Source organism: Mastigoproctus giganteus, chromosome 12 (genome assembly GCF_048544385.1).
Source record: "Mastigoproctus giganteus isolate SK-2022 chromosome 12, ASM4854438v1, whole genome shotgun sequence".
NCBI lineage: Eukaryota > Metazoa > Arthropoda > Arachnida > Uropygi > Thelyphonidae > Mastigoproctus > Mastigoproctus giganteus.
The window spans coordinates 38,696,508-38,840,686 of record NC_143586.1 but is presented as its reverse complement, the minus strand read 5'-3'; the positions used below and the strand labels follow the sequence as shown (position 1 = coordinate 38,840,686).

At 37.1% G+C, this 144,179-nt stretch overlaps 1 protein-coding gene across 3 annotated transcripts; it reads right to left on the bottom strand.

Moving 5' to 3' along the window:
* Positions 1-45,355: 45,355 nt before the first annotated feature.
* On the bottom strand, positions 45,356-110,683 carry LOC150076911 (isoaspartyl peptidase/L-asparaginase). 3 transcript variants are annotated; one of them, XM_090386949.1, is made up of 7 exons: positions 110,645-110,683; positions 84,354-84,439; positions 80,728-81,030; positions 70,623-70,765; positions 63,568-63,725; positions 57,033-57,262; positions 45,356-45,724 (listed from the first exon to the last, which is right to left on the bottom strand). In XM_090386949.1, the coding sequence occupies exons 3-7, from the start codon at positions 80,912-80,914 to the stop codon at positions 45,501-45,503; spliced, it is 942 nt and encodes a 313-aa protein (XP_090243075.1). In that variant the 5' UTR covers positions 80,915-81,030; positions 84,354-84,439; positions 110,645-110,683; the 3' UTR covers positions 45,356-45,500. The 3 variants fall into 3 exon arrangements, with proteins under 3 accessions (XP_090243075.1, XP_090243076.1, XP_090243074.1); XM_090386950.1 differs by having other exon boundaries at positions 80,728-80,928; positions 110,645-110,666; XM_090386948.1 differs by lacking the exon at positions 110,645-110,683 and having other exon boundaries at positions 80,728-81,248.
* Positions 110,684-144,179: the final 33,496 nt, after the last annotated feature.

Genomic DNA, 144,179 nt, shown 5'->3' with positions numbered 1-144,179 from the left:
ATTATAGCTGAGTAAAGAGCAGTTTTATTATGTGACTGTTAGATATTCATATACATACACATCTGTGTGTGTATTTGTATGTATGTGCAAAGCAGGCTGCAAAGAAAAGTTTTTGGAATAAATATTTTTAAAATAGGGTGATTGATACTAGATGCTGCATGATTATAAATGATCATATTCCCAAAACTATAAAATATTTCTCAGAAATCACATAGCATCCTGTGTACTCATATTAATAGTTTTAAGAAAAGTTTTTAAACTTAGTTAAGTTGAGCTGCATGCACTATATACAAATACACAGCATTAAAGCTAATGCACAAAAATAGGTAATCCCTACAAAATTAGAAATTTCAATAAAAACAGTTTGAAAATACCAAAATCATAGGAATAGGTGGCAATACATAAGACAATGAAATAAATTATACCAACTATATAATTTCTCTTTATGCTGTACAGTCATCCAGAATAGTTTATATTACCGTTGTACCTGTTTATAAGGCAACTGATATTTCAGAGCCATAGTTAATTTGCCTGTGAAATTTGTGATGGTATATGGATTCAGTCTATCACAGTTATACAAATCACATATGCTGCCCTAGGACTACAGACAGCCTTCTGAAAATAATACAAAATTAGCACATTTTCACATGGGACATGATAGCACAGAGGGATTCATATCTGCATCTCATCTTTTGGACCAAGGTTCTGTTCTCGTGTTTATTTCACCATTTGATTGAAAATGTTACATTAATTTAATTGAAAAGATTATATTCAATTTGAAAGTTTTGCTCCTCAGAAGTTTAATTAAAAAAAAGAATATCCTTAAGACGTTTCGCTGTATATGAAGTGAAGTATTTACTATCATTCTGTACATCTGTTATAATTATGCCATTTTCAGATTAAATTGGAAGTTATTATTACTAACAGATATACAGTTAGGAAATTTTTTAATCCTCTTACGGTATTTTTAGAAACTGTGTGTGTGTGTGTGTGTGTGTGTGTGTGTGTGTGTGTGTGTGTGTGTGTGTGTGTGTGTGTGTGTGTGTGTGTGTGTGTGTGATGTATATTTGAGATTCTGAAGTGTGTGAGGGATATTGGACTCATGCATACATAGAATATGTTGATGAAATGTATCTTGTCTTGTACATGCATTATGCAGTTTTTGGCACATATGCTAATAGCATAAATGCTCTTATGTGTAGTTTTACCCTCTTCAGTTACATTTAAATTCCTTTACCATTTTAGTAACTTTTTGGAGTTTGCTTGATACATTTACAGTAAATATGACAGCTACTTATGAATATATACAATTATTATGTATATTACATCTGTATATGTATACCATGAAATATAAAACATTTACTTAAAAACCACACAGATGCAGGTATCCCCTCAAGCGTTTTATCCCCTAAATTAATTTTCCCATATAAAATAATGTAATGAGAATGGATTATGATCTGTATCAGACTGATTATTGATTTATTTTACAGATATACTTCATCTTATTAATATTTATGGGAATTTATAATCAAAAGACTTATGTATAATTTTGTCAGCAAATGTCTCAGCTGACAAAATTATAGCTTCAGATATTACCACTGTTATGCTTGGCCAGGACATAGATCTGCTTATACCCTGAGTCTGTTCCACAGTTCTCTTTTAAATAATTTGGCTGTGTAGTTTTTGTTATGTGATTTCTTATTTTTATTTTATTTCAAATGATTACCTCAAAGTTTTAATCAAAGCAAAACATACAACACAGGATTCAGCAGGCAGAATTTTTTTTTTATTATTTATCAGAAAATGGGTTACAGCACAAATTTATTCATAAAAAGAATTTCAAAGTGAATATGTTAATATTTCTTCTGTAAGCCCCTCCTTGCCTGTATGAAGACTTGCGAAGCCACCAGCATGCAGTACTTCTTGCATGCTGGTGGCTTCACTTAGACCAAGGTACACTCTTAACTATCCTTGAAACTTTGTATACATGAAATGGTATATGCAGAGAATAATGATTGGATTCTAAGCTTTCCCTGTGCAAAAATAAGCTAGGTAAGAACTGTACATTTATTCAAAATACCTCCTCAGCAAATGCACTTGTTATATCTTTCCTCTAGCCTTTTAGAGGATAAAAAATTTCTAAAAAAAATTAAAAAATCTGAAACTTCTGCAATTTATCTCTCTATTACAGTAGTGACATCTTTATCATATTGAAATTTGGTACCTTTCATGAACAACATGCTAATTTCATGCATTGCATTGAAGAATTATTGCACTTTGAAAAACCATGGGAATGCCTCTCCACATAGTGGTAAAACATTTAATGGAAACACATTTTCACTGTACACCCTACACTGAAAAATATTAAGTAAGCTGCATGTAACTACCCCTATCTTGAGGACTTCATCAGTGAATGTGAAAATTAAACTATTTGCAGTTTACATCTTAATGTTACGTTATATAATATCAATTAAAATATAACATATATGTTGTTTTGTTAATATTTTTCAGTTTAAGAGTGTACAAAGAAGTCATTAAGCATTTTACTACTATGTAATGAAATGTTTTATTCTCACAGTTGTCTACCTACATATAACCGTACTCCTTGCTGACTGCATTATAAGTATCAGCAATTAAATGAAAGTAAATGATATTCTAAAAATACGTAACCGTCATATATTAAAATCAGTATAAAACTGTGAAAACTTTAGATAATGCATAGTTGGTGTGAAAAGTAGTGAATATCTAGTGGAATAATATATATAAAAATATATTATTCTACTCGTATCCAGTTTAATAGAATTTTGTAATTTAATCAGTGTTTCCTATCATTAAATGGTAGTTTATTTCTGGTTATAGTCTAATTAATATTGATATCTGATAACCAACAGATAACTGTGATTATCTGTTTATCCAGTTGAGTTTGATGCACATTGTAGACAATTTCTACCACCTATTGAAGTTTATGAAGATTTCTAATTGCCCTTCTGTTTGTTGGTTTATTACAAGAAAACAAAAGCACAGATTATACACTTTCTGCCTATTAAAGCCTCTAATACACCATAGTGATATTACACTATATTAAAATGAGAAAGAGAGATTCACAGTACAATTCATTTTGATATGCTAAGGAATCATTATTCAAATGGAAAAAAAAAAAAAAAAAGAAGGAAACTATATTTTCCCCCATAGAGAAAATATAGTTTCCCTTTTTCTTTTATCCTATTAATAAACATTGTTCACCAACTAAATTCATTTATTTCTGGCTATAGCTTTAAAGTACTAGTTTTAAAACTATTTAAGGCCTTCAGAATCCCATTATTTTCCTCTCAGTCCTTGTTTTAGATTATCTCTCTCTCTCTCTCTCTGTAAAGAAGTGTTTTATAAAAATTTTGTAAAAGAAGAGTGGAGTGAATGAGAGAGAGAGAGAGAGAGAGAAAGAATTGGGAATTATTTTGTAAAACTATCAGCTGCATTATATAATAGCTTTGCTGTTGATGGTCAGCTCACATGTATACCGGATAAACATTACAGCAGTATGAGTTAATCTCTTAAATATTTATTTAAGTTTATTTTCTTGTAAGAAAATGTTTTAAAACATTTTACATATTTTAAAAAATTCTTTCAGACATTGTGTATTGTCTCCAAAAAAATATATTAATGTAAATATTTGGCTCATAATATAAATAAATATATACATTACTTGTTAAAAACATAATTTACATCAATTAAAAAATTATATTCAGTTACTATTATAATTACAAATAATATGCAATTATTATTAAAAAAAATTTAAGCGCAATGAAAAAGGTACGTTTCCACATAACTCGGAGAAAGTAGCGCATGACTGCAAGAATTATAAACTTACATTTAACGTTGAGATGAATATGCAAGTTATATTGTGTATAAATTAATATTTATCCTACTGTTCTAAAGGTTTTATTATTGGAAACATAGGAGGAAAAAACATATATGAACTTCAGAAACAGACATTATTTGGATTTTAATGTCTGTTTGTCAGCTTCATTAGTGTGGTACAGTTAAACCTCCCATATCTGGCAGTCCATTATCTTGAAAATCAGCAAGCTTAGTTATTCATCCAGACCGGGCTAGCCGGGTGGGTAAAGTGCTTGCCTGGCAACCCAAAGGTCGCGGGTTCGATTCCCGCCTCGGGCTTGGATCAAAGTACTGCAAAAACCTTGGGAGGTGCATTATGGCCACAGAAACCTATGCGCCAACAACTACAAAAAAAAAAAAAAAAAAAAAATTCATCCAGAATGTAGATTTTTTTCTTTCTGTAAAGAAGATCTGAAGTCATTAGACCACATTTTATTAAAGGAGATTTTACCTCAGTGCCATAACTGTTTTTACTATGCCCCAGAATTAGCAATGGATTACTCAGAGCATCTCTTAGTCTTGTGATTCATATACAAAGCATTAGATTGATGTAGCTCATTCTGTGAATAATAAACAACATTGAAATAGTGGCTTTCATCCGTATATAAATTAAAGAGTGGAGTTTAAATTTATTTCATCCATTTGTATTTGTATTTACTTACAATATTATTGACACCAACATTAAAATAGTGAAATAAAGTCCACTTATATGGAAAGAATGATTGTGGGGAAAAAAAAAGGAAACTCCAAAAAAGCCAACAAGTCAATGTCTCTTTGCAGGTTTAAGATTCACAAATGAAGAAAATAGAATGATTGAAAGAAAAATTTTCAGAGGTGAACACTCCAGAATACCAGTGAGTTGATAAGTCTCCTTAACTGGTTAAAGTTGTCACAAAAACAAAAGAAAATTTAGAGAGGATAAAATTAAGGTCACCAATGAAGAATAAATGGAAATACAGTGTATGGGCCAAAAGTTTCCAGGCTGGGACAATTAACGTCAGCATGTAAATAACTTACCTTATTTACATGTTGACATTGTCCCCTTCAAAGTAGTCCTCACCCGAGAAGACTCTAGAAGGGACTACATTGAATTACTATTCTAGTGTTGGAACAAAACTCATGGTGTTTCATTCCAAGACTTCCTCCAATTCAGCTTGAATCTCTGCAGTGTCTTCGAATCTTTGTCCTTTCAATTGGATTTTCATTTTGGATAACAAGAAGAATTCACATGGAGCCAGGTCAGGAAAATGGAGAAGGTGTGAGACCGCCACCATTTTTGTTCTTGGCTAAAATTGCTGAACTAACTGGTCCATCGTTGCGATATAGATGCCAATCCTGAATGCCCCACTTGTCTGGATACTTTCTCCGGAAATCTTCCCCCAAAACACCTTAGGACCCCAATATAGTGCCGGTAATTTACAGCTTGGTCTGGCAGACAGAACTTCTGATGTGCAATTCCTTCATTGTCGAAAAAAACAACCAGCATGCTCTTGACATTTGATCTGACCTGCCTTGCCTATTTTTGATCTGGAGATGATGGAATTTTCCACTATTAACAAACCCAGCTTTTTCTCCTGCTATAATCTTGAAAAGGAAATTTCTGTCCTTTTCAGCTTGCATTTGCAGACCCCTGCACACAAAGCCAGTTCTGTGTCTGTTTGTCAGTCAGCAAACAGTGCACAAATTTGTAGCAATCCATCTCATATTTAAATTTTCAGTTAAAATGCATTGGCATGCACTGTGTGGTAGGCCTAGAATGTCACAAATATCATTAATCTTACACCATCTGTCCTCATGGATAACTTGATGCACTTTTTCATCAGTCTGACCGGAGAGTTCGAAATCCTCAACCGAAATTTGGCCACTTTGGCAAGGTGAATACCATTTAAAAGTTTGTGTTCTACGCATAGTATCATTGCCTAATGCTTGTTTAAGCATTACTTAAGTCTCCGCAGCTGCTTTCCCAAGTTTATGACAAAATGTTTTGCAAATTTTCTGCCATCTTATTGTCCATTATCTTACTCGGCTACAAAATCACAAGACACACTAAACAGAAGCACACGCACACTTAAACACCAGTTGCACAAAAGTACAGTGTCCTATTGACACAAAACTTCCCACACTAACTAGCATTCTAAAGTGAATTAATTCAGTAGTATCTAACAGTGCACTGCTATACTACATGTGATTAGTGCTCCGTGCAGCCAGTCTGGAAAATTTTGGCTGCCAATGTCCCAACTTTTCATGAGTAAAGCTGCAAAGCATTCCAGTAGGCAAAGGAAGAATGTAGTGTTTTGATAATTGCCAACCCAGCAAAGTCCAAGTTGGGTGGCTGTATTCCTAACAATATAACCAGTAAGCAAACAGTTCGCTTCTGAAAATTTTCTTTCATCCATTCTATTTTATTCATTTGTGAAAACCTGCAGAGACATATTCATCCCTGGCTTTTTGGAATTTTCCTTCTTTTCCAATCATTCTTTCTATATAGGTGGAATGTATTCTACTATTCAAAATAAAAAATTTTCAACCTACATTTCCTGTGTGGTCAGCTTTGACAAGGGGCTATTACAGTATGTCTTTAATTAAAAATCCCATCTAAAAAAAAGTAGGTAATGCAGAAGCCTGCAGTGGTTAAAATGTACATACAGATCATTATTTACTGTTTAAAAAAATTTGCTTTGTTAAAGAAACACACACACACACATATTGCTTACCAAAGCCCAAGGATGAATCAGTTGAAATCAGTTACGTGGCACTTTGGCAGTTAATATTAATAGCCATTATAGGAAGATGGTCAGTTAAAAATGGACTTAAATGGTAGAGTGAGATAATTTTTAACTTAACATCATGCCTTCCTTTCTGAAGTGATTACAACTTTGTTATAACCATTTTTCCTCTCAACAGGTGCCTTTATCATCAGTAGCTAAAATGGAGCCGTGGAATTAATTTTTAAATTCTAGATAGGCAATGCTAAAATCGCATTCATCGGTGAACAAAAGTTACTTGCCCATGCTTTGCAGAATTCATGAATCCCATGTGCACATACACATGCGCACATGTTTAAAAAAATTAATTACAAATTCGACACTTCAGTTGTGCATGCAGTGGGAAATTTATTTTATTTTATGCATTGAGGTGATATTGGAATTTTATACAGCCTGCAATGCTATAGGAAGTTTGACTTTCTTCAGCATTTCTTTTTTATTTATTTTTATTTTTTTTTCCTTTATTGGTTTGTGTTATAACAATAAAGTGGAAAAAAGATTTTAAAATAAGTTGATGCATTTTTATGAATTTTAACTGCATTCAGGATATTTGCTATTTGGCAAAGAGAAATACTATGTAAAATGTGTAATAAAAACTAATTTGTGAATTAGAAGTTATATCTAATGAAGTTTTACATTTTTTGTAATATATTTTAAAAGCAATATTTGTAACCATGAAATTAGTTATACAGTATCAGTGATTTAAAAAGTCACAGTATCGACATATTTCGTTACATGTATATATGTTTGTGTCAGGTCAAGCTTGTTAGGTGGATGATCACTACTGCTAGAGCTAAATTTGCTTAGCCTTCAATTGAAAGTCAGTAATTGTTTCACAAAAGCTTAAAAAAAGAAATTTTGGAGCTTGTGAACTTTACACTGTTCATAACTTTATACTAAATAAATTCCTTCAAATTTTGATGATATGTTTTATATATGAACCAGAATTTGTAATAGAGGTCTAATCTGTGAACAGTCTTAATGAGTGTTTTATTTGCATTCAGTTATGCATGTATCAAACAGAATCTAGTAATTATTCAGAATACTAGAGAACTGAAGAAAGATTAATCTTATAAAAATCAAGTACCACAGGTCCACTACTCTAGAATGTTCTTGTTATTGTACAGGTCTTGGTACTCTGTAATTTTAAATATGTTAAAAAATATTGTTTAACTTAGTTAAATTAACATAATGTAATGTTAAACATGTTGTATGTAATAAGCACATATTTTTAAAGAGAGGTATGAAAAATGTTATTGTAATATGATTTCAATTAAATATATTTTATGATCAAAATGCTTTTTAACTTGGCAGACGTTTTGATACAATTATGTGATACAACATAATAAAACATTCATCATTTAGTTTGTAAGATTTTGCTTTGTTATTTCAGAACATCATCCTAATCCATCAGTTTCAAAACTTTTATTTCCATGAGTAATGTTTTACAACCCACTAATACAGTTAAAAGAGGAATTGAGAGAATTTTAGGTGTGAAAGGAATATAAATGATTGCACAAGTCAATGTATTGAATTTAAAAATGTATTTTCTTGCATTGCATTTGCATCAGCAAAAAACTTCCTAAAAATTAAAACACTTGATATGTAAATAAAGAAAAAAGGCAAGTACTTAGAATGTAATATTAAAAAAAAAAAAAATGTAGAAAATTAAAAAAAGGGTTCCTATAAAGATTGAACTGTTTTTGCTTTAATCTTTATTGAAGCAAAAAGCAGGCACATTGGCCTATAGTGGCAAACTCTCAATTATTACGAAGTGGCTATAAATAGTAACAAAAACATGTCATTTGCAGATGAATAAATTTTAAAAATTTTCTTTATAGCTAGAAAACTACTGTAGATAGTATAGAGTTTTTTCATTGTCTAATTATTTTGTAAGTAAGTTATTACAAAAGTTGTTTTCAGTAAGCTATTCTTTGCCACTGAGCAGTAATTTAAAGATTTAATCCACACCAGTTATTGTTATAGCAAAGAAAATATACTGGATATTTAATCCAGGACATCTCCACCAACTTCTCTCCTGGGAAATAACTTTTAAAATTTAACTTGGGATTATGAACCTTAATCAGGCTCTAATTGAGCCTTAAGGCTCTGAGAGGGGATAGTAAAATTAGTGAAATTTTCACAGTATTAACTGATGTTGAAACAAGGGACATAAATTCAAACTAAGGTAAAGGGGGCTGGAATGTAAGAAGTTTCTTATTAATCAGTGAGTTGTTAATCATCACATAAATTGCCTTCGTGGATAGTTGAGTCTGAAAGCTTGAAAAAATTCATTTTCAGATGTTTATAGGTGATGCTAAAAAAAAAAGCTGGCTTCCTTGTAATACATCTTCACTGCATGAATCCTTTTATTTTAAACAAGAAAATATACCATAAATGACTGACAAGTTTGAGCCAAACTATGATGAAATCAAGTACGAAAGTTCTGTGCAGTTTACAGCAAAAGTTTCAAGCTATGAAAATTACAGAATTGACATATTATTAGTGCTATCTGACATGATGCTTAATAACACCAAGAGTACATTAGTCAAGCAGGAAAGATAAATACTTATTTTTGAACCTAACTGTGATAAACTTGATAAATTTCTGCCACCATTAATTCCATCCTCAAAGAAGTCATTTGCTGCAATCATCAGGTAAATAAGGTAAAACCCAATCATCAACTTTTTCATTGAAACCACTTATAAGTATACCAGCACATTGTCCTGATGAAAGACAACTTTTGTGATCTTTCCATGCCACTTAGCTTTTATAATGTTTGTTGTTACAAACTTCTATAAAAGTGAAGAATATAATATTCCCCTATGATGTTCTGACCCTTTCTTCTCTCCTGGGATTCTGAAGAATCCCAGGAGAGAAGAAAGGGTCAAAGGGTCTCGGCGCCTCCGTAGCCAGGAGCAGCAGTGTGTAGTACATGTTTCTTGATTAGACTGGGGTTCCAGCCCATGAACCACCAAATACGGAGGATGCGGAAAGGTCAGGGAATGACCACCGCATATCCCTCGGAGCAATATGGGCTTAGTTGCTAATGCTCCTAAAAACCAAATAACAACAACAAAGGGTTTCTCTTTGAAGAACTTTGGAGTATATCTCTCTCTCTCTCTCCCCCCTAAAGGTCATGACACACAATGATCCAAATCTGAATTTGCTTGTCATTTAGCAGATGAGGCATGAATTTGGAAGCAGTCTGTCTCATGTTGAAATTCTTGTGTAAAAATGCTTTGGTGTGATCCAAATGAGATTCTGCCTCATTAGTCATATCAAATTCTATTTTTCTTGAAGACATACATATGCTGAATGTTAAGCATCATCAACAGAAGTCATTCCCCTTTTGAACTTTGAAAGTTGCTGAAATATTTTAGTTATCATTGCCTTCTCTCCAAAAGCAAGTTTTAATATGTCAGGTTTCTTTAGCAGTTTTGCCTAATTTGATTTTAAACAGAATGTAGTGTGTGTGTGATGTTCTTTAACTGTCAGCCAACCAGGCTAAAACACATAACACAAGTATGTAGCTGCATTAGAGTACAAGTTTCCATACATTACATTTTTTTGTAAAAATGCAATGCCATATATTTTAACTCTGTGAACTCTTAGACCTTCATTTTAATTAAGACCATGTCCAATTGTTGAACATTGGACATGGTCCTTAATCATTGGTCATTATTTTTCAGGGTGATTGTTTAGCTTTGAGTTTTGACTAAAGCTAGACAGTCACCCTGAAAACTGTTTCTACAATTGAACAGAATCCTTAATTTTGAATTAAAATGCACATCCAATCTAAGCAATAATTAAATACAAGTTATAAGAGGTTTAAGAAAACAAAATGAAATTGTATTACAAAAATTAATAAAGGAAATAAAATAACTATTAGACAAGAAATAATATTAGTAAATTAATAAGAGGAGTTTACCTCAATGTAGTACGTACATATTGAGTATTACAGCTCTGATTCATACTATCTAACAAGAAATAATATATGCTAATAAACTAGATCAAGTAATACAGGATACAGAAAAAATAAAATAGATGATTTTTAAGAGAATGAAGAAAGCAAGAAAAAATTGCCCATAATCTCTTCTGAATTGGTTTATTATTTATCGTGAATATACATAAATATAATTACCCCTTATGTCCCATAGTTTCTTATTGTTCATATGCATTCTCAGCATATGAGCACACCAAACTTTCCACATCCATACCACATTAATACATACAGAAGAAATGGTTAAGAAAGTGCGTGTCAAACTTCTGTTGACATATTAGTCTCTTTTGATGAGATGAATTCACCCTAAAAAAATTGTCAGTATTACTGAACTTAAACCACCCTAAAATAGTGTACAAAACACACACACCAGATGATATTACTAAACTGACTTTGTTTTACTGTTAGCAAACACTTTAAAAGTAATTCCAAAACATATATACAAATATTTGAGCTTACAATGGGCTTAAGTTTGCCATCTTCATTGTCAAATATTTATTTTACAGCAAATGAAAATAGTATATTAACCCCAAGTAACCTCTTATAGGTTAAAATGTTTATTTTGCAGATTTTATCCTCATAATCAGTAAACAAAAATGTAGCAGAAAGGTATATGCAATTGAAATAGAAGAAAATAATAGTCTAAATTTTTTAAACCTAATTATTAAAAGACAAGACACAACTGTAACTACTTGTATTTATTGAAAACCTACTCATTCAGAGAAGCCATCTTGTGGCTAGTGATTTTGCTATTGCTTTGTTTCAAGGATGGACAATATTTCACTGTACATCTGAATATGTATACATGTATATAGGAATTTTGCTAGCAGGGAAAAGGAGGTGATTATCCCTCTGTATAAGGCAATGGTCAGGCCACCCCTTGAGTACTGTGTACAGGTCTGGAGGCCTCATTTTAGGAAGGATGTAGATTTACTTGAGCGTGTACAGAGAAGGGCAACAGGATTGGTGAGGGGAATGAAGGGATCCTCTTACCAAGAGAGGCTTAAGTTCTGCAAATTGCAGTGACTGGAGACTAGGCACCTGCGCGGTGATCTGATTGAGGTATATAAGACCTTGAATGGGTTGAGCATGCTTGAATTGCTGCTGAATTCTGATGGGATCCTTCCACTTGTTCAGATTACAAACCTAAGGGGGCATAAATTCAAATTAAGAAAAGACAGATGTAGAATAGATGTGCAGAAATTTATCTTTAGCCAGCAGGTGGTTAATTGCTGGAACAAACTTCCATCTGTCGTTATGGAAGTTGATAGGTTGAATAAATTTAAGGAGGAACTGGACAGGCATTTGGAGGGAATGGTGTGATTTTTTTTTTTTTTTTTTTTGACTGATGCTGCATAAGCTCATACATTTGCTTTCTTGCATCACATGCCACTACTACTACTACTACTACTACAAGATGATTTAGAATGCAAATTACAATACATTATTACAGCATTCCATATCTTATGTCTTCCCCCACAATAAAATAAAGTTATAAACCGCTAAAAAATCTGATTCTAGTATCCAAAAAAAAAATAAATAAAAGCCACTGCAGCCTTATAACAAGTTAGCAAACAAAATTAACGAAATTTTCAGTAATACAGATATAAAATATCCTAGTAAAAGTAATTTAACAAGGTGACACATTTGGCTTGTGTTCCACATGTAGATGTGACTATTTGAAGCAGCAATAAACCCAATGTAATCAAACAAATGCAGGATCATCTAGACAAGGCTACAATTATACTTCAAACATCATGGGTTTGTTTAAGGGAAATCTTGGACCAATTTGATTGAATACTATGATGTGGTCACAAAGGAACTGGATGCAAAAAATAATTTTAATATCATATACTTGGATTTCAGGAAAGCTTTTGATACTGTTGCACATGAAAGACTACTGTACAAATTGAAGCAGTGTGGCATTAAGCAAGCTGCTGCTGTGGATAAAGGGATGGTTGGGTAGGAGACGACAGAATGGTAATCAATGGCCAGTGCTCTTCATGGAGTAATATTATTAGTGGAGCCTCCCCCCCTAGGATTCAGTGTTGGGCTCGTTGTTTTCTATGTTTATTAATGAAAGAATATCAGACTTAATGTCCAAGTTTACAGATGATACAAAGGTTGGCAAGGTGGTTAATGACAGTATGCTACTGCAACAGGGTCTAGAAAAATTAAGCAGACAGGCTTGAAATTGCAATTGAAGTTTAACATTGATAAATACAAAGTACTGCATATGGATAGCAGTAGCAGTAACATACCAACTGCATGGAATCAGATTTTTGGCAGTTTATATCATCAGTGGAAAATAAGAGACCTGAGGGTAATTTTGGAGTCTGATATGAAGTTCTCTGAGCAGGGCTACTCATGGGGTATTGTCAATGATATACAGGAGTTTTGCTAGCAGGGATAGGAGGTGGTTATCCCATTGTATAAGGCAGAGGTTCTCAAACTTTCTCAGTTCACGGTACCCCTGGGCCAAATACCTAACACACTGGTTTTTGACGTTTTAATAATCCGATTCTGTGTGTGTGTGTGTGTGTGTGTGTGTGTGTGTGTCTTTCTATACATTAAAATAATTTTCCTCCTAATATTTATTCAGCCAATGGGAGAAGAGAGATATGGGTTACGTGGTAATGGCCTCCGTAGCCGAGTGGGCAGGAGCGGGAGTGCAGTAGCACACGCTCTTTGAGTAGACCGGGGTTCAAGCCCCTGACTGCTGAATACGGTTGATCTGCCAACCCGCACTGGACCAGCGTGGCAGATTATGGTCCATTTCCCTCAGCATGAATTGTTGAGGAGGCTTCCACCCTGCAGTGGGTTGATAATGGCTGCACTTTACTTTTTTTTTTTTTTTACGTAACTTTGATCATATGAACCAGAGCTATAATGCTCAATACGTTCTACATTGATATATCAATATTTGTAAAAGAATAAGAGAAGTTTACCTCAATATGATATGTAGAACACTTCTGTATGATACTCTCCAGAAATTAAAACGAAAACAATTAAAAAATTGAAAATTTTACATTACAGTAATAAATTAACAATAATTAAAAATTAAATGAACACAAAAATCAATTTAATGCAATTAAAAATTAATTTAATGAAAAAAATTGCAAAACTATTTTCCTTCCTGAAGCTGACAATGCTTTTTGAATATGTCATGATCACAGGAATGAAATTACCGAATAGGGGTGAGCATGGAACTTAAATAGGGATTATTTGTCTTTGCAAATGTGTGTAAAGGACCACAAGTTGGAGATTAGATATGGCCGGCGAACATTAACAGAATTCTCATGTAATTTAATTTCGCCGGTTTCTTCAATTAACAGTCTTGTATAATTACCCATGTTTAGTCTCTAGAGCAAAGTTTCCGGCATCCCCCTCTCCCCATACTTCTCCTTCAACCCATGCACAGTACTAAGTACTATAGGTTTTGATACTTTTCGTGTTTGGGGTTCTCATAAAAAAAAAACGTTGGGCATAAGTATTTTGGTCTCATTAAATAAAAAAGTATGTTTTTCATTAACAGCATGAAAGGCTAATTCTGATGAACAAACTGAGGCCGCATGTTGATTAACACAAAAATTCAGAGGAAACTGTGTGGAACCCTGATAAGACGAGTCACAATCATCACAAGAAATGTATACTAGGCATTTATTTGTGTTGCAAACAAGGAAAGGACTGAGCGATTGTTCAGTATAGTGTAATTTCCGTATTGGCCTGGCTATAATTTTAAATTCGGTATTTTTAAAGAATCTGTTGTTAATACCTCCCATAGTATGTGATACGGGGTAGAAATGGCGTCAAATGTATACGTTCAATCGTTGAGAGATAGATCTCCGATATTAGGCCGCTCAGGCTTAATCCCATTGGCAAACAAAAAATTTGTTTGTATACTTTGTCTCGAAAGGTGATATATGATTGGCTTCAACTAAGAGTTTAAGTGAAAAATTTCCTTAATAGGAGCCTTCGTATAATTAATCAGTATCGAGTTATTATTTAACATATCCCAAAGAATATCTAATGTGTATTCAACATTTACATTCGTATAAAAAAAGAGGTAACATCTAGTGAGAATAAATTATCGTTACCGCCAAGTTTAAGGTTATTAAATGGTGTATCATTCTTTCCTTAAGGTTATTAAATAGTGTATCGCCTGTCTAAAGGGTTTTATAATGCTGTATACATGTGTAAATTGTGGCCAAGGATGAAAATGCCAAGTTTCTGTAGGAAACAATAGGCCGAATAGGAAATCTGATCTTATGTAATTTTACCCAACTGAATGCAGGAATATTGTATGTTCTGACCTTCAATTCCTTTAACTGGGCCTTAGTAATGTAGTCATTTTTTTTCAATATGTGGTTAACATTTTATTGTATTGACTGACCAAATTGGTAAATTGTGCTGGGTCTACTTCTGATATGAATTTAATCAGGTTTATTGAGTATTACCATTGCATCTCCTTTATCAGCTCTCTGAGTAATGTCTTTATTTTCCTGAAGTTCACATAAAGCTGAACTGTCATTCAATTTAGGCAGTCACGTTTCTTTTATGTTATTCACCACCTGGTTAACTTGTTGAATAAATAAATGTTTTTGTGGAACATTACGAAGTCCAAATTCAATATCAATTACACACTGTTTTTGAGGTGGTAAATTGTAATTTAATCCTTTGGATAAAATTGAAATCTGGTTCTGAGATAGCATATAGGAGATTTTTGTAACCTGTTGATATGTCAGTTTGTTGAATGTTGGGCGAGGGGGTGTTCATGAACTAGCTGAAGTATTCTGCGGTAGACCGTTGTGCGTGTGGGTTGTCACACAACTCGTATGCATTTGGTTGCAAGCTTGTGAGAATGTCTTGACCCTCCTGATAATGTATTCAATTTGTTAACGTGTCTGTTTTTTATTTCTGAGGCCTGTGCTTCACATCGCAAATCTGTGGAGGTCTTCAATACAGACCAATCGTTAGGATGCAGATAATTTTTTAATTTGTCGCAGTTTTCTAACTTGGGAAAGGTATTTTTGTTTATTAGAATACCAAGATCTTAACTATATTACGCGATGTGGTAAGTGCTAGTTACTTAATGCCCGAAATTTTATGATTTAAATTGACCCTGGCGAACTTCGGAATGATGTTGTTTTGAAGGGAATACTTTAGAAAAGAAATATGGTAACTTTGGGTCGAGTATCTTAGTGTTAATATAATGTAATTTTGTACCAAGGTATTCAAAAAATCCCCCATAATTGTGTGCATCGATAGGTTATACCTTGAGCAATTTTTTAATTGTTTTCGTTTTAATTTCTGGAGAGTATCATACGGTTCTACATATCATTGAGGTAAACTTCTCTTATTCTTTTACAAATATTGATATCAACATAGAACATATTGAGCATAGCTGTGGTTCATACTAAATTTTTAATCTCTTATTGACTGTTTCATTCACTTCCTTTCTCTCCAGATATAACCTATCAATACACACAATTATGGGGGATTTTTTGGGACTATTAAGGAAATTTTTCACTTAATTAAACTCTTAGTTGAAGCCAACTATATCACCTTTCAAGACAAAGTATACAAACAAATTTTTGTTTTGCCAATGGTATTAAGCCTGAGCGGCCTAATAGTGGAGATGGTCTTGGAACGAATTACCAAAAAATAATGTGTTATTGGGTTCACATTACAATATTTTCACGATATGATGTTGTCTCTGAAACGGATTAATATCGTAAAGTGGGGGTCCACTGTATGTTGAAATTTTTTATATTTGAAAAACATTGTAGTAAAATTAAACTTATAATAGTAGTGTTAAATGATACAAGAAAGCAAGCTTATATAGCACAGCAAAAAAAAAAAAAAAAAAAAACTGCAGATCTAATGTCTATTCTCCTTAAATTTACCGACTTTCCACAACACCAGATAAAAATAAAAAAAAAACTGCAGATCTAATGTCTATTCTCCTTAAATTTACCGACTTTCCACAACACCAGATTAAAGTTTCTTCCAACAGTCAATTACTCTATGGCTGAAAGCAAATTTGTGCATGTCCATCATTTTTAAATTTATGCCTCCTTATGTATAGTAGTACTGGTAATGATGCAAGGAAAAGAGCTTATACAGCATCAGCCAAAAAAAAACAAGACGAGCACTTCCCACATCACCTTTCAATTCCCTCTGATAATTTGTCTAATTCTTCCATAAATTTATTCAACTACCATCTGGCTGAAGGCAAATTTCCACAAATCGATCCTGCAATAGTCTTTCATCTACTTAAATTTATGCTGCCTTGTATGTGCTATCTGCACATGAGTAAGGCTGCCATCAGTATTTCACTTAATTAATCTATTTAGCATTAGCATTAGTAGAGGCATATGATGCAAGAAAGCAAGCTTATTCAGCATCAGCCAAAAAAAAAAAAAAAACACACTACTCCCATTTCACCCCTCCGTTCGCTCGAAATACCTGTCCAGTTGAACCTTAAATTTGTTTAGGCTATCAACTTCAACAACAAGTGATGGAAGTCGGTTCCACCAACCAACCACCCGCTGGCCAAAGGCAAATTTCCGCACATCTATCCGACATCCGTCCTTCCTCAATTTGAATTTATGCCCTCTGAGCTGATTATTCTGAGCAAGATGAAGAATCCCATCAGCATTGAGCATGCTCAAACCATTCAAGGCTTTATACACCTCTATCAGATCACCTCGCTGGTGCCTAGTTTCCAGACACTGTAATTTGCAAAACTTAAGCCTTTCTTCGTAAGAGCAACCCTTTGTTCCATTCACTAATCTTGTTGCCCTTCTCTGTACCCGTTCCAGAAGCTCTACATCCTTGAAATGAGGCCTCCAGACCTGTATACAGTACTCAAGATGTGGCCTAACCATTGCCTTATACAAGGGAATAATCACCTCCTTATCCCTGCTAGAAAAATTCCTGTATATCATTGACAAGACACCATGAGCTACTCTTGCAGCTCGTCTGCACTGCTCAGAGAACTTCATATCTGCCTGCACAATTACCCCCAGGTCCTTTTCATTCTCCACCACTGTCAGTGTAGTACCGCAGAGTTGATATGTTGCTCTGGGGTTACTGTTTCCCATATGTAGTACTTTACATTTGTCAATGTTAAACTTCATTTGCCACCTCTCAGCCCATCTGTTCAACCTTTCCAGATCCTGTTGCAGCAGCATAGCGTCAGTGGTGTCCTTAACAACCCTGCCAACCTTTGTATCATCTGCAAACTTGGACATTATGCAAACTTGATATCCCATCATCAATATCATTCATAAACACCGAAAACAACAACGGACCCAACACTGAACCCTGAGGAACTCCACTAATAACATTAGTCCACGTTGAGCAGTGTCCATTGATTACCACTCTCTGTCTTCTGCCACTCAACCATCCCCTTATCCATAGCAGCAATTTGCCTCCAATGCCACACTGCTCCAATTTGTGCAGCAGTCTTCCATGTGCAACAGTATCGAAAGCCTTTCTAAGATCCAAATATATAATATCAAAGTTATTCCCTGCATCCAATTCTTTTGTGACTACATCATAGTATCCAATCAAATCGGTCAGGCAAGACCTGCCCTTAACAAAACCATGCTGCGTCTGAGCTATAACTGAATTCTTGTCTAGATGATCCTGCAGTGCTTCTTTAACCAGTGCCTCCATTAATTTACCTGGAACAGAAGTTAAACTAACAGGTCTATAATTACTTGTGTCAGCCTTTGAGCCTCCTTTGTGAATTGGGGTTACATTTGCACATCTCCAGTCTATGGGTACCTCCCCTGAGTCCAAAGAAGCTCTCATAATTATGGCTAGGGGTTTGCTTACTTCCTTTGCTGCCTCCTTTAATATAACTGGATAGATCCCATCCACCCCAGGTGCCTTTCTTGCATTTATCTTCAACAATTTCTCCTCCACTTTCCTCTCAGTTATTACAAAATCATCCAGCTCACTGCCAATGTTTACTTTACCTACATCATTCTCCTTCCTGAATAACTCCTCATGCGTGAATGTAGATGCAAAATACTCGTTTAGATTGTTAGCCACCTGAGCAGGATCCTCAACTGTTGAACCATCAATATCCAGTGGACCAATCTGATTCATCCCTTTCCTTCTTGAGTTTAAATAGGTAAAGAACTCTTTTCTGTTTTTCTTTGCATCCTTTGCCAAGGATTTTTCGTAGTCTGCCTTTGCCTGCCTAATCTCCTTTGTGACTTGGTTACAGACCAACTTATGTCTATCATAGGCTTCCATGTCACCCATTAATTTGTATGTATCCCATGCATTTTTCTTCTCTGCCACATGTCTCATTAGTTGATCTGACAACCATTTAGGCCTAAACCTTGAACAATATTTCTTAGTTGGTATGTAAAGCCTGGTAGCCTCCAAGATTAGTTCCTTGAATGCTTCCCATTTTGAGTTTGCTGTTGGTAACATCATCAGTTGGTCCCACTGTATAGAATTTAAATACTGTCTCAGACCATCATAGTCGCCTTTACGAAAACAAAAACCCTTCCCTTTACCTCTGATGGTAGTTACCTCCTTGAGTAAATCCCACTTCAACACACTGTGATCACTGCCACCTAGTGGTTCATTTATCTGCAGATTCTTAATGCATGAAGAACCACTACTGATAATCAGATCAAGAGTATTTCAAAGCCTTAAACACTTCAATCAGATCTCCTCACAGGAGCCTAGTTTCCAGACACTCCAATTTACAGAACTGAAGTATTTTCAGGTAAGAGTGCCCTTTTGTTCCCCCTCACAAACCTCATTGCTTTACTCCACAACCATTCTAACAGATACACATCCTCCCTAAAATGAGGCTTCCAGATTTGTATGCAGTACTCAAGATATGACCTAACCATTACCTTTTACAGTGGAACAATTACCTCCTTATCCTTGCTGGCAAAGCTCCTGTACATTGACAAAACCCCATAAGCTACCCTAGCAGTGCATCTGCACTGCTCAGAGAACTTCATGTCTGACTGTACAACCAGCCCGGGTATTTTTAATTTTACACTATCTTGAGTGTGGTACTACACAGTATATTATTCTGGGATTACTACTACCGATATGCAGTATAACTTGCATTTGTCAATATTAAAATTCAACTGCCACTTCTCAGCCCACCTGCCTAATTGGTCCAGATCTTTATGCAGTAGCATACCCTAATTACTGTAACTGTTCGGCCAAAACTTTGTATCATCTGCAAACTTATACTATTAAGCCTAAAATGTCTTCAATATCAAATACTGAAAAACATAATGGGTGTCGCAGTGAACCCTTGGGGACCACACTAATAACATTAGTCCAAGATGAGCTGTGTACATTGATAACCACAGTCTGTCTTCTCCCACTCAACCATCCCTTTATCCATAATGGTAACTTGCCCCTAATGACACACTGCTGCAATTTGTACAGCAGTCTTTCACATGGAACAGTATCAAATGCTTTTCTACATGTACGATGCCAAACTTAATTTTTGCATCTAGTTCCTTTGTTTACTGCATCACAGGATCCAATCAGATTGGTCAGACAAGATCAACCTTTAGCAAAATCATGCTGTGATTACTGTATAACTACATTCCAATCTAAATAGTCCTGAATTACTTTATTCACCGACACCATTATTTTACCTGGAACAACTGAAGGGTGTTCCAGGTAAAATAATGATCCCCTTTGTAAATTGGGAAACCCCCCCTTTGATTCAACCCTTTAAATTGGGGAAACATTCTCACATCTCTAATCCACAGAGACCTCCCCAGAATCCAGAGATGTTCTCATTAGCATTAGTTGACACATATGATGCAAGAAAGCAAGCTTATATAGCATCAGCCAAAAAAAAAATAAATAAAACCCTTCCCATTTCACCCATCCGGTCACTCCAGATGTTTGTCTAGTTCAGCCTTAAATTTATTTAAGCTATCAACTTCCACAACAACAGGTGGAAGTCTGTTCCAGCAATCAACTACCCACTGGCTAAAGGCAAACTTCCACACATCTATTCTACAACTGTCTTTCCTCAATTTGAATCTATGCCCCCTCAGATTCTTAATCTGAGCAAGCAGACATATCCTGTCAGCATTGAGCCTGCTCAAACCATTCAAGGCCTTATACACCTTGATCAGATCACTTCACAAGTGCCTAATCTCTAGATGCTGCAACTTGCAGAACTTAAGCCTTTCTTCGTAAGTGCACCCCTTTGTTTCTCTCACCAAACTTGTTAACGTTCTCTGTACTCGTTCTAGCAACTCAACATCCATCCTACAATGAGGCCTCCAGACCTGGCCTGATCATTGCCGTATACAAAGCGATAATCACCTCCTTGTCTCTGTTAGCAAAATTCCTATATATCATTGACAAAACTCCATGACCTGCTCTGGCAGCCTGTGTGAACTGCTCAGAGAACTTCATATCTGACTGCCCAATTACCCCCAGGTCTTTTTCATTCTCCACCTCCCTGAGTGTAGTACCACACAGTTGGTACATTTCTCTTGGGTTACTGCTGCCCATATGGAGTACTTTGCATTTGTCAATGTTACACTTCAGTTGCCACTTCTCAGCCCATCTGCTTAACTTTTCTAGATCCTGCTGCAGTAGCACACTGTCATTAATAACCCTGCCAACCTTTGTATCATCTGCAAACTTGGACATTAAGCCAGATATACCTTCAATGATATCATTGACAAATACACAAAACAACAATGGGCCCAGCACCAAACGCTGGGTGACTCCACTGATAACATTAGTCCATGTAGAGCAGTGTCCATTTATTACCACTCTCTGCCGTCTCCCACTCAACCATCCCTTTATCCAGTGTTTCTCAACCTGTGTGCCGCAAGTATATTTCAAGTGTGCCGCAGAAAATGCAAAAAAAAAAAAAAAAATTTTTAATAAATCCAAGTTTTATAATAAAAATTAATTAAAATTTAAAAAATCGTTTATTTACGCTGTACCATTGTGGTCAATGTAATGTCACGTTTTGATTCCTAGTACTAGATCTGTTCACCTTTAATCCTTTATTCATCTTTTGATTCCTAGTAGTAGGTCTGTTCACCTTTATTCAGCCATCCTTATCATTTGAGAAACTCTCCTGGGCACCTTGTAGTTGTATAAGTACAACTTGTAAGCAGCATAGTAAGAAAATTCCTTTGTGTTTTAAAAATACTTTTTTTGTTTTTATATCTCTAAAATGTCATATTCAGTTAATTCGTATGGAACAGGTATTTTCAATTAACTGTATTAGTATATTCAGCATATTCTAGAAGTAACTTTTAATTTTTTTAAAAATTATTAGCAATGGGTAAATTTTTAGTGAAAGAAAATCAGAAGAGGCAAATTGATAACGAGCTTGGAGAAAATGACTAAAACAAAAACGAACAACCATCAACATCAAAAAATAAGAAAATATGTCGTAAATATGCTGATGTTTATTTGGCGATAGGATTTTCGTATACTGGTACCCAAGATTGTCTTTTACCTTTATGTGTGGTATGTGGTTTAAAATTGTCGAATGAATCAATGGTGCCAAGTAAATTGTAGCATCATTTTTCTACAAAACACGAGAATTTATCGTCCAAAATTATGGAATATTTTAAAAGACTGCTGGCCTCCACTAGAAAACAAGTTACAGAATTTTATAGGATGTCTAAAATATCTGATAAAGCTCAAGAAGCCAGCTATTTAGTGGCCAAACTGGTGGCAAGAAAAAAGAAATCTCACCTGATTGCAGTAAGTCTGGTTTTACCAGCATGTCGGGTAATCGTGAAAAGTATTTTGGGAGAGGAAGCTGGAAAAAAAATGGCAGTACCACTTTCGAACAGCACAATTAGCACGCGTATTTAAAAAAAAAAATGTCCGATGATATTGAAGGACAATTTGTTCAAAATATTAATAATTTTGGGCAACTGTTTGCACTGCAAGTAGATAATTCCACGTAGCAGGAAAGCCCAATTAATAGCATTTTTCAGGTTTATTGAAAATGACACAATTATTAATTTTTATTTTTTTTTTGTTGTAAAGAACCAAAAGAACAACCAACCAAGATATTTTTAAAGTACTGTAATGAATAATTATTTGCAAAAGTGTGATATATTATGGAAGTCGTGTGTCGGCATTTGTACCGACAAATGATTTAAAACTTGTACTTGATCAAGTGGTTAAAACGGTCAATTATATCAAAACAAGACCACAAAAAATACATATTTTCGGAAAATTATGCGAGGAACTGGACTCTAATCATTTCTCTTTAATCATGCATACTGAGGTTCGATGGCTACCGAAAGGAAATGTACTTATGTGATTATTATTATTAGCTATATGGTGCATGGAAGCCTGAGGCTTATGCTGCACCAGCCAAAAAAAAAAAAAAAAAATTCCCGAGTTACCCTGAGAGAGAGAGAGAGAGAAGTAGAAGGGAATCACCAAGAAAGAGAATAATGATGATATCCAGCTCAGGACCCTGGGTGTACCAAGCTCATACTCACCAGATGTGAGTCCCTGGGGTATGGACAAGTTGCGTGAGGAAATACCCTTTTTTTTTTCATTGGAGCAATCAGAATTTTGTGATTATTTAAGTGATGAAATTTTGTGCTGTAAATTAGCTTTTCTAGCAGATTTATTCATGCAGCTTAATAAATTAAATATTTCTTTTTTAAAGAAAAGTTGAATATATGGAAAAAATATGTAAATGAAAAAAAATTTAGAAATGTTTTCCTTGACTACCAAAACAAATTATACTAAAATAATTAATGTAATAAGCAAAATATTAGAGCTGTTAAAGACAAACATTGAGCATTACTTTCCACCCCTTGATACCAAAATATATTTGTGGGTAAGAGATCCATTTGCATCAAGAAACCTTCCAACATTAGAACTTCGGAATGTTCAAGAGGTAGAATTGGCTGAGATCCATAGTGATCAGTCGATGGAAATTCACTTTAATAACGCTAATATTAGCAAATTTAGAATCAAAATTCAAAATAAATATCCACAAATTAATTAAAATAAATATCCAAAAAGGCTATTAGAATTTTATTGCCATTTTCCACTTCCTACTTGTGCAAAACAGGGTTTTTTAAATGATTTAAAAAAAAAAAAAAAAAGAAAGAGAGAGAGAAGTCAGCAGAAGAGTAGCTGAGAGCAAGCCTATTCACAATAAATCCTCGTATTAAAAAACTGTGCTTCCCACCATCAAACCCAACCGTCTCACTGATTAAAACGTTATAATTGTATATTTGTTTGCGTTTATATAATTTTACATATTTTCTTTTAAATTTCATGCAATTCATGTATTTAAAACAAATAATAAATGTATTATTAAATATATCCAACAGAAATAACTTCCAGTTTGAATATATATACACTGGTGTTCAAAGAAAGTGCATCACCCCTTAAAATTGTAATTGTTTTCCGAATAACGTAAGTTATTATATGGCAATATAATAACTTACGTTATATGGCAATATTTCTTACAGATTGCATCAGATAAGATTGACACACATAGATGATGATGTAATATTGCATCAGCTGTTACTTTCAGCTATAAAAGCACTCACTTGCTTGTGTCAGGATGGCAAGTTACGTGCAGTTGATGCCACAAAGAAAGAGTGCTATTGTTGCTATACGTGAGAAAGGATGTTCTTCCTGTCATATTGCTTATAGAGTGTCTTGTAATCAGTCAACAGTGAGTAGATTTCTTTCCAAACCCAAGAATACTGGTTCTGCTGATAGGAAAAAAGGAACCAGATGCAAATGAGTCTCTATGCCAATACAGGACTACATTTTGAAGCAATTATGCCTTAAAAACCATAAAGCTTCTTCGTCTGAGTTGAAAAGAGAATGGGAACATACAGGAGTGGTAGCAAGTGCAGTAACAGTCAGAAGACGCCTCTTCAAAAATGGAGCCCGTCTTCCTAAGAAGATCCTCTTTACACAAAAAAGGAAAAGGGCCAAATTAATTTGGTGTAAGGAGTATGTCAAATGGACCCCCGAGCAGTGCAGTGCAAGTCAGTAATTTTCTCGGATGAGAAGAAATTCAACCTGCATGGCTCTGATGGGAGACATGTGATTAGCCCTTGACATGGTGAACAATACCATCCAGACTGAATGGTGTCTACAGTGAAATTCCCTACCAGCCAAATGATATGGGGGGGGGGTGCATTTCGTATCATGGAGTAGGTCACCTGCAGTTTATAAAAAGTTCCGTAAATGGCAATGGATACCTGGCTATATTGGAAGACAAATTGCTGCCAACCGTTAGAAATCATTTCAACCTGCCAAGTAACTATCTTTCAGGACGACTCTGCCCCTTGTCATCGGGCGAAAAGTGTAAGTAGACACTTCTGTAGTTACTTTAGCTTCATTTCTGCATTAGAGGTTCGACAATAATGTGCTTACATTACTTACAGGTGAAAAAATGGTTGGAAGAATGGTCCATTACAACTCTTAGCTGGCCAGTAACACCCCGGACTTGAATCCTGTAGAGAACTGTTGGCATCGTGTGGAATCTGCAGTTGCCAGAAAGAAACCAAAGATAATTTGTGTTTGGAACCGCAAACTATCAGTTGATTATCTCCAGAAAGTTATCTTGTCAATGCCTCGACAGTGTGCTGCTGTCATCAGGGCCAGAGGTGGTTAAACTAAATATTAGTTTGCATCTGGTTAACTTTTCATTTTGTTTTCCATTTAAAACGAAAAACTAAAACAAATTGTGGGCTTCTGATAACATTTCAGCCATAATTGTGATGTTTACCAAAACTATTGTATGAAGGTTGCAAATGCTCATTTTGGAATATTTTGAGAGCACCTCTCAAATATTACTTAGCTTTGCCTTAACTATTAATAAATACATTTTGTTTATATTTCTATTTGTGATGCTAGTCATAAATGTAACATACCATCACGAAAAAGGGTTAGAAATGTGAAATTCGTAGGTGATGCACTTTCTTTGAACACTGTATTATATATATAATTTTTGTTTCTTTTTATTTATAATATTTATAGATAGTTATAATATATATTTTACACAAATATATATTATATATGAGTATAATGGTGACTAGTGTGCCGCAATAACGAAAAGGTTGAGAAACACATTAATGCCAGATCTTGCACTTGGACATCACGCAACACAGCGGCATCTCCCAAGGCAGAATGCGCTGTTCCCAAAGGAAGTAGGTGACTCTGTTGTCAGGGAAATGGGGAACATTGTACAAAAAGGATAGATGGAACAGGACCAGGGTGTGTCTGCCAGGGGCAAAGGTTCATGACGTTGTAGAGCAGATATCATCTTTTAAGGGCACAAAGGGTGATATTGTTGTACATCTTGGCACTAATGATATTAAGAGTGGGAGACCAGTGGAATTACTTAACAAGTACAAGTCAATGCTGAAAAAAAAAAGCCGTAGGAGGGAGTATATGATGAGAGCCTTGTCGATCAATTCAGCCCTGGAGAGATTGTGCAAGTCCAAAGGGGTAGAATTTTTTTCAGCCTGGTCTGTGCTTGTTAACAGAAGAGACTGCTTCTACAGGGATGAAATACACTTAAATAGAAAGGATGCAAGAATATTTGCTAATGCTATCGAGGCAGAGTTAGGTGGGGCGGAAAACTGCTAGCTTGGGGGATACATGGACTAACAGATTAACAGTAGCTGCTGGCAGAGGTGTGATTCTTGCACTGCTTCTATTGAAATGCAATTGAGCAGCAGCCTGGAAAGCAAGGCAATGGAGATTTCCAGGACTGCTGGGAGTCATAGTGGAACAAGTAAATACATGGGCTGTGTTAGGGTAACTAAGAGTAGAAACAGGTGCATGTATACTTGCATGTACACCAATGCTAGGAGTATAGTCAATAAATTCGATGAGCTTGAAGTGCTAGTCAAGACATCAAAGGCAGATACTGTTGAGATATCAGAGACGTGGTGTCACACAGACATAAGCAGTGCAAAATTGGAATCAACATTAGTAGAGGCATATGATGCAAGAAAGCAAGCTTATACAGCATCAGCCAAAAAAAAAAAAAAACCCCACTTCCACTTCACCCTTCCGTTCGTGAGCCTTAAATTTATTTAGGCTATCAACTTCCACAAAAAGGGATGGAAGTCTGTTCCACCAACCAACTACCTGCTGGCTAAAGGCAAATTTCCACACATCTTTCCTTAATTTGAATTTATGCCTTCTCAGGTGATTATTCTGAGCCAGAGGAAGAATCCCATCAGCATTGAGTATGCTCAAACCATTCAAGGCTTTGAATGGTTTGAATTTGGGGAGTACAGTGTGTACAGAAAGGATAGACAGGATAGAAAGGGAGGAGGTGTTATGCTGTTAATTAAGAAAAACATAAAATCAAAAGAAGTGCACCCAGTTGATATAGATGAACAGTGCACTGTTGAGTCAGTTTGGTGTGACATAAGCACTGCGAAAGCAAAAATAAGAGTAGGAGTGTGCTATAGGCCTAATGACTCTGATGAGTATAATAAGAAACTGTACAGGGAAATAGAGTGGGTCAGTAAATCAGAGAGTTATAATGGGAGATTTTAATTTCCCAGATATTGACTGGAATTTGGGGGCTGGTCACTCACACACTAGCAGGGCTTTTGTGGATTTATTGGATGATTGTTTTCTACATCAGCATGTTCGGGAGGCAACTAGAGGGAGTAATACTCTTGATCTGATTATCAGTAGTGATTCTTCATGCATTAAGAATCTGCAGATAAAGGAACCACTAGGTGGCAGTGATCACAGTGTGCTGAAGTGGGATTTACTCAAAGAGGTAACTACCATCAAGGATAACAGGAAGGGTTTCTGCTTTCATAAAGGTGACTACGGTGGTCTGAGAGAGTATTTAAATTCTATACGGTTGGACCAACTGATGTTACCAACAGCAAATTCAAAATGGGAAGCATTCAAAGAATTAATCTTGGAAGCTACTAGGCTTTTCATACCAACTAAGAAATATTGTTCAAGATTTTGGCCTAAATGGATGTCAGATGAATTAATTAGACATGTGACAGAGAATAAAAATGCATGGGATACATATAAAATAACAGGTGACACAGAAGCCTATGATAGATATAAGCTGGTCTGTAAGCAAGTCACAAAGGAGGTTAGGCAGGTGAAGGCAGATTATGAGAAATCTTTGGCAAAGGATGCAAAGAAAAACAGCAGAGTTCTTTACTTATGTAAACTCTAGAAGGAAGTGGATGAATCAGATAGGTCCACTTGATATCGATGATTCAATTGGTGATCCTGTTCAGGTAGCTTTGCATCTACATTCACACGCGGAGTTATTCAGGGAGGGGATTTGCCAGAGGTGTATTAAACTCTGGAATAAGCTACATAATCTTCTAGTAACTGAGAGTAAAGTGGAGACTATTGTTACTTATTCTCAGTGGGCACCACCACCTTCTAGGCTAGTTGGCCTCTCATGAGAGGCCAACTCTTTTCTTTGGGTGTGGCCTACATATCTATTCACAATACTCCAAGTGCAGTCTCACAATTGCACATACACAGCAGGCTAGTTGGCCTCTCATGAGAGGCCAACTAGCCTTGAAACAGTGCTGTCTGAGTGGTGGTGCCCACTGAGAATAAGTAACAATAGTCTTCTCTTTTAGTGAAGCATTACTTATTCGAGATAGTGCAATACATGGCAACTCGTTATGAAGGAGGTGCACAATATGAGATACAGATAAAATGATGCCCTTTTTACACTACTATCATAGTTTTTTCATTTAAGAAATATCTATGGTGTATTTACACCGATATTATATAGATAATTCATACTCTTAAACATATGCCTCGCTGCATTTAGTTTGACTTAAGTGATATCAGTATAAGGCAATATAAGCTCAGAGCTGTCTTCGCTTGGCATTTCCATTTCTGACTTAATGTAAGAATATACATAGCTATATCTGTTAAGTAACCTGTCTTAAAATTCTCTCATGGGTATCATTTTAAACTTATTTGTACTGTGCTTAAGAGCAAGTTCAAATGTAATCTAAAAATGATGCTATATGGTGATTATCAATAGATTAATTTTTGAAGTGAACTACTCTTTTACTAAATGGATAATAAATACTCTATTGTCAGGGAAACGGGGAACATGCTTTGTAAAAAGGATAGGTGGAATAGGACCAGGGTATGTCTGCCAGGAACAAAGGTTGATGACGTTGTAGAGTGGATATCATCTTTTAAGGGCACAAAAGGTGATATAGTTGTACACGTTGGCACTAATGATATTAAGAGTAGGAGACCGGCGGAATTAATTAGCAAGTACAGGTCACTGTTCAAAAAAAGCCGTGAATTAGGGTTGAATTTGAAAGTGTCTGCAATTCTGCCCAGACACGATAGGAGGGAGTATATGATGAGAGCTTTGTCAATCAATTCGGCCCTGGAGGGATTGTGCAAGGCTCAAGGGGTAGACTTTTTTTCAGCCTGGACTGTACTTGTTAACAGGAGAGATTGCTTCTACAGGGATGGGATACACTTAAATAGAAAGGGTGCAAGAATTTTTGCTGATGCTGTCGAGGCAGTGTTAGGTGGGTCGGAAAACTGCTAGTTGGGGGGGATACAAGGACTAATAGATTAACAGTAGCCACTGGCAGAGGTGGAAGTGATTCTTGCACTGCTTCTATTCAAATCAGCAGAAGCCTGAAAAACAAGATGCAGGATATTTCAGAGACTGCTGGGAGTCATTGCGGTACAAGTAAACACAAGGGTTGTGTTAGGGTAGCTAAGAATAGAAACAGGTGCATGTATACCTGCGTATATACCAATGCTACGAGTTTGGTAAATAAATTTGATGAATTTGAGGTATTGCTCAAAACATCAAAGGCAGATATTGTTGGGATATCAGAGACGTGGTGTCACACAGATATAAGTAATGCGGAACTGGAATTTGGGGAATACAATGTGTATAGAAAGGATAGACAGGACAGGAGGGGAGGAGGGGTTATGCTATTAATTAGGAAACACAAAGTCCAAGGAAGTGAAGCCAGTCGACATTGATGGACAGGGCAGTGTCGAGTCAGTTTGGTGTGACATAAGCATAGGGAAATCAAAATTGAGCGTAGGAGTGTGCTATAGGCCTAATGACTCTGATGAGTATAATAAGATATTGTACAGGGAAATAGAGTGGGCCAGTAAATCAGAGAGTCTTATAATGGGGGATTTTAATTTCCCAGATATTGACTGGAATTTGTGGGTTGGTCACTCGCACACTAGCAAGGCTTTTGTGGATTTATTGGATGATTGTTTTCTACATCAGCATGTTCGTGAGGCAACAAGAGGGAGCAATACTCTTGATCTGATTATCAGTAGTGATTCTTCATGCATTAAGAACCTGCAGATAAATGAACCACTAGGTGGCAGTGATCACAGTGTGTTGAAGTGGGATTTACTCAAGGAGGTAACTACCATCAGAGGTAAAGGGAAGGGTTTTTGTTTTCGTAAAGGCGACTATGATGGTCTGAGACAGTATTTAAATTCTATACAGTGGGACCAACTGATGATGTTACCAACAGCGAACTCAAAATGGGAAGCATTCATGGAACTAATCTTGGAGGCTACCAGGCTTTACATACCAACTAAGAAATATTGTTCAAGGTTTAGGCCTAAATGGTTGTCAGATGAACTAATGAGACATGTGGCAGAGAAGAAAAATGCATGGGATACATACAAATTAATAGGTGACATGGAAGCCTATGATAGATATAAGTTGGTCTGTAACCAAGTCACAAAGGAGATTAGGCAGGCAAAGGCAGACTACGAAAAATCCTTGCCAAAGGATGCAAAGAAAAACAGAAAGGAGTTCTTTACATATTTAAACTCGAGAAGGAAAGGGATGAATCAGATTGGTCCACTGGATATTGATGGTTCAACAGTTGAGGATCCTGCTCAGGTGGCTAACAATCTAAACGAGTATTTTGCATCTACATTCACGCATGAGGAGTTATTCTGGAAGGAGAATGATGTAGGTAAAGTAAACATTGGCAGTGAGCTGGATGATTTTGTAATAACTGAGAGGAAAGTGGAGGAGAGATTGTTGAGGATAAACATAAAAAAGACACCTGGGGTGGATGGGATCTATCCAGTTATATTAAAGGAGGCAGCAAAGGAAGTAAGCAAACCCCTAGCCATAATTATGAGAGCTTCTTTGGACTCAGGGGAGGTACCCATAGACTGGAGATGTGCAAATGTAACCCCAATTCACAAAGGAGGATCAAAGGCTGACACAAGTAATTATAGACCTGTTAGTTTAACTTCTGTTCCAGGTAAGTTAATGGAGGCACTGGTTAAAGAAGCATTGCAGGATCATCTAGACAAGAATTCAGTTATAGCTCAGACGCAGCATGGTTTTGTTAAGGGCAGGTCTTGCCTGACCAATTTGATTGGATACTATGATGTAGTCACAAAAGAACTGGATGCAGGGAATAACTTTGATATTATATATTTGGATCTTAGAAAGGCTTTTGATACTGTTGCACATGGAAGACTGCTGCACAAATTGGAGCAGTGTGACATTGGAGGCAAATTGCTGCTGTGGATAAAGGGGTGGCTGAGAGGGAGAAGACAGAGAGTGGTAATCAATGGACACTGCTCAACGTGGACTAATGTTATTAGTGGAGTTCCTCAGGGCTCAGCGTTGGGTCCATTATTGTTTTCTGTATTCATAAATGATATTGATGATGGGATATCAAGTTTAATGTCCAAGTTTGCAGATGATACAAAGGTTGGCAGGGTTGTTAAGGACACTACTGACGCTATGCTGCTGCAACAGGATCTGGAAAGGTTGAACAGATGGGCTGAGAGGTGGCAAATGAAGTTTAACATTGACAAATGTAAAGTACTACACATGGGAAACAGTAACCCCAGAGCAACGTATCAACTCTGCGGTACTACACTGACATAGGTGGAGAATGAAAAGGACCTGGGGGTAATTGTGCAGGCAGATATGAAGTTCTCTGAGCAGTGCAGACGAGCTGCAAGAGTAGCTCATGGTGTCTTGTCAATGATATACAGGAATTTTTCTAGCAGGGATAAGGAGGTGATTATTCCCTTGTATAAGGCAATGGTTAGGCCACATCTTGAGTACTGTATACAGGTCTGGAGCCCTCATTTCAAGAAGGATGTAGAGCTTCTGGAACGGGTACAGAGAAGGGCAACAAGATTAGTGAATGGAACGAAGGGTTGCTCTTACGAAGAAAGGCTTAAGTTTTGCAAATTACAGAGTCTGGAGACTAGGCACCGGCGAGGTGATCTGATAGAGGTGTATAAGGCTTTGAATGGTTTGAGCATGCTCAATGCCAATGGGATTCTTCATCTTGCTCAGAATAATCACCTCAGAGGGCATAAATTCAAATTGAGGAAGGACGGATGTCGGATAGATGTGCGGAAATTTGCCTTTGGCCAGCGGGTGGTTGGTTGGTGGAACCGACTTCCATCACTTGTTGTTGAAGTTGATAGCCTAAACAAATTTAAAGCTCAACTGGACAGGTATTTCGAACGAACGGAGGAGTGAAATGGGAGTGGGGTTTTTTTTTTTTTTTTTGGCTGATGCTGAATAAGCTTGCTTTCTTGCATCATATGCCTCTACTAATGCTAACGCTAATGCTAAACATACTGATCCCTGAAATGCCACCTTTGTGATGTTTCAAGATTCCTGCTAGATTCAATCATCACCTTTGTTATAAATTTAGTGTAATTAGGTCAAAAGCACTTAATACACTAGCTATGATGTATTAATATAAGCCATATAGTGCAAGGAAGCGTCAGGTTTCTGCTGCACCAGCCAAAAAATAATAATAATTACTACTACTTTTTTTTGTTGTTGTTGTTGTTAACGCATCAATCAGCTTCTGTGGCCATAATGCACCTCCCAAGGTTTTTGCATTTTACTGTGATCCAAGCCCGAGGCGAGATTCGAACCCACGACTTTTGGGTTGCCAGGCAAGCACTTTACCCACCTGGCTAGCCCGCTCCGTGAATTACTACCTAAATTCAGATGTACCAGGTTTCGATTAAACGTATAATTTTCTTCTTAGTGTAATTCATATAATTTTAATTTTCTGGATCATCTGATCCAGAAATAAAGACTAACAATCTTCAGTTATTGTAGCAGATGTGGAATACTGAATAATTGTGCAAAAATAACCTTTTCATATGAAAAAAGTGTTCTCCCTTCATTTTTATATTTAAAGTTATATATACCACATGTCCTTTACTTAATATTTTAGGCTATTGGTTGTTTTCCTCCTCCCATAGGTATCAATAAAGCTGGCCTTTGAATTTCCCCAAATCGGGGAGGGAACTTATCCAATGGTTAACGACCCCTTATGTACAGGAAAGGCCTCCGTAGCCGAGTGGTCATGAGCAGGAGTGCAGCGGCACACGCTCTTTGAACAGACCGGGGTTCAAGCCCCTGATTGCTAAATACGGTCGATCTGCCAACCTGCACTGGACCAGCGTGGCAAATTATGGTCTATTTCCCTCAGCATGAATTGTTGAGGAGGCTTCCATCCTGCAGTGGGTTAATAATGGCTGCAATTTACTTTTTTTTTTCTTTTTTTTTACATACAGGAAAACTTCCTATAATTCAGTCTATCTCTGCAAGTTTGAATTTATGTCAGCTGGTTCTGGCAATCTTTAATTTCATGGAAAATTCACCATCATTCACTTTACTATCTCCACCCAGCTTTATATTTCCTCATAAGTATGTTATATCTCCTCATAAGTACCTAGTTACCAAGCTCTAAATATTCTTATTTGAAGTCCCCCCCCCCTTATATGGGCATCCTTTTGCCAATATCACTAAGTATACTGCCAATCTTTGAACTTTTTTAAGAAGCTTGACTCTTTTCTTTGGGTGTGGCTTACATATCTATTCACAATACTCCAAGTGCAGTCTCACAATTGCACATACACAGCAGAATTATAATCTCTCTCTCTGCAAGCAATTGTTCTTTAAATTGACAGATTGCAATGGAAGCTTCTCTTGCCATCCGTCTGCAAGTGTAAAGTGAGTTAGTTGTCTGACCCTATCTCCGTGTTGTATTCTTTGTACATGTGACACAGAATTCTGTGGACGCCAGAGATTTAAAAAGTGTGGGGAATGGTTTGTTGTTTAGTGTTATGTTCTGTTGCTACTCTGACCATTTAGCCATTAGGTCCCTATTGGGACCCACCGTTACCCACGAGAAGGCAAGTCAGGCACCCTGTAGATTATTCAAGTACTCTGGCAGGTTCTGCCACCTAACTCCCGAGGATTTCAGTGGCAAGGAATATATATAAAAAGGGTGAACACTAGAATTTCGAAAGGCCGAAAGAGATTTATGAGAAAGCAGTAGAATTTAGATGTTGATTAGAATTTGGCAGCACTGTTAGAGGTGTACTCTGTCAGTTTAGTTAGCGTGGGGGGGGAGAGACTCAAGACTGGGAGGGAACAGGTAGAAGGATGGGGACGATAGAGTAGGCATCCCCAAAGAGGTCGGTGGGGATGAGCCCCACCAGGCGAAGTATGGGGGAAGCAGGGAGGGAGGAGACAGAGACCTGTCTCCTCCCCTCCCTACCTCCTGAACTGGGTACTCCAACCAGGTTTCAGTACCCAGTTCAGATTGCCAAATGGAGTGTTGGCAGTGGAGCAACAGTATGTCTCTGTCGGTGATCACTGTCAGGTGCATGTAAGTGTTGAATCCGGTAGGATGGTCAAACTGCCCGTTCTGCTCTGGGGGTAGTTTATGTTAGCTGGCAGTAGGGGGTGGGAGAGACACATTTACATCATTCATAATCTGCATTCTCACTCTACTTGTATTCTATTTTTATACTTTTTTCTTACATTTTATATATTTTTTTTTTCTGTTAGATTATATGTATGTATATATATATATATTTTTTTTTTCACTCATCTTTTTCTCACACACCAGGGGAGGGATGCAATGGTGTGTAATGTAAATACTAATGTATAATAGTTTTTAAATTCTTGCTAAATAAGAAAGAATTATTGTTAGGATATAGGAGACAGTGTCACAGATATAAGCAGTGCAGAATTGGAATTTGGGGAGTACAATATGTACAGAAAGGATAGCCAGTGTAGGAAGAGAGGAGGGGGTTATGCTGTTAGTCAAGAAACACACAAAACCTAAGGAAGTGCATCCAGTTGACATGGGTGGACAGTGCAATGTTGAGTCAGTTGGTGTTACATGAACACACTGGAAAAAGGAAAAGTGATAGTAGGAGTGTATTACAGGCTTAATGACTGATGAGTACAACAAACAATTGTGCAGAGAAATAGAGTGGACCAGTAAATCAGAATATCTTGTAATGGGGGATTTTAACTTTCCACATACTGACTGGAACTTTTAGGTTGGTTAATTGCACACTAGCAAGACTTTTATGGGTTTTTTTTATTATTATTATTAGCCATATGGTGCACAGCCAAAAAAATTCCCAAGTTACCCTGTGAGAGAGAGAGAAGTAGAAAAGAATCACCAAGAAAGAGAAGAATGATGATATCCAGCTGAGGACCCTGGGTGTGCCAAGCCCATACTCACCAGATGTGAGCCCCTGGGTATTTATTGGATGATTGTTTTCTACAGCAACCTGTTTGATGGCTAACCAGGAGTAATACACTCTTGATCTGATTATCAACAGTGATTATTCGTGCATTAAGAATTTGCAGATAAAGGACTGTAGGTGATAGTGATCACAGTGTACTGATGTGGGATTTACTTAAAGATGTAACTACCATCAAGGGTAAAGGGAAGGGTTTTTGTTTTCGTAAAAGTGACTATAGTGGTCTCAGACAGTTTTTAAATTCTATACAGTGCGATCAACTGTTGATGTTAAAAACCACGAATTCTAAATGGGAAGCCTTCAAGGAATTAATCTTGGAAACTACTAGGCTTTTCATACCAACTAAGAAATACTTTTCAAGATTTAGACCTAAATGGATGTCAGATGAGCTAATAAGGCTCATGGCAGAGAAGGAAAATGTGTGGGATGCATATAAATTATCAGGTGACACAAGCCTATGAAGATATAGGCTAGTCTGTAATCAAATCACAAAGGAGGTTAAGTAAGCAAAGGCTGATTACGAGAAATCCTTGGTAAAGGACGCAAAGAAAAACAACAAATTTCTTTAGAATTTCTTTACTTATGTAAACTCTAGAAGGAAGGGGATGAATCAGATTGGTACACTTGATGTTGGTGGTTCGACTGTTGATCTTGCTAAGATAGCTGGCAAACTGAATGAGTATTTTGCATCTACATTCACACATGTGGAATTCTTTAAGGAAGGGGAGGACAGACGTATACTAAACTCTTAACAGGGAGCTAAATGATTTTGTAATACAGTAATGGAGAAGAGGAGAAAATTGTAAACATAAAAAAGCACCTAGGTTGGATGGAATCTATCCAGTTATATTGAAGGAGGTAGTGAAGGAAGTAAGCAAACCCTTAGCCATAATTATGAGAGCATCCTTAGATTCAGGGTAGGTCACCATGGACTGGAAATGTGTAAATGTATTACCAATTCACAAAGGGGGTTCAAAGGGTGACACAAATAATTATAGACCTGTTAGTTTAACTTCTGTTCCAGAGAAAATAATGGAGTCAATGGATAAAGTGATGCAGGATCATCTAGACAAAACTGCAGTAATAGTTCAGACATAGCATATGTTTATTAAGGGGAAGTCTTGTCTGACCAATTGGATTGGATACTACAATGTGGTCACAAAGGAACGATGCAAAAATAATTTTGATATCATATACAATACTTGGATTTCCGGACAGCTTTTGATACTGTTGCACATGGAAGACTGCTGTACAAATTGGAGCAGTATTGCATTAAGGGTAAGTTGCTGCAATGGATAAAGGGATGGTTGAGTGTGAGACGGCAGAGTGGTAACAAATGAACACTGCTCTATGTGGACTAATGTTATTAGTGGAGTCCCCCAGGGTTCAGTGTTGGGCCCATTGTTGTTTTGTGGTTTAACAATGATATTGATGAAGGTATATCAGGCTTAATGTCCAAGTTTGCAGATGATACAAAGGTTAGAAGGGTTTTTAATGACAGTAAAAACAGTGTGCTACTGCAACAAGATCTAGAAAAGTTAGGCAGATGGGCTGAGAAGTGGCAACTGAAGTTTAACATTAGTAAATGCAAAGTACTGCACAGTAACCCAAGAGAAACATACCAACTGTGTGGTACTACACTTGGGGAGGTGGAGAATGGAAAAGCCTGGGGATAATTGTGCAGTCAGATATGCAGTTTTCTGAGCAGTGCAGACAGGCTGCCAGAGGGTCAGGGTGTTTCAAAAGTGATGGTCAATAATTTAAAGGCGAACTGAATAGACTACAATACGCAAAAAGAGACTAGTAAACATCGGTCCTTAAGTGAATCGTTTTCAAGATATTGCACATTTCTAGTTGGGATCCACCACTGACAAGGTGAACTGTACAGAGTTGGGATCCATCACTGACTTGTTTAGGTTAGATTATGCTCATCCTCTCCCCTCTTCTCAATGCTCTGAGACGTAGCAGGCATACTAGTACTTGTCAAAGGATAGTCATCGTGGAAAGAGGTTAAAGCAACGAAAATTATGCGGACATGCACTTCATGTATCGTAAAGCTAACAGCAGTGCACTCGAAGCTGCATGTTTGTACCGAGAAGCATTTCCCTGCCGAAGGCAGCCCAACAAGTGCACATTCATCAGGGTTCATCAACACCTTAGAGAACATGGGCATTTTGCACATGGAGTACGAGCTAGTAGGCCCAGAAACATAAAAACCTGATATTGAGGAAAGGGTGTTAGAAAGAATAGAACAATATCCAGGAATTTTTGACAAGGAGGGTTGCTCTGCAAGAGTGTGTACTGAGTCATAGCAGTGGGTGGCAAATTTTACATTGCCAATTACTGTACCCCTACCATATCCAGCATGTATAAGGTCTCAGCAATACAGACTACCCTCCCAGAGTGAACTTCTGCCAGTGGATGCAACAACAGATATGTTGTTGCATCCACAGATATGTTGTTGCAACAGATATCAGGGTATGTCTGCCAGGGGCAAAGGTTGATGACGTTGCAGAGCAGATATCATCTTTTAAGGGCACAAAAGGTGATATAGTTGTACACGTTGGCACTAACGATATCAAGAGTAGGAGACCGGCAGAATTGCTTAACAAGTACAGGTCACTGTTGAAAAAAAGCCGAGAAATAGGGTTGAATTTGAAAGTGTCTGCAATTCTGCCCAGACACGATAGGAGGGAGTATAGGATGAGAGCCTTGTCGATCAATTCGGCCTTGGAAAGATTGTGCAAGGCTCAAGGGGTAGAATTTTTTTCAGCCTGGACTGTACTTGTTAACAGGAGAGATTGCTTCTACAGGGATGGGATACACTTAAATAGAAAGGGTGCAAGAATATTTGCTGATGCTATCGAGGCAGTGTTAGGTGGGTCGGAAAACTGCTAGCTTGGGGGGATACAAGGACTAATAGATTAACACTGGCAGAGGTGAAAGTGATTCTTGCACTGCTTCTATTGGAATGAGCAGCAGCCTGGAAAACAAGATGCAGGGTATTTCAGACACGCTGGGAGTCATTGCGGTACAAGTAAACACATGGGTTGTGTTAGGGTAGCTAAGAATAGGAACAGGTGCATGTACACCAATGCTAGGAGTTTGGTAAATAAATTTGATGAATTTGAGCTATTGCTCAAAACATCAAAGGCAGATATAGTTGGGATATCAGAGATATGGTGTCAGACAGATATAAGGAATGCAGAACTGGAATTTGGGGGGTACAATGTGTACAGAAAGGATAGACAGGATAGGAAGAGAGGAGGGGTTATGCTATTAGTTAAGAAACACAAAATCCAAGGAAATGAAACCAGTTGACATCGCTGGACAGTGCTGTGTCGAGTCAGTTTGGTGTGATATAAGCACTGGGAGATCAAAATTGAGAGTAGGAATGTGTTATAGGCTTAATGACTCTGATGAGTATAATAAGAAACTGTACAGGGAAATAGAGTGGTCTTATAATGGGGGATTTTAATTTCCCAGATATTGACTGGAATTTGTGGGTTGGTCACACACTAGCAAGGCTTTTGTGGATTTATTGGATGATTGTTTTCTACATCAGCATGTTTGGGAGGCAACTAGAGGGAGTAATACTCTTGATTTGATTATCAGTAGTGATTTTTCATGCATTAAGAATCTGCAGATAAAGGAACCACTAGGTGGCAGTAAATTAAGGGAAGGGTTTTTGTTTTCGTAAAGGCGACTACGATAGACTGAGACAGTATTTAAATTCTATACAGTGGGACCAACTGATGTTACCAACAGAAAATTCAAAATGGGAAGCATTCAAAGAACTTATCTTGGAAGCTACTAGGCTTTACATACCAACTAAGAAATATTGTTCATGGTTTATGCCTAAATGGATGTCAGATGAACTAATGAGACACATGGCAGAGAAGAAAAATGCATGGGATACATATAAATTAATGGGTGACATGGAAGCCTATGATAGATATAAGCTGGTCCTTTGTAACCAAGTCACAAAGGATATTAGGCCGGCAAAGGCAGATTATGAGAAATCCTTGGCAAAGGATGCAAAGAAAAACAAAAGAGTTCTTTACCTATGTAAACTCTAGAAGGAAAGGGATGAATCAGATTGGTCAGATGGCAGTGAGCTAGATGATTTTGTAATAACTGACAGTGACCAACTCTGGCAGTGAGCTAGATGATTTTGTAATAACTGAGAGGAAAGTGGAGGAGAAATTGTTGAAGATAAATGCAAGAAAGGAACCTGGGGTGGATGCGATCTATCCAGTTATATTAAAGGAGGCAGCAAAGGAAGCAAGCAAACCCTTAGCCATGATTATGAGAGCTTTCTTGGACTCAGGGGAGGTACCCATAGACTGGAGATGTGCATATGTGACCCCAATTCACAAAGGAGGATCAAAGGCTGACACAAGTAATTATAGACCTGTGAGTTTAACTTCTGTTCCAGGAAAATTAATGGAAGCACTGGTTATAGAATCACTGTAGATCATCTAGACAAGACTTCGGTTATAGCTCGGACACAGCATGGTTTTGTTAAGGGAAAGACTTGCCTGACCAATTTGATTGGATACTATGATGCAGTCACAAAAGAACTGGATGCAGGGAATAACTTTGATATTATATATTTGGATTTTAGAAAGGTTTTTGATACTGTTGCACATGGAAGACTGCTGCACAAATTGGAGCAGTGTGGCATTGGAGGCAAATTGCTGCTATGGATAAAGGGATGGTTGAGGGGGAAAAGACAGAGAGTGGTAATCAATGGACACTGCTCATCGTGGACTAATGTTATTAGTGGAGTCCCTCAGGGTTCAGTGTTGGGTCCATTGTTGTTTTCTGTATTTATAAATGATACCAATCATGGTACATCAAGCTTAATGTCCAAGTTTGCAGACGACACAAAGGTTGGCAGGGTTGTTAAGGACACTACTGATGCTATGCTGCTGCAACAGGATCTGGAAAGGTTGAGCAGATGGGCTGAGAGGTGGCAAATGAAGTTTAACATTGACAAATGTAAAGTACTACATATGGGGAAACAGTAACCCCAGAGCAACATATCAACTCTGTGGTTCTACACTGACAGTGGTAGAGAATGAAAAGGACCTGGGGGTAATTGTGCAGGCAGATATGAAGTTTTCTGAGCAGTACAGACGGGCTGCAAGAGTAGCTCATGGTGTCTTGTCAATGATATACGAGTTTTTCTAGCAGGGATAAGGAGGTGATTATTCCCTTGTATAAGGCAATGGTCAGGCCACACCTTGAGTACTGTATACCAGTCTGGAAGCCTCATTTCAAGAAGGATGTAAAGCTGCTGGAACAAGTACAGAGAAGGGCAACAAGATTGGTGAATGGAACAAAGGGTTACTCTTATGAAGAAAGGCTTAAATTTTGCAAATTACAGTGTCTAGAGACTAGGCACCGGTGAGGTGATCTGATAGAGGTTCTTGAGAGGGCATAAATTCAAATTGAGGAAGGATAGATGTAGGATAGATGTGCGGAAATTTGCCTTTAGCCAGCGGGTAGTTGGTTGGTGGAACAGACTTCCATCCCTTGTTGTGGAAGTTGATAGCCTAAATAAATTTAAGGCTCAGCTGGACAGGTATTTCGAATGACTGGAGGGGTGAAATGCGAGTGTTTTTTTTTTTTTGGCTGATGCTGCATAAGCTTGCTTTCTTGCATCATATGTCTCTACTAATGCTAATTCTAAGTGGTGGTATTGCACCAGTTGATGAGTCATCTACTAGGGACGTTCAATAAGTTATCTACCTAAGGTACTTCCCATAGTTATATTTCAATAATTCCTGATTTATCATATCTCAACTTGAATCGTACTAATTTTAATCCCACTATGTTTTTAAGTTTTGCTGCTGTAACAGAAAGAAGGAAGATACCTGTATAAAATTATGCATTTGCTGAAATTGGGGCATCATTCAGTCATCAAGTTTCTCACCAAAGAAGGAAATGGGCCAAAGGCCATTCATGAAAGGATGTTGGCTGTGTATGGCAACAGTGCACCTTCAGAGTACCAGGTAAAATTCTGGTCAAAACAATTCAAGTGAGGTAAAGAATCCATTGAAGATAAATCACATCCAGGAAGGCCCGTGACAGTGACCACTTCAGAAATGTGCAAAGCCGTGGAAACCCTTGTGCTGAATGACAGACATTTAAAGCCATCCCAAATCTCTAGAGAATGTAACATATCTGAGGGTACAATTATAATCATGCTCCATGAACATTTAGGGATGACTAAGGTCAGCGCAAGGTGGGTACCCAGATTTCTGCCCCTGTACAGAAGCAATTCAGAATGCAGTGTTGAGGAGAATTTAGAGCTTTATGGAAGGTATCCTGAAACTTTCACCTCCAGAATTGTTACGAGTAATGAAACACAGGTTCATCACTGGGATCCTGAGACCAACAAAGAATCACTGGAATGGAAGCATAAGGGTTCTCTCCCCACCCAAAAAATTTTGTACACAACCTTCAGCTAGCAAGATTATAAGGCACCATTTTTTGGGATACTGAGGAAATTTTGTACATTCATTACTTGGAACACAAGCAGACAGTCACTCAAGAATCATATGTATCCCTACCGTACAACCCGAGGGTAGTCACAAAGGAAAAATGCAGTGGAAAAGTTTCCAGAGATGTGCTGCTTATTCACAATGCACCAGTCACATGCTGCTTTGAGAGACTGACTTTACAGAACTTACCCATCCACTTTACAGTCCAGATCTGGCCCCAGTGACTATTTACTGTTTCGACACCTCAAGAAAAACTTGCTTGGACATTGCTTTGCTGGTGATAATGAACTGAAGTCTGCTATTTCAGTGTTCTTTGATGGGCAGACAAAGAATTTTATGACAACAAAATGGAATCAAGTGTATTGAAGTTCAGGGAAGTTACATTGAAAAATAAAAACAGATGATTTTTGCCTCTATCTCATTTCCTTCATAGGTAGATAATTTTATTGAATGCTGCTTGTACCACCTAGTGAAGTACTAGTAGATTAAAACTAAATACTCTTACCTCCTCTGCATATGAAGCCAGGCTTAATGAAACAGTTCATCCAAATCCTGAATAAAGAAGGAAACTGTAATAATAAACACCGAGATTATGAGATAATGAGACACCGAGATTATGAGATAATGCCAGAGATGTTCAGAAAACTAGGCTGCAATATGAGTGTTAAGTTACACTTCTAGCACTCTGATCTCAACTATTTCCCAGACAATTAGGAAGTGAAAAGCAAGGGTAAAGATTCCAGGATATAAAAGAAATAGAAAAAAGGTACCAAGGGGTGAAATGTCAGTATAATGGCCAACTATTGCTGAATGCCAAAAAGAGGAACAGCCACCAAAACTAGCTGCCTGAGAAAGTTAAAAAGGCACAAGTTTAACCCAGTCTAGTGTATAAGAAATCCAGTTTGCAGCCATCTATACTTGACAGGAGGATGCAGCCTCTGATATTTCTGTTTTTACATATTTTTATATAAAAAATAACCTATTTTTAAAATCTGTAAAAATACAAAATAAATCAGAAGCACCACCAATATTTTCCTTTTGTTTATTATTTGAAAAAAAAATTGATATGGTATTTCAAGTAATGTTCAAAATATCCTTTAAAAGTGTAGTTAAAGCTCCTTATTAGCAGTAAAACATCAGAGAAGTTTTCTTGAAATAAAGACCAGTGTTCTTTGAAATGACCTTGAAAAGAACACACACACACACACACACACACACACACACACACACACACACACACACACACACACACACACACACACACACACACACACAATTTGTTTTGTCAAGATATATGATGTAGTACTGGCTTTTCACTATGCTTTTTCAATTGCACATTTTTTCACTTTTCTTCTACCAATTATTTTAACACTCTGAGCTATTAGGATCACAAGGAACATTGAGACAAAACAAATAAATTAAAGTGAATATCTATTACTCAAAGTTCTTTGTATGTGGTATAGTGCAAGACTGGCTTGGTAGTCTTACTCTGTAACTGAATAACAGAATATATGAAAATGCTAATATACTTCAGTTAAAAGATAAAGATATCTGTGTGTGTATGCACTCCAGAAAAACCTTAACCTTAATGGTTTAATGCATTGCCTTGCCACCTTCTTTAAAATAACTGAATGTATGCAATCTAACTTTTGCTTTCCCTTCAGGTTCAAAGTTTTTCTAATAAAAAATCCTATAATTTCCTTATTGCCGATTTCTGTGTTCAGGTTCTAATTTCTCTTAGCCGAGAAGAAACCTGTAAAGACTGATATGAGGTATCCTTTCAATTCATTTGAAAGGATACCTCATATCAGTCTACAGGTTATCACTGACTATTCAGATACTACATGCCTTGAATTCATTTTCATGGAAGATAATGATTTTCCATATAGGTCAACTGGTCAATGAATTACTTCAGTGCAAGTCTTGGAGAGTAACATCAATAAAACAGTCCTGTTTTGTCAACATAATAAATTCTTGATAAACTGTAACCACTTATGTGATTACTGAGATCACAGCTGATCTCAGCATCAGCTCCACTTGATTCACCAGTTTTATAGTGTGTTGATCTTTGAGTTGACTACCCAGTTCCTAGTTAAAAGGTTTTCATATCAAAAGGCTAACCCAAGGTTATGAGTTTTTTGCTTGTAGAATATGTTTTGACACTGAGCTGTCAAGAACCACTGAGTCTCTTCAAAATCAGGATACGAGAGATATTTTCTCTTTGTAGTGTCTTTAGATTTGGCTAGTTTAAGGAAAGTCAAGCTCTAATTTTAATTAATGTTGATAAACTAGCTATCAAGAACCACTGCAAAGAGTATCTTCAAAATCAGGATATAAGAGATTAGAGTAGTGATATCTTCAGTCAGATGAGATATCTCCTTGTAGTGTCTTTAGTTTTGGCTTTTAAGGAAAAGGCCAGCTTGGTTTTCATTTTTTAAATAGCTAGATGGAATTTCATAATTTTTTTGTTTTTGTTACATCAGCTTTTTTCTGGTCTGTATCATCACATTTCACAATTATTTCTGCCAAACTTAAAAATTTACATTTTTGAGACATGTTCAAAACATTTGCAAGAACTGCACTGCACAAAAGATGCTGCATAACTATGCAGCATTCATTCTGACGAAATTTATATCCTGACACCTGACAATTCATTATCAGGTGCCTGCCTATTCCAATCCATTTTTTGATTTGGTGAAAGCAGGTAGTAAAGAGCACACTATATGAACAAAATTCCAGTGCCAGTCATAAATGGAATGTACAATAGGGGGCTGTTTTTCCATACAGTGTAAAAAAAGTCTTTGATTATTCAAAGAGATACATTGTGTTTGTTCTACTCCACTAAAAATGATTGTTGCAAGTTACAAAAACTTAGTTGTCAAGATGCATTCAAAATCCCCATATTATTAACAGGAAATAAGACTCAAAGAAAGTGATAAACCTGATTTTTGAATGGTATTTGAGCCATACATACCACAAATCATATGAGCATTACTACAAATTTTGTTAACAGTGATATAGCTGTTAACTATGAGGAAAACAAAAAAAAAAAGTGGTCTTTTCTGAGAAGTTCACAGTATCAGATAGTGTTGTGTGATTCTCTCTACAGAGTATGGTGATGGCATTCCAAATTAATCACTTCATTTATCTCACATTTAATGCATAAGAAATATGAAGGACCTTTTGAACATTATGAAAAATTAAGATGGTCAGATGGAAATGCTTTGACTTTGTATAAAACTTTAAAAGAATTTCAAAAAAAATTTTGTTTAAAATGGTGAAAAATAATGGTAACAATAACCAACAAAATCACACGAAACATTTAAATGTACAATTTTTTCTGCTAAATAAGTATATATATATTTTTTTTTAAAATGATTTCTATCAAACCATCTTCTCCCTACTAGTTTATTCTTAAAGACTAATAAACAGACAAGCTCAAAGTTAATTCTTGTAACTAAGAAATTTGTACTGAACCCAACTTACACTGAAGTGATGGCATATTAAAGCAAATATAACCAAATCTGTTGAATTTTATTAAGTTAAAATGTGAAAAATCTTATAAAAGAACTATTTCTTCAAAAGTGTCGACTCTGAAGCAGACTGAATTCAAAACTGTTGCTACATCACAGATTCTCAAGTACCATTTATGGAACAGAAGTCATGTTAGGAAAATCTAACAGCAAAGCAGCTCATATTGTCACATTCAGCATCATAACTATAATACCACCATCATTAAGGGGAGTCATCAATCTGTAATACATCTTCTGTTAAGTCTTCATGTGGCCGCAAACCAAAGTGAAGAAAGCTACCTTTTCTGTATGCCCAAGCCATCTGTTCTGTTGTAAAATGGATTCCAATATCACCCCCTGCTGATACAGCTATTGCTCCTCCATGGCCTTGAACCCTGTTTTTCATATATTCTAGTCCGCCCACAACTGCATCCTGAGTAGTCATACCTATTAAAACATAAATTATGTATCTCAAAGCTCTAAACCATGTTTACCTTCAAATAAAATATAAAAAACTGTGATATACACACATACAGTGGCAGACAAAAAAACTGCATCACCTTAAAAAAAGTAACATTTGTAGTGAAACATATAAGATATTGTTTGATTACAGTCATTTTGTTTTTTGCAAAGCAAAGTATTCCATCAGATAGTAATTGCAAGGTATTGCATCAGCCATTTCTACAAATACGACATTGGAAGGGTATACACGCTTATTAGCATCCTGTTTTACGGAGGTGTAAGCATGGCACCATAAGTTCAGTTGACACCAAGAAAAAAAGTGTAGCTGTTGCTCTGTCCCAGGAAGGGCTTTCTACGTGTGCTGATAAAATAGGCTGCCAGCAGTCAACAGTATCTCAGGTGTTGAAATTAAAGTGCAAAACTGGTGATGTGAAGAGACTTGGATTAGGCCATAAGAGAGTGACTACGCCTCCCAAGATCGATATTTGAAATGGCTATGCCTTTGTAATTGCCATGCTAGTGCTCCTGATCTAAAACTGGACTTTGAGATGGCCTCTGGTATGGAAACAAGTGCACAAACTATCCAAAGATGGTTTTCAGAATGTGGTCTGCATACCTATTGGCCCAAGAAGAAGCCTTTGTTGACCCAACAATGAGGAAGAAGCAACTTGCTTGGGCTAAAATGCATGTTTCATGGACAAAAGAGCAATGGGATGCTGTCATCTTTTGAATCAAAATTCAACCTGGATGGGAAGTGATATGTGAGAAGACGAAAATCAGAGGCATTCATCCTGACTGCATAACACTAGCTGTAAAGTTCCCTGCTGGTCAGATGGTCTGGGGATGCATAACAAGCAAAAGGGGTTGGGCGAATTAAGTTTATTAATGGAATGGTGAATGTAGAAACCTACATGCTATCTTGGAGGAGTGCCTGAAACCCATTATTAGGGATCACCACACAGACGTCCAAAACTGCATTTTTTAACAGGACTCAGTGCCTTGCAACACAACAAAATTGGTAAGTTTTATGCTATTTAGATTTAATGATGAGTTTGTCTTGTCTCACAAGGCTTAAAACATACTTACACCAATGTTTTCCCTCATTTTTCTCCTTTAAGGTGCAATCGTACCTCAGAAATGTTGGCATTACAGCATTGGACAGGCCCGACAACAGTCAGGATTTGAACCCTATTGAAAATTGCTAGTACATAATGTTGTCTAAAATTGCTCAGAAGAAGCCAACAAGTAAGATTCAGCTGCAGGAGAATATTGTAAGGGTGTGGTACAACAAAATTGGGCAACCATATATCCAGAAGTTGATTAACTCTATGCCAGATCGTTGCAAGGCTGTAACTGCAGCTCGAGGAGGAACAACAAAATATTGAGGACTTAATTTGCTGATTTACAGTACATAATGCACTTCACTCAACTTCCTTCTTGTAAAAACCATCACTCATAAAACCACTCTTTCATTCATAAAATCTATCATTCATAAAACCAAGATATATTCTAATCACCCAGTGAGTATAAGGTATGTTCGTGTCAGACGGCACCTGGGATTTCTCCCATCTCCGCTGTATCGAGGACAGTACGCTGTCAAGCCAGAGACTTGAAAGTGTGTGGGCTGTGTCTGTGCAGTGTGATATGTTGTGCCCATTGTTTGTCCGGCTTACTGGCCGCCAGGCCCCTAGTGGGGCCCAACGTTGCCCATACCTTGCCACGTGGAGGCTAGTCGGGTGTATCCAGTATCACAACAAATTGCTCTGGCAGGTCCTGCCACCTAGTTTCCTGGGATTTCAGCTTACTAAGTACGATGTCTCAAGCGCTTTTTCACTGTCTTGATTTCCAAGTGATATATGTGAATCAATATTGGATGTTTTGATTTCTTGCAATTTCCACTTAAAAAAAAAATCAACTGGCTTTTCCGTATAATTTTTGTGTTTTGTTTATAAATGACGAGACGAGAGGAAAGATTTCAAACTATTGGCAAGAACTTCTCCACAAATAAGACATTGCCGGCGTGGATAGTCCTCCAAGAAATGAAAACCAAATTTAATATAATCTTCACTATATTTCCTCTTTACTATTCCTTTTCATACTGGTTTTTCGGAGGTCATCTTGGAACAAATTTGAGGGATGATTTTGATTTTCATGCTTTTCATTAATTTGTTTTTCATCATTGTTCTTCATGATTCCAGTCTTCAACCAATGTATGGCTGAATACATTATCTCATGCCATAAAGACAGTTGTTCTTTTAGGAAAAAACTGATATATTATTGTCATTATGACTAGAAATGGTGGCCAAGTTGTATCATGTGAAAAGATGAACTTGTAGCAACCACAACTAGTAGTTATTTATTTTTTTTTTTTTTATAAAAACATGGTCAATTCTCACATTTGCATATTTTAAGTCATATTTGCCTAACCTTTTAACCAAAAAAGAAGTGTACCATGTACCTCAGAAAGAAGTACCATGTACCACAAACAGAAACTGATCCAACATGTACACTATTAAAAGAGAAGTGCTAAATGCTTCAATAGAGCAACAGCTTTGAAAGCAATGTTTTTTAAATTATTGTATATAAATTAGGCCACATTAAATTTTAATGTGGAGAAACTGTGCCAAGTGATTTGTGATATGCTTACAAAATTTCTATATAAAATTTAACTTTAATAAATTATATAACCTGGGAAAACCTATTTCACAGGCATATTTTACAGTGTTATTCATCATCTGATCAAAAGTCAATAAGTCACCAAGTTAAACAAAGAAGCAAGGAGGAAACTTGTGGAATAGAACCAGGACAGGTGGAATAGAACCAGGGTATGCCTGCCAGAGGCAAATGTTAAGTGCATCATAGAATAATTACCTTTTATGGGTAAAAAGTGATATTTTCATATATACTGGTATTAACGATATTAAATACAGGCAATTTCAGGCTTCACTTAATAGATATGGGATGATGCTCAGAAAAAGCCACAAGTTAAGGACTGACTTTTAAAGTGCCTGGAATTTTGTCAAGGCATGACAAGAGTGAGTTCATGGCAATAGCTTTATAAGTCATTTCAACCCTGGAGAGACTGCACACAGTTTGTGTGCATAGAATTTTTCTCAGTATCATCTCTCCTGTTAACAGAAGGAACTATTTTTATAGAGAAGGAACATACTTATATGAAAAGTGTGCTGATGCAATTGAGGGAATGTTAGCTGGTTAGGAAAACTCTAGTTTGAAGTGGGAAGGAGACAGGTTAAAACTTTAATGACAGTCAAGCAGAGGTGGAACTGATTCTTGAATTATTCTATTGGGGCATGCAATAGCCTGGAAAGCAGAGGAGGGTATTACAGGGGCTTCTGCAGAATCCACATTGGACTATAAACTATATCTGCTGTAATAGAGTTACTAAGAGTATAAACAGGTGCACATCTTTGTGCTTATACAACAATGCTAGGAGCACAGTAAATAAATTTGATGAATGCTGGCATTATAGGAATAACAGAAACATGACAAACTCAGTCAGCTAAATAGAATATTAAACTGATGTCCCAAATTGCTGCTCCATGGAGCAGCAAAATATCACATGGAGTCAACAATAGGGTTACCATCTTCTGCACTCATAAAAAGAGGATATTTACATGTTTTGGAGTGAATAAAAGAGGACAAAAAGTTCATCTTGGATTAAAAAAGAGGGCAGAAAAGAGGAAAAATATATTATGCAAATAATAAAATAAAGACAATGTAAACCACATTTACTGATATTTAGGATTAGTACATTCATATTTGTCTTGAGAAATTATTTCTTTCAATAGCTCTGGATTGCCTCTCAAATACGTGTAAAAATCAACGCATGACATATGTTTGAAATTGAACTGCAAAAACAAAATACCTTTTACAGAATTGACATTTAACCTATTCCTTTCTTTCGTCCACTGACTTCGCATTAGAGAGAATACTCTCTCTCTCTACATTTGCATTGTGAGGAGGAATTGCAAAGAAAAACTGGGCAATTTTCAACAATTCTGAATGGAATTCAATATTTTTTGAATTACTAAAATATTTGGCTTACTTTTCATGTATAAGCATGTTTTTAAAGTCTTTATTATTCATTTGACCCTCAAAAAATTTCTTCAAATTGTTAAATTGGTCAAAACACTTAACATCATCAATTGTTACCCCTTTGTCAATCAAGCAGGAAATAGAACATTCTATATTGTTACAGCTTGCATCCATTTCCATCCACATAAAACAGAAATGGATTCCATACGGTGAAGCCACTTATCTAAATATTCCATGCAATTTCTATACAGATTTTTTTGTATCACTAGAAAATTTTTCACATTCAAGTAAAAGTCCTTCATCATGTTTTTTGTATAGCATTTCCTTTACTCTTAATGGCATGAAGTTGGGATCCATCTGTTTCGAGATAATTTCTTTCACTGAGACTAAGACATCTAGCACTTCTGCAGCTGAGTTACTTTCCCTTTCAATTCGTTGTATGTGTGTATGGAATACACTCATAAGTGATTGCATGAACCAAAGATGAATCTCACTAAATCCATTTTCAAAGAACCTTTTAATCACAATGGGGGGTTTTTCTTGGGACAGAAAATAAGCCTGTAAAGCTGGAAACATATCTATGGGCCTTGTGATGCTTGGAAATTATGAAAGCCATCTCATCTTGCTGTGAGAAAGGAGCTGTCTATATTCAATCTCAACAAGCTCACAGTATTCCTTAAGCTCTTCAGTCCGGACTGTATAATTATGAAAATACTGGTAAATTTTAAAAACAATGTTCTCTACATCAACTTCCCAAAGTTCTGCGGCATTCTGAAGACAATTGTTCAAAATATGTGCAGGGCAGCCCACTCCAATCAAAGTCTTGTTATGCAACAATTTCTTTAATTTTACAAAGACATTATTCCCTTCTTCATTTCATCTCAGTCCTCCAAACATTGTATTGCAATTGTCCCCAGTGAATGCAATACATTTTTCACACAAACCATTTTTTTTTTCAAGAGTTTCTTTAACATACGTAGAAATGGTATCTGCAGTCTCGTTAGGCATCTTCTGTAATTCAATGAATTTTGTTTGTAGCCCTCCATTTACGTCAAACTACTGAATAATTAATGGGAAGATTTTTTCAGAACCATGATTACTTCCATCAGTTGAGACCCCACAGTATGCAATTTTATTTTCTTTTAAAGTTTTTACAGTAACATTAAGAGAATGATTTGCAAGTAGAAAGTTTACAATGGCTTCTGTCTTGTTTCTAGAGCAGGAAAATCTTTTTGCTATCTCAGAATCAAAAAATATATTTTTTAACATGACAGTTGTGCAATCCATTGATTTGTAACTACTATGATGTTTAACAGTGTGAAAAGCAAAAGGTACCCTCTGCAGCAGCTAGATCATATTCTATTTTACCAACAGCTTTGACAAAAAAAAATCTGTAACCTTTCCCGAAGAGGCCTCACCTTGAACTGCTTTCTTATGCTTCTCAGTTTCAATGTGATGCTTCAAATCACCAACTCCTTTATTGGCTACTGAAACATATGTCCCCATTCTACAAACTTTACATTCAGCTTCCCATTCCTCTCGGCCAGATACAAAACATGGAAATTTGTTTTTCATCTCTTCTGTAAACATGCACTTCCTTTTAGGCATTTTAGGGGAAGTATGGTCTTTATAATATTAATTTTTATAATTGAAATAATAATAAATATTTTTTATTGTAAGTAGTGAAGCATAAATTTTATTAAGATTAAGTTATGTTTTACATTCACAACTAAACTAACCTAATTTCAGAAAAGTAACTACAGATATAAAGATGGATAATAAATATTTTTGTAATTAAAGTAAAAAACAGTATTTTAAAAAAAGGTAAACTTTGGTATTAAATAAACTAGTGTCTGCCTCTTGATTGGATCATTGATAAGTATACCAAATTTAGTGGACAGCAAGCAATTTTCAATCAATTTGGTGTGCACACAGCGCAAATCCACATTTTCATATGCTGCAATCAATTTCTAGAGAAAACAGTCCCTCTAACTGTCAATATTTATTTGACATGCTGGAATTCCTGTAATTTATATATCTTTTTCTAGCACACCATCTGATCTTCACACGTTATCTACTCTCTAAACCAAAATATTGTATTGCTAGACTATATAAAATTTATATGTTCGTAAATTCTGAAGCAGGCGTGGGTTGGTAACAATCTCAATGCACTAAACTGAGCATCATCGGGGTCTTCCGCCTTAATTGTCAACATGGTAATTTGAATTGAAGAATCGTCTCCTATTCCGAAAAAGATTCTGTATAACGTAACTCTGTAGTTTTCGTTGAGCTTGCATAAAAAAAAAAAAAAAAAAAAGCGTATAATATAAAAATTCGGACATTTAGACAAATTTATAAAAATCCACCCGGACAAAAATTTTAGACAAAAAATCCGGACAAATCCGTAACCCTGGTCAACAAGGTGTCAAAGTGATACAGTGAACATTGGACTATTCATAAACAAACTGTCCTCAATTTCTGGAGTGACATGGGTTGTCACCAGGCTGATGAATATGCCTTTGCAATTCATTCCACATGCCCAACAGGATTGAGATTTGAGAATTGGGCTAGCCAAGGCAGATACTTGAAATCCTCCCATCATTCATAAAACCATCCTTTCACGCATTTAGTGTGCAATGAATGGATGCACTATCATACTGAAAGTATCACTTTCCACAGAGGCAACATAGCCAGGTGTATCTGACCCACAATGATGGTATGTTCTGGCATTCAAAGTGTACTCCAGTGAGATCAGGGGGACTAAGAATATGACACAAAAACATGCCTAATATCTTTGTATCCCCCCCCCCTGTAACTTATACTATTGGTATGTAATAGACTGGTTCCAGTGCTTCACATGGATTTCTCCATATGTGCACTCTTCAAATGAGACCAAAAAGTCCAAGTCAAGACTCACTGGACCACATGATTTGTCTTCAGTCCTCCCGCATCCATCTTTTGCATTTCTTGGTGCCCAAGTTGAGTTATTTTCATGTAGGTCTACTACTCCCATGGTGCTTCCTTTGGAGACTTTCACAAGGTGTGCTGATGCCCTGTGATGGTCTGGCATTAAATGAAGAGGTTAATTGTTCAGTCCTTTGGCAACAATTACATTTGATAACCCACTCCAGATCAAGTGACTTGCTTCATTACCTTACTTTATTTCATGAGATTCTATTCACTGCCAGTGAACTGAGTTAAGCACTAGATGAGTAACACAGTTATTATAGTGCTTTCTGTGCACACACCATGTGGCATCTTCAATGTATATATTTTTTCAGAGCTTGTTGCATATATTCCAAACCTCAATGGTCCTAATAAAGTGGGCAATGTATATCAACATGTTAGAGAGGTAACAAGAGAATGTAATATTTTAAATCCAGTTATCAGCAGTGATTCACCATTTAAGAATTTAAGTAAAAGAACCATCAGGAAGCAGTAAAAGAAGGGACTTGCTTTTGTAGAAATCTGATTACAATGAGCTTAGACATTTTTTAAATTCTTTGCAGTGGAATCAACTGATTCTGTTTTGATTATATTAACAAATGCAAATACCAAATGGAAAGGCATCACAGAAGAAATCACATAACCTACTATTCAAGGTACAGATCAAAATGGATGTTAGATGAACTGAGTTTGATATAAAGAAAAAAATATATATGCATAGGATAAATAAAAATTGTTAGGTGGACAAAGAATCCTACAACAACTATATATTAGTCTGTAATAAAGTTAATGAGGAGATTAAATATGCTATGAAAGATTATGAGAAGTGTTTGGCTATGAATTCAAAGAAAAGCAGCAAAGAGTTCTTTATTTATGTTAGCACTAAAAGGAAAAGGATGACAATGAAGCATTTAAGGCTTTAAAAGAATTAAGTAAACTAAATGCCATGACTCTTTATCAGGTAACACATATAGCAACACAAATTAAACTTAAAAAAGAATAGATGAAGAATAGACATATGGAAATTTTCCTTCATCCAGAACATTGATCATTGGAATAAATTTCTACCTGTGTAAGTGGGTAGTTTGAATAAATTTATATATGGATTGGATAAATTATTAGCAAATGGAATTTTTTTTTTTTTTTGGTTGATGCTATATAAGCTTGCTTCCTTGGAAATAATAATTTTGACAGTACTAAACTGAGTTGAACATAACATTTATTTTAAAACAATTTCCAAATCCATTTATACAATTGTTGTATTGCTTTATTAAGGCTGTGATATCAATAGGGAAAGTAATAGTGACCGTTTACTGGGACTGTCATGGCATTCTGAAGCCGAAGACCATGCTCAAAGTAGAAATCATTGATTTGGAGACTCCAGCACACTTCTGATTCTAAATTCTGAGGGCTACAGTTTTGAAGAATTTGAAACAGGAACTATGCTACACAAATTATAAGTGCCCTTTGAGGTTGGGAGTAAACTACATATAAAAATTCTTGCCAATGCTGGCCAACAAAGGGAAATGAAACTTGAAAAAAACCAACCGAAACATATGTCTCTGTGTCCACTTAAAATTTGACAACAATAATGTTAATTCTAAAGTAATAAAATAAAGTGTGCCTATATATAAAGAATAGGGAATGACTGGAAGAAATTTGAGAAGTGAAAAACTCCAAAATGCCCATGAGATGGTATATGGTTCCTTGAATTAGTAAATTTAGAAAAAGGACAAAATAAAAGTCCACTAATTATATGATTATGGTGCATATATAAATAAATAAATGGAAATACCTAGCGAGGAGAAGGTAGAATGAGAAATTCAGCTGCCAATGTCCCATTGTGCTTGGCCAGTGTTTACAAGAATTTTATATATACTATGCTAGTAGAATTTAAAACCTTTTGTTTTATGATGGTCTAGCAGTGAGATCAATTAGACTGAAATGTAGTCCTTGAGTACTGTAGGGTGGCCTCTATTTGTCTTGATCCATTTGCTTACTCTAGCATTGACATCTATGGGCCAGGGAGGTTGTTAATGAAAATAGTCTGTTTAAATTCACTAATATGTCCCCTTAATGTAAGAAAAGGGCTGTGTAATTGCTAAGCAGGTCTTTGTACTGTCTGAGAGAGTATTTGGAAGAAATGATTTCCTCCCTCCTGGTGAAGGCTCTTATGACCAATCCTCAGTGAAAGATGCTAGACATGCATTAAAATATGCCAAAGTTGTGAGCCAGGTTCATAGATGGTACTCAGAATTAGAATTCATAAAATTATGCAAAAAAGCAAGTTTCCATAGCATCAACTGGAAAAAAAAAAAAAGAGAGAGAGAGAGAGTGTGTAGGAGGGAGTTTATTTTAGTGGTCAATCACTCAACCAAATGGAAAATTTTCAGACATCTATTCTGTAATTATTCCTTCTCAATTTAAATTAATGTCCCTTTGTGTATGTCACATGACCAAGTGTAGCAATGCACTCAGAATTTAGTTAACTCAGCCCTTTTATTCCTTAAACACTTTGGATCAGGTCACACCACAAAATCACTGGCTTCCAAAATAAGTTTCTATTGATAAGAATACTTATTTCTGCCTTTAACTTGTTACTCTGCTCCATATTTTTTCCAACAAGTCCACATGTTTCCTAAAATGGGGTTTCCAAATCTGCATGCTAAATTCAAGATGGCACTTAACCACTGCTTTATATAATGAATTAATCACTTCTTTGCTGCTATAGGCAAAATTTTTATATAACATTGTCAGATCCCCACGAGTTGTCCTTGCAATCTGTATAGGCTGTCAGAGTACTTGATATAAGATTGTATAGCTATTTCCAAGTCCTTTTGATTATCAACTACCTTAAGTCTGGTGCTACGCAAATGATATGTTACTCTAGGATTACTACTAACTAGGTGAAAGACCTTGCATTTTCCAGCGCTTTACCTCACCTGTTATTTCTTAGCTCATCCAAATAATTTATCTGGACCTTTGTTGAAGTAACATACCCTGAATACTGTCTAACTGTCTGCCCATCTTTGTATCATTGGCAAACTTAAGACATTAAACCTGAAATATCTCCATCAATATCATTTAGAAATATTAGAAGTGAACTGAATGAGTGATGCATGGTCAGCTCATCTTCTTAAAACTACTCCTATTTGCTTAATAAAATGATATGCATATATATATACATATATATATATATATATATATATATATGCATTTTTTTTTTTAATGAAAATCCCAAACACAAGAGGTATTAGAACCTATAGTACTTAGTACCATGCTTGGGTTGGAGGTTGAGAGGATGAAAGAAGATATTTGTTGACATTAGATGAACTTCTGTACTCTGTAATTTTCAGGAAATACATATGAAAGAAGGTTGTTCCAGAAAACAGCAGTTGAACGAATAAATGAGGAAGATGGAAAGTTGGTTCTGCAAGTTTGAAGTTGGACAGTAAATGGATGTTGGCTGGTGGCGGCATGTGTTCGGCCTGTTTTGAAAGAGAGAGTGGAAATTATAGAAGCCAATTCAGAAGAACAGTGCCCATGGAAGTATCTGTAGAAAAGGCATGCAGCAGAAACAGTACATCAATGAGACAGCGAGTGGAGAGGCTCTGTTAGAGAGGAGTCATTAATTAACCTAACTGCCCTCTTCTGAATAGAATCTAGAAGCCTGAGAGAGGTTTTGGGGGCACTGCCCCAGACTGTGGGAACAATATTCCATGGTAGGACAGATTTGCGATTTTTACAGAGTGAACAGCTGTTTGGAAGAAAAGTAACACCGAGAGCGAAAGAGAAAACTAAGTTTTTTAGATGCAGAGGAAGCAATATTCGTAATGTGCTTGTGCCAAGAGAGATTAGAAGTCAGGGTAATCCCCAAAAGAGATATATTATTTTGCCCAGAAATCGGAGATAAGACAAGACTGAGTTTTAGAAGTATCGAAATTAACTAAGTTGTCTTTGCCCCACTGGAGAATTACCTGGAAGTTGGCATTTAAAGAATTGGTAGTGGATATTCGAGAAGTTGAAGCTAATGAAGAGAAGAGAAGTTAATGTCTAAAGTGTCTAATGCTAAACCAACCCTTACAAACAAAGGATAGGATAGAACTGGAGAGAAATGCAGCAATAATCCTAAAAGATATCTTACTACTCATGTGTATCACACAATGATCAAAATAAATTCACATAAGTCCGCTATATTCGCAATACAAGTACATTACATAAAATTCATTTTAAAAATATGACCTCTGTAGACTCTGTAATGGGGGGGGGGGGAGAAGTTACTTTCACTTACCCTGTTGCATGAGTCCTGTAATATGCCGCGATAAGCAAACCCTCATGATTGTTTCTCCATGACCTGTTGTTGAAACAGCTCCAACAAAATCATCAGCATAACCACCAGCTCCAACAACAGGGCTATCACCAACTCTTCCTACACGCTTTGCTGTTATGCCACCTGTAGAAGTGGCACAAGCAACATGACCCAATGAATCAACTGCTACTGCTCCAACAGTATCATGATCACTAAAAAAAGGTAAATTAATAAATAATATCAATAATAGCAACAGGTGAGACATTTCTTGAAAAACAAAAGCAGTATTCTCAAGAATGAATGGTAACGGATTCATAATACTTATGGTTAGATATGACAGAACCATACTAGGTAGTCAGACTATAGTACCCCTGTTACTGACCGAAAATAGTGAATTAAATTTTAGGCAAATTTATTTAAAAAAAAAAAAAAAAAAAAGCAGATGGTGCAAAGTTCTGGCTTCACTCCTCCTTTCCCATCTTCTGCTATATAATACAGATATGAGATTTGAGGATGAACAGATAACGTAGCAAAAATCAACATCTCTTCATTTTGAAGTATATAACTAAAATAGATTAATGATGTTGTGGATTATAACTGCCTGTCACAAAAAAACTGCCCTGCCAGCTTGTTTGTGATTGGCAGTTATAATACTGATAAACGAAAGAATACTTTTTTTTGTTTATCAGTATTATAAACTGATAAATGATTATTTCCTGTTGTATTTTGTCTATGGAACATCCCTCCTCAGCATCCAACAGTAATCAGTCAGTATGCTTGAGCTCCACTTGCTCTGGTACCTCTTTTCCATTGTTGAAATAGTTTGCTGGAAGTGTTCCCCATTCTCATCACTGACAGCTCCTAGGTTTTCTGAGAAGTCCAAATGTGAATCTGAGAAAAGGATCTTTAGGGACATATTACATCCCATAACTTCATAGGCCTTGAGAAGCTCATTGACTATTTCTTGGTAATTTTCAGCTTTGAAATTTCCCTCAAAAAAAAAAAAAAAAAAAAAAAAAAAAAAATCAGTAATCCGAGTTCCATGCAGTTTGTTCAACTTCATTTAATTTTTCTTCAAAATATTCATCTTTCATCAATTTTCCAATTTGAGATCCCACAAACACATTCTCTTTGATTTTGTTTTCACTTAATCATTTTTTTCATTTTTTTTTTTAATCTCTACTGTCTTATTCACAAATAAAGCAGCAATATTATAGCCAAGTTGTAAACCTAGAAAGAGCAGTCACTTTAAGGTCACTACAAATATGCCAAAAAAACTGCTCACACTTAACTTGTCAAGAGAAGTTTCATGTTATCATAAGTTTCTTTCATTTGTGCAGCATATGCTAAAGGTACTGATGGTAATGTATTTCCATAACATTTATTGAAAAAATAAATGTTTACTGATGTTTACAAAAATATATTTTGATATCCTTTTGCAGGAAATTCCATCCTTTCAGCCTAGAAGCCAAATGTTCAGCTTGATTTTTAGATAAGTTCAGATCACAAACAAAATCATTTTTAGTTCCTCTTGAGATATTAAATTAAGTTATGAGGATGAACATGTCACTTCATATGTGCGGTCACTAAACTTCCTAGTCTTCTCCATAGTCATTCTGAATCTCACCATCAAACTCAAAATCACCTGGTTCATTTTCATCCAAATTGCAAGTTTCCAATGGTTTTGTTATAGGCAGTTCTTCAGTGTGTAAAACAGGTCTTAGAGCTGATGGTATATCTGGATATTTTACAGATTTAGAGGTAATCCCTGAAATATTCTTAAACAAAAATAATCTGCAGGATGGTCTTTTGGTTCCCTCCAAATCATAGGGACTCCAAACAGCACACAACAGTGAGACCCATTTAACCAGGCAGTAAGTAATTTAACACAACTACACAGCAGTAATGAGAGACCTAAGACATCTTGATCACTCACTTTATATGAAATAAAGTTCGTAAGCTTTAACTAGAGAAGTGAAATTTCTTCTCTGTGATTTAAAAGCTAGCTCACCACAGAACAAAAACTATTAGGATGATTGATATATTTATGAAGTATCTTAGGTTGTAAATGCACAGAAACATTTACATTTACACAGAAGTATACTCAACACTTAAAGAAAAGGATCACAAAAACAATAATGACCTAAACCAAGTGACATCCAACACAACTGAGAGAATAGTTTACTCTGCAGAAGTTGGCAATATTACATCGGGTCTGAACTTGCTTGAGTAGCTGTCTGCTACAAGTAGAGTTTCAAAGAAGATTTGAATGTTCCTCAGCATGTCAGACCATGGAGCATACAGAACAACCCTTTCCATACATTCATTCATTAAATAGTAATTTGCTATTACTATTTCATTACTGTATTATTTATATAAAAATTTGTGTCACTTAAATTATGCATGATAGAGAAATTCTGTTTTGTGTTTTTGAATTCAGCAACAAAAAATACATAAGGATTAGCAAGAAATATTCACATTGCCATACATATGGAAAAAATGTGCAATGAATTTGCACATTCTTTCCATATGTATGGCACGTATTTGGTATGTTAAAAATGACAGTTGCTCCCTGTTTTAGATGTAGTAGCAAACCAAAATCAATGCAGTTTCTGGAAGCTGAAACCTTTCAAAATAGTACTAGTATCAGTAAATGACAATTTATTGGAGGATATTCTGTAAATTAGATCAAAATATGGTTGCTTACAGCAATAGTTTAATAAATAAATTTTCTGTTTATATTCCAGGATGGTCATCCTCAATATACTGCACCTCTTTTACCATGGTATGATCACTTCTCGCAAAATGAATTTAAAAGAAAGTGTTCAAAGAACCATCAATTTCACACTGAAATTGATGGTTCTTTGAACCACATACTACTTCCAAAGAGAAAGAGCGAGAAATCAGCTATATATTTCCTTCAATATATCCAGTATTTGGTAGCAGTTTTTTGAAACAACTGGACTTGTTTGAGAATAATTACTATATTTTCCAGTTGTCCCTCAACCAGAGATGCAACAAAAAATAATGTGCCTCTTCATACCGTGGTTTTGGATAAAACATGGGTATGATCGTGTCCATCAAAATGAATTACGAAAAAAGCAGTGTGTTCAAAGAAGTAGCAATTTCATACTGGAAAAGGCAAATACTGTATATACTGTACATCCTACTACCATATTTCCAAGAGGGGAAATTAGCTAAATATTGGCTGTATATTCAGTATTCAGAGTAATTTTTGTAAACAACAGGACTCATCAGAGACTAATTACCGTCTCTGAGTTTCCTGCCCTCAGCTAGAGATGCAATAAAAGAGCATATTAGTGGAATGCTATTTACAAACAGCTATCTCTTCTGGGGAATACTGCTACTGTTCATTGAGTGTGTTACATTAGTTAAAAAGTAAATTTTTATAAACAGTCCATGACATCCTTTCTTCGCCTAGATGTTACACTTAGGATAGCAAAACTGCTAAAGGCTAAACTAGACAAAAATATACATGAACTGACAAGTGATTTATAGAGAATCAGGTGACTTCACTTTGGCACTATGATAGCCCAGACAGTTCAGTTTTGATTTAGCTTTCTAAAAATACAGTAAATTCTAGGGCATCAGAAATAAATGCACAGCAAAATCAGTAGGGCTCAAGTAATGGCCACCAAAATAAAAAAAAAAATTATACAGCTGAAGAAAAGTTAAAGCTTATCAAAAGAGTTAAGAGTGGTGAAACAAAATGCAGTATATTTTGTGAGTGTGGAATTGCAGAAGGAACAATCCATGGTTGGATGAAAGAGGAAGAAAAATTGCATTCATTCTTAGACTTCACAGAAGATGTAGGCCTCCAAAGAAAGAAAACTAAATTTTGTGAAAACAGTGATGTGGACCAATGCTTATACATGGTTCTACAGAAGTGTAGTGAGGAAGTACTGATAAATGGGGTAATTTTGAAAGCACAGACATTTAAATTTCATAAGCTACTTGGTGGAGATGACAAATTTAAAGCTTCTGAATTCACAAATGAACAGTTGTACAACTGTGATGAAACAGCACTGTTTCAAAAAGGCACTCATCAAACACAGGTATGAAATATCCAGTGACTTCTCCCCAAGAAGCCACTGGATATTTCATGCCTGCTTTGTTGGGTGCCTTTTTAGGCACCAAAAAAAGCAGGCATGTAAACTAACAAAGAGAGAATTACTGCATTAATGTATGCAAACAAGACTGAAAATCACAAGCTAAAGCCATTGGCAATCGGTAAAAGTCAGTCTCCAGTGTTTTAAACATGTCAGCAAGCTTAAACCACTGGAATCTCTACCTGTGATTTATAAAAATAGCTCCATCGCTTGAATGACAAGTGATATTTTTGCTTCATGGTTTGAAAGTGAGATGCCACTTGCTTCCAAAAAACTTGAAGAAAAGGCTCTGTTACTGTTGGATCACTGCCCAGCTCATCCTTCAGCTGATGTCCTGAAATTGAAAGATGGCAAGATCAGAGTAGGAATGCAACTGCAATAATTCAGCCCATAGATCAGAGCATTATCTGAGCCTTCAAAGCCTACTATTGTGGTGAGCTACTTGCTGGTGTTGTGAACTCAGAAATTCAAGTTCTAGAATTTCTGAAAACATTAACACTGTAAGATGTTGTATACAATATTGGATTAGTGTAGGAGAAAGCAAACTCAACAGAAACTGAAAACTGTTAGAAAAAATGTAATGGAAAAGATGAGATCACTAATAATAACCTTGAATTAGCAACATTTTCAGAACAAGATGCAAATCTGCTTGTGATGTACTTGGTGGCAGCCTTGGAGCAAATGACCTCACTTCTTGGATTGAGGTGGATGCAGAAGCTCCACATGCACATTACCTGAGCAAGGAAGAAATTGCAGCCTCTGTGAACCATAGGAAGACAATTAACAAACAGCAGGCCAGTGACATAAGGATGACTGAGAAGATAATGTGGATGACTCGTGTAAACAAAAAGCACCAGAAATTAACAAATTTCTTGAAAACATTAATTAGGTGATGGCATGGTTTGAATATCAGAGTGATAGTAAACATCGTAATTTTTTGCATCTGACCACTATTAAGACTTATATACTTAAAAAAACAGTCATAGGTTATAGCAAGCAAAGTCACATGACTATTTCAGAAAGGATGCATAAAATATAAGTCCCTAACTGCATTGCGTATTAATAGAATGTAAGGAAAATTATATACAGTACACTCATAGTAAATAAAGTATTTATTTACTATGCGTGTACTTTTTACTTAGTAAATAAAGTATTTATTTACTATGCGTGTACTTTTTACTTAGTAAATAAAGTATTTATTTACTAAGTAAAAAAGTGTAAATATGTTAAAAAACTTGGGGGGGGAGAAGGTAATTTTTTCAGGCTGTAACATGGGTATTAAAGTTATCACCTGACGCCCACTTTATACTGAGGTTGCAACTGTATATCAATGAAACACTAATGCAACCTTATTCCCCTCCCAGAGATACATGTTTGTACCTCTGGGAGGGAAAAAGTTACTGTCTACCAAGTAGTAGATAATATAATTCATAAGATATAATTCAGTTAAGGATTAAATTTTTGTAAAATACAGTACACAATATCCTTTCCTTGACTGGGAAATTACATTTAGGATAGCAAAAACTGCTAAAAGCTCAACATAGACAAAACTGTACAACTGATAAACTATTTTTTTGCTATTTATTACTGGATGCAATTGTGTTCTCCTCACAGTGAAGTTTTCTTGGGCCATTCATAACTCAAAGTACACCAGTCTCATTTTCTATTGAAAAGTGGTTTCCAAGATATGGATGCTCACCTTCAATAAATACAGCACTGTACTGTAATTATAATTCATTATAATCATAATTATAATTCATATATCCATTTATAATCTGTGCTGACAATCACAGCCAGGATTTACAATTTATAGTAGCTGTTATAAAAGTATGCTATGTAATTTTTGTAACAGCATATCAGCTCAATTTCAGGACACCTATCAGGAAAATACCAAAAGTTTTTTTTTTTTTTTGTGTTTGTAATGGCATACAAATAAGACAACTCTCTCTAGCCTACAAATAAGATAACTCTCTAGGGCCAGCAATTTGGAACATCCAACCCAGGTTTTTTTGTCTTAATTAGATTATTATAAAAAATAAATAAATGTCCATTTATACTTTGGATGGCTGAAGCTAGAAGAGTTCACAGCTTCATTGTAATTGCTTTTGTAACAGCACAGCACTAAACAATGGGCTGTGCACTTTTTTTTTTGAGTAGGGCTCGATCTTGCATCATGCGAATTTGCATCCACGCATGTTACCCCAGGACGACCACAGCCAGTAAAACTATACTACAATTATTTGTTCTTCAGCATGAAGAATGAATAATAATTGTAGTATAGTCCTTCAGCATGAAGCCTGTTACTGAATACAACATGTTAAGCATATTAACTTATCTCATGAAGAGTTTAATATTATCTAATATTAGTCTGAATAGTTAAGCCTTACCTGGATATCGCAAGATGTACAGCATTCACAAAGGTCTGATATTCCTCCAATCTCTCCTGAGCCCACTTTGTGACTAACTTTTCCTGTGGAACAAGTGGAATTCCAACTGACTGGGCAAACTGGTGAGCCCCATTACCAATTAATAATACATGATCAGTCTGAAAAAAATTGGTACTACTTAGTGCCATAAAGAATTCAACGGTGATGTCACTATGATACTGGTTCTCAATCTTTTGCCAAGTTTTAAATGGCAATTTTACAGCTTATAATATACAACAGAGCAATTTACAGCTTATAATGTATAACATAACAATGACATACTAAGATGGTGGCTACTTTATCTTTCATAAATGCAGTAAGTTAAAACTTTCTAAACTCAGAAACATTTACACAGCAATACAGTGCAGGTATAACTAAATTACATCACATTAGAGTTCTGTAAAGCAGTGAATTGCCCAAAGCTGAAATTTTTAATGCATAATGAACAAGAAAAAAAAAAAAAAAGTTCAAAAATTGACATTTTTCAACAATTTTTTTGTTCACAAAATGTCAATTTTTCAAAACAGCATGTCAATTACTGTCTATACACAGCAAGTACTAATACATATAAAATACAGATAATTTATTCATGTCAAAAAGGTAAGTGATCACAGAGCAGGCATAAAAAGTCAACATAGTACTTGGAACAAGGAATTATTTGTTGATAAATATTATCAAGAAATCAGCAATTCCACGACTGTGCAGCAGAAATATTGCAGGCTAAAATGAAAATATTTGAGATGAAAATGTGTTTTGAGTGTAGTTTAGAGGACACCGATGACCTCAAGAGAAATGTTATTCATGAAATCAATTTTAGTATTAATATTGGAGAATTCCTCTTTGAATCTACATAAGCTCTCTGCTTTTTTTTTTTTTTTTATGAAAACCCCAAACACGAAAGGTATCAAAACCTATAGTACTTAGTACCGTGCATGGGTTGAAGGAGAAGTATGGGGGGGAGGGGGATGCCGGAAACTTTGCTTTACAAGGCTAGGTGGGAACTTGTTCCAATAGTTTATTACTCTCTGAATAAAGGTGGATTTTCTTACATCCAGTCTACAATTATTTTTCCTTAATATTAAAATATATGTCCCTTTGTCTGTTTCACCTTAGAAAGAAAATAGGCCCTGTCATTAAGTTTGCTCAATCCTTTTCAGGTAATGAACTCAGTGAGGTCCACTCATGAAGTTACCTAGTTTCCAACTTTCCTATGAGATTACTTAGGAAATTTTGTTTAAAAGGAAAATAAGTTTTAAAGGCAAAGATCATATTTTTTTGAAGCACAACAATGCACTTGTATGTCATTCTATACCATTACTTGATAACATGATGGTATAGTTTTAACTGATGAAATTTATGTGCACGTGTACCTGTTTGGCTATATTTATATGCTGCTTCTCTTTTTATCAGTAAGTAGACAGTAAAATAGTGCCCCCTTATTTTTTTTAAGGAGCTGTGCTGAGGCTGTAACTCATCAGTATAATGCAACCATAAATTACTTGTATGCTATGGTATTTACCTGTGCTATGAGATGAAAATTGAGAGTAAAAGAAAACCATGCAACTTTCGAAATTGACTAACTTGGCTACTGCATTAAAAAAAAAAAAAAAAAACACCCATAAAGGTTCCTTATTTGCAAATGGAATCCAAACTTTTCCACATAATGGAAAAAAAACCTAGGTTTTTATAATTGCAGTACAGTGCTGTATTTATTGAGGGTGAACATCCATATCTTTGAAACCATTTTTCCATAGAAAAGGCAGAGATTGTAGAAATCTGAACAAGTAAATAAATATCTGGTTATTAATTCTCACTAATAAGTAGGTAATTAATAAGTAGTAATAAGAAGGTTACTCAGTGGGTAAGCCCCACTGAGGCTAGTGGGGCTTACACTACTTTAATAAACAGTGTTATAATTTTGTAAGTAAACATCAAACAATTTAATTTTTAATTTTATTAAATTTCTAATAAAAATATTGCAAGACAAAAATTAACAAAAATTATAATAAAAGCTGGCTACATTTTAAATGCAAAATTAATGATAAAGATCAACAATTGGTAAAATTTATAGGAAATGCAAAAGACCTATTAGTTTACATCAACATCTGGAGAGTGTACATGACTTGAGGAAAAATCCAAAACTTCTCAAATGGGATGATTTTAACAGTTTTGAGCCTAGCTGTGACAAAGGGGAATGAGTAAGAGGATGTCATCAAGTAGTGGGAGAGAAAGGGTTAATTCAGCAGAGATGTTTGTTTTAGAGTAGGTATGGAAGTTTGCAGTTCAGATGTTTTCAGGTAGAGGGCACTGCAGTTGGCTCTAAGGTAATATAAAACAAGTTTAGTTTTTCTCCAGTAGATGGTACGGCAAATTTTCCAATTTATTTTTTGGAAGTGAGTCTCAAACACAGGCAGTCATTATACCATGGCCACATGCTTCTTCCAACCAGGCTAACAGAATTCTTAAGGGAATTGTGACATTTGATGTTAGCTGGGGCACTTTTTTCATGTCAAAGCCAAAGGTTTTTCGATATTATGCATTCTCAAGAGGGAGCATTACATTCCATTCTGGACAGGGAACATTGCATTTGGTGTGTAGCATATTCATTTTGTTTTCAAGCCATTGTGCACTGCACTCCATGATAGTGTAAATCAATACTACTACTCAGCTCTGATGATATCAACAGAAGCATAAACATCACAGGTTGAACCATGTGTGTCCTTGATATGTGCACTATGCATTCTGGTTGGCAATTCCAAGGGCCATGCAAAGATACTTGGAGGCCCGGATGCAAATGGGGTTAAGGGGTCTCGTTTATTTATGTTGAGACTTTGATTTGGGCCCCATAAATCGGGGGCCATGTGTGGTACACCCAATGCATCCCCCATTTGCATAGACCTGGCAATTCCTTAGGGAAAGGAATTCTGAATGTGGTCTGGCTCTTTCACACAAAATCCTTGCAGAATCTCATGATGTGTTTCATTAGAACACTAAGTCTTGTATTGAATGAGGGTTTGGATCTGCTGGCATCATCTATAAGCAGAATTTATAAGCTGCCAACGTGGTATTTTCATTGCTTCTAACTGAAAAACATTGTTTGATGGTTGCTTTTCATCTGTAAAATAGAAAAATCTATTTGGATGAGATAATAGTATGAAATGTGAAGTGGTTTCTTTCCTGTAAAACTTTTCCCCCAATCTTTACAGCTGTGAACATTTTTACTTTAACTTATTTTTCCATTTAAAGTAAACTGATGTCCCTAGTAAAAGTAGCTTTCTTGGGATGATAATTTGTATAGTTTGATAAGTTAATTTTTTAAAAGATAAGATAAAATGCATTTCTTTTTATTTCAGATCTTTTAATTACAAAGATAATTAAAGAACTTCTAACAATCAGGAAATAAACATTTACCATGTTTATTTTGATGAAATCTATAATTGCATCAGTGAAAAAAAATTGTGGCTTTTAACATTTTAATGTACATCTTACTTCATTTGAACACTACCTTATATCTATTAAGTAAACCCTGAGAATGCTTATGCTTGATATCATTAGTACTAACATGTACAACAATAACATCTTTTGTGTTCTTAAAAGATGATACTGTTCTAAACTATCACTAACTTTTGCCTCTGGAAACATACACTGGTTTTATTTCAACTATCCATATTACATTAAATATTCCCCATTTCCCTGACAATAAACTCATCAAGAATATCTACTTCCTGTGGGATCAGCACCTTCTCATGGTGATCTCAGCATACAGCCACATACACAAGGATAGAATATCATTCAGTAGGGCAGCAAGTTGAGTCCACTGATTTAAATCCTTCAAGGCTAGAAGCTCTTTTCTTCTAGCACTCAAATTCATAAATCAAAACAATTTCCACTTAATTACCTAACAGACAAAAAGGCATCTCCTATGGAATTATATCCAGCTACAGTGAACTCTGCATACATGCCCTCCACACACACACACACACACACACACACACACACACACACACACACACACACACTGCAAACAATAAGCCTCAATTTATAGAACTGCATTTAGCAAATCCCCCTCCCCACAAGCCAATATACCCTCACTGCTGAGTCACATTATTTGCTGCTCCAGTCCAAGGCATTGTCAAAAAATTAAATTAAACCTTCTGCACTATACCTCAGAAACTACAGTATTATTATGTAATATCCAAGTGCAGTAACAATGTTACACTATTCCCAGCTCCTACTGCAATATGTATGTGTATTGCATTACATTTATAAAACACTTATAATATTAATTGTATACATATAGAATTGCATAAAAAATATAAAAGAACTGTACTTATATCTACAGAATTACATTAAAAAAATAAAAGAAAGAATTGTACTTATCTCCAGTACTGTTTAGAAACAAGATGAAGTAGTAGTAGTAGTGGCATGTGATGCAAGAAAGCAAATGTATGAGCTTATGCAGCATCAGCCAAAAAAAAAAAAAAAAATCACACCATTCCCTCCAAATGCCTGTCCAGTTCCTCCTTAAATTTATTCAACCTATCAACTTCCACAACAACAGATGGAAGTTTGTTCCAGCAATTAACCACCCGCTGGCTAAAGGCAAATTTCCGCACATCTATTCTACATCTGTCTTTTCTTAATTTGAATTTATGCCCCCTTAGGTTCGTAATCTGAACAAGTGGAAGGATCCCATCAGAATTCAGCATGCTCAACCCATTCAAGGCCTTATATACCTCAATCAGATCACAGCGCAGATGCCTAGTCTCCAGCCCCTGCAATTTGCAGAACTTAAGCCTCTCTTGGTAAGAGGATCCCTTCATTCCCCTCACCAATCTTGTTGCCCTTCTCTGTACACGCTCAAGTAAATCTACATCCTTCCTGAAATGAGGCCTCCAGACCTGTACGCAGTACTCAAGGCGTGGCCCGACCATTGCCTTATACAGAGGGATAATCACCTCCTTTTCCCTGCTAGCAAAATTCCTATATATCATTGACAAAACCCCATGACCTGCCCTGGCAGCCTGTCTGCATTGCTCAGAGAACTTCATATCTGACTGCACAATTACTCCCAGGTCTTTTTCATTTTCTACCACCTTAAGTGTAGTACCTTAACCTTAGTACCTTAACCCATTTCTCTTGGGTTACTTCTACCCATATGCAGTACTTTGCATTTGTCAAGGTTAAACTTCAGTTGCCACTTCTTAGCCCATATGCCCAAATTATCTAGATCCTGTTGCAGTAGCACACTGCCATTACTGTCATTAACAACCCTGCCAACCTTTGTATCATCCGCAAACTTCGACATTAAGCCTGATATACCTTCATCAATATCACTGATAAATATACAAAACAACAGTGGACCTAACACCGAACCCTGTGGGACTCCACTAATAACATTAGTCCAAGAAGAGCAGCACCCATTGATTACCACCCTCTGTCTTCTCGCACTTAACCATTCTTTTATCCATTGTAGCAACTTACCCTTAATACCATTCTGCTCCAATTTGTACAATAGTCTTCCATGCGCAACAGTGTCAAAAGCTTTCCTGAAATCCAAATATATGACATCAAAATTATTTTTTGCATCCAGTTCCTTTGTAACCACATCATAATATCCTATCACATTTGTCAGACAAGACTTTCCCTTAACAAACCCATGCTGTGTCTGAATTATTGCTGCAGTCTTGTCTAGATGATCCTGCAATGCATCTTTAACCAGCGACTCCATTATCTTACCCTTAACAGAAGTTAAACTAACTGGTCTGTAATTATTCGCGTCACCCTTTGATCCCCCTTTGTGAATTGGGGATACATTTGCACATCTCCAGTCCGTGGGAACCTCCCCTGAGTCCAAGGATGCTCTCATAATTATGGCTAAGGGTTTGCTTAGTTGCTTTGCCGCCTCCTTTAATATAACTGGATAGATCCCATCGACCCCAGGTGCTTTTCTTACGTTTAACTTCAACAATTTCTCTTCCACTTTGCTCTCAGTTATTACAAGATCATTAAGCACCCTGCTACAATTTGATAACCTTCTGCCATTTTCAAACCTTAATAATTCCTCACGTGTGAATGTAGATGCAAAATACTCATTCAATTTGTTTGCTATCTGAGCAGGATCATCAACAGTCGAACCATCGATGTCAAGTTGACCAATCAGATTCATCCCCTTCCTTTTAGAGTTTATATAAGTAAAGAAATCCTTGCTGTTTTTCTTAGCATCTTTTCTAAGTAGGAGCAGAAACTTTTCTGCTCCTACGACTGAATGAAACTAACTGTTAGATTTACAAAGTTTCCATCAAAATTATCAATAGTAATGGCTGTATATAAATTATTTTGTATATTATTGTTTTAATTTATTATCTGTCCTATCAAAAATTAAGGTTACTTTTTAAACAATCAGTCTATTTCTAGTGATAAGCTTCATTATTTAAACCACTTCCTTTAACAACTTTTTTTTAAGTCAAAAGTATCAAAAATAGGAATAAAAAGAAATTTGGATTTGATTACATACATCGGAAAAAAAAATAGTCTATTAGATGAAATTGATTTATTTAATAGGCAGCCAGCCTACACAATCCCTTACTATACCGCTTATGATACACTTACTAATCTATACTGCCACACTATTGAGTGGCTGAATTTAAAACTTTGCAACAAAAGTAATTATTCAATTACATAACTAAAAATTAATCTATTTCATTCTGACTACTATTAGTAAAAATCAATTCTTGTCAAGGCCTTTCAAATGACACAAAATATACCTTTATAGATGCAAAACTTGAGTGTGCAATCATGAACAAACACATATTCAAGAACAGATTTTGGTAATTGCATTATAAACTTCTAAAGATGAAATGCACATTCCATGGCACCACTTATATTACAAATCATTAATGATGATCACTGCATTGAATATCCAAAATTGTTTATGGGCTAACTAAAATTGAATCCAAAATTCAGTTATAACATTCTGTTTAGACTTGCATAAGCTAAATCATTAAACAAATTACCTTCTCCATAATTCTTCTTGCCAAGGTAACTGGATTTAATATCCTAGTTATTCCTCCTACAGCTCCTGCTTTCATCCTTGTCCCCTCCATAACAATTGCATCCATTTCAACCTCACCTGTGATTGTCAAAGATGATCCATAACCTAAAGATTTAAAAATTTATATGATTTAAAAATAAACATACAAGAGATAGGATAAGTTTCAGCTGTATGCAATAATTTGCAGCTGTAAACATGGAAAGTGACTAAAAAAATTGAATAATGTGCATTATCAGTTAAGCAATAAAATGCAAATGAAAAAAGGAGCCAATATCTGATAAAACTTTAATAACATGTAAGAATAACATGTACTATGCTAAATTTAAGTCACTTTATTTTGCATATATGCTGCACAGAAAACATGCAAATGGTTGAGTACCTACTCTTCCTCAGTGCAATCAAAAGGTTAAAACAAAAGCTGAGACTGGCTTCTTAATCTGTAGAAAGCACTTCATGATTCCACTATTTGAGAATCATAATCTTGATGGTGACCATCAGAATACCAGGAATGACATCCAACATCAATGAATGTAATTAAGTATCTTTTGGCTTCCCAACCCTCGGCCCAGGTACATTTTTCATAGGGGTGGTCATAATTCAGTGATCACTTGGTGTATATGAGATGTGTAATATATTGTAGCATATCGACAGGTACAAGCAATATGCTTGTACCTGTCGATATGCTACAATATATTACACATCTCATATACACCAAGTGATCACTGAATTATGACCACCCCTATGAAAAATGAATGCAACCCGTTGACCACGTGAGGTACAAGAGTACACAGTCGACCTACGTAGCATAGATAAGGTGTCAGTGGTTCAGTAGGTAGTAAAATTCCGAATGTGATGGGTAAAAGGAAGGATTTATCGGACTTTGATAAAGGACAGATTGTGGGGCTCGATGAGCTGGTGCCTCGATTTCCCAAACGGCTGAACTGGTGGGGGTGTTCGAGAGCCACCCTTGTTAAAGTGTACCAGGACTGGCATCAAAATGGTCAAACAACGACCCGATGGCAAAACTCCAAAGATCAGTGAAAGGTTGATATTACAGGCGAGCGCCAGGTCCAACGACTTTTACAGGTGCAGCACTGTTGAAGAGTTGACTACCCAATACAACGTGGGCCAACCCGGAACAATATCTGGCATGACCATGCGTCACATGGGCTATACCAGCAGACGACCCCTATAGCATCCTCTCCTAAGTAAGGTTCATCGGCTGAAAAAGACTCGCCTGGTGCAAAGAGCATGCAGTTGGACATTAAAAGACTGTAACAAGGTGTGCTGGTCGGATGAGTCACGTTATTTACTCCATGCTGTGGATGGTTGTGTATGGATTTTGCATCAACAACATGAGGCTCTTCATCCATCAGGCATGGTATCAAAAGTGCAGGCTGGTGGAGGCGGCTGTATGGTGTGGAACATATTTCACTGGCAGGAACTTGGACCCCTGGTGCATGTGGAACAACGTATCAGTGGTCTCCACTATTGTCAACTGCTTGCTGACTGTGTACACCCTGCTACGTTACACTTTTTCCCGAATAGCTGGTTGGTTTCTTAGGTTTTATTGGCGCATCCCGAATAGCAATGGCATCTTCTAAGATGACAATGCGCCAAGCACTTGATGTGCAGGAATGGTTTGAGAAACACAGTTCTGACTTCCAGCATATCGATTGGCCTCCAAACTCCCCCGATATTAATCCCATAGAACATTTGTGGGACACTATGGAAAGGCATATCAGGTGTCTGGATACACCAATCGCCTCCATACCTGCATTACTGGCTGCACTACACACAGATTGGTTGGCCATACCTCCTAAACGCTTCTGACATCTTGTTGAATCAATGCCACATTGAATAGCTGCTATACTGAAGGAAAAAGGAGGACCTATGAAGTATTAGGTAAGTGGTCATAATTCAGTGATCACTCAGTGTATAATAGTATTAAGAAAATAAGTAAGAGTAGAGGTGGAGCGTAACTGTAGCAAAAAGGAAGATAGCATTAATTATGGATTAGGGACACTGCATAAGTAGACGTACCCTACAGCCATAATGCAATTTTATGGTATGAAGAAATTATGAAGAAGATTTTGTTTAATCCTATTGAATCTATGGTATACATGAGAAGTGAATTGGACAAAATGGATAAGAAATGTAGCGATATATGGTAGGATGAACTGACCAGGGTAGATATGAAAAAGAGACAGAGTTGGCAAAAAATTAAAATACAATATGAAAAAGCGACCAAAATAAGATTACATTGCAGTGTTTTTCACTATTTCAGTGTCTTCATCAGAGGTCATCCACCGAAATTGAGAAAGACAGAATGTAATCGCTTCTGTTTCCAACATGCTCTGTATGCTATGGTGCATGTATGCTGTAGACACGTTAAGCATGAAATTTGAAATTTTGCAGCTAGAATAAGGTCTAATAAATTGTGCCAATAAATATAATTATAATTATTATTAGTAGGACATACAGATCATGGATGACCTTACAGAAGCAAGCAAAAGAATTGAAAAACTAAAGTAATAATATCGGAAATGTAGGAATAGGCAAGAAGGAACATACCGTTACCTTGTAAGACTGAAAATGACCAAGATGGCGGCGTGGCAGTATATTTATTATTATTATTAGCCATATGGTGCAAAGAAGCCTGAGACTTACACTGCACCAGGCAAAAAAATAAAAAAATAAAAAAATTTCCGCTCAGGACCCTGGGTGTGCCAAGCCCATACTCACCAGATGCGAGCTCCTGGGGGGTATGTATAGGTTCACTAGCAGTTCCTAGTGTTAGAAATTGGAGAGAAAAATAATAAAAATAAATAAAATAGTATAGTGTCTGTAAGCTAGCTGGATGTACAAATTGAAATGAGATTTGTGATGATGAACACTGATAAATACATGGTGCACAAACTGTCCAGGATAGTTGAGAGATATAATAGCTTACAAAGTAGTGGTGAAAAGCTGCTAAACTTTGTTAAGACGAAAAATAGACTGGGTAAAGGAAGATGGTAGCATCCTGCATATTGCATTCATAAAACTAATGGCTCACAGGACACAAGAAGTAGGAACAAGTAAAGCAGACAGGTGAATGAAGTAGAGGTAAATAGAAGTCAATTACACACATCTCAACACACTGCATTAAAAACACAAAAAAGTATCTCCTGCAAATCTATAATATCTTGCTATTAATATCTCCTGTGGATCTATGATATCAGTCAGTTCTGTATGCATGCTGCAAGCAATACAAATGATAAGACTGATTCATAGGAGAACTGTCCCCCAAAGCTAAAGTAATCCCACTGGTCTAGTCCAAAATATAATTTAAGTTATAATTTAGATAACAAGTCTACAGCATTATATTTCAATATCACCATGATAATACTAAGAGATATGAAGGTATTATGGTGATAGTATTACAGCAAATACTAAGAAATATGCGTAAATACTAAGAAGTATGTATGTATTATGCCATAAAATAAAATTATAGCACAACATGTAATTTCTAAAGTGTTACAACACTAGGTTATAAAATTTATAACTTACTTTATAAAAACACTTATATTAATTATAAACCTAGAATTACATTGAAAATATATAATATTAAAGAGTGTTTATATTGTGCTTACATCAGTACAATGAACACAATGGCTGCAAAAAATTCTCTTACATTGACAATTGCTTTTGCATTATTTCCTTGCCCAAATAAAAATGGAATTTACATAGAACCTACCGGTACTTAATCAGATACATGCAAATAATAACTTTGCATTGCTACAATTTGTTCAAAAATCATGCTCATGCAGCAACTAGTGCATGTGAAATAGGCAAGTACTTTGAGTACATGAAAAGATTCATGTCATTACTTATCACAGTCCAACATGGTAGTATCAATTATACCTTTGTTACTAGCTGCTGTTATATACACATTTATAGGAATATCAAATTTAGGAAGTAATGGCTTTTCTACAAAGGCAATGTATGTACTTTGATTGCATAAGTAATCAATTTCTACAATGGTACTAGTCACTACTAATAATTTCAATCGCAATTTATAATAACTATAATTACATTATTGTGTGTGTGTGTGTGTGTGTGTGTGTGTGTGTGTGTGTGTGTGTGTGTGTGTGTGTGTGTGCGCGCGCGTTGAAGGAACTTTGAATTACAACAAAACACATGACATGGCAATAAAGTTCCCAGACTGGTGCTGTTCTGTTTGAAAATAAATAGAAATGGTATCTTGTACTTCAAAGTTCCTTCAAGAGATGGTGGTATGGATACTTGTTGCAAGTAACAATCACATTCATTAGTAATTTTTGGCACTAATTTTTGGCACTAATGATATTAAGAGTAGGAGACCGGCGGAATTACTTAACAAGTACAGGTCACTGTTGAAAAAAAAACGTGAATTAGGGTTGAATTTGAAAGTGTCTGCAATTCTGCCCAGACACGATAGGAGGGAGTATATGATGAGAGCCTTGTCGATCAATTCGGCCCTGGAGGGATTGTGCAAGGCTCAAGGGGTAGAATTTTTTTCAGCCTGATCTGTACTTGTTAACAGGAGAGACTGCTTCTACAGGGATGGCATACACTTAAATAGAAAGGGTGCAAGAATGTTTGCTGATGCTATCGAGGCAGTGTTAGCTGGGTCGGAAAACTGCTAGATTGGGGGGATACAAGGACTTATAGATTAATAGTAGCCACTGGCAGAGGTGAAAGTGATTCTTGCACTGCTTCTTTGGAATGAGCAGCAGCCTGGAAAATAAGATGCAGGATATTTCAGAGACTGCTGGGAATCATTGGAGTACAAGTAAACACATGGGTTGTGTTAGGGTAGCTAAGAAAAAGAACAGGTGCATGTATACTTGCGTGTACACCAATGCTAGGAGTTTAGTAAATAAATTTGATGAATTTGAGGTATTGCTCAAAACATCAAAGGCAGATATTGTGGGGATTTCAGAGACATGGTGTCACACAGATATAAGGAATGCAGAACTGGAATTTGGGGAATTTGGGGTACAATGTCTACAAAAGGGATAGACAGGATAGGAAGGGAGAAGAGGTTATGCTATTAGTTAAGAAATACATAAAATCCAAGGAAGTGAAGCCAGTCGACGTTGCTGGACAGTGCAGTGTCGAGTCAGTTTGGTGTGACATAAGCATTGGGAGATCAAAATTGAGAGTAGGAGTGTGCTATAGGCCTAATGACTCTGATGAGTATAATAAGAAATTGTACAGGGAAATAGAGTGGGCCAGTAAATCAGAGAGTCTTATAATGGGGGATTTTAATTTCCCAGATATTGACTGGAATTTGGGGGCTGGTCACTCACACACTAGCAAGGCTTTTGTGGATTTATTGGATGATTGTTTTCTACATCAGCATGTTCGGGAGGCAACTAGAGGGAGTAATACTCTTGATTTGATTATCAGTAGTGATTCTTCATGCATTAAGAATCTGCAGGTAAACGAACCACTAGGTGGCAGTGATCACAGTGTGCTGAAGTGGGATTTACTCAAAGAGGTAACTACCATTAGGGGTAAAGGGAAGGATTATTGCTTTCGTAAAGGCGACTACGATGGACTGAGACAGTATTTAGGTTCTGTACAGTGGGACCGACTGATGATGTTACCAACAGCAAATGCAAAATGGGAAGCATTCAAAGAACTTATCTTGGAAGCTACTAGGCTTTACATACCAACTAAGAAATATTGTTCAAGGTTTAGGCCTAAATGGATGTCAGATGAACTAATGAGGCATATGGCAGAGAAGAAACATGCATGGGATACATACAAATTAACACGTGACACAGAAGCCTATGATAGATACAAGTTGATCTGTAACCAAGTTACAAAGGAGATTAGGCAGGCGAAGGCAAATTACGAGAAATCTTTAGCAAGGGATGCAAAGAAAAACAGCAAAGAGTTCTTTACTTATGTAAACTCTAGAAGGAAGGGGATGAATCAGATTGGTCCACTTGATATCGATGGGTCAACTGTTGATGATCCTGCTCAGGTAGCTAACAAACTAAATGAATATTTTGCATCAACATTCACACATGAGGAGTTATTCAGCGAGGGGAATGCCAGAGGTGTATTCAACTCTGGCAATAAGCTAGAGAATCTTGTAATAACTGAGAGTAAAGTGGAGGAGAAATTGTTGAAGATAAATACAAGAAAGGCACCTGGGGTGGATGGGATCTATCCAGTTATATTAAAGGAGGCAGCAAAGGAAGTAAGCAACCCCCTAGCCATAATTATGAGAGCTTCCTTGGACTCAGGGGAAGTACCCATGGACTGGAGATGTGCAAATGTGACCCCAATTCACAAAGGAGGATCAAAGGGCGACACAAGTAATTATAGACCTGTTAGTTTAACTTCTGTTCCCGGAAAATTAATGGAGGCACCGGATAAAGAAGCACTGCAGGATCATCTAGACAAGACTTCATTTATAGCTCAGACACAGCATGGTTTTTTTAAGGGGAAGTCTTGCCTAACCAATCTGATTGGATACTATGATGCAGTCAGAAAAGAACTGGATGCAGGGAATAACTTTGATATTATATACTTGGATCTTAGAAAGGCTTTTGATACTGTTGCACATGGAAGGCTGCTGCACAAATTGGAGCAGTGGGGCATTGGAGGCAAATTGCTGCTATGGATAAAGGGGTGGTTGAGGGGAAGAAGACAGAGAGTGGTAATCAATGGACACTGCTCATCATGGACTAATTAGTGGAGTCCCTCAGGGTTCAGTATTGAGTCCATTAAAGGTTGAGCAGATGGGCTGAGAGGTGGCAAATGAAGTTTAACATTGACAAATGTAAAGTACTACATATGGGAAACAGCAACCCCAGAGCAATGTATCAGCTCTGTGGTACTACACTGACAGTAGTAGAGAATGAAAGGGACTTGGGGGTGGTTGTGCAGGCAGATATGAAGTTTTCTGAGCAGTGCAGACGGGCTGCAAGAGTAGCTCATGGTGTATTGTCGATGATATATAGGAATTTTTCTAGCAGAGATAAGGAGGTGATTATTCCCTTGTATAAGGCAATGGTCAGGCCACACCTAGAGTACTGTATACAGGTCTGGAGGCCTCATTTCAAGAAGGATGTAGAGATGCTGGAACGAATACAGAGAAGGGCAACAAGATTGGTGAATGGAACAAAGGGGTGCTCTTACAAAGAAAGGCTTAAGTTTTGCAAATTACAGTGTCTGGAGACTAGGCCCCAGCGAAGTGATCTGATAGAGGTGTATAAAGCCTTGAATGGTTTGAGCATGCTCAATGCTGATGGGATTCTTCCTCTTGCTCAGAATAATCACTTGAGAGGGCATAAATTCAAATTGAGGAAAGACAGATGCAGGATAGACGTGAGGAAATTTGCCTTTAGCCAGCTTCCCTTGTCGTGGAAGTTGATAGCCTAAATAAGTTTAAGGCTCAGCTGGACAGGTATTTCGAACGAACAGAGGGGTGAAGTGGAAGTGGTTATTTTTCTGATTTATTTATTTATTTTTTTTTTTTTTTTGGCTGATGCTGCATAAGCTTGCTTTCTTGCATCGAATGCCTCTGCTAATGCTAATGTTCCATGTTATGATTTTGCAATGAAGCAACAAATGACTATCACCTTAAACTGGGAGAAGTGGCAACAGAAACATGTGAAATTTTAAAAACTGTTTATGGTGATGAAACGTTACTGTCATAATGGTACAAGTGGTTCAAAGAGAGACATGAGGACATTCATGATGCTCCAAAAGTGGGTGTCCATCAACCTCTCGAAATGAGATCTGAGTTGCAAAAGTTTGGGAAATTGTGGAGATCATCATTTAACCCTCAGAATGATGGCTGATGAGCTGGATATGAATGAGGGGGCAATTTGTCAAATTCTGCATGAAGATTTAGAGAAAAGGAAGGTCTGTGCAAAATTTGTGCCGCAAAACCTCAGAGATGAGCAGAAGCAATGAAGAGTGTCAACATGCAAAGGTTTCATCCAGACTTGTCAAGATAATCCTAATTTTCTTGAATGTACTGTCACTGGACATGAGTGTTGGGTGTTTCAGTACAACCCACAGATGAAGCATCAGGGCATGCAGTGGACTTCAAATCATCATCAAGGCCTAAAATGTTTTGTTTATAGAAGTCCGAGATTAAGACTATGCTGATTATGTTTTTCAATCAAATCAGGGAATTTGCAAGAAATTTGTACCTGAAGGGCGGGGGGGAGAGAGAGAGAGAGAGAGAGAGAGAGAGAGAGAGAGAGAGAGAGAGAGAGAGAGAGAGAGAGAGAGAGAGAGAGAGAGAGTCAATGCTGTGTTCTATGTACAGGTGCTTCAAGATTATTGAAGGACATTTCCCAGGAGAGGCCACAATTTTAAGAGAAAGGCAACTGGTTCTTATTGCATGGCAATGCCCCTGCCTATTCTGCACTTGTGAAAACATTTCTGACAAAACATGGCATTGTATAGATCAATTCATCCTACTATCCCAATCTAGCACCAGTGAACATCTTCCTCTTTCCCAAGCTGAAAACTGACCTCAAAGGAAAGAGGTTTCAGGACAATGAGGACATAAAGAAAAGTATAACTGCCATACTGAACACCATCTTTTTGGACACCTTCACTGAATCTTTTAAGAAACTTTTAGAACAGTGTAATAACTGTATTCAATCAGGTGGTGATTACTTTAAATATAAAGTAAAACTATTTTTTGAGATTCATCACTTTGTGTTCTTTTTATTGCACCAGTCCAGGAACTTTATTATCACACCTCATAAGTATTAGTTAAAAAGTGCAAGGAAGCCATAAGCTTTTGTTGCAATAGCCAAACAAAAAAAAATAACTAAATAAAAATGCATGCCCACATTTATACTTTTAAATTTCTTTATGACAAATTATTTAAAATATTCTATACTCTCAAAAGTATTCACACCAGTACTTTTCAAAAAATGAGTGCTTATTAAAAAAAAAAAAAAAATTATATATATATATATATACACACTATCTTTGGAACTGAATGAAATCAAAAAATGTTCAATTCCTTCAATTTAGCTATCAGCTGTGTGAAAGAAGCACAAGTTAGTCATGTCCAAACTGTCACTAAATCTCAACCCAAAGATGAGGTTTATGCAAAATCATGTACCATTGTACTATCTAGATATCTGAAAGTTTTACTGCATGGCTTGAAATGTCATCAGTATTAGTACATGACAGATCCTTCTGTGCAATTAACCAAAATGCCAATTAACTGTAGAAGTTCTAGCCCCAATAAAACCCACAGAAGCATTCCCACAAGATTACACCCGCTGTTTAGTATTTTGCATTCTATTGGAATAATATTCTTTTAGGTAACAATCTCCAGATATTCTCTAAACTTTCATGTTACCATTTCATTCTATTAGGACTCCCTTCCATAATTCCACAGTTAAGAATGAGCAACAGGACACTCCAAAGATGTTCAGAATTTGTCAGCATTATTCTGGGACTATGAATTGTAACTCTATGTTCACTTTAAAACCATGTCATCCCAGTAGTTACTGTTTGCAAAACTAAATACTGAGATAACAAAATTGCCATCTTCAAGAGCTTAACTAATTCCTTGAGGATGGCCTATTAGGTAATTTTTTTGATTGCATTTCACATCATTCTTCCTTTCTTTCAATCTTCTACACATATACACTGCAGATGTGTGCTACAACAATCAAGTGATATGACATCCAAAAATTAAACCTGTTTCCAATTCTGTAAATGCATTTTACTGTAATCCATATGGCTGCTACTAATAAATCATAAATGTAATGCTTAACTGACGCATTTTTTTTTACAGCTGCTTCTACTACACACAACCACTTACAGCTGCTTCTACTACTCTAACACTGCAATTTCAGACAACAGCTAGTACTACAATGTTAGTTGCAAGGAAAAGATGGAAGATGTTAGTAGCAGTAGTTGGATTTACTTCATTAGTATCAAACAGGTACCTGAATACTTTTGAGATGTTCAGGGTGTAGAATATTTAATAACCTTATATCTAAATTTGTTTTAAGTTTGATTTGTATATACTGATCACATACCTGCATTAAACACAGGGTCATCCTCCATTATTCTAACTGCAGCTTCCACAGCATCTAGAGCAGTACCTTCAGGAGATAACAGCAAATTATATCCTTTGTTAGCTGCACGCTTTACTCCTTCTAACTTCAATGTCTCTTTATCAGGAGGGACTGTAGCAGCTCCACCATGTACTACCAACACTGGCATGATCCTTTTCTTTACTGTTGGCGAACGAATATGTTTTCGTGAAAATCTGGGAGAACCACGAGGTGAAGGACATGGGGAAGAGCGTGGGGAATTCAGTGGAGATGGTCTAGGCCTTACTGATGAAGACATATTGGCACAAGAGAGGTTATCACGTATAAGATATTACACAGTTTACAAAACACTGCAATTTCAGACAACAGCTAGTACCACAATGTTAGTTGCAAGGAAAAGATGGAAGAAAGATGTTAGTAGCAGTAGTTGGATGAATAAGCTCACAATTTTGGTAAGAGAAATGATAGACTTGGTAGATAATAACATAAAAGATGATCTTTACCTATCCAAGACCAGATAAATAACAGATGTTAGAAATTATATCATTATTAAATTTATACATTAATTTGAAATTATCTGGAAAATTAATTCAGATACTGATATATTTAAAATGCCTCAGAAGAAAACTACTCAACTGCATATTCATTATAAACAAAAATTTAAAAGCATTCATAAAATAATAAAAAATAATCTTGTTTTATGCAGTTAAGAAATAATGTACAGAAATAATGCCGAACAGTATCCACCAGAATTTTTTAATCCTGAATTCATTTAAGTACTGTATTTCAAGACAGTCTTGCAACTAGAGAAGCTGTACAAGACAGAGCTGTCATATACTAAACTTCATATTACTTAATGTTGAATTCAACTACAATGTTCAATTAGTCTATCTATCTATCAATGATTACAAAAGCACAATTTCTGAGTGTAAACCCTAAAAATACCATCTTTAACCAAGTAATAGAACCACTTTTGGTAAAAGAAACTTAAAAACTTTTTTTTTCATTGGAAACAAAATTTGAATCTAAATCTTTTTTGCAACTTGGTGACAAATGGCTAACTACACACAGAGAGCAAATGCTATCCCATCCTTGCATTATATATTACTTCCAGAATAAATTAGTTTATTATTATTGTTTAGCTGCAACTCAGCTATATTCATCCTCTTAGGTTCTGCCCCCCCCCAGCAATCCAAAACATGAAAGGTATTAGCACCTACATTAATTAATACCATGTAAGAGAATGAAAGTTGAGGAGACAAATGATATTTGTTGACATCACACAACTTTCATAAATTACAATTTTCAGGAAATACATGTGTAGGATGTTGTTCCAAAGTAAATGAGGACAAGTGAGTGTGGAGTTGAATGACATGATCATCTACTCCCCTTGTAATTTATTTGGAGAGTTAGCAGAATGATAAGAGGAAATGAATGAATCTGACAGAATGGGATAAACAAATTTCAAGCCAAAGATACAAAAAAAAAAAAAAAAAAAAAAAAGAAAAAGGAAACTGCAGATTAGGAGGTCACTAGCAAAAAAACATCAAGTAGACCCACAAGTACAACCTTTAACGTGAAAGGAATTATAGACCAAATAATTAGAACAGATGAGATGAGTGGTGGTTGAGGCAACCAATAATTGAAATTCCGTCAGAAAAGTAACTGGAGGCTTTGCAAGATTGTAAGCAGAAATGAACATTAATGAGATTAGAACTGAGGCCACATATTAGCAAATAAATTTTTGGAAATTATTAATGGAAATAATGCATAAATTTAACATCTGAAGGGGTTTTTTTTTTTAAATTCAGCTGGCCTATTTTCCCTCTTTGATTATATATAGTTGATTATTCTCAGAGAAAATACTCAAATTTGAATTTTTCAGTTCTACTGTCAACTAAAAAAAATAAAATATGGTGAAAAAATTATTGAATAAAAGCTGAAACACAGATTGAATTAAGTTATAAGAATATACAGATAAATAATAAAATAACTAAAAGCACTAAAAAATTAAAATAAAATATACACAAAGCTTTCAGAGTGACATACCCCTTTAAAGAAACAGTGTGGCATACCATCATATTACAGGAGCAGAAAATGTGATAACAAACAAATGGAGATCTTGAATGGTTACAATCGGAATGATAGGTATGAAGGATAGGGAAAAAAATGAAGGGAAGAAAGAAAATATTAACTGTTGCACTCTGGGAAAGTATGGCAACTATATCAGCCACATTGTAGGTTTGCTATCATTCATCATGTGTAAAATAACCACCCCATATAATAAGAATGGGTATAGATTCATCTATTGCAATTAACACTGTGACCCATTACATCTACATACAAAGCACTTCTAACCAAGAATGATGACAATCAGGTATGCAATCCAAAATTTTAATATTGGAACATGTATTACAATTAATATGTACTCACATCAATAATGCTAAGTGACAGTGGAATGTGAAAAACTGGCCCGGTGAATAGCCTCCTCATGCTCAGAGATATGACTGTAATACATCTCACAATCCAGGCACATTTGAAGACTACTTCACCAGGTTGCTTTCTCTCATTTTGCTATCACTAAGCATTATTAGTGCAAGCAGAATATTAACTGTAACCCACAATCCAATGTTGAAATTCTGGACCATGCAAGATTCTCATCATTACTCTTAGTTGAGGCACTTTATACCCACAATCCAATGTTGAAATTCTGGACCATGCACAATTCTCATCATTACTCTTAGTTGAGGCACTTTATACAGGTGTGGCAGGTCCCAATATTAATTGGGATAGATGGGCCTAAAGATGTCCTATTATGGAAGTGGTTATTTTACAACACAATCAACAATGGTGAACAATAACATAGCTAATGTACATCATCCTTCTTTCCCAGAATCTGATCATTTATATTTTATTTATTCTCTCTCATTTTTCCTTTCGCCATTCCTATGTTTCTGATAGTCACTGTTCACAAGCCACATTGCATTTTTGTTATCATGTTTTCCAGTCTTCTGTAAAGTATTAGAAAACAAAACGTGCAAGGCATAATTTCTTATGGGTTTAGGTAATTATATAATATCAGTGTAGATACACCACAGTTTACCCATAAATTTGAACTACGTATGTAAGGCATCATTTTAATTGTATCTCATATTGTGGGTGCCTTCACGATATGCCTTCTCTACTAGAGAAGCATTATTTATTCGAAGTAGCGCAATACTAGCTATCTCATTGTGAAGGCACCCACAATTTAGATATCACTTAATTGTAAAATTCATTTACAATTTAGATATCACTTAATCGCTATACAATCACTGTGATCTCAAAAGCATACTGAAAAAATGAAAAAATAAATTCTAAATACATCATTTATAAATATTTATTCTCACCCCTTATATTTTGTTTTGCTGCCCTTTATATGCCACTATCAACTAAAAAGTTAAATATTAAAGGTTCTATTAACCATTTAGATTTATGAGGTATCCCCACACAGTATATCTAAATTAAGATCACAGTATATCTAAATTAAGGAACAATTTGTAAACTGAAATATAATTAAAAAAAAAAAAAAAAAAACTTTAATACAGCTATTCATACAGAATACTCACTTCAATATTAACACAACTGAAAAGTGCAAGTATGATATTTCTGTTCTGATATTTTCCAAACAGGATCCAGATTTCTGGGCATGTACCTAGAGCAGGACAAAGCATCAATTCAGTACTATTCATCAATACTAAACCATTACTGCAATAGAAGAAAGACAGCACTTATTAATAAATATCAGCGATAACTTGTCACTGTGAAAAGGTGAAATCGCTATATACTCATCAACATAACATAATCTGACTATAGCTTAGTGAGTGAAATTGGCTATCTTCAAAGCAATATAATCTGCAAACTAATTAGTAGGGAAGAAATGAGCAACCAACTCCAATAAAGAATGACAAGTTCAACTATTTAATAAGACCATAGAGGTTAATTCATTCATTTTAAAGCTAATTTCAACATAATTTGATGACAAAGGTTCTCACATCTATATACTTCCTGATAACAGAACATACAGAGCATCCTCCAAAGTTAACTTCCATAGGAGATGTCACTTATTTGACAAAATAGTAAAAAAGCAAAAGAAGGAAAAGTTGTTTTCAAATCATAGGTTTCCAATCTAAAGTGCTAAAGTGTTAGAAATTTTACCTAGAATGAGCCATTACTGTACTACCCTTTTGGTATATTAATGGTAAAAGGTGATAGCAATGTAGTCACTTTAGCACAATGCAAAAGATGGATGCATTTCCAGAGAGGGTGATGCAGTGCCAGGGGTAGGCCAGCCTAGATTGCAGGGCAGAAATTGCCACCAGAGCCAACAACAAATTTGGATATTCAACTAATAGTCTTGACATGCGATTCAGATAGGGCCAGAACTGCTGGAAGTTGCCAGAGCCAAAACCTACTAGTCCAGCATGGGCAGTACTATACCAAAGAAAAAAGCGAATGAAACCATTATGTTTTATCAAAATTGTAGAAAAACATTATCTCAGTAGGGACAGAGCCAGCAGTGAGTGTTGCAATTTCACAAAACCAACTTACATGCATACAGCAATCCATATGCAAGTACAGTTTTGTTGACTTGCAACACCTTGACTGTTGCCTGTGCTAAACCACTTTTTTTTTTTTTTTTTTTTTTACAGAATTATAGGAGGGTATAAGAGGGTAGTGCCATAATAGCTCATTCTAAATAAAAAAAATTCTAACACTTCAGATAGGAAACACATGACTTTCAATAACTTTTCCCTTTTTAACTTTTTAGTATTTTGCTAAATAATTGAGTTTCCTTATGGAAGAGGGTTCATGAGATATCCTATATAAATAAACACTTTGATAGTGCACAATTTAATTCTCCTCAAAGGGTTATTTACCATATTTTTCAAACAATAAGATGCATCAAACCAGGATGCACCTAGATTTTATACGAATTTTTGGAAAATAAAAAAAAATAATAAATATATATATATATATTTTTTTTTTTATTGTAAATGTTTAAAATAAAAATTCATAAATAAATGTATCATTTCACTCATTTGAAGGACCAAAATGTCTTACAGCTGCCCAGTTTTCAGGTTCTTTGGCATTATTCAATACCTTCAATTTGAAGCTAACCGTATATGATAACGTCTTCTGTCTTGTACACATTTTGTCAAGGTAAAAATTTATAACAAAGTATAATTACCGTACTGCAAAAAAAAAAAAAAAAAAAAAAAAAACACAAGCTATTGTACATATTTTCTCCCTTTCTCTCCCCTCCCCCACTGGCATTTCTAAGAAATTACTGATTCTCAAAAGTCATGGATAAGACCAATCAAGCAATTACTAATAATATCAGTAATTTGGGCTGATCACACTACTAATTATTATACATACAGATCTCAATGGAAAGAAGCAGAGCAATGTGGGGTTGGGATAGTCAATGACTTATATACTGAAGGTGGTAGTAGTAGAGGCACATAATGCAAGAAAGCAAGCTTATGTAGCATCAGTCCCAAAAAAAAAAAAACCATTTCACACATGCACTCCATCTAAACGTTTATCCAGTACCTCCTCGAATTTATTTAAGCTATCAACTTCCACAACGACAGATGGAAGTTTGTTCCAGCAATCCAGCAATCAACTACCCGCTGGCTAAAGGCAAATTTCTGCATATCTATTCTATAACTGTCTTTCCTCAATTTGAACTGATACCCCCTCAGGTTCATAATTTGAGCAAGAGGAAGAATCCCATCAGAACTGAGCCTACTCAACCCATTCAAGGCCTTATACACCTCAATCAGATCACCTCGCAGTTGCCTAGTCTCCAGGTGCTGCAAATTGCAGAACTCAAGCCTTTGTAATACCACCCCTTCATTCCCCTCACCAATCTTGTTGACCTTCTCTATACTTTCTCAAGCAACTCTACATCCTTCCTAAAATGAGGCATCCAGACCTGTACTACATACAGGTCTGGTTCAACACTGAATGGATTGAGTAAGCTAAGCTTACTCAATCCATTCAGTGTTAATAATATTATAATAATTTATTTATCCCTATTTTATGTTACACTATTTGGGAGATAACAGCAAAAAGGGAGGGAGAACACATAAGCCAATGGCTTTTTAGGGGGTGTTCCCTTAAAAAAAACCGATGAATATACAAATATACAATTGATAAACATACAGTTATGAAATTGTACAGGTAATGTTCAACAGGAAAGACAAATAAATTGGAGTTTTTTGTACATTTCTTTACAGAAGACTTCGAAAAGCATCACTATTTATAATATCATTGTGAACATCTTTACAATTAAATGATGAGAAAAGAAAAATGATGAGATACATGCACAGAAATTTACAAACTATTTGCCAACTGCTTCCTTTAACATTTGTACATTATTTTCATGTTGGTGTTTTTAAAATCCAGGAGTTAAGTGGAAGGTAATTTGAATCAGACATCCCTGGTGATGTGTTCAATTAGTAGTTTCTTGAATTTATTTAGTGAAGTGACATTTTTGATTTTTGCAGGAAGTTTGTTCCAAGTTTTAGCACCTCTATATTTTATACTTTTCTGACCTATGGCTTTTCTGTAAAGGATCTGAAGAGAGGGGAACATCTGCTGTGTTCATAGCATTGTAAACAAGGATTGCCTCGGCTTTCTGCAATAGCTGGTAGATGCTTAGGAGTCTCACTTCCTTGTATCTCGAACTAACTGATGCATTCCAGAGAAGGCCCAAAATTGAACGAACACATCGATTGAGAATGGAGTTGATTCTTGCAAGGTTTTCTTGGCTGGTGGTACTCCACGAGATGATTCCATAGGTGAGGTGTGGCTGAATTAAAGAAAGAAATATTTGTCTGAGATGGGAAGGAGATACCCAGGCAGAGGCCCTGGCGAGTATTCCCGTTAGTGACGAAGTTTTCTTTCGTAGGGTTATTATTTGTTTTGCCCAACTTATCATCTAGCCAGATTCCGAGAAACTTGGTTTCATCCACCCTTTCAAGTTGTTTTTCTTTGTATGTTATGTGGAAATCTTTATTTAGTGTTTTTTTTTTTTTTTGTTCTAAACACCATATATTTTGATTTTTCTGGATTCAGTATAAGCGATTCTTTTGACGCCAACTATGCATCACAGAGAGCAAGGCAGAGATTTTGAGTTGAAGCTGATTAGGGTCTTTATCTGTGACCAGGATGGAAATATTGTCGGCATACGCTACTAAGTGAGAAGATGGAAGAAGAGAGAGAAATTCATTGATGTAAAGAACAAATAGGATAGGTCCAAGAAGTGAGCCTTGAGGTACTTCCCTGGAGAAATATAGTAGTAGTAGTGGCATGTGATTCAAGAAAGCAAGTGTATAAGCTTATGCAGCATCGGCCAAAAAAAAAAAACCACACCATTTCCTCCAAATGCCTGTCCAGTTCCTCCTTAAATTTATTTAACCTGTCAACTTCCACAACGACAGATGGAAGTTTGTTCCAGCAATTAACCACCCGCTGGCTGAAGGCAAATTTCAGCACATCTAATCTACATCTGTCTTTTCTTAATTTGAATTTATGCCCCCTTAGGTTCGTAATCTGAACAAGTGGAAGGATCCCATCAGAATTCAGCGTGCTCAACCCATTCAATAACAAATGTCAGAGTACAACTGATTTGTTCTTATGACAAACGGCCGATTGGTAAGGTAGTCTTCAAGGAGAAGGTTAATTTTCCCTCTCAAGCCAAGGTTATTGAGTTTGTTAAGTAGAATATTATGGTTTATGCAATTAAAAGCTTTAGATAAGTCAAGAAAGTGCTATAGCATAGTGACCCTTTTCAAGACTATCAATGATCCTTGAGCAGGAGTCAACAACTGCAAGATCAGTGAATCTTTTAGAGCGATAAGCATACTGTTGTTGATGGATGAGCTGATTTTCTTCAAGAAAACCCATAAGTCTGCTATGAAGAATTTTTTTGAATAATTTTGCAAAAACAGAGTAGAGCTATTGGGCGAAAGTTGTTGATAGAGTTACAACGGTTTTCCTTTGGAACAGGGATGATTATTGCTTTTTTGAATTGAGAGGGGAATTTACCAGCTTGAAAGGAGAGATTGAATATATATTTCAGTGGCGTAAGAAGTGAGCTAAGGACCTTTTTCAGCAGAGATGGAGATATTTCATCAAAGCCAGGGGCTCCCTTTTCTTTCAATTGATTCCCTGCCTCTAAAATCTCTTGATCGAAGAGAGGAGCGAGGGGAAAAAAAAAAAAAAAAAGTTTCTGATTGAGTACTTGGCAGATTCTCTCTTTTCATTGTCTCTGAAGTGAAGTTCGTCTTGAAAGAGGTTATTCACACTTGATATAAAGTGGTTAGAGAAGGCAGAAGCTTTCAGCTCGTCATCTGAAATGTGTTGAATACCTCAATCAGATATCCTCACAGATGCCTAGTCTCCATACGATGCAGTGTTCTGAAATGAAACTTTTCTTAGTAAGCCCACCCTTTCATTCCCATCACCAATCTCGATGCCCTTCTCCACACCCATTCCAGCAGATCTACATTATTCCTAAAATGAGGCCTTCAAACCTGTATGCCTAAGATGTGGCCTAAACATTGCCATGTACAATGGAATAATCACCTCCTTGCCCCTGCTAGCAAGGTTCCTCTATATCACTGACAAAACCCAGGGGCTCTCCTCTCTGCACTGCTCAGAGAACTTCATTTCTGACTAAACAATTATCCCATCTTTATTTTCCACTATTCTGAGTGTAGTACCACAACAGTTGGTACTTTAATCTGGGATTACTGCTACCCATATACAGTAACCTTGCACTAGTCAATGTTAAACTTCAACTGCCACTACTCAGTCCATCTACCAAATTTTCTAGATCTTGCTGCAGTAGCATAATTTGATTACAGTCATTAAACACCCTGCCAACCTGGACATTAAGACTGATATACCTTCATCAATTTTATTATAAAGGCCATGAAGGACTCCACTCATAACATCAGTCTATTAAGACCAGTGTCCAATAATCATCAGTCTGTCTTCTCCCACTCAACCATCCCTTTATCCATAGCAGTAACTTGCCCTTAATGCCAGACTGCTCCAATTTCTATAGCAGTCTTATGTGCAACAGCATCAAAAGCTCTTCTGAAATCCAAGTAAAACAACATCAAAATTACCTCTTGCATGTAATCAAGTCACAGTTTCTATATCTATTGATTGAATCATAATTAACATCTGATAGGGTCAAGTTTATAGGAGTATCTTTTGATTCAAATTTTTTTCATGAACATTTTGCTACAGTGACGAAGTCTTGATCTGGTCTGATGGAACTTGAAACTGGCATTCATCTAGGTGTCAAAAAAAAAAAAAAAAAGATTATATCTGTTGTTAAGTATAATTTTACAGTTTGGTCATTCCTTGAATACTAGATCCTCAAACCCTTAATCATAAGTATAATGTTCACAATGTTTCTTCAAGGACAGTTATGATGTGGAATCTAACTTAGTCAATCATAGGACTGTTTGGTGAATTTCTGCTTGAAAGAAGACAGTTAATATAATTTCTGGTAGTGACAATAGTATGAGTTTCCTCAACCTTTTAACATGGAAGATTCCACAAAACTGGCTGTGTGCTTGTCCTGTACTCTGCTCACAGTTTCATAGAATGAAGAAGTGTAATTACTGTAACCAGTACTTCATAAATGCTACTTTTGAGATAATTCACACTTCCACAATTGATTCTGACTTATGGGACCTGAAACTTGAGTGCTAGAAGAGTATCATATCATTGCTGATGCAGAGAAATAATATTACTGTTAGCTATATGGTGCAAGGAAGCCTGAAGCTTATGCTGCACCAGCCAAAAAAAAAAAAAAAAAAAAAAAAAATTCTGAATTACACAGAGAGAGAGAGAGAGAGAAGAGTCAGAAGTAGAAGGGAATCACTAAGAGAGAAGAATGATGATATCCAGCTCAGGACCCTGGGTGTGCCAAGCCCATACACACCAGATGTGAACCCCTGGGGTTATCAAGATGTTTCGTTAAGTCTCCTTGATTTGTAATGTCCTATTTCACATGTCATGTATTTTTCTATTTGAGGGTTTTTTTAATATTTTTTTTTGGCTATTTTAAACTACATAAATAACTTGAAATATCTTCTTACTAGAAACAGTCACTATCAAAATTGAGCTTTGGAATATATGAAGAGAGGTTGAAAAGTCTATCTGTTCACAGAAGGAATGCTGGAAAGTGAAACCCCCATAGTCCCCCACTTAAGTCAATGCACTTTCTGGAACAATCCACTAGCCTTCATAACCCACTCAAAATTCAGATTTTGACTCAAACCAGCTGATAACTGCATCCATCACAGCATTATCACTGTTGAAATTTTGTCCTTTCACGTCCTTTTTGAGATGCTGTAATAGCTTGGACCAACAGTCATGCAGTAATGCCCAAGTCACAAACACTGTGTGCAGTGGTACAATGTCTTGAAAAAAGATGGCTCCTTTGGCCATCTTGTTTTCAATTTCCCACACCTCTTGAACTTCAAATCCTCAAAGAAACATCTCAGTAATAAGAATAATACTTGACATTGATGGTGGCACCTCATTCCAGAAAATCAACCATGATCACTTCTCCTGCATCCCAAAAAACAAATGCCATAACTTTCCCAGCCGACTTCTGCACTCAAAACATTTTAGGAGAGGAAGAAGGAATGCTTCCACTGTTTCAATTATTCTTGTTTCAGAGTTCAAAGTTGTGCATCCATGTTTTGTCCATAGTGTCATACCACCCTCAAGACTAAGCTCCATTAGCTTCAAAATGCTGCACAATCTCATGACAACACCTCTCTTTCCCGTTTCTGATCTGCATTCAGTGCTTTAGAAATCCACCTCAAAGAAACCTTCATTCCTAAAACATTTGCCACAATATTGTTTGCTCGCTTGTGTGATTGCTGAATTTAATTTCAATGTGCTTCAATGGCATCCTGCAATCTTGCATGATCAGGGTCATGAATGGTATCGACATTTGCAGGTGTCAACACGCTAACAGGCCTCCCAATGCAGGATTCATCGTCAACACTGTCTCGTCCATGCTTAAATTCTCCAACCCAGGTTTTGATCACAGTGTATGAAAGACAAGATTCCCCTAATGTTTGCTGCATGTCTTTATGAATTTTTATTTCGGCAATATTCTCTTTAAATGAAGGTACTCAACAAGTGCACAGTACTTTATTCACTCAACAGTTGCCATCTTCAATCACCTTCCACACTTCAACACCCTCTGTAAAGAATATAGTTACAAGACTGATTTTCTCTGAACACTCAAGAAGAATCATGCACAGTTTGGCAATATTGTCTTTCATGAAATCTTCACAATCTATACTGAGCTTAAACTCCCCCCCCCCCCCGTATTGCATTGTGTATTCCACTACTGTATGTAGTGGAATACAAAATGCAAAAATAACTATTAGAATACATTGTGATTTACTATACAGTGCTTGTTATAATTACTGTATTGCACTCTGGCTGATACCCCCTGTAGCAGTCTTGAGTGATATACAAGTGCATTTATCTTTTTTTTTTTTCATTAATACTAAACATCCATAAATGATCAATACTATTTTAATCTTTTATTCCTCAGAGCACATTTAAGGTACGGGTGTAGTAAGTAGCGAAAGAACAGATCAAATGAAAATTTTTCAGTCTGGTCCCCAAAGTTTCAGGCATTCCTTCCACAAGGCTGAGTCACATTCTTCAGTACCACAAAATGGCATCCAAGCGTTTTGTCTGTTAGCTTTTTCATGAAATTAAAAATGTTGTGACAGTGAAACAACAACTTTGACATAAATACAGAAGGGATTTGCTACATCAGTGTTTCCCAAATGAGGGAAATAGAATTTCCCAAATTCTATGAACTACCAGAATATTCATAAGAATATTCTGGTAGTTCATAGAAAAAAAGCTTGTAATGTCTTTTCCAATTCCTGGTTCTGCAGTTCACACTGCTATTTTAGTTTCCTTCCAATTTTTTAAACACTTTCCTCTGTTGAGCCAAATTTTAAAAAGTGATATGTTCTTAAAAACCAGCTCAGAGGTGCCGTAAAGTATATGATGTTTTATTTATTTTTATTTGTTATTTATTTATTTTTTTTTTTTTTTGTATCAAGAATCACATTTTAATATGTACTTAACTACAAGTTGAAGCCTGTAACAAATAATCGATTTTATTGCTATTGGTTGCATACTATGCATTACAGAATCATATATTCAAGAAGTTTCTGGAACTGGATCAAAAAATAAACGTTGATATCATATACTTGGATTTCAGGAAAGCTTTTGGTACAAATTGGAGCAATATGGCATTAAGGGCAAGTTGATACCATGGATAAAAGTATGGTTGAGTGGGAGAAGATAGACAGTGGTAATCAATGGATACTGCTCTACGTGGACTAATGTTATTAGTGGGGTCCCTCAGGGTTCAGTGTTGGGCCCATTGTTGTTTTGTATATTTATCAATTATATTAATAAAGGTATATCAAGCTTAATGTCAAAATTTGCAAATGATACAAAGGTTTGCAGGGTTGTTAATAACAGGATCTGTAAAAGTTGGGCAGATGGGCTGAGAAGAGGCAACTGAAGTTTAACATAGCATTTGTCAAAGTACTGCATATGGGTAGCAGTAACCCCCAGAGAATGGTACCAACTGGGTGGTGTTACACTCAGGGTAGTGGAGAATGAAAGAGGCCTGTGGATAATTGTACAGTCAGATATGAAGTTTTCTGAGCAGTACAAACAGGCTGGCAGACTGAGTCATGAGCTCTTGTCAATGATATACTGGAATTTTACTAGTATGGAAAAGGAGGTGATTATCCCTTTGTATAAGGCAATGGTCAGGCCACACCTTGAATACTGTGTACAGGTGTGGAAGCGTCATTTTAGGAAGGATGTAGAATTGCTAGAACGAGTACAGTGAAGGGCAACAAGATTGGTGAGAGTAACAAAAGAGTGTGCTTACAAAGAAAGGCTTAAGTTCTGCAAGTTGCAGCATCTGGAAACTAGGCACCTGCGAGGTGACCTGATTGAGGTGTATAAGGCCTTGAATGGTTTGAGTAGGCTGAATGCTGATGGAATATTTCTGCTTACTCAGACTAAGAACCTGAGGGGGCATAAATTCAAATTGAGGAAAAACAGTTAGCATTAGTAGAGGCATATGGTACAAGAAAGCAAGCTTATGCAGCATCAGCCAAAAAAAAAAACTCCCATTTCATCCCTCCATTCGTTCCAAATGCCTGCCCAGCTGAGCCTTAAATTTATTTAGGCTATTAGCTTCCACAACAAAAGATGAAAGCCTGTTCCACCAATTAACTACCCATTGCCTAAAGGCAAATTTCCGCACATCTATTCTACAACTATCTTTCCTCAATTTGAAACAGTGTCCCCTCAGGTTCTTAGTCTGAGCAAGATGAAGAATCCCATCAGCATTCAGTTTGCTCAACCCATTCACAATGCCTTATACAACTCAGTCAGATCACCTCACAGGTGCCTACTCTCCAGGCAGTGCAATTTGCAGAACTTAAGCCTTTCTTGGTAAGATGTTGTTTGGTTTTTAGGAGCATTAGCAACTAAGGCCATATTGCTCCGGGGATATGCGGTGGTCATTCCCTGACCTTTCTGCATCCTCCGTATTTGGTGGTCACAGGCTCGAACCCCAGTCTAATCAAGAAGCATGTGCAATGCACTGCTGCTCCTGCCCTCCTTCTTGGTAAGAGCACCCCTTTGTTTCCCCTCACCAATCTTGTTGCCCTTCTTTATACTCGTTCTAGCAATTCTGCATCCTTCCTAAAATGAGGTCTCCAGACCAGTACACAGTACTCTGGGTGAGCCCTGCCCTGACCATTGCCTTATACAAAAAGGGATAATCACCTCCCTGTCCCTGCTAGCAAATTACCTATATAACATTGACAAGACTCCATGACCTGCCCTGGCAGCCCGTCTGCACTGCTCAGCGAACTTCATATTTGGCTGCATAATTACCCCCAAGGTCTTTTTCACTTTCCACTTCCCTGAATGTAGTACCACCCAGTTGGTACGTTTCTCTTCGGTTATTGCTACCATTATGCAGTACTTTGCATTTGTCAATGTTAAACTCCAGTTGCCACTTCTCAGCCCATTTTCCCAACTTATCTAGATCCAGTTGGAGTAGCATACTGTCATTACTGTCGTTAACAACCTTGCCAACCTTTGTATCATCTGCAAACTTGGACATTAAACCTGATATACCTTCATCAATATCATTGATAAATATACAAAACAATAATGGCCCAACACCAAACCCTGGGGAACTCCACTAATAACATTTGTCCATGAAGAGCAGTGTCCATTGATTACCACTCTCTGTTGTCTCCCACTCAACCATCCCTTTATCCATTGTAGCATCTTACCCATAATGTCATACCTCTCCAATTTGTACAGCAGTCTTCCATGTGCAACAGTATCAAAAGCTTTCCTGAAATCCAAGTATATGATATCAAAATTATTTTTGGCATTCAGTTCCTTTGTGACCACATCACAGTAACCAATCAAATTGGTCAGACAAGACCTCCCTTTGACAAACCCATGCTGTGTCTTAACGATTATTGCAGTCTTGTCTAAATGATCCTGCAATGCTTCTTTAACCAGTGATTCCATTATTTTCCCCAGAACACAAGTTAAACTAACAGGTCTGTAGTTACTTGTCACCTTTTGAACTTCCTTTGTGAATTGGTGATATATTTGCACACCTTCAGTCCATGGGGACTTCCCCAGAGTCCAAGGAAGCTCTCATAATTATGGCTAAGGGTTTGCTTACTTCCTTTGCTGCCTCCTTTAATATAACTGGATAGATCCCATCCACCCCATGTGCCTTCCTTATGTTTAACTTCAACAATTTCTCCTCCACTTTGCTCTCAGTTATTACAAAATCACTTAGCTCCCTGTTAGCATTTGATAAACTTCTGGCACTCCCCTCATTGAATAACTCCTCATGTGTGAATGTAGATGCAAAATACTCATTCAGTTCATCAGCTACCTGAGCACGATCATCAATACTCAACCCATCTATGTTACGTGGTCCAATCTGATTCATCCTTTTCCTTCTAGAGTTTACACAAGTAAAGAACTGTTTGCTGTTTTTCTTTGCATCCTTTGCAAAGATGTCTCATAATCTGCCTTTGCCTGCCTAACCTCTTTTGTGATTTGATTAGACTAGTTTATACCTGCCATAGGCTTCTGTCTCACCTGATATTTTATATGGATCCCATACATTCTTCTTCTCTGCCACTAGCCTTATTAATTCATCTGATATCCATTTAGGCCTAAACCTTGAGCAGTATTTCTTAGTTGGAATGAAAAGCCTAGTAGCATCCAAAATTAAGTCCCTGAAGGCTTCCCATTTAGAATTCACTATTGGTAACATCATCAATTGATCCCACTGTACAGAATTTAAAAATTGTCTGAGACCTCTGTAGTCACCTTTACAAAAGCAAAAGCTCTTCCCTTTAGCCTTGATAGTAGTTACATCTTTAAATAATTCCCACATTGTGATCGCTGTCACCCAGTGGTTCCTTTATCTGCAGATTCTTAATGCATGAAGAATCACTACTGATAATCAAATCAAGAGTATTACTCCCTCTGGTTGCCTCTTGAACATGTTGCTGTAGAAAACAGTCATCCATTAAATCCACAAAAGTCTTGATAGTGTGCGAGTGACCAACCACAAGTTCCAGTCAATATCTGGAAAGTTAAAATCTCCCATTATAAGACATTCTGATTTACTGGCCCACTATTTCTCTGCACAATTGCTCATTATAAGTAGGAGACCGGCGGAATTACTTAGCAAGTACAGGTCACTGTTGAAATAAAGCCGTGAATTAGGGTTGAACTTGAAAGTGTCTGCAATTCTGCCCAGACACGATAGGAGGGAGTATATGATGAGAGCCTTGTCGATCAATTCGGCCCTGGAGGGATTGTGCAAGGCTCAAGGGGTAGAATTTTTTTCAGCCTGGACTGTACTTGTTAACAGGAGAGATTGCTTCTACAGGGATGGGATACACTTAAATAGAAAGGGTGCAAGAATTTTTGCTGATGCTGTCGAGGCAGTGTTAGGTGGGTCAGAAAACTGCTAGTTGGGGGGGGGGGGGATACAAGGACTAATAGATTAACAGTAGCCACTGGCAGAGGTGGAAGTGATTCTTGCACTGCTTCTATTGAAATGAGCAGAAGTCTGAAAAACAAGATGCAGGATATTTCAGAGACTGCTGGTAGTCATTGCGGTACAAGTAAACACATGGGTTGTGTTAGGGTAGCTAAGAATAGAAACAGGTGATGTATACCTGCGTGTACACCAATGCTAGGAGTTTGGTAAATAAATTTGATGAATATGAGGTATTGCTCAAAACATGAAAGGCAGATATTGTTGGGATATCAGAGACGTGGTGTCACACAGATATAAGTAATGCGGAACTGGAATTTGGGGAATACAATGTGTATAGAAAGGATAGACAGGACAGGAGGGGAGGAGGGGTTATGCTATTAATTAAGAAACACAAAGTCCAAGGAAGTGAAGCCAGTCGACATCGATGGACAGGGCAGTGTCGAGTCAGTTTGGTGTGACATAAGCATAGGGAAATCAAAATTGAGCGTAGGAGTGTGCTATAGGCCTAATGACTCTGATGAGTATAATAAGATATTGTACAGGGAAATAGAGTGGGCCAGTAAATCAGAGAGTCTTATAATGGGGGATTTTAATTTCCCAGATATTGACTGGAATTTGTGGGTTGGTCACTCGCACACTAGCAAGGCTTTTGTGCATTTATTGGATGATTGTTTTCTACATCAGCATGTTCGTGAGGCAACAAGAGGGAGCAATACTCTTGTTCTGATTATCAGTAGTGATTCTTCATGCATTAAGAACCTGCAGATAAATGAACCACTAGGTGGCAGTGATCACAGTGTGTTGAAGTGGGATTTACTCAAGGAGGTAACTACCATCAGAGGTAAAGGGAAGGGTTTTTGTTTTCGTAAAGGAGACTATGATGGTCTGAGACAGTATTTAAATTCTGTACAGTGGGACCAACTGATGATGTTACCAACAGCAAACTCAAAATGGGAAGCATTCAAGGAACTAATCTTGGAGGCTACCAGGCTTTACATACCAACTAAGAAATATTGTTCAAGGTTTAGGCCTAAATGTTTGTCAGATGAACTAATGAGACATGTGGCAGAGAAGAAAAATGCATGGGATACATACAAATTAATGGGTGACATGGAAGCCTATGATAGATATAAGTTGGTCTGTAACCAAGTCACAAAGGAGATTAGGCAGGCAAAGGCAGACTACGAAAAATCCTTGGCAAAGGATGCAAAGAAAAACAGAAAAGAGTTCTTTACATACTTGAACTTGAGAAGGAAAGGGATGAATCAGATTGGTCCACTGGATATTGATGGTTCAACAGTTGAGGATCCTGCTCAGGTGGCTAACAATCTAAACGAGTATTTTGCATCTACATTCACACATGAGGAGTTATTCAGGAAGGAGAATGATGTAGGTAAAGTAAACATTGGCAATGAACTGGATGATTTTGTAATAACTGAGAGGAAAGTGGAGGAGAGATTGTTGAGGATAAACATAAAAAAGGCACCTGGGGTGGATGGGATCTATCCAGTTATATTAAAGGAGGCAGCAAAGGAAGTATGCAAACCCCTAGCCATAATTATGAGAGCTTCTTTGGACTCAGGGGAGGTACCCATAGACTGGAGATGTGCAAATGTAACCCCAATTCACAAAGGAGGATCAAAGGCTGACACAAGTAATTATAGACCTGTTAGTTTAACTTCTGTTCCAGGTAAATTAATGGAGGCACTGGTTAAAGAAGCACTGCAGGATCATCTAGACAAGAATTCCGTTATAGCTCAGACGCAGCATGGTTTTGTTAAGGGCAGGTCTTGCCTGACCAATTTGATTGGATACTATGATGTAGTCACAAAAGAATTGGAAGCAGGGAATAACTTTGATATTATATATTTGGATCTTAGAAAGGCTTTCGATACTGTTGCACATGGAAGACTGCTGCACAAATTGGAGCAGTGTGGCATTGGAGGCAAATTGCTGCTATGGATAAGGGGATGGTTGAGTGGCAGAAGACAGAGAGTGGTAATCAATGGACACTGCTCAACGTGGACTAATGTTATTAGTGGAGTTCCTCAAGGTTCAGTGTTGGGTCCGTTGTTGTTTTCGGTGTTTATGAATGTTATTGATGATGGGATATCAAGTTTAATGTTCAAGTTTGCAGATGATACAAAGGTTGGCAGGGTCGTTAAGGACACTACTGACGCTATGCTGCTGCAACAGGATCTGGAAAGGTTGAACAGATGGGCTGAGAGGTGGCAAATGAAGTTTAACATTGATTAATGTAAAGTACTACATATGGGAAACAGTAACCCCAGAGCAACGTATCAACTCTGCGGTACTACACTGACAGTGGTGAAGAATGAAAAGGACCTGGGGGTAATTGTGCAGGCAGATATGAAGTTCTCTGAGCAGTGCAGACGAGCTGCAAGAGTAGCTCATGGTGTCTTGTCAATGATATACAGGAATTTTTCTAGCAGGGATAAGGAGGTGATTATTCCCTTGTATAAGGCAATGGTTAGGCCACATCTTGAGTACTGTATACAGGTCTGGAGGCCTCATTTCAAGAAGGATGTAGAGCTGCTGGAACGGGTACAGAGAAGGGCAACAAGATTAGTAAATGGAACGAAGGGTTGCTCTTACGAAGAAAGGCTTAAGTTTTGCAAATTGCAGAGTCTGGAGACTAGGCACCGGCGAGGTGATCTGATAGAAGTGTATAAGGCTTTGAATGGTTTGAGCATGCTCAATGCCAATGGGATTCTTCATCTTGCTCAGAATAATCACCTCAGAGGGCATAAATTCAAATTGAGGAAGGACGGATGTCGGATAGATGTGCGGAAATTTGCCTTTGGCCAGCGGGTGGTTGGTTGGTGGAACCGACTTCCATCACTTGTTGTTGAAGTTGATAGCCTAAACAAATTTAAAGCTCAACTGGACAGGTATTTCGAACAAACGGAGGGGTGAAATGGGAGTGGTTTTTTTTTTTTTTTTTTTTGGCTGATGCTGAATAAGCTTGCTTTCTTGCATCATATGCCTCTACTAATGCTAATGCTAACACACACCTACTCTCATTTTTCCCTTCCCAGTGCTTATTTCACACCAAACAGACTCAACACTGCATTGTCCACCAACATCAACTGGATGCACTTCGTTAGATTTTGTGTTTCTTAACTAACTTCTTTCCTTTCTGTACACATTGTACTCCCCAAATTCCAATTTTGCACTGCTTATGTCTGTGTGACTCCACATTTGATATCTCAACAATATCTGCCTTTGATGTCTTGACTAGCACTTCAAGCTCATCGAATTTATTAACTATATTCCTAGCATTGGTGTACATGCAAGTATACATGCACCTGTTTCTACTCTTAGTTACCAACACAGCCCATGTATTTACTTGTTCCACTATGACTCCCAGCAGTCCTGGAAATCCCCATTGCCTTGCTTTCCAGTCTGCTGCCCATTTTAATAGAAGCAATGCAAGAATCACTTTTGCCTCTGTCTGCGGCCACTGTTGACCTTTTAGTCTGTGTATCCCCCCATGCTAGCAGTTTTCCGACCCACCTAAACACTGCCTCGATAGCATCAGCAAGTATTCTTGCACCCTTTCTATTAAATCTCACTGTTATCCAAATAGAAAGGAATACTATAGAAATCAACTACCCACTGGCTAAAGACCAGTGGGTAGTTGATTTCTATAGTTCCACATAGTAAAACTATGTGGAACTTAATTAACTAGCTTATTATAATATATTGCTTACAATAAAATTCACTTGATAATGGTTCATATAATTAATTATGTGTTAGCGGAATTACATATTAATTCATGATAAACAACCACAATGTCCTTCCCCAATACATTATATCATAATCTTATATTCTCATATTTCAAAACAATTTTTCCTTTTATATAATAGCCAATGTCAGACTGCAAAGCAGATGCCTAATTCCCAGAGCTCACAATTCACATAATTCTAATCTTTCTGGTTTAAATCTCACTGTTATCCAAAGTATTGCTATCATAAGAAAATCATCTTATGTAAAATGCCAGCTAGGCTAATGATGTAGAGGGCATCACTACAGCTCGTGGGCATAAACTGAACTACAGAAAGCACCTCAGTTCCAAGAAAAATGTCATATGTAGGAGAGCTTAACAAGTTTGAACAAAGACAAGTAGTTGTGGGCCAAACTGTATTAGCAGTACTACTGAATTAGATATAATACTTAGTCAACATAGGTATTGGTATTGGCAACATGATGCAAGGTTGCAAGGCTTATACACACCAGCCAAAAAATAAAGAAATAATAAAATTACACACTGCAGTTGTCCATTCCTGCCAATAATTTGTCCACACCATTCTTTAAATTTATTTAAACAACCTGCTTTCACAACACTAGGCAAAAGTTTATTCCAACAATCAATTACCCAATGGCCAAATTCAAATTTCTGTACATCTATTCTGCAACCATCCTTTTTTCAACTTACACTTATGTTCCCTTGTGTGTATCTTGCGAGAATGAGTATAGATGCCAGCATTTAGTTTACTAAATTAAAGATGTCTAGTTTCCAGAGATCGCAATTTACATAATCCCATTCTGTGAAATATTCTTACTATAACAATATCTTTTTGTGCCCCAAAATAAAAATGAGGTTTCCAAACCTCATATACAGTATTCTAGATATGGCCAATCCACTACCTTATTCAGTGGGATAATCACCTCTTTATCCTACTACTGGCAAAATCCCTGTTTATCTGTGGCCTAAGATGAACATATGTGCTATGGTTAGCTGAAAAGAGGTCTGCCTCTTGCCCTCCAAGAGGCAGACCTGAGGGTAAACTGGAGCCTGATAAGAGCTAACACAGTTATAAAAGTGGCCACACATGCTATGGTTTGCTAGAAGTTTTATATCAGACAGGCATGCCTTCTGGGAAGCTGGAATGTGTAGGGAGTAAATAAACCAGATGACTTGGCCAGAAAACAAACCTTGAAGCAATACAGAATGGTTTTGTTTTTTCTGGAAGGCACTGATACATGCAAATCATAACATATAGGGGTGTTGGAGGGGAAGAATGAGGTGAAATTGATGAAATTTTTTCAATGCACATGAAGTGCCAGACTGTCATATCAAGTCAACCTAAAAGTAATGTTTCACCTTACTTCAAATTGAAAACAAATTCTATCAAAACAAATTTTAATTAATTATATTATATATTTCTTTTTTATGACCTCTTACCACCTTTTATTAACATGATTTTCAATTCCACATTTTATAAAAAAAAATTTTTTGTAAGGAGTTTGAACCATCCAGGAGCATCAAAGTTGAGGGGGAGAAAAGCTTCTGGGACAATGTGGAGCAGGCAGACCAGACCAGTACAGCTGTTTGATCCAGGGCTTGTGCTGGCTCTTGATGCTGCTGGGACTATCCTGTCCTCTTTTTTTTTTTTTTTTTGTTGCAGCCAACAGAACTTAAACTGTTTAGTTAATGCAATACCCTCACAGCTAGCATAGTAGTAATGATCACTGTTCTTCCACACCATGCAAAAAAAAAAAAAAAAAGGCCAAAGTTCAAATCCCATCTAGACCAGAGGAATTTTTATAAGCTTTTTTTTCTCCCTGACAGGCAGAAGAGTGGTTATAATAACCATACTCCCATACCACGTGGAAAAAGTTGATTCAAATCCTGTCAATGATGCAAGGAACTTTTATTGGCTTTTTTTTCACAACATGGCTGAGTTATTCAGTCTTGGCACAGAAATTCTGGTTTTAAGTGTAGCAAATAGATAACCAACACACTCAATTATGATATAATATACTGACACCTCATAGCCTTATTTATATGGTAGTAACATACACCTAACTGGTTAATGTTGCAGCCTTAATACTCATAGCAGGATAAACAACTCCGCCTTCACAACCAGTTGCCCCTTCGCAACAAATTGCAATGGCAACTCGTTTTGAAGGAAAAATTTGTTCAGCTGTGAACATTTTAAGACCACTGAATTAACTAAGTAGTTGTAAATCCCACTGCTGGCTACAAACAACATAGGGAGAGAACAGAATAATCCTCCTAACTCCATGTATTTTAAAATAAGGCCAAACAGCATAAACTATTATATAAATAATAATACATCCGGCATTATTATTTTTTATTTTAAAGGCACTGGAGATTGTTGCTCATTAGCATTAGCAGAGGCATTTGATGCAAGAAAGCAAGCTTATGCAGCATCAGCCAAAAAAAATAAATAAATAAATAAAAAATAACCACTTCCACTTCACTCCTCTGTTCATTCGAAATACCTGTCCAGCCGAGCCTTAAACTTATTTAGGCTGTCAACTTCCACGAAAAGGGATGGAAGTCTATTCCACCAACCAACCACCCACTGGCTAAAGGCAAATTTCCTCACGTCTATCCTACATCTGTCTTTTCTCAATTTGAATTTATGCCCTCTCAGGTGATTATTCTGAGAAAGAGGAAGAATCCCATCAGCATTGAGCATGCTCAAACCATTCAAGGCTTTATACACCTCTATCAGATCACCTCACCGGTGCCTAGTCTCCAGACACTGTAATTTGCAAAACTTAAGCCTTTCTTCGTAAGAGCACCCCTTTGTTCCATTCACTAATCTTGTTGCCCTTCTCTGTACTCATTCCAGCATCTCTACATCCTTCTTGAAATGAGGCCTCCAGATCTGTATACAGTACTCTAGGTGTGGTCTGACCATTGCCTTATACAAGGAAATAATCACCTCCTTATCCCTGCTAGAAAAATTCCTATATATCATCAACAATACACCATGAGCTACTCTTGCAGCCCGTCTGCACTACTCAGAGAACTTCATATCTGCCTACACAACCACCCCCACGTCCCTTTCATTCTCTACCACTGTCAGTGTAGTACCACAGAGTTGATACGTTGCTCTGGGGTTGCTGTTTCCCATATGTAGTACTTTACATTTGTCAATGTTAAACTTCATTTGCCACCTCTCAGCCCAACCTTTCCGGATCCTGTTGCAGTAGTATAGTGTCAGTAGTGTCCTTGACAACCCTGCCAACCTTCGTATCGTCTGCAAACTTGGACATTAAGCTTGATATACCATCATCAATATCATTTATAAATACAGAAAACAATAATGGACCCAATACTGAACCCTGAGGGACTCCACTAATAACATTAGTCCACAATGAGCAGTGTCCATTGATTACCACTCTCTGTCTTCTCCCCCTCAACCACCCCTTTATCCATAGCAGCAATTTGCCTCCAATGCCCCACTGCTCCAATTTGTGCAGCAGTCTTCCATGTGCAACAGTATCAAAAGCCTTTCTAAGATCCAAGTATATAATATCAAAGTTATTCCCTGCATCCAGTTCTTTTGTGACTGCATCATAGTATCCAATCAAATTGGTCAGGCAAGACTTCCCCTTAACAAAACCATGCTGCGTCTGAGCTATAACTGAAGTCTTGTCTAGATGATCCTGCAGTGCTTCTTTAACCAGTGCCTCCATTAATTTTCCAGGAACAGAAGTTAAACTAACAGGTCTATAATTACTTGTGTCGCCCTTTGATCCTCCTTTGTGAATTGGGGTCACATTTGCACATCTCCAGTCCATGGGTACTTCCCCTGAGTCCAAGAAAGCTCTCATAATTATGGCTAAGGGTTTGCTTACTTCCTTTGCTGCCTCTTTTAATATAACTGGATAGATCCCATCCATCCCAGGTGCCTTTCTTGTATTTATCTTCAACAATTTCTCCTCCACTTTACTCTCAGTTATTACAAGATTCTCTAGCTTACTGCCAGAGTTGAATACACCTCTGGTATTCCCCTCGCTAAATAACTCCTCATGTGTGAATGTCGATGCAAATTATTCATTCAGTTTGTTAGCTACCTGAGCAGGATCATCAACAGTTGACCCATCGATATCAAGTGGACCAATCTGATTCATCCCCTTCCTTCTAGAGTTTACATAAGTAAAGAACTCTTTGCTGTTTTTCTTTGCATCCCTTGCCTAAGATTTCTCGTAATCTGCCTTCGCATGCCTAACCTCCTTTGGAACTTGGTTACAGATCAACTTGTATCTATCATAGGCTTCTGTGTCATGTGTTAATTTGTATGTATCCCATGCATTTTTCTTCTCTGCCATATGTCTCATTAGTTCATCTGACATCCACTTAGGCCTAAACCTTGAACAATATTTCTTAGTTGGTATGTAAAGCCTAGTAGCTTCCAAGATAAGTTCTTTGAATGCTTCCCATTTTGAATTTGCTGTTGGTAACATCATCAGTTGGTCCCACTGTATAGAATTTAAATACTGTCTCAGTCCGTCATAGTCGCCTTTACGAAAGCAATAACCCTTCCCTTTACCCCTAATGGTAGTTCTCTTTGAGTAAATCCCACTTCAGCACACTGTGATCACTGCCACCTAGTGGTTCGTTTACCTGCAGATTCTTAATGCATGAAGAATCACTACTGATAATCAAATCAAGAGTATTACTCCCTCTAGTTGCCTCCCGAACATGCTGATGTAGAAAACAATCATCCAATAAATCCACAAAAGCCTTGCTAGTGTGTGAGTGACCAGCCCCCAAATTCCAGTCAATATCTGGGAAATTAAAATCCCCCATTATAAGACTCTCTGATTTACTGGCCCACTCTATTTCCCTGTACAATTTCTTATTATACTCATCAGAGTCATTAGGCCTATAGCACACTCCTACTCTCAATTTTGATCTCCCAGTGCTTATGTCACACCAAACTGACTCAACACTGCACTGTCCAGCAATGTTGACTGGCTTCACTTCCTTGGATTTTATGTATTTCTTAACTAATAGCATAACCCCTGCTCCCTTCCTATCCTGTCTATCCCTTCTGTAGACATTGTGCTCCAAAAATTCCAGTTCTGCATTCCTTATATCTGTGTGACACCACGTCTCTGAAATCCCCACAATATCTGCCTTTGATGTTTTGAGCAATACCTCAAATTCATCAAATTTATTTACTAAACTCCTAGCATTGGTGTACACGCAAGTATACATGCACCTGTTCTTTTTCTTAGCTACTCTAACACAACCTATGTGTTTATTTGTACCCCAATGATTCCCAGCAGTCTCTGAAATATCCTGCATCTTATTTTCCAGGCTGCAGCTCATTCCAATAGAAGCAGTACAAGAATCACTTTCACCTCTGCCAGTGGCTACTGTTAATCTATTAGTCCTTGTATCCCCCAATCTAGCAGTTTTCCGACCCACCTAACACTGCCCTGATAGCATCAGCAAACATTCTTGCACCCTTTCTATTTAAGTGTATCCCATCCCTGTAGAAGCAGTCTCTCCTGTTAACAAGTACAGACCAGGCTGAAAAAAATTCTATCCCTTGAGCCTTGCACAATCCTTTCAGGGCCAAATTGATCGACAGGGCTCTCATCATATACTCCCTCCTATCGTGTCTGGGCAGAATTGCAGACACTTTCAAATTCAACCCTAATTCACGGCTTTTTTTCAACAGTGACCTGTACTTGTTAAGTAATTCCACCAGTCTCCTACTCTTAATATCATACTCATATTGTGTGTAGAAGTATGCATTTGCATACCAATTTTGTTGTGCAGGCTAAACACTCTAGAAAAACTCACCTACTTTTCACACCTAAGAACAGCTAACTGTGGCCTTGACTGAAGGACTTTAGAAATTCCTTCAGTCAGTGATGGGAATCAAATCCAGCCCTCACGAAATAAGTGATGATGCATAGTAAAATGGTGCAAAGACTCGGGAACACAGCAGCTGTGGAATTTTTTATCCCATTCAAACTCCTCAATTTTGGAAATAATGCAAGTTTTTTTCATGAAACAAAACATGTTGAATTGACCAAAGGGTGACAAATCATAGCATTTTTGTTAAAATTCTAACTGGTGGCATCACCTGTTAGAATTTGACATCAGCTATGATTATCTATTGCGTTTATTCAGATTCCTCATTTCAAAATAAGATACACTCGGCATATCCCACTAAATACATAGCAAAACAGTCATGCAATAAGTTCTCTTTGCTGTGATGTGGTCAAATGCCCTATATCAGAAGTTCCCAATGTTTTGGCCCCAGGGATGGAAAGGAAAGTACTTGGTGTTTTGAGGCCCATGTTGTTTGTACAAAGCACTTTTTTATTGAAATATGGGCTGCTTGTTTTTTTTTTTTTTTTTTTTTTTTTTAATTCTGTGTTTGGTTGATGTAGTTTAATTATTAGAAAGTACTATCAATTTCAAACTCACAAAGCCTCAACATAAAAAAGGAATTAAGCATGAAAACCAACTTCCAATGGCATACAGGAAACTTTTTCTGTAACACATGCAGTATATTTTAAATATTGATTCAGAGAACTAGTAATTTTTCCCATTCCTTTTCTTCTTTACAAAAATTTATAATATTTGAAATAATTTTCCTTCTGCTGCTTTTAATATGTTCACTTAAACATTCATATATTGAAGAATCTATATATTAACTTATAAAAGTATGTATATTCATAGCTAAATTATGCCAAATTTGTTTATTTGCACTTGGAATTGGAAAAACATATGGTTTTAAAGGGGAAAAGGTATAAAAGTTTGAGCCTCTACATTAATCCACTTGATTAATGATAAACGAATGATAAAGCACTCAATTCTTACCTCCAGTAATAATTCAATCCAGAAATGTAGTTTGATTATGATGATGGGAATACAGTGAAATGCAACTGTCTACTCATGGTGTAAGAATTTTTGGAGCCAATTCATGTGGAGTCCATTTTCCAAGTTGTCACTTTTGCAGGTTGCTTTAAGTAACTTTGAATGTTGGAATCAACTAAACTAAATTACCAAGCTAGTCTGTAACTGTTGCAATAAGAATAGCTTCAACAATGGCTTTCAGATTGCTGCTGATTTCAACAAGTCATCCTGATGTGCACTTTTGGAAACAGCAGCAGCATTTTCTCCACAGACATCTTGCATGTTTTTTTTTTCACTACACTTGTGTTATTCCCTTTACTAAATTCAGTTCACACAGCACTTTTCACTAACCAAAATGTAGCACTCTTCACTAACCAAAATTTGCTGATTCATTTCTATGCAATGATATTCTATTCCAATCCATGCATACATACATATTGAAAAAACCATCAATGCAAACTTCACAGATACTTGTTATCCTTCTGGCTGATTTACCCACACAAGCTCCAGCTTGTGAAAAGGCAATGCTATTCACAGTCATAAATCTCCCAGCATACTATAGCATCTACAGCCACCTTATCCATGCTTTCATAAACATAAAAAAAAAAAAATTTGGATTTTTTTTTAGGTTCATATTTTGTAGGTTCATTCTATACTAATTCAAAGGAACTGATTCCTAAAAATGGAATGTAAGTTCAAGGGCTTCTAGTTATCAAGTTTGAAATAATTATTTAGGTAATTATATTCCTCTTCATTCTGTTTGTATTTAAATTTCTATGTGGTGAATTAAATTAAAAGAAAGACTACAAAAACATTGTTGTTAAAACGCTACCTCTCTAAAGTGAAGTTCATTAGGTTTGGCAAACTTGAAATTGCTAATGTTGGCCATAAAACACAATTTAAAAATGTAACTCTTGAATACATAATTACAAGAAGATCGGTCTTTTCAGTAAGCTGTTGTCAATTGGCATGTTACGTAATGCATGAATGGAAGACAGGTATTTAAATATTTAGATGCAAATCTTGACAAACAGAGAGCTTGTCTCTTATTGGCCAGTTGAAAACTAAATTTTATCAAGACACCAGAAACTAACTAAATGAAGAAACTGATTCCATAATTCATGTGAAATGACACCAATATCTTAGCAGCATCTCACTGCATGATTATGTTCAGACTTTTCTCAATAAAAGTAATTGTTTCCACTGAAAGTTCATTATGTAAATGACCAAAAGTAATATAAAAACCAAATATTTATGTATATAAATATTTAGAAATGGGCAAAGTCTCCACTATCTCCACTGACTTCCACAGGAACAGGCATAAGTAATCAAATACGGGAGGAGTTTTCTGAAATGGTGGTGCATACACAGAAAAACATCCTGCCCTATGTAAATTATGAATTGTTGAGTGTAAATCTTTAGAGAACTGTGTCAGTTGATTATTAAATTGAATAATTTATTTTAGATTTTCCAATGTTGATAACGAACATTGACTCACTATATATTAAGACTATCTGAATCTGGTCATTTTTTGTCTAATCAGTAAGAATTTCTTATATTTTTAATAAATAAATTTAGAAAAAAAAAAACTTTTCTTTAAAATATGCTGCATGTTATTGTCAGAGGACAAAAAAAGTGAAAAGGTGTAGATGACAAAAAAAAGTTAAAAAAATTTATCTGCTAAACCAACACCTATTGTTACTTGATTATGTCACTTTATAATAATTTAAAATGGTTTCATTACACTAAGTTACTTAAGTGTGCCCTTACTGTTCCATAGGTTAGAATAATCTATGGTAGAACAGTACTAGCACACATCTGAGAAGAATATTTTATATAATGAAAAAGAAAAAAAGAAAGGAAAAAAAAAAGTACATATCAGTCTGTCCAACACTGATCACCTTGAAATTGAGCTCCACCTACTAAAGTTTGATTCCAGGGTTATCGATCAATCAAATGGGTGTCCAAAACAATTTACCACACCTTACCCTACCTCCCCATAATGTTTTGTTTGTTTGTTTGTTATTTGGTTTTTAGGAGCATTAGCAACTAAGGCCATATTGCTCCGGGATATGCAGTGGTCATTCCCTGACCTTTCCGCATCCTCCGTATTTGGTGGTGACGGGCTCAAACCCCGGTCTAATCAAGAAGTGTGTGCTACACACTGCTGCTCCTTCCCACCTGGCTACAGAGGCGTCCCCCCATAATGTATTCTACATCAATAACACAGAAATTATATCATCATATACTACAATAAATACTGTTATTGCCATTTACACTGCATCAATAACACAACAATAATGCACTTCAATCTGTTCTCACTAGCACACCATTTTCTTTACACAATAATTTTCTGTTGTAGTCCATGTCACATTTTCCTAACCATCTGAAGAATTACAAGTTGAAAACATTATTTATAGCATCTTTAAGCTCATCACTGATGCAACATCATCTTTGAGAAACCTGAACTGCAACAATAAATTACCATACATGGAGGGATCAGGGCTTCGGAGGCCATTTTGTAGTGCTTGCTTACTGATGATTATTTATTTTATTATTTTATTTTTTTTGAAGGTAACAGATTCTTCACCTTATTTACATGCTTCTCCTCTGGTTGATGGCCTACCAGTTTGACCAAATACATTCCTGGAAGCATACATGAATATACCTACACAGCAGCTCAAAACAGTGTTCTGTTGTATGTACTCATAGCATAAATTGTCACAAGACTACAAAACAAAAGTAATAATTTTTGTTCTGGAATTTTTATTATCAGTGAACCTAAGTGGGGAGTAAAGACATTATGAACACCCTGTATGTTTAAATAGTCATATGATATTACAGTAAAAGTTTAAAAATATTTTATAAAAATTCAATTTACTAAAATTCCTGTTTATATACTGTTCTGTATTATTAAAAATAGTAAGATTGTGCTATTTTAATAATACATTTTAAAATAGCACAAAAAAGTCCTTATTACAATAGGCAAACTTATTTAAGATTGCATAAATAAAGAATATTTTGCTGCTTACTTTTACAATAGTACCACTTTGTTTATGTTATAAATAACAACCTCTCACCGCACTTTTAACTTTTAGAGACCAAATGCAGTTCTTTCTGAGTAGCACGAAGTCTCTCTGCCAGCCAGTTTCTCTTTTGCTGTAAGTACTGAATTCTCCAACTCTTTAACTTATAGCCAAAAGCAGTGCCGCACAAAAATGATAGGATTAACACAAACGACAGTGTTTTACCTGTAAATATAATCTGCATATTCTTTGGCGTTATATTTTACTGTTATGTCCTCACTAGCCAGTCAAGTCATGAGATAAACCCTACAAAATGTATATATCGAAAATATTAACTACTAATTTCAAAACTACATTTTCTTTCCATATATGGGTATACAGATGTATACAAAGTCTATTTTACTACTCAGCGACTATATCTTTCTGACGTTCATTTCCACTTTTCATAAGGTACATTCTCAAGGCGGTCTATAGCTTAGCATGGAATTGCGAAAAATACTTAAAACAGCAAAAAACAGTTCTGCAAATTACATAGAAACCAAAAAATACACAAAACTTTCTATATAACCTTAATTAACAAGCAGACCCAACAGATTAATCTGCGGAAAATAAAACACAGATCCTATCCAATGGATATTTAAACTACTATGCGACACCTATGGTATGTACTACGCAGAGTTTAAAATTTTCGTTTAACTACCGTTTTATCTATCGCGGTTTTAGAGCAAGGTCCAGCTGCCACAAGTAGTAGTAGTAGTGGCATGTGATGCAAGAAAGCAAGTGTATGAGCTTATGCAGCATCAGCCAAAAAAAAAAAAAAAAAAAAAATCACACCATTCCCTCCAAATGCCTGTCCAGTTCCTCCTTAAATTTATTCAACCTATCAACTTCCACAACGACAGATGGAAGTTCGTTCCAGCAATTAACCACCCGCTGGCTAAAGGCAAATTTCCGCACATCTATTCTACATCTGTCTTTTCTTAATTTGAATTTATGCCCCCTTAGGTTCGTAATCTGAACAAGTGGAAGGATCCCATCAGAATTCAGCGTGCTCAACCCATTCAAGGCCTTATATACCTCAATCAGATCACCGCGCAGGTGCCTAGTCTCCAACCACTGCAATTTGCAGAACTTAAGCCTCTCATGGTAAGAGGATCCCTTCATTCCCCTCACCAATTTTGTTGCCCTTCTCTGTACACGCTCAAGTAAATCTACATCCTTCCTAAAATGAGGCCTCCAGACCTGTACGCAGTACTCAAGCCGTGGCCTGACCATTGCCTTATACAGAGGAATAATCACCTCCTTTTCCCTGCTAGCAAAATTCCTATATATTTGTATCATTGACAAAACCCCATGACCTGCCCTGGCAACCTGTCTGCATTGCTCAGAAAACTTCATATCGGACTGCACATTACTCCCAGGTCTTTTTCATTTTCTACCACCATAAGTGTAGTACCACACAGTTGGTACGTTTCTCTGGGGTTACTTCTACCCATATGCAGTACTTTGCATTTGTCAAGGTTAAACTTCAGTTGCCACTTCTTAGCCCATATGCCCAAATTATCTAGATCCTGTTGCAGTAGCACACTGCCATTACTGTCATTAACAACCCTGCCAACCTTTGTATCATCTGCAAACTTCGACATTAAGCCTGATATACCTTCATCAATATCATTGATAAATACACAAAACAACAGTGGACCTAACACCAAACCCTGTGGGACTCCCCTAATAACATTAGTCCAAGAAGAGCAGCACCCATTGATTACCACCCTCTGTCTTCTCCCACTTAACCATCCTTTTATCCATTGTAGCAACTTACCCTTAATACCATTCTGCTCCAATTTGTACAATAGTCTTCCATGCGCAACAGTGTCAAAGGCTTTCCTGAAATCCAAATATATGATATCAAAATTATTTTTTGCATCCAATTCCTTTGTAACCACATCATAATATCCTATCAAATTTGTCAGACAAGACTTTTCCTTAACAAACCCATGCTGTGTCTGAATTATTGCTGCAGTCTTGTCTAGATGATCCTGCAATGCATCTTTAACGTGACTCCATTATTTTACCCGGAACAAAAATTAAACTAACTGGTCTGTAATTACTCGTGTCACCCTTCGATCCCCCTTTGTGAATTGGGGATACATTTGCACATCTCCAGTCCGTGAGAACCTCCCCTGAGTCCAAGGATGCTCTCATAATTATGGCTAAGGGTTTGCTTAGTTGCTTTGCCGCCTCCTTTAATATAACTGGATAGATCCCATCCACCCCAGGTGCTTTTCTTATGTTTAACTTCAACAATTTCTCCTCCACTTTGCTTTCAGTTATTCCAAAATCATTAAGTATCCTGCTACAATTTGATAACCTTCTGCCATTTTCAAACCTTAATAACTCCTCATGTGTGAATATAGATGCAAAATACTCATTCAGTTTGTTTGCTATCTGAGCAGGATCATCAACAGTCGAACCATCGATGTCAAGTGGACCAATCAGATTCATCCCCTTCCTTTTAGAGTTTATATAAGTAAAGAAATCCTTGCTGTTTTTCTTAGCATCTTTTGCCAAGGATTTCTCGTAATCTGCCTTCGCCTGCCTAACCTCCTTTGTCACCTGATTACAGACTAGCTTATATCTGCCATAGACTTCTGAGTCGCTTGATAATTGATATGCATCCCATTCATTTTTCTTCTCTATTACGAGTCTCATTAATTCATTAGATAACCATTTAGGCCTAAACCTTGAACAATATTTCTTAATAGGTATGAAACTTTTAGTAGCTTCCACGATTAATTCCTTGAATGCTTCCCACTTAGAATTTACTGTTGGTAACATCGTCAGTTGATCCCACTGTACAGAATTTAAAAACTGTCTGAGACCACTGTACTCACCTTTACGGAAGCAAAAACCCTTTCCTTTCCTTTACCCCTGATGGTAATTAAATCTTTAAGTAAATCCCACATCAGTACACTGTGATCACTGCCACCTAGTGGTTCCTTTATCTGCAAATTCTTAATACACGAATGATCACTGCTGATAACCAGATCAATAGTATTACTTTCTCTGGTTGCCTCTCGAACATGTTGCTGCAGAAAACAATCATCCAATAAATCCACAAAAGTCTGACTAGTGTGTGAGTGCCCAAACCACAAGTTCCAGTCAATATCTGGGAAGTTAGAATCCCCTTATAAGACATTCCGATTTACTAGCCCACTCTATTTCTCTGTACAATTGTTCATTGTACTCATTCGAGTCATTAGGCCTATAACACACTCCTTCTCTTATTTTTGCTTTCACAGTGCTTATGTCACACCAAACTGACTCAACAGTGCACTGTTCATCTATATTAACTAGATGCACTTCTTTTGATTTTATGTTTTTCTTAATTAACAGCATAACACCTCCTCCCTTTCTGTCCTGTCTATCCTTTCTGTACACATTGTAATCCTCAAATTCCATTTCAGCATTCCTTATATCTGTGTGACACCACGTCTCTGCTATCCCAACAATATCCGCTTTGATGTCTTGACCAACACTTCAAATTCATCAAATTTATTTACTATACTTCTAGTATTGGTATACATGCAAGCATACATGCTCCTACTCCTATTCATAGTTACCCTAACACATCCCATATACCCACCTATTTCAGGATGACTGCCATCCGTCCCTGAAACCCCCAACACTCCACGCTCCAGGTAGCTACTTATTCTAATAGAAAGTTGTGCAAGAATCACCTTCACCTCTGCCTACGGCTACTGTTAAACTATTAGTCCTTTTATCCCCCCAAGCTATCAGTTTTCCGACCCACCTAACACTGCCTCGATAGCATCAGCAAATATTCTTGTACCCTTTCTATTTAAGTGTATCCCATCCCTATAGAAGCAGTCTCTCCTGTTAACAAGTACAGTCCAGGCTGAAAAAAATTCTACCCCTTGAGCCTTGCACAATCTTTCCAGGGCCGAATTGATCGACAAGGCTCTCATCATATACTCCCTTCTATCGTGTCTGGGCAGAATTGCAGACACTTTCAATTTCAACCCTAATTCTCGGCTTTTGTTCAACAGTGACCTGTACTTGTTAAGTAATTCTGCCGGTCTCCTACTCCTAATATCATTACTGCCAACGTGTACAACTATATCACCTTTTGTGCCCTTAAAAGATGATATCCGCTCTACAACGTCATCAACCTTTGTCCCTGGCAGACATACCCTGGTCCTGTTCCACCTATCCTTTTTACAAAGGATGTTGTCACCAACAACTACTAGTTCTTGTAGGACCAGCGCATTCTGCCTTGGGGGTTGCCGCTGTGTTGCGTGATGACCAAGTGCAAGCTCTGGCGTTGATGTGGGCAGCTGAGAGCCTGATGGGGCCCTCAATTTAGATCTTTCGAGGGCATCCACCCTGTCCCTCAAACTCTCATATAGGCCCATAACAACGCTGAGTTGTCGTCTGATTTCCTTACACTCCTTACATCGCGCACACACAACGACATCCCCCATGGCAATGTCATGTTCCGTTCCAGAGAGTTCGGCAAACATTTCACAAGTTGTACATTTTTTTAGGCTGTGATGCGTTGGAGAATTCCCCCCCCCCCTCAGTTCTCCCCCGAGTCACAGCACTCCTGTCACTTTGTGCCCGTTGCTTTGCTGCTCTTGTTTGGGGCATGACAGTGTGTAGACATGGAAACTAAGGCTATGAGGGGGTGAATGAATTGTGACTGTAAATGTCGTATATTCTATTATTAATTCGTATCTGTTTTAATGAATAAAAAACTGGGGGGGGGGGAGTTGTGCAATCTTCGTGTCCGCAACCGACTAACTCAGGTCGGTATCAAAAAAACCTTAAAAATTCCTAACGTCTTAAAGGGGTTTAAATCCAGACCTCCTTCCGCACGGTGTGGAAGATCAGAGATTACAATTAGTATTTAGTATTAATAGTAGCAAACGAAGAACGAAAGCAAGCTTAAACGGCATTAGCCAAAAACGAACTTTCTACATCACCTTCTCATCCACTCTAAGAGTTGTCTAATTATTTCTACCCACTTCTGCAACACCAGACAAATGTGTTCCATCAATCGACTAACTGATGCTGAGGACAAATTGCAACTATCCTCCTTCAATTTAAATTTATGTCCCCTCGTGTGTGTGTCACCTGAGCAAGAAGGATTCCATCATCATTGAGCTTAGTCAATCTATTCAGAGCAAGGAAAAGGATGCCAATAGTATTATTAAGCTAACTCAATCCATGCAAAGTCTTAACCACCTCAATTAGACTTCTTCCTAGCCTCTAGACGTTTCAATTTGCAAAACTAAAACCATACACGTATAAGTTATAAATCCAGTTTAATGTAAGAATACAAATATATACTAACAGTAGCTTTTGAGACCGTCGTGTCTCTTCATCAACTGACATTCAAATACAAAATACAACGGATAAGTGCAATGAGCTGAGTGAGGCACGTTAATCATGCGTCATTGTTGTTGCACGGACGTGCGCTGCTTTCTACTCCACCAATCATCCAGCATTAAAACGATTGTCTCTAGGATGGGGTGTAGACGTATGCCTTTTTGGCGATTTATTGCCTTTGGATTGTTTACTATGTTGAGTGACTCTAGCCATAGGCGGTGGCGAAAGTGTCGTGAGTGGTTTACTATTTCAAAGTCACGTTTGGGGTCAAGATCGTGGTTGGTGGCCCAAAAATGTTCTGCGACCGCGGACTGGTCAGTATCGGCAAGCCGGATTGCTCTGTCGTGTTCCGTAAGGCGATCTTGGAGACGCCTTGATGTTTCTCCTATGTAGCAACTGTTACAGTCTTTACAAGTGATGCGATATACTACATCGCTGCGTAAGACAGGTGTGACAGGGGTCTTCACACTGGAGACAAGTGAACGTAGCTTCCTGCAGGGTAGCTGCACGCATTTGATGTTGTAATTTCTAAGGACCTTCGAGATCCGTCTTGACACGCCTGGATAATAGGGAATGTAGGCGGACTTGGTTCGGTGGTCTTGGGTTGGATGTGAGTTCTTCTGCCTGTAATAGGCATCTGCTCATTGGATGGATAACACATAGCACATGGGATGGATAACCACATTTGGTTAGGTCCGCCTTCACACGGGAGATCTCGTTACGCCTAATCGTATCAGTGCTGGAATGGCTCCAAGCCCTGGAGAATAGGGTGCGGGCAGTGCTATTGAGATGGCTTGGTGCGTGGCCGGACCTGTAGTTAGTGAATTGACCGCACCACATAGGTTTGCGTTATACTAAAGTCTCTAGATGTGGGCCTACGCGATGTACTAGGACATCCAGGAACGGGAGCGTACCGTTCACCTCTGACTCTATAGTAAACTTGATGAAATTAGATAGGGAGTTGAGGTATTCCAGTAGTGCTGTTTCAGAGCCACGTGGTATTACAGTAAAAATATCGTCAACGTATCTACACCATATTGTAATAGGTGTAGGTGGGTTCCGGTGTATCTGCTCCTCCAGATCTTCCATGGCGATGTTGGCTACTACGGAACTAACAGGGGCACCCATAGCAGTGCCATGTACCTGCTGGTAGACTGAATCCTCAAAAGTGAAGATGCTGCTTGATAAGCATAGGTTGAGGGCGGTACAGATGTCATCAGTGGATAGTGATATCCTGGATTGGAGGCTTAAGTCGTTCTCGAGGAGCCTTCTGGCGCAGTGCCCGGCCTGTTGGACGGGAATTGAAGTGAATAAAGAAATCACATCAAATGATGCCATGACAGTGTTGTCAGGGATTGGAAGGTCCTTAATGAGGTGGATGAATTCACTGCTATTTTTAACGGTGTGCGAGGTATTACCTATAAGAGGTGAGAGAAGGCGCGCGATATGCTTGGACAGTTCATACGTTGGGGCACTGCAGCACGACACTATTGGTCTGAGGGGAAAACCCGGTTTGTGGATCTTTGGTAATCCATAGAATTGCGACGTTTCAAGACCTTAATGGGTGGATCAGATAGAGGTTCATATACGTTTGGGTCTAGTAGTAGGGTCAGGGCTTTCTCTCGATAGGTTGATCGGTCTAACACAACGGTCCGGCGCCCTTTATCCGCAGGAAGACCCCAAACGTGACTTTGAAATAGTAGACCACTCACGACACTTTCGCCACCGCCTATGGCTAGAGTCACTCAACATAGTAAACAATCCAAAGGCAATAAATCGCCAAAAAGGCATACGTCTACACCCCATCCTAGAGACAACCGTTTTAATGCTGGATGATCGGTGGAGTAGAAAACAGCGCACGTCCGTGCAGCAACAATGACGCATGATTAACGTGCCTCACTCAGCTCATTGCACTTATCCGTTGTATTTTGTATTTGAATGTCAGTTGATGAAGAGACACGACGGTCTCGAAAGCTACTGTTAGTATATATTTGTATTCTTACATTAAACTGGATTTATAACTTATACGTGTATGTTATTAAAAAACCATGGACCCCAGTACACCAGGCCCATTCGTTACTAAAACTAAAACCGTTCCTGGTAGAGCATCCTTTTTTTCATAGGTTTCTGGTCCTCATAAATAAGAAACTTAATGAATAACACTTTGTGTCAGTTTGTTCCCTAATTCACCAACTACACAAATGCAGAAATTTTAAGTGAAACTCCGTTATGCGCAAAACATTTCTATATTTCTCATAAAATATTTTACTGACCAGATTTACTGGAAGTTTATCTTTCCCGATATCTTTTTTCACAGAAACTCGTGTTTTTCTCGTAAGAACCAATAAGAGAATAAAGGCATAAAGATATGATACATTGATGCCTAATACCCCAGCCTCGCAGGTTGAAATCACCGTGCTCACGCACTATGTGGAAAATAGCCTAAATTAGAGTCCCGTCAAAGATGCAGAAAAAAATAAAAATAAATTTAGCATAAATTTTCTGTTCATACTTCAGGATCAGCCACATAGGGTCAGACGAATTCACAAGGTAGAGAGAATACAAGAACAGTACCAAGTACCATATTTAGCAGACACGCGAGCTTGAACTACCGTAAATTCAAATGCATGGAGTCATGGACTAATGTGCTCTGAGATTCTACCACTTAACTACAGAAACAGGGTTTTGATACTGAAAAGAAAAAAGATAAGCAGCAAATTTTTGCGATTTAAAATAATGAAGACAGGTAAAGCTTAATTTATGAAGTGGCCATGTACAGGAATACTCATACATAAAACAAAATACCAGATAGAGTTTCTCAGAATATACAATAACTTAATCACTTAGGAATACTCATACATAAAACAAAATAGTTGGAATCACTATAAAATGTTAAGGATCCGCGGATATTTATTTTAGCCATGAAGGAAACAGAATATGCAAAGGTAGTTGCAGGGGCAGCTCAAGGGTATATGGCGCCCATAGGCCACACTGACTGATGACGCTTCCCTCCCGTCGATGCAAATTTCTTTATTTTTTAGAATGATTAATTTTGCATTTTATTTACTTACAAAAAGTAAATTAACACATGACATATACAAACTTTTTCTTGTGAGCTTTGTTTTTGGGAGGAGGAGTGGCGTTGGCACCCGCAAAATCTTGGTGCCCCTAGGCCAGTGCCTACTGGACATTACCCTAAAGCCGGCCCTGGTGGTGTGCAAGATATATAAGAAATACTGGGATCCATGTAATAGTTAGCAATTCCTGGCTAGGTTTGATTTTCTGTATTCTCGATTTTTGATGGTGTGTAGGTGACCATCCAATGACTTATAAAGGCGCATCTTGGTGGACTACAAGGAAAGAGTGAAACCAAATGCTTGAGGAGAAATTCCCCCAGAAAGTCACCCAGGGTGCTCAGGCTTTCGGAGAGTTGACTATGTCGATTAGCTTTGACTCTCACAACTGTCCTTGCAGAATGGATCTTGAATTAAATTTTCTTACAGCCAATGTTACACAAGTTAGGAGGTATGGTGGTTTACAGGAAACTAATGCTTCCATATCCCTATTGATAGATCCACTGTTAATTTGTTGCAATAATACTCAGAGTGATGGGTTCTGCAGTGGCTTACCGTTCTGATGTATACGTGCGTGCTAACTGGTTGTATGCATATATTTCCTATTTGTGTTAATGTCGGTGATATGGAGTTGTTGCTATCGTTGTTGGAATTTATAGTTCACCATAATGCACCATGTATATTACCTTTGTAAATCGTGTGTTCCGTGGTCGATTTGCCCATTTGCTGAACGAAAACCCGAAATTTCGGGGAGAAAAGCCATGCGAACCACATCTGAAACTAACCACATCTGAGACTAACTCAGATGTGGTTCGCATGCAGGAAAGTTTAGGAAATTTCAGGAAATCTCAATGCTGATGGAATTCTTCCTCTTGTTCAGATTACGAACATGAGGAGACATAAATTTAAATTGAGGAAAGACAGTTGAAGAACAGATGTGCGGAAATTTTCCTTTAGCCAGCGGGTAGTTGAATGCTGGAACAAACTTCCTGCTATCGTTGTGGAAGTTGATAGCTTAAATAAATTCAAGGAAGAACTGGACAAACGTTTGGAGCGAATAGAGGGGTGAAATGGGAATTTTTTTGTCTGATTCTGTATAAGCTTGCTTTCTTGCATCATATGCCTCTACTAATGCTAATGCTAAGAGAATGAGCCTGACTTCGGCAAGGTAGTGTTAGGGGGAAGCAGTCAATTACATCCTCAAATGGCAAAAATCATTCATGGATTTGCATTGAGTTGGCTCTGAATTGCAACACCTACGTAATATCTCGTGGAAACACCCTCTATTCATAATACAACTCAAAGCCTGTACACGTCTTGGCATGGATGGACTCTCCACAAGGTGCCCTGTGGTAGTCACATTACGTAGTGCGCGTTCATGCCAAAATATACGCTACACAATGTGTCCAGTACTGCCCAGACATTGCTATGTGACGGTTATAGCATCGAATGTCTTTTTTCAATAGGTCCTAAACATGCTCATTAGAGTTGAGATCGGCTGAGTTGGGCAGCCATGGGAGACAAAAGATTTGTTGTCCTGTTCCTGAAACCAGTTAACAAACTGACTGCCTTTAGCATTAGTATTAATAGAGTCATATTATTATTTTTTTATTTTTTTTTTTTTTGGCTGAAGCTTATACAGCATCAATCAAAACAAAAAAAAAAACCCTTCCCATTTCACCCATCCATTCACTCCAAATATTTATCAAGTTCTGCCTTGAACTTATTTAAGTTACCGAACTCCACTACAACGTATGGAAGTTTGTTCCACTGACTAAAGGCGAATTTCCGCACATCTGTTCTCCAATTGTCTTTCCTCAATTTGAATTTATGTCCACGCAGGTGAGTAATCTGAGCAAGAACAGGAATCCCATTAGCATCGAGCTTGCTCAATCCATTCAAGGCCTTGTGGCATTGTGCATCGTGTTGATAGACACAACAGTGAGCTGGATACACAATCATGAACGTGCGTACTTGGTCGGCGACAGTAGAAAGGTAAATATGTGGGCATGCGTTGTGTCTTATGTAGAGTGGCACCTGAACGTTAGTTCAACTTCTCCACGCTACACTGTGACGCACACTTGTCTGCGTGGGTAGCACAGTGGTATCGCACTGTCCTAACAACACTGGGTGGAAAAGGCCCGGGTTCGAATCCCGTCCGTGACGCGAGGAACTTTAATGGACTTTTTTCATTCGTGGCTGAGTTAGTCGGTCTCAGGCGTAGATAGCAAGGCTTTTCCCCCAGGAACTGGGGTTTTTTCTTCCAGCAAAACAGGAAAATCGCCCAAAGAACACACGCAATTTACAGACATAATATATATATGGGCATATGTAAGAAATCATGGGTGGCCCTAATATAATAGTTTGTGACGCACACTTTGCAGACATAACACCATAGGCAAAAGACATTTCTGGCCATTTTACAGAGGACTATACTCATCATAGATTGTGACTCACACACCCCTCACAGCGCCTCTCTACTAGGCCATAAGGAAGATAGACAAGTGGTATATCCCACTCACTTTAAGCAAGGAAATCCCACCCCCAGATGGAAGAAACGAAAAGAGAAAATTGACAAAGAAGGCACTCCATGGCAGATACTACAATGACCTCCATCAACACTTCAGAGATAAAATAGCCTCCAATGCATGGTTCATGAAAGTATTGCAATACATAATACTTTCATGAACCATTCATTGGAAGCTATTTATCTCTGAGGTCTTGATGGAGGTCATTGTAGTATCTGCCATGGAGTGCCTTCTTTTCCAATTTTCTCTTTTCGTTTCTTCCATCTGGGGCACTCCATGGCAGATACTACAATGATCTCCATCAAGACCTGGGAGATAAAATAGCTTCCAATGCATGGTTCATGAGCGGACACTCTTCCCTGAGATTGAAGGATCCATGCTCGCCATCCAAAACCATGTAATCAACACTAGGAACTATAGGCCTGACGTAGCCGAGTGGTCAGGAGCGAAAGTGCATAGCACGAGTTCCTTGAGTGGACCTGGGTTCAATCCCATGATTACTAAATACGATAAATATTTGTATTGACGATTTATTGTAAACTCTACTGACTTGGTTGTCGTGCCGGAGTATAAACAGAAAAATTTGATTTGATTTGATTAAGAAAATATACCACTAAGGAACACAACGTGATAGACGATACATGTCGACGACACCTGGTCCTAGAAACAATGTACCACATCACAGCAGGGTTATCGCCCAAAACGAGTACACTCATAAACATGACCAGGTTGCGAGGATAATACATGAGAAGCTTGCACAAAAATGCCAGTTGTTATAAGAAACTGTACTCTATTACAACTAAGAACCCGAGGCCGTACTAAACGCCCTTACGCGCACACTATACTGGGAGCGTGCCGTAATAACAGACATGACGATCCCGCACAACAGACGAGATAAACTGCCACCACTCACACATACTTCAGATATCACCCAACTTCTAAATTACAAAAAAGTCTCCAAACGGATATTCGCCCTCCGTTTGCTCATTTCAATTAAAATGATAGTGGGTGAAGTCAATATGCCAAATTTTTGGCAGATGTGCAATTGGAGGATCCCCCGAAACCCTTAAGAGCCCTCCCCTTTCTGCAGTCTGTACCGTGTAAGCTAAGGATAGGGGATAGATTCCTGCCCGTGGAGATGCTCCACAACGTCCAGGAGATGGATGTGGACTACAAAAAGTTCATAGAGGACAAATCGTACAGAAGACGCATCATCAGGGAACAGCTTTCGTCTTCAGCCGAGTGACTGCCATCGTCTTTTCATCGCTTTTTATGTTCTTTCATTTCCCATGTTAATATCAATGTTATATGTAAAATAATACGTCTTATGTTTTTTATAATTTTTCCTGTATTAGTTATTTCATGTTAAACCCCTAGCAGTGTCGCTGTTATGGGTATTATTGCATCAGGCAATCATGTAACCATTCACTGCCTGCAATAAAGATATTAATATAACCCTCATCGACAAGTTTGGTCATTTACCTGATCTACATAGTGGTGCCTAACACCAGCAATCTCCAGAAAACTATGAAGAAATGATCAGGAAATACATAGACTAAGACGGGAGGTCAAAGATATGTAGCATATGGAACAAGTAGTGACCATTCCGATCACCGTGTCAACCACGAAATGGTATCAAAGAGCTTCCATAAGAACCTAGCAGAACCTCCCAGAGAACACTTACATGGAACTATAGAATTCCGCAATACTGAGCACCTTTAGAATAGGTAGAGAATTCCTCGACCAATATGCACGAGTTACCCTACGTTTTTTATGTGTTCTGTTAATTTTGTTGAGCAGTGTATTAGCATTAGTTGGGGGCGTATGATGCAAGAAAGCAAATTTGGCTGATGCTGTATAAGCATCAGCAAAAAAAAAAAAAAAAAAAAAACCTTCCTATTTCACCCATCCATTCATTCCAAAAATTTGTCCAGTTTTTTTTTGCTTGAATTTATTTACAATGGAAGTTTGTTCCAGCAATCAATCACCCAATGGCTAAATGCAATTTGCCGCACATTTATTCTACAACTGTCTTTCTTCAATTTGAATTTATGCCCTCTCAGGTGCGTGATCCTCTTGCCCAGATCACGATCTTAGTGCAGAAGTCTTTTATGTGGAACAGTATCAAAAGGCTTTTCAATTTGAGAATACCAGGGAGAAGTTTTGCTTATTCTGAAAACTGAGTTAGAGAGATACTTCCAGTATTAAAAGTGTGTATGTGGGCGATGTTTGTTTAACACATGGCACATATGCCTATTAGTTCAAATATTTGAAAAATAAATAAATAAATAAATCTGTTTAATAACATTAACGCCACGTTTTGAAAGCAACAATTCATCACTTCATAAATATTAAAGAAAGAATGAATTTTCTTTAACCAGGGCCGGATTTCATATTAGGCACTGTGCCTAGTGCCTACGAGGGAAGTAAAAAAAAGAGTAAAAAAAATAGGGAGGAAAAGTTTTTCAGATTTAAAAATAATGCAACTGTAAACCTTCAACATTATACTTGAAATTAAAAGGAAACAAAATCTACAATATCGTCAACATCTAGATTACTTGTAACATTTCTTAAGATTATAAAAGTTTCTTGCTTCTGTTCCACAGGGGTTCTTCTGCTGGACATCATTCATCAAATGGAGATTAAGGCAATCAACTCTTACTATTATTCAATATTCAACGTGCACAATAAGGTTTCTGGGCAAGTTCATTCGGGTATTGATGTTCCAGGAAACGCCTGTGTTTTGTATTATCGACTAGTGGTTTATAGATTAGGACAACAATCTCATGTTCTCAAGATCTATTCTGAATCGTGGAAAATAGACTCGCAACATCAAAATCAGCGTTGTGTTTATTCATTCTGAAATCTTCTTATTATTTATACCTCAAAATGCCGCAAAACGTGATTTTTTTATTATAAAAATCGTGCTGTGGATAACGTGTAGCAAGAGAATGGCTAAGAGTCAAGGATGATTAAACAAAACATGGTTTATTAATTATACTATACAAACAGATGTAAAATAAAGTGGTTGTATTCTTCGTATAATTATATAAGAACTCTTATCAATGGACAATGGATAAACGATATATTACAGGAATAATAATACATGTGTACCAACTTGTGTGTGTCCTTCATGTGATCCTCAGTTGGCACTGATGCTCGCACACCCTATTAAGCCAACAATCATCCTCCAGTTCGAGTATCTAGGTATATATGTAGATGTACTATACAGGTTTAACAGTATGGCAATCCATTACTACAAATGGATCTTACTAATCTTAAACTCGAACTTCTAAGTGTTGTAAGATAGACACTACCTTAGTGAGTGTTCCTATGAGGAGGGTTGTTTCTCCGTGGACTCTATTAAATAAAGAGTTATGTATTAACGTCCGACACTTTCATTCTATTAACTATAGTGTTGCAAATATAGGGTGAAACTTACCAGAATAAACTTTGCAATGTTCAGGGATTGACGACTAAGAGCAGGAGCCAGCGGCACAAGAGAAGTGCTTCCTCAGGATACGGCTCTCTTCGTCTCTTTTTCTCCCTCTGGGTTTCTCCCTGTATCTTTCTTCGTTCTCTCTTTTTCCTCCTCCTTTCTCTTCTTTGTCCGTCCTGTGTCCTCCATTTGTTCTGTGTCTGTCTGTCTGTCACCGTCCGCTTTGTCTGAGCTCTTCTTGTCTGCGTCTCTCCTTTGTCTCCGATCTCGATATATGTATGTTTCCCCTTTTAGAGTTTCCAATGCTTCTATTGGTCAAAAGGCTAATTTCGTGGGAAAATGAAAATCTCAGGGACTATTATTTTTTTGGAGACCTGACACAGTCAAAAATTGAATTTATGAGGAAAAAGAGGAACTTCACATCTGCATGGGGGTGGAATTTCCAGACTGTCCAGTGGTAGTCACTAGATCTAAAGTCCATTCGTTCCTACACAAGGAATTTACAGACAATAATCACCCTGTAGTTACAAGGTTCAGATTTCACCCTAAAATATGTTCCTTAATTGACATTACTGTCTTTTCTCCGACGAAAGTCATATACTTTCTCACCGTTTTATAAATATTACATACACAATGTTCGTCCGATCCGATCGAGTAATGATCTCTTGCTGTGAATCAGCCGGACTCATAAAGATGGAATAGTGTTTCAACTGCTATTTTCTCTAGCGTGGCATCAACGAGCGTACGCTAAAAAAATGAGACAGCCTTCTACACGGAGTGAATATCATCCTAAAAGTACAGTAGTGGCAAAAAGTATAGGGTGACTTGGTGAGGTGGCAGCCCTCAAAGGCAAATGAAAAGTAAAAATGAAGACTTTTTACACTTGGGCTTCTCGTTGTAACAAAATCTTTAAAAACCTCCTCGAAGTCCATATAACAAATAACACGTTCTCGATACATAAAGTGCCAATGGCGATAAGCGATCTTGGCTCATAGCTGAGCATTACAGTTCTTGATCTGCTTAAGTTTCGAAAATGAGCACTCTCCTTCGGCATGCGATCCAATTATGGACAGAGAAATTCTAAAAGATATGTGTACATTTGGGAAACTAGTAATAAGTTTATCTTTTATTTGTGCCTTTATTAATTCTGCCACAGACATTTTGTCTTTGTCCAGTGCCGAAAACAATAGGAATTCATTAACGAAGTCTATTTCTAAGTCGGACGAGTAGCTGTTGACTGTAGCCACAGCATTCGATCCAATGCTGTGGCTTTGGATCGAATTTCTTCTATAAGAAATTTATAAGAAAACTGAAGGTATCATGCAATTTACTGCATGCAGCACGTCGTTTTGTCATTTCTGTGACTAGTACGTCTACAATTGATCCCAAAGGCTCACATTTGGTAAGTATGGGCTTGGCAAACCCAGGGTCCTGAGCTGGATATCTTCATTCTTCTCTTTCTTCGTGATTTCCTTCTACTTCTCTCTCTCTCTCTCTCTCTCTCTCTCTCTCTCTCTCTCTCTCTCTCTCTCTCTCTCTCTCTCAGGATAACTCAAATTTTTTTTGGCTGGTGCAGCATAAGCCTCAGGCTTCCTTGCACCATATGAATAATAATAATAATAATAATAATAACTAACAGTAACACCAGACATAACAACAACCACCCTGTGTACTTGGTAGCGATACCCGTCACGAGGTGGAACCCCCAATCAGGGAGAAATAATAATAATAATAATATGACAAAAAAAACTTGAATTCTAAATGTATCTTCGAGTAATAGTAATAGTAATAGAGGCATGTGATGCAAGAAAGCAAGCATATGAGCTTATGTAGCAGAAGCCAAAAAAAAAAAAAAATATGTATGTATGTATCTTCGAAGGAAATGTTTAATTCCTTTGGTGTTTCATCAAACGGTTTTTGCTTTTCCGCTTTCGGTCTTCATATTGTCTGTAATCAGAATTTGGAACGAATTCTTTTGACATTTTTTCAAAATCATCAAATTTGTCTTCGTCTCGAACATCAATCAAATGATCCAGAAGAGCATTATATAATTTCACAATTAAGTATAACTCAGTTCCAGGTTCTTGTTTTTTCGCTCTGTCTATTACTTTATTCGCTATATCTATGTTTTTTAGACGATCTTCCCAAATGACAGTCATTATTGCTTTTTCTAACCTGTTCAGTTTATTTATCAAAGCTTTTGCTTCATGAACCACTGTCGGTTTTTGTTCTTCGCATTCTGAGATATCAACGAGTGCTGCACGAATTTTAGTGTAATTTTTTTTCAGTGATCTCGCAGCATCGTAACATCATGACCATCTTGTGTCTGATAGATTTTTGGTCGAGATTGTATTCTCCATCGTACTCAATTTAGACCATCTTTGTGGTGAGGCTGCAAAGAATGTGTAGAACGACTGTAAAATGCTGAAAAAATTAAGGGGAGCCAAACAGCATTCTGCGAATGTGGTCCCAATTATATTAAGCCTGTGTGAAGCACATGGAACCCATACTGTTAGTTTGTTGACTTGAAGTCAACAAACCTGGCTTGGACCGACTTCAACAAACCTGGCTTGGACTCCAGAATACATCCCACTCATACTAGCAGCATTGTCTATGACTGAGATCTGCAATTTGCTGCATCTATTCCATGTTTATCAAGACCAGATGCTACCATGTCAAAAAGATATTTTGCATCATGCTTTTCAATGGGAATAAACATCAAGAAACGCTCATGTACTTCGCCATCTTTTGATACATAACGAATAATGATTGACAACTATCTGTGTGATTTATATCAGGAGTTGAATCTTCATTTTACCCAAAACGTTTTCTTTTTTCATAACCAGATTCGTGTTTTCGCATATATCTGTCAGACATTTTAAATCACATCAAACATAGTTAACACAATAAATTATTCTAGGATTAGAATACGAAAAATTGAAAATACATCTCACCAGACTTGTTTTAAAATTCATACTATTTTCTTAAAATGTCACACCACAAACTTATTACGCTATTTACTGCCACTCTCTTTACACATAACTCACATGTACATATTTGTGAGTATGACTGTTTTGAACAGGAGAATGGACGTTTAACTCTCTACGAAATAAGTCAGTTTAACAAGAAAAGCATGAGACAACAGTCATAGACGTTTACACGCATACGTTTATGCGCTGCTGCGCTGATCAACTACTCATACATTACATCAAAAGATGTAATTCGCAGTCAGTGTGTTAATACAGTAATAAAAGTGCCTAGGGCTTACAAACATTAAAATCCGGCCCTGTCTTTAACGAAGAATATTTCAATTTGTTTAAAAACGGATTCTATCCCAAAGTAAAAAAACAATTTCCATACCATTCAAGAGACTACAGGTGATCACATTACAATTCCCCGACCCATGTAGAAGATAGCACCCCCCCCCCCTGCTAAAGAGAGATCAAACATCATCCAGGAGCCTTTAGAATCAGAGGATCACAACAGTGACAATTATACAAAAACAACGAGATGCCATCCACTCAGTGCCGGCCACAAGCATGTTCAACCAGTTCTGTTGAAGAGGGCCCCGCGCTCAAATGGTCAAAACAATATTGTTGATTAATGTATTTTTCGTTGATTAAAATATTTTTCGTATTTAAAATTTTTGTTCAGTATAATATAAAATTATTTAATTATGTCTTATTTACTGAAAAAATAAAAAAATCACTATTACAAAAATGCCCTACATAGGTTTAGCACAGGACCTTAGGGCCCCGCAAGTAATTTTTGAATAGAGCCTAGCAAATTTTGAAGCCGGCTCTGCATCCACTCATAAGACTATACGAAACACCTGCCAGAAAATTACATAGCTGTAACCTCGGACGTTTTGCTTAAAATGAAAGCAATTTATCTAGATTGTCACAGAATTATATATTATCAATTTTGACAAAAAGAAAATTCACAAATTTGTAAATAATTTTAGAATTTTGGGTAGTCTTCCATTACAGATTAATTTTAGGTATTCTTCCATTATCCCCAGGGGCTCATATCTGGTGAGTATGGGCTTGGCACATCCAGGGTCCTGAACTGGATATCATCATTCTTCTCTCTCAAGGTAACTCAGAAAGTTTTTTTGTCTGGTACAGCATAAGCTACGATGAGTCTGCTAGTTTTTGTTTGCTACAGTAGGAGTTATTCTTCACTTTTTTAGGAGTTTTTTTTTTTAATATATTTCAATTAGGCTTCTCCGATTTTCGTTTAAACAATTCCTCCCCTTTCTCTCTCTAGAATTATGTGTTGCTTAACTAGTTTGACATCTAGTTAAGCAAAGGACGAGCAAACTTCAACCGCCTCAAGTCTCAAGCCATAAAATATCACATTGAAACCACACTTCATAAGGGCTGTCCACCATACCGACAGAAATACTGTGAACTCCCTCCACAGTTTGATCCCGAAAGGTGGATGGACTTTATTGCACGAGTTCAGCTAAACCAACATGAGCCCAGTGATATTCCCATGTCTGATGATGATATGCCCAGAGACGCACTTGAAACCATTGAATTAACAAGACAAGACCTTTTATCTGCGATTAATAAGTTGCCTGCAACTGGTACAGCGGGAATCGACAAAGTACCACAATTTATCATTAAATGTTTGAGCCCATTTCTAAGTGATCCCCTCCTAATAATTTTCAATAGCATATTAAAAGGAGAATTTTTTCCTCCAATATGGAATTTATATTCTGTTAGGCCACTCCCAAAAGTTTCCCAGCCAACTGAAGCCAGGCACTTTAGACCCATCTCTCGTTCCTCGTGTCTATTGAAATTACTTGAAAAAACAGTACTGAAAACACTTACCACGCACATTCTCCCGCACAGGCCCCAGCAAATTCATTATTCGTTGCAAGACAGATCAACAGTTAGTAACCTGATTATGACTACTAATGCAATCCTTGGATCATTTGAGGAGAAAGAAGAAATGGCAATCACATATCTTGATCTACAAGCTGAGTTCGATAGTGTTCACATCCCAGCCTTGCTCAAACTACTTCGAAATTACTATCACATCACAGGCCCAGTATTGAAGTTTCTGACATCCCTTCTTCAGAATAGAATCATCCAAATGTACATAGGAAAACAAAGGTATACTAGACAAATACAAACAGGCGTTCCACAAGGAGGAGTCCTGTCCGGAATTCTTTTCACTGCTATCATCTACCCACTAATACACAATAGAACAGATATGATATCATATGCAGATGATTTAAAGATCTTCACAAAAATAAAGTTGACCGATGAAGCCAAAAATGCCACAGTAACCATCAACAAGACTTTATCAGAAGTACGGCAGTACCTCACGAATTTTGACCTGCAAGTGAATCCTGAGAAATCTGCCATCATGGTATTCTCTCTTAAACCCATACCAACCATAATTCAGCCTGCGATTGACGGAGTCCCGATCCCCTGCGTTGAAAAGCAAAGAGATCTGGGTGTAATCTTCGACAGAAAATTACGATTCCATCATCATATAGACGAACTCTGTGCTAAATTCAACAAGAAACGGTGGGTTGCCAAGCAGCACTTGCTACACATTGACAACACAAACCTGATAAAAATGTATATCAGGATGATGGTTTTTGGAAGTATACTGTATGGAGTAGAGTTGTGGGGCTCAGCTGCAGACACCACAATTAAACCATTAAAAGCCGCTGAATACTGGCTCCTGAAGTGGGCAACCTGGAAGTGTCATCTCCCACCACAGCAGCGCACAACACCGATGGCCGACGCGCTGAATTTAACCAGGTTTTCAGCATTAATGCACGAGAGAAGACTCATCTTCACCGTAAAAATGATTTCCGGGAGAGTCTCAGCACCCAACGTTTGGGACACCGTGTGCTGGCGGATTCCCCAACCAGGTCTCCGCTCCACTCCCAAGCTTCTTGCTCTTCCTTCGAGACTACATTTGAAAGATCGGTTCCTCCCTTATCAGAAGCTCCACCTGGTTCAATCCTTGGATGCTGACTTATTTAAAATCATAGATGATAAAAAGTATAGACGGATCATCCTAGATCTGCACGTGGTCTCCACAACTACCAACTGATCTCAGATCGGTTTGGCGGGGCAAGAGACTCTCAGAAAACTGGACTCGAGGAAAATCTTTTGTTATCACAACTTGTTATTTTTGTATTAGTTTTCCTTTCAAGTCAATGTTATCTGCTATGAGTACTTTTTTTTTTTTTTTTTATTAATTAATCTTTTAATTTTAATTAATATTTTAATTTTTTAATTTTAATTAATTTTTTAAAAATTAATCTTTATAATTCCGGCGAGGTTATCTCTGCCGTTTGTTAACCCCTGGCATGGTGCCGTGAAGGGTATTGTATGGTCGTGGTACCTGCGTGTACCGATGTACTGTACAATAAAGATCTTATTTATCTTTATTGAATCTCTGTTTTCGAGTGACTAACTCACCTTAGAGCTTAAGCAGCATTTTTATGTTTCAGATTAGAAATGGACTTTGCTCTCATCTCCTTTTATTTTATAACTGAGCATTTCATTTTCTTTTCTTCTCAGCTGAAGTAGCGGCATTTGGTAAGCACCAACATTTCCTATATTTTAGTTTATTTTATTTTCATCGTATGAATTTGGCATTAAAATTTGATTTAAAAGAAATTTTATACATTAAATCTTCTTGAAATAATTTTCAAATACTCAAGTAGTTTAAAGTGCAATTTTATTCCATTAAATTTATTAATAGTAACAGTGTAATGCTTTCATCTTTTACTAGCTTTTTAAGATTGACCTTATAGAATTCCAAAATGAGTTCAAAAATGTCCTCTGTTATATTAAACGTTTGCAAATGTAAATTTAAGTGTTATTAATTTGTTTAAATCTGATTTTTATTTATAACTCACGTCATGCTTCTCATTCAGCTTATTAATTCTGTAAAATTCTTTAGCTTATAAATTGGAGTTGGCTCATTACACTTTCTCAGTGATGGATTAGAACCCCTTAGGGCATATAGGCTTCAAGCTTCTTTGGAGTAGCATCACCACACAGGCTGTAGCCTACATAATAAATCAAGTTAGGTGCGTGCTAAACACCAAAGCAACTAAGGCGTTTTACTGGATGGGCTGCTAGATGCCAAACACCCGAGTTTCCTGGACTGCGTGAACTCAAAGACATACACAGCACTGTAGCTGTGTATGTCTTTGAGTTCACAGTAGTTCAATACAAGAAAAAACTAGACAAACTATTAGTGGGGATGGACAGGTGATATGAGCCAGGGCCGCCGAGTACGGTTGTTTATATTGTGTACTGCACAAGGGCGCCACATCCAAGGAGCGCCATTCACATCGCTTGACATCTTTACGATTTTGGATTTATGAGTATTTATAAAAAAATTTACTAAATATGTTTAGAATGCAGTACCTCATTTGCGAGAATTAACGATAAACATTGCTACTTCAACAATTAATAGTTAAATAAAGAATAACCGTTAAATATAAAATACAAAGATGAATAACAAACAATATTTTTCTATATATTTTGATCAATTAAAATTATTTTGTCTAACAGTATACTGTATATTCAATCGTTTTTAACATTAGTCGATTTTTTAAAACATAGTGTATATCTTATTATTTATTAATAGATACTAATATTCATTTACCATTAATAATCCACAAAGTAAGTACAGTATGATATTGATGAAGGTATATCAAGCTTAATGTCGAAGTTTGCAGATGACACGAAGGTTGGCAGGGTTGTTAATGACAGTAATGGCAGTGTGCTACTGCAACAGGATCTAGATAATTTGGGCAGATGGGCTAAGAAGTGGCAACTGAAGTTTAACCTTGACAAATGCAAAGTACTGCATATGGGTAGAAGTAACCCCAGAGAAACGTACCAACTGTGTGGTACTACACTTAAGGTGGTAGAAAATGAAAAAGACCTGGGAGTAATTGTGCAGTCAGATATGAAGTTTTCTGAGCAATGTAGACAGGCTGCTAGGGCAGGTCATGGGGTTTTGTCACTGATATATAGGAATTTTGCTAGCAGGGAAAAGGAGGTGATTGTCCCTCTGTATAAGGCAATGGTCAGGCCACGCCTTGAGTACTGCGTTCAGGTCTGGAGGCCTCATTTTAGGAAGGATGTAGATTTGCTTGAGCGTGTACAGAGAAGAGCAACACGATTGGCGAGGGGGAATGAAGGGATCCTCTTACCAAGAGAGGCTTAAGTTCTGCAAATTGCAGTGGCTGGAGACTAGGCACCTGCGCGGTGATCTGATTGAGGTCTATAAGGCCTTGAATGGGTTGAGCACGCTGAATTCTGATGGGATCCTCCCACTTGTTCAGAATACGAACCTACGGGGACATAAGTTCAAATTAAGAAAGGATAGATGTAGAATAGATGTGCGGAAATTTGCCTTTAGCCAGCGGGTGGTTAATTGCTGGAACAAACTTCCATCTGTCGTTGTGGAAGTTGATAGGTTAAATAAATTTAAGGAGGAACTGGACAGGCAATTGGAGGGTATGGTGTGATTTTTTTTTTTTTTTTTTTTGGCTGATGCTGCATAAGCTCCTACACTGCTTTCTTGCATCAAGTGCCACTACTACTACTACTACTACTACTACTACAGTACATGTATTACATAGACGCAAATTAAAGATTACTATGTAATGATCCGCTAATTATATTATACAAAAAATATAATTTTTTTGTTATCCTTCGATGATGACGAAACGCAAAATCAAATAATTAAAATTATAGCAGATGCAATGAATGAAATCATTTTGAATAAAGTAAGAAATGCTAAATATTACTAAGATTATTTTAGATATAAGCCATGTAGAACAGATAACAATTATTGTTAGATTTATCGATTTCCAAAATGTAAATGTTTCTATACTGTGAACATTTTTGGGATTTTGTATATACGACAATGCCGCAAATATGTGTGAAAAACATAACGGATTGCAACAGATGATCCTCGAAAAAAATCCTAGTGCATTCTATATTCTTAGTTCAACGCATTCTGCAAAAATCGATGCAGCAAAAATCTCTTTTGGCAACACTGAATTTATTTATATCGTCCAGGCAGAAATGGCGCTAGCGTTTGTGGCGCCTGAATAAAAACTTGTAACGGCGCCCAATTCATATCGTATCTTAACAGGCATATATATATATATATATATATATATGCAATAGCGCATCAGCGCAGCGCAAATTTTAGGCGGTGCCTGTGGCAATTGCCTAGCGCCACTCCTGCGTCCAAGAACTATACAACTATTAATATCGAATTACTGTGGACACATAGCGAAACGGAGACAGAATAAATTATGACAAGTTTAATAATAGGAAAAACACATACAAAAAGCTTTCGGTTAATTTATTAACCTTACTCAGTCAAACTGACAGTTAAGAGTGGAAAATGAGGGCGCGTACTGCCAATCATGTACATGAACTACGTGATTAATTGTTGGATGTTGAAGCCTGTGGCTGTGATGCATGTGGACGTTGCCAACATTTGTAATTAATAAAAATGGTTTTTTCGATTATAGGGTGGACACGACATCCACTGCTCCTGTTGACCGAGGTATTAGAGTATGTGATGTTCAACGACTCCAACCAGGCGCGCCGTCAGTAGTGGCGGGACCTATCTACAATCACGACATCGCGGTGTGGGTCAATATCGTGGTGGGTTAACCAGAAGTATTCGGCAATGGCCGAGTGTTCTATGTCCGCTAAGGGGATGGCTCTTTCGTGTTCCGAATGACGTTTTCCAAGCCGTCTCCCAGTTTCCTCAATGTAGCAGCTAGTGCAGTCACGGCAAGAGATGCGGTAGGCCAGACTACTTTATAGTAAGGTGGAAACCGGTGTTTTTCACTTTAGAGATGAGGGATCGTAACTTTCTGCCTGGGAGTTGTACACATTTTATCCCATGTGATTTTAGGACACTAGAAACCTGTTGTGATAGGTTTGGGTAGTATTGGGATAAAGGCGCTCGCGGTTGAGCCATTACCTTGGATGTTTCTGTTAGTCGCTAAGTGGCCATGTGTCTGTAGGTCACACCTGTCAAGGGTATTAGTGGGATAGCCACATCTCGCAAGATCCACCTTGACTTTAGCAATTTCGGCGTGCCTTTCATCTACAGAACTAGAGTGGGTCCAGACACGAGTTAGCAAGGTTCGTGCAGTGGCAAGAAGATGGCTACGCGCATGTGCTGACCGGAACTTGGTAAATTGGCCACCACACATTGGTTTACGTTAGACAGTTGTCTTCAAGCGCATGCCCTCGCGTCTAAATATGGTATGGTGTTGTTCTATTCTAGCTCGATGGTGAATTTTATGAAAGGCAACAGAGAATTGAGGTGTTCTAAGAGTCGGTCACCCGAATTTCTGGGGATAACCACAAACACATCATCCACATAGCGACACCAAAAGATAATGGGATCTAGTACATTCGTAAATGCACGACCCTCTAATTCTTCCATCGCGATATTAGAAATTGTTGATGATATTAATAAAGATATATTTTCTAGAACGCAAGCCAAAGGCATACTTTCTAAAATATCCATTTTTAAATTTATTTCCTCAGTATTAATTTGCCACGACGTTTTAAGAAAAATTAAGAAGAAAAACGAAGTGATAATGTTTACGAAAAATATATTATAGATGCTAAACAAATTTCAGCAGAGTCTCTTGATATTGACGCTAACTTCTCAAATATAGAAAATACTAGAAAAGGACCCTAGAAACCTCATTTCCATTACGAATCCTAAGATGGCCCAAAATTAAATTTCAAAATCAATTTTTTTTTCTATATTGATACAACATTATTATATTTTGAAGGTTTATGATACTAAAAGAATATCATGGCCTTTTCAGTATTCTTGGTGACATATGATGTATTTTGCCGAATTACGATGAACGTGAACTACTGCAACTATGTAAAAATTTACAATTAAAATTGACTGAAAAACATAGTAAGGAATGTGATATTGATGAGACATCGATGTACGAAGAACTAAAAACCTTAAGTTGTTTTCTAAAACTTAGTATGATGCTCGTTGAAGTCTTGCAGGAATAATTTACCGAACGCGATCCGAATACTTTTGTAGCTCTCAGGATATACTTATCTTTGCCAATATCAGTTGGCGGTGGAGAACGTATTTTTACTTGCCAATTAAGAAGCCATATTAACAATAAAATGAGTACATTTCTTTCATTTAAGTAAGTTTTTCAACTCTTGCTAGCCCCAGGAAGCTAATCTTGGGGACTGACTAAGTGATTTATCAGAAGCGTAATTAGCAAATTTTGATTAAAATTTCTTTATTGATTTGTTGCTTATTGAGTTTTCCGTTGCACGACGTGCACTGATTAGCTGCCCTACGTTCACGACGTCTGGGGTGAGCGGCTAGGGGTTTATTCCCCTGGCCGGCCAAACGGGTACTGAGTGATAGAGCGGAGAGAATTTTGTTTAAAATATTTATTTAGTTGAGTTGGTCTTAAAGACCTTGTATAAAGTTGGAATTGTAAATAGTTGGCAATTTTAGCCTCTTAATATGTCTAGTAATCAGTCGAGCACTGGCTCTCTTTCCAAGAAAAAAGCAGAGATGATGTTGGAAGAAGAGAGTGATTTTGAGAGTGGAGAATCTGAGACTCAGGAAGAAATGGAAGATGTAGATCTTGAAGAAGTAAGTGGAAGAACTGATAGTACTGTGGAATCTCGTGATATAGGTGGTAAAAGGGAAAAGAAGGACAAATGGACACCGGAAAAGAAAGTAGAAATGATACATAATATGAAAAAGTTGTTAAACTCTATGACAAAAAGTTCAGAACAAAGACCAATGGTAACAGGATTGGATAAAGTTGCAGAGGCACGAGGGAGATTGAGGGCTCTCCTACTGCAAAGAGAACATCGGGTAACAGGCAATGTAGCAACCAAGATTATGAACATTTGGGATGATTTAGAAATGATTATAGTAAAGTTGGAAATAGATGTACATGTTTTAAAAGCTGAAAAGAGAGACATTCAAAAGGAGCAAAAAAGGGAATATGCTACTGTTTTAAAAGAAAAGTGTGCTGTTAAACCAAGAGTGGTAGTTATTACTACGAAGAATAGTGAACATAAGTGCAGTGAAGATATTAAAGAAGACCTGATTAAAAAAGTAAGACCGGAGTTACAGAAAATTAGGGTACAAAACTTAAGAACCGCACGGGATAAAAAGATCATCCTTGAAGCAGAAACAGAAAAGGACATAGACTTGCTCAAAGATTGCCCAAAGTTTAAAGAACTGAAACTGTGTGTGGAAAAAGTAAAGAAGCAAGATCCTAAGATTCTGATCTTTGACGTGGAATTAGATGTAAATAAAGAAGAGTTAAAAGAACAATTGTGGATCAAGAATTTAAAGGATTATGGAGTGGACCATAATGTATTCCAAGAAAGCTTTAACGTAATATCAGTAAATAAAGCTAAGAACAAGAAACTAAACAATTGGATATTGCAGATAGCAGGTCCCGTCCATAAACAGCTAATTAGTAAAGGGAAAGTGTTCGTAAATTGGTCTGCTTGCCGAGTCCGCGACATTGTAATGGTGACACAATGTTACAGATGTATGGCCTTTGGCCACATAGCCAAGTTTTGCAAAATGAGAGCGAATTGCGGATTTTGTTCTATTGAAGGCCATTCATATAAAGATTGTGCTAATAAAGAAAGACCACCTTGTTGCATAAACTGCAAACGTAGGAAAATAACAGCAGAACATACTGCAGTAGACCATACTTGTCCTGAGTATGAAAAGGCTATGTCCTTAAGCCGGAGAAGAACCGATTATGATTGAAACAATGCTGTACTTGGAAAGAGACTCAGTGTGAGACTACAGTTTTTAAGGTTTTAAAGAGTTAAGCTGAATTTTACCGCCAAACGTGTAGAGGTCTTCCTCCTCGAGGAAGGGGCGGAAACTGTGGTCACACAGGATATTCAATTATCTCTGTGTGACCACAGGCTAAAGACCAATTTTAAGAATCCTTTAATCAACAGAAATGCTTAGAACAATTTTGGCTGAATAACAAACAAAGGGATGATAAGTCACATAAATATAAATGTATTACAAAAGTTAAAGACTCTGGCGCAGATAGGCTATTGCCTGGGTGGCGCATTGAAGGTTCTGTTGCTTAAATGGAACTCTTGCTAGTACGTGACAGGAAGATCTAGAGCAGTATTAGAAAGTAGAATGGAGGTTATTGTTCAGGATTTGACTGATTGGGCTACATTAAATAAACTAAAAATTTCATCTTCTAAAACTGTCATGATGTTATTAAAAGGAAAATTAGACTACAACAGACCACCTCGATTATTAGTAAACAGTAAACAAATTCCTCTTGTTTCCCAGGTAAAATATTTAGGGGTTATCTTGGATGACAAGTTATTATTTTTCCAACATTTGAATTATTTAAGTAGGAAAATAAAAAATTACACTGCTTCTATAGTTAGGGTTACCAGAAAAGATTGGGGATTAGGTAAACGCATTTTGTATCTATATTATAAAGCTATTTTTATTCCGATTGTGTCGTATGCTGCATCAATTTGGTATGTTCGTACTGTCAATGTAAAATTTAAACAAAAACTATTATCAATACAAAGAATAATGTTGTTAACTATTTTGCGTGTTTGTAAGACTGTTTCGACTAATGCTCTACAGGTGATTGCGGGGGTATTTCCTTTGGATTTAACAGTCGTGTATAGAGCTTTTTGTTATTTTATAAGAAAAGGAATACAAATTACATTTCTGGGGATTACTAATGAAGTTTCTTCTGCAGTCAGCAAACAGAAGAAAGAAATTTTGGTGAAATTAATTAAATTATGGCAGGACCGTTGGGATTCCAGTAGTACTGGTAGAGTAACTTATTTATTTATACCTAGTGTTGAATTTAATTTTAATAACAAATTGCATCGCTGGTTTTATCCAAGTATGGAATGCTCATATTTGATTACGGGGCATGGTTCCTTAAAAAGTAAGTTGCATCAGTTTAGTTTAGTGGAAGATCCTTACTGTGTTTGTGGAAGGTTGGAAACATGGGATCATATCTTATATGAATGCAATTTGTATGATGAATTTAGATTAGACTTATTTAATTTGGTACCTAATTTTATTAGGGGTTCTGAATTAATTTGGCTGTCTAATGAAAGGAATTTTGTAGAATTTCAACGGTTTTGCAGGTTGACATTTAATAAAAGGAGGAGTATACATGTTGTTACTAATACTGACTAAAGACCTTTTTTTTTTTTTTTTTTTTTTCCCCTCCTCTGGATGGATAGGCATTCTGTCTTGGAGGCGGGGAGAGGAAAAAAAAAAAAAAAAAAAAAATTTTTTTTTTTTTTTTTTTTTTTTTGGCTGGCCTTGTGGAATGACCATGAGGCGGGATTGTTGCACTCACTAGTAAGATGTATTCTCCTAGTTGGTGCATTTTTTTTTTTTTTTTGCTGGCTTTTGGGTGTGGGCACCCCAGGAGCGGGACTGCTGGCACCCACCAGTCTTGCACCCTTACTGGTGGGTGCGGGATTTAGGTGCAATATGCACAGCCAGAGCTAATAGATCCAGGCATAGCTCCTCGTGCCAGGGATGGGCACCAGGTGGTAATTGCCCAATGGACTATCACCTGGTGGCAGAGTAGCCTGTTTCACTTATAACACATTACACACACGTGTACACACACTTACACTAACAGGCCATTATGAGAATATGTTATATGATAAATTGGTGGAGATGGATGTATGTCCGGGTGCCACCCTTCGACAGTTAAATACATACATACATACATACATACAACTCTTGCTAGTGTTCCTTAAAGCTTTTGACACTGATTTCTCTCGACACTGTTCCACATGGAAGACTGCTGTTCAAATTAGAGCAATGTGGCACTGTAGAGTGTAGAGTGTTTAGTATCAAACGGTACCAGGGGTTTCTCCCATCTCCGCGTAGTATACATTGTGGGTGTGAAACAGAACACCGTCAAAGCCAGAGGTTTAAAGTGTATGGATTTTGTATATGTGTAGTGTCGTGTAGTGTCGTGTACCGTTGTCCTCTGGTCATTTAGCTGCTGGGCTCCTAAAGGGCTCCAACGTTGTCCACACTGTGCCCCGTGGAGGCAGACCAGGTACACTAGTTTTGTAGTTATTTACTCTGGCAGTTTCTGCCACCTAATTTCCTGAGATTTCAGTGGCTAGGACCTTAAAAAAAAAAAAAAAAAAACGCTACAAATAGGGGTCAGCCAAAAGAATTATGCAATTGATGTTTTTTTTAAGTTTTTGGGTGTAGGGCTCAGGCAATTTAGAGATGATTCAGACGCTGGTTATAAGTTAGAGAAGGGGGAGGGAGACTGAAGATTGGCAGGAAAAGACAGAGATAAGGGGTCCATAGGGAAGATGACCCCCAGAAACAGTGGAGCAGGCCCATGCCCCCCCCCCCCACCAGAGGAAAAGAGGGGTAGCGAGGTGGCAGGCGACCAGGATAACCTCCCCCCCGCCTGGGTGGTAGAGTAAAAGAACCACGCAAGGGAGCGTGGCAAAGAAAGCTTAATGGCAGCAGCTTCAGGGCTTCTGTCCATTTGGTCTCTGCATAATATCATAGTTTGTGAAGAGTCTAAATCAAGAAGATCCAAAGCAGTATTGTCATCCATGGGACAGAGGTCCCATCCCATTAGCGATGGTAGTCGTTGACAGTCCAGCTTGAATTTGGGCAAGACGAGTTGATCAGGTGTATATTCATTCCAGCGGTAGGGATCTTCTTCTTGTGAAGAGCTCCTGGCAGTATTGCGAGAAGGCCTTGTACTCTCTGTCGCTGTCCAACAAGTAATGCTCCTGGAATTTTGGATTGAAGTTAATTCTGGTAATCAGAATGCAGCGAAGGTCCTCATACAAAGGGCAGTCATACATTAGGTGAGTCCAACTCTCCAGCTCTCCACAGTGGCAGAGGGGATCATCAATAATTCCAAGACTTGAGAGTTTGGCTCTGATGGATCCGTGACCTGTTAGCAAGAAAGTTGCATACAGGCCGGGGAGAACCATAAAGGAGCCTTGGGATATACCTTGTTGATATGTGGAATAAATTTCCTAGTGATATCTCCTTTAGTAGAATTAGCCCATCTATCTTTCCATGTCTGTTGTAAATGGAGGCTAAGGCGCTTCTTTTCAGCATTCATGTTGTTAGTGGGATCAATGGTGTAGTCCATGAACGTCACCGTTGTCCCTTTTGATAGTTGGTAGAGGAGCCCGCAACGTATCACCTCCAGGCCTGGGGCATTACTTGGATAAAATAATGGTGGAGTGGCTATTGTTGTTGTTGTTGTTGTTGTAGGATTTTAGGAATATTAGTAACTAAGGCCATATTGCTCAGTATATACTATCTTTAATGTGCACGTGTTCTGTGGTCGATTTTCTGTTTGCTGAATGAAAAATCCAAGTTTCCGGGGGGGAAAAACTATGCTACCAAGAATAGTTACACCCGGGTGCCAACGTTTAAGGGCGCCTGAAAATCTTGAAACTTAGATACACATACGGAGAAAATATTAAAGGAGGCGCCAAACTGCGATTTGCACCCGGGCGCCACATTCCCTAGGAATCCCCCTGAATCAAGATGTACTACTGCAACAAGAAATAAAATAATAAAAAAAAATAAATAAAATTAGGCTGGCTGGGGAGCGGCACTTGAAGTTTACCATTCATAAATGCAATGTAATTCATGTGAGCAGCAGTAATCCCAGAATAACACTCAAGGTGGTAAAGAACGAAAAATATGTAAGGGTAATTGCGCAATCCGACATGAAGTTTTCTGAAAGGCCTCAAAGACAGCAAGTGGGATTTCGTCAATGAAAACAGGAATTTTACCACTACGGACACATTCTACTGCATACGGATCTATTTTACGAAGGAGTTGTATTTAATGATTCAGTATATTAATAGATGTGTTATCCCTATTCCTCTATACGCGTCACAAATCTGGTCTTCAGCTCCCGAAAGCACTATCAAGGCTTTTCTAGGAATAGAATACTGGCTCTTGAGATGGCTGAACAGAATTTCAGCTAAGCCTTTTACCATCTCAAGAGGTATACTATACTCCAATTTAGAAGTCACACCTTGGAGACAAACGATTACTACAAAGAATATAATAACACTTGCTCATATCTTAACGGGACGGCTGGATTCACCGAAAGCCCGAGACTGGACAGTAACACCCGGAGAAAAACAAAGACCAGCTGCAGGTAAGGAACAGCAACTCAAGCCCGCATTTACGCAGTTGGAAAGTCTGGAATATTCTTTCCAGCAAACACTCTAAAGCTGTTTAATACCTTAAAAATCAACCCTGAAAAACTCTGCACAAGCAAAACATACAGAAAAGAAGTTCTCGAAAACTGCTACCTGCCGATACAGATGTAAGAAAAAATAAACAGCACCAAGAACCTCCATACTGTAGCTGACAGGAATCCCGACCTCATCTGGAAACACTCTCCTGGATATGCCTCACCTACTCCATTCTACTCTCACAGAAGAAACAGACTGCTGAAAACAGTAAAAATGAACATTTTACGCTTTTACTCTGTATTATATTGTATTCTGTATACTGTTCTGCTGAAAATATCCGTGCTAATGTAAATATGGTGATATTATGCTTTAAACGCAGCAGTATAAAATTTTTCTCGTTTATTAAGTCTTAAGAAGATTACAAGTTATTAATGTATCGTATAATTCTGATAATAAGCGCTACATGTATTGTATAATTTAGTAACGAGTGTTACATATAATGTAAAATTGTATATAATATTATTGTCTGTTGCATAACAGAATATGTATCTACACCCCTTAGTCAATGGCTGTAACCGGGTGTCTCCTAGGAGAAATAAAAATAAAAATAATAATAATAAATAATAAAAATAACAAGAAAGATTTTAGTTCTGCAAATTGCAGCGTCTGGAAACTAAGCACCTGCCAGGAGATATGATTGAGGCATTTAAGCTTGAATTGAGTAAACTGTATGTTGATGGTATATTACTCTTTCTCGTAAAACACGCATAAACACATAAGTGGACATAAACTTAGATTGTAAAAAGGTGGATGCTGCCAAATGTGCGGAAATTTGCTTTTTTCAGCCAAAGAGTAATTCTTGGAACAAACTACCATCTGGTGTCGTAGAATTCAGTTGTTTGAATAAATTATTAGAGGGAATGGACAGATGAATTTAGGAACAGCAACACTATTCTACACGAATTTATAAATTTTAATTGCCAACTAAGAAGCCATTAACAATAAAATAAGTACATTTCTTTCATCTAAACAAGACTGAGATGTACAGAAACTTTCCAACTCTTGCTGCTAGTATTCCTCTCAAGAATAGAGTCAGATTATATTATCATGGCAGATAACACAGGTCATTCCACTTCAGTTAACCTTTAAGTGGACTGTTATCAAGAATGGAAATGAAAGCTGAAAACGTCCTTTTTTTTTTTTTATAACCTAATTCTTCAGGCTAATTCGCTGAAATATAAAGCGTTCTCCCATGGACTGCATATCATTGAAATGTAGCAATATTTATCTCGCAGCACTTCTCAGGGAAGATTAGTCGCCTTGGGCACATTGATTAGATTCAAGAGCACTAGTGCGCAAATTAGAAATAGTAAACATTTTCTGGATGAAAGTTCATTTTCTCATATAAGCAAGCACTATATTAGTATTACTAGTGGAAAATAATGCAAGAAAGCAAACTTATATAGTATTAGCAAAAAAAACAAAAATAAAATAAAAAACACTTCCGGCATCACCTTTTCATCCCGTCTAAGAATTTATCTGGTTCCCACAACAACAGATCGAAGATTGTTTCAACCATCAACTACCCGTTGGCTGAAGTAACTTTTTGCACATCTGTCCTGAAACCATCCTTCCTCAGTTTAAATTTGTACTCTCTCGCGCGTGCGTGCGTGCGTGTGTGTGTGTGTGTGTGTGTGTGTGAGAGAGAGAGAGAGAGAGAGAGAGAGAGAGAGAGAGAGAGAGAGAGAGAGAGAGAGTGTGTCGTCAACATTTAACTCACTCAACTCATTCAAAGCTTTCAAC

Bases quoted from the DNA above. Each gene is read 5' to 3' on its own strand.
- LOC150076911 (XM_090386948.1), bottom strand. From the start codon at position 81,043: ATGTCTTCATCAGTAAGGCCTAGACCATCTCCACTGAATTCCCCACGC. The intron at 70,766-80,727 runs GTATGTGATCAG...TTAAATCTTTAG, and splicing joins TGACCCTGTGTTTAATGCAG to GTTATGGATCATCTTTGACA. The intron at 57,263-63,567 runs GTAAGGCTTAAC...ACCTTTTTTTAG, and splicing joins GTACATCTTGCGATATCCAG to TGATCATGATACTGTTGGAG.